This window comes from Phytophthora cinnamomi (genome assembly GCF_018691715.1).
Source record: "Phytophthora cinnamomi strain GKB4 chromosome Unknown Contig38, whole genome shotgun sequence".
Taxonomy (NCBI): domain Eukaryota; phylum Oomycota; class Peronosporomycetes; order Peronosporales; family Peronosporaceae; genus Phytophthora; species Phytophthora cinnamomi.
The window spans coordinates 1,819,010-1,960,026 of record NW_027150971.1 but is presented as its reverse complement, the minus strand read 5'-3'; the positions used below and the strand labels follow the sequence as shown (position 1 = coordinate 1,960,026).

The 141,017-nt window shown below is 53.3% G+C and overlaps 18 protein-coding genes across 20 annotated transcripts; 8 read left to right on the top strand and 10 right to left on the bottom strand.

The window, feature by feature from the left end:
• Positions 1–35,396: 35,396 nt before the first annotated feature.
• On the top strand, positions 35,397–36,609 carry IUM83_03461 (uncharacterized protein; the record flags this gene model as incomplete). The annotated part of the gene is made up of 2 exons (XM_067927464.1): positions 35,397–36,512; positions 36,595–36,609. 2 exons carry the CDS (start codon positions 35,397–35,399, stop codon positions 36,607–36,609), a joined length of 1,131 nt encoding a protein of 376 aa, XP_067791764.1.
• A 1,680-nt stretch (positions 36,610–38,289) lies between these two features.
• On the top strand, positions 38,290–39,348 carry IUM83_03460 (Necrosis inducing protein NPP1 type; the record flags this gene model as incomplete). The annotated part of the gene is made up of 1 exon (XM_067927463.1): positions 38,290–39,348. The coding sequence occupies one exon, from the start codon at positions 38,290–38,292 to the stop codon at positions 39,346–39,348; it is 1,059 nt and encodes a 352-aa protein (XP_067791957.1).
• A 40-nt stretch (positions 39,349–39,388) lies between these two features.
• Positions 39,389–40,608, bottom strand: IUM83_03459 (uncharacterized protein; the record flags this gene model as incomplete). Its single annotated transcript, XM_067927462.1, has 2 exons — positions 39,389–39,703; positions 39,787–40,608. 2 exons carry the CDS (start codon positions 40,606–40,608, stop codon positions 39,389–39,391), a joined length of 1,137 nt encoding a protein of 378 aa, XP_067791929.1.
• Positions 40,609–43,546: 2,938 nt separating this feature from the next.
• IUM83_03458 (WD40 repeat-like protein) lies at positions 43,547–46,327 on the bottom strand (the record flags this gene model as incomplete). Its single annotated transcript, XM_067927461.1, has 5 exons — positions 43,547–43,600; positions 43,678–43,904; positions 43,977–44,092; positions 45,485–45,761; positions 45,826–46,327. 5 exons carry the CDS (start codon positions 46,325–46,327, stop codon positions 43,547–43,549), a joined length of 1,176 nt encoding a protein of 391 aa, XP_067791939.1.
• A 536-nt stretch (positions 46,328–46,863) lies between these two features.
• IUM83_03457 (acyl-[acyl-carrier-protein]-UDP-N-acetylglucosamine O-acyltransferase) lies at positions 46,864–48,325 on the bottom strand (the record flags this gene model as incomplete). Its single annotated transcript, XM_067927460.1, has 5 exons — positions 46,864–46,947; positions 47,029–47,131; positions 47,198–47,825; positions 47,932–48,154; positions 48,260–48,325. The coding sequence occupies 5 exons, from the start codon at positions 48,323–48,325 to the stop codon at positions 46,864–46,866; spliced, it is 1,104 nt and encodes a 367-aa protein (XP_067791942.1).
• Positions 48,326–52,610: 4,285 nt separating this feature from the next.
• IUM83_03456 (uncharacterized protein) lies at positions 52,611–52,880 on the bottom strand (the record flags this gene model as incomplete). The annotated part of the gene is made up of 1 exon (XM_067927459.1): positions 52,611–52,880. The coding sequence occupies one exon, from the start codon at positions 52,878–52,880 to the stop codon at positions 52,611–52,613; it is 270 nt and encodes an 89-aa protein (XP_067791931.1).
• Positions 52,881–63,296: 10,416 nt separating this feature from the next.
• IUM83_03455 lies at positions 63,297–65,498 on the bottom strand (the record flags this gene model as incomplete). 3 transcript variants are annotated; one of them, XM_067927456.1, is made up of 1 exon in its annotated part: positions 63,297–65,498. In XM_067927456.1, the coding sequence occupies one exon, from the start codon at positions 65,496–65,498 to the stop codon at positions 63,297–63,299; it is 2,202 nt and encodes a 733-aa protein (XP_067791837.1). The 3 variants fall into 3 exon arrangements, with proteins under 3 accessions (XP_067791837.1, XP_067791836.1, XP_067791835.1); XM_067927457.1 differs by having other exon boundaries at positions 63,297–64,577; XM_067927458.1 differs by having other exon boundaries at positions 63,297–63,857.
• A 362-nt stretch (positions 65,499–65,860) lies between these two features.
• Positions 65,861–67,558, bottom strand: IUM83_03454 (Adenylate cyclase; the record flags this gene model as incomplete). The annotated part of the gene is made up of 1 exon (XM_067927455.1): positions 65,861–67,558. The coding sequence occupies one exon, from the start codon at positions 67,556–67,558 to the stop codon at positions 65,861–65,863; it is 1,698 nt and encodes a 565-aa protein (XP_067791834.1).
• A 502-nt stretch (positions 67,559–68,060) lies between these two features.
• IUM83_03453 (Telomerase catalytic subunit/reverse transcriptase TERT) lies at positions 68,061–72,055 on the bottom strand (the record flags this gene model as incomplete). Its single annotated transcript, XM_067927454.1, has 9 exons — positions 68,061–68,318; positions 68,394–68,784; positions 68,850–69,989; positions 70,052–70,219; positions 70,291–70,355; positions 70,416–71,306; positions 71,386–71,682; positions 71,769–71,943; positions 72,006–72,055. 9 exons carry the CDS (start codon positions 72,053–72,055, stop codon positions 68,061–68,063), a joined length of 3,435 nt encoding a protein of 1,144 aa, XP_067791751.1.
• Positions 72,056–72,412: 357 nt separating this feature from the next.
• Positions 72,413–73,872, bottom strand: IUM83_03452 (Delta(3,5)-Delta(2,4)-dienoyl-CoA isomerase; the record flags this gene model as incomplete). The annotated part of the gene is made up of 3 exons (XM_067927453.1): positions 72,413–72,469; positions 72,842–73,366; positions 73,450–73,872. The coding sequence occupies 3 exons, from the start codon at positions 73,870–73,872 to the stop codon at positions 72,413–72,415; spliced, it is 1,005 nt and encodes a 334-aa protein (XP_067791930.1).
• Positions 73,873–74,091: 219 nt separating this feature from the next.
• Positions 74,092–75,085, bottom strand: IUM83_03451 (Serine protease; the record flags this gene model as incomplete). Its single annotated transcript, XM_067927452.1, has 2 exons — positions 74,092–74,542; positions 74,616–75,085. The coding sequence occupies 2 exons, from the start codon at positions 75,083–75,085 to the stop codon at positions 74,092–74,094; spliced, it is 921 nt and encodes a 306-aa protein (XP_067791941.1).
• Positions 75,086–75,277: 192 nt separating this feature from the next.
• On the bottom strand, positions 75,278–81,992 carry IUM83_03450 (Serine protease; the record flags this gene model as incomplete). Its single annotated transcript, XM_067927451.1, has 4 exons — positions 75,278–75,722; positions 75,788–76,266; positions 81,070–81,594; positions 81,660–81,992. The coding sequence occupies 4 exons, from the start codon at positions 81,990–81,992 to the stop codon at positions 75,278–75,280; spliced, it is 1,782 nt and encodes a 593-aa protein (XP_067791940.1).
• A 1,591-nt stretch (positions 81,993–83,583) lies between these two features.
• On the top strand, positions 83,584–84,955 carry IUM83_03449 (uncharacterized protein; the record flags this gene model as incomplete). The annotated part of the gene is made up of 2 exons (XM_067927450.1): positions 83,584–84,036; positions 84,104–84,955. 2 exons carry the CDS (start codon positions 83,584–83,586, stop codon positions 84,953–84,955), a joined length of 1,305 nt encoding a protein of 434 aa, XP_067791740.1.
• A 143-nt stretch (positions 84,956–85,098) lies between these two features.
• IUM83_03448 (uncharacterized protein) lies at positions 85,099–86,229 on the top strand (the record flags this gene model as incomplete). Its single annotated transcript, XM_067927449.1, has 2 exons — positions 85,099–85,368; positions 85,438–86,229. The coding sequence occupies 2 exons, from the start codon at positions 85,099–85,101 to the stop codon at positions 86,227–86,229; spliced, it is 1,062 nt and encodes a 353-aa protein (XP_067791746.1).
• Positions 86,230–91,211: 4,982 nt separating this feature from the next.
• Positions 91,212–96,130, top strand: IUM83_03447 (uncharacterized protein; the record flags this gene model as incomplete). Its single annotated transcript, XM_067927448.1, has 3 exons — positions 91,212–91,511; positions 91,594–92,027; positions 96,118–96,130. The coding sequence occupies 3 exons, from the start codon at positions 91,212–91,214 to the stop codon at positions 96,128–96,130; spliced, it is 747 nt and encodes a 248-aa protein (XP_067792022.1).
• Positions 96,131–112,509: 16,379 nt separating this feature from the next.
• On the top strand, positions 112,510–114,573 carry IUM83_03446 (Catalase/peroxidase HPI; the record flags this gene model as incomplete). Its single annotated transcript, XM_067927447.1, has 1 exon — positions 112,510–114,573. One exon carries the CDS (start codon positions 112,510–112,512, stop codon positions 114,571–114,573), a length of 2,064 nt encoding a protein of 687 aa, XP_067791743.1.
• Positions 114,574–115,234: 661 nt separating this feature from the next.
• Positions 115,235–115,606, top strand: IUM83_03445 (uncharacterized protein; the record flags this gene model as incomplete). Its single annotated transcript, XM_067927446.1, has 1 exon — positions 115,235–115,606. The coding sequence occupies one exon, from the start codon at positions 115,235–115,237 to the stop codon at positions 115,604–115,606; it is 372 nt and encodes a 123-aa protein (XP_067791970.1).
• A 1,250-nt stretch (positions 115,607–116,856) lies between these two features.
• IUM83_03444 (uncharacterized protein) lies at positions 116,857–117,252 on the top strand (the record flags this gene model as incomplete). Its single annotated transcript, XM_067927445.1, has 1 exon — positions 116,857–117,252. One exon carries the CDS (start codon positions 116,857–116,859, stop codon positions 117,250–117,252), a length of 396 nt encoding a protein of 131 aa, XP_067791744.1.
• Positions 117,253–141,017: the final 23,765 nt, after the last annotated feature.

Genomic DNA, 141,017 nt, shown 5'->3' with positions numbered 1-141,017 from the left:
TCCGGAGATTAATCTTCGATCGAGTCACGCTGTCCGGCTGGAATCAGAGTACGGCGAACATCTTCCGGCAGATGGGCGATGCGCTCGTCGTCCGAATAGCAGAGTCCCCATTCCGTACGAGCCGGCTCGCGAGCATCCAGAAGCTCCATCTGTTCCTTCATAGTGTATCGGACATCGGTTCCAGGCTTGCTGTGGTCCCGACTCATCAGCATCCAGTAGCAGACACGTTTGGGAAACTTCCAGATGCCCGGCTCGTTCCAGATGGAAGCCGGGACGACCTTGTCAATGTGCTTCTCCTTGGTGGCAGCCCGCTTCCTGACGCTCTCATGGTTCTTGCCACGCCGGAGGCTGAGCTTCCGGACGAACTTGGAGTCGCAGTCCCGATCCAGCACGATCCAATGGAGCGCATGCCAAAACGCCTCCGAATTGTCTTCCATGAAATCGATCCAATCTTCGATTGCCTTGATCGCACTTGTGCTGAGACTGGAGCGCCGGTGGAAGAAGAACTCCACCCGGCGCTCGCCGGACATCTTGACCCAGGGGTGTGTAGCCAGGAAATCCTTGAGCTCGTCGGGTTGACAACGGTCTTTCAAGATGTCCAGATCGTGTCGATTCGGCTCGAAGTCTGGAAAACCCGGCGTCTGGAACGGTGCATGTGCGGTCGGACTACCAGGCTTCATACGGACGCCAAAATACATCCATGATACTTCGTTCGGACCAGGTGACTCAATCAGTCGCCGTTCTTTCGCCGTCAATTTGGCTGGACGCTTGGCCGCGAGTGCAGTCGGGCCTCCAGGGTTGCGGCGTTTCGACTTTCCAGACTTGGACTCCGCCTTGATCCCGGACCTGGACTTCTTCCTGGACGACGACTTGGACGTGGTCTCCGGCTCGAGCTTCTTGGGCGTGCCCGATTCGGCTGAAGATTGACTCAGGCGTCGACGTTTGGAGGCTCGCTTAGCAATGCTAGGAGGGATGCCATCCGGAGAGCCGTCATCATCACCGTCTGCCTCACCGTGGTCGGATACTTCGCCTGCGTCATCATCCCCGTTGCCTCCGTCATATTCGTCGTCGACACCGTCGTCCGGATCTTGCTGAGGGTCGTATTCTTCGTCCTTGTCTTCAGCCTCGTCATCATCGTCGTCCTCGTCTTCTTCGAGCTCGGCTGCGTCTGGATTGAGACTTGGGAGCGAGCCATCCCATTCCGGAACATCGTCGTCGACCTTGCGCAGACTGTCTAGAGCAACCGAGGCGACTGACAGGTAACGACGCGGCACGTGCTTAGTCCACAGCGCAGTATCCGGACGGTGCCAGCGCATCATCGACACGAGCATGGCCACTAGGTGATACAGGGGGAACCTAGGGTGGAGGCACTTGTCCTGATTGATCAAGTCCAGTGCATCCGGAAACGCCAGACCATCTTTCATTAGGAGCTGGAGATCTGGACGCAAGTCCTTCCAGACGACTGGATAATCCACCAAGTGCGCCCGGGCCTTCGCGCTCGACAAAGGCAGACGCGACTCCTCTGGACGGCACCGGGAGTTCGAGTCCGGAACCCAGTCCGTTGGGAACACCTGTGCCTGGTCCGGTGCCACCTTGCTCGACTTGGACCTCGACTTGGGAAGAGACTCCGCTTGACCCGAACGCTTGCGTTTGGACCCGGACGTCTTGGACGGTGAACCCTGTGACAAGTCGATGACGGGACCCGACGGAGGCGGCCCACTCTCCTTGGTTTCCTCATCCTCGTCCGCAGGCGGGTCCATCCGGACGAATCTTGGTGCCTGGAATCCCAGATTGTCGTTGGCCATGACCGTAAAGACAGTTTGCCACTCTGGAGGGATTTGGGTTCCAGATTCCAGATGGTCCAGGAGGTCCCGGAGCCTAGGTCAATTCATCATGACCGTCGCGTGCGCGTGGAGGAAATTCATCACATGAGCCGTCCGGAGACGCGGTCCTTGGGACCTTGGAGTCGGGGTCAGTCGAGACGCCCGCGCGACCTTCAACTCCGCTTCCAAAGCCTTGACTTGAGCACGCAAGCCCCGGACGTCGCTCTCATGCTCCTCCATCAGAAGTAGGAAGTCAGCACGCGCTTGAGCCATGGCCGCGTTCTTCTCTTTCTGGAGCCCCGCCACTTTGGAAACCCAGTAGTCCGCTTGGAATTGCTGCGCGCGCTTGAGCTGAAGAACTTCCTCCTGAAGTTCGATCTCCGACTTCACTGTTGTGTCCTCTTCCAGTCGACGCTTGATCATGTCGTACTTGGCTGTCACCTTCCGGAGGAGGGACACCGTCCCGAACGTTCGATAGGCCAGTTGCTTGGCGTCGAACTGAGACAGGATGCTCGCCAGCTCGCGCTTGACCCGGAAGCTCTTGAGTTGGGCCGTGAGCTCGGACTCCGAAAGCGGATCCTCGCGCGGAGTCAGGATGAAGTCGCTGATGATGTCGTCCTCCTCCAAGAAGTCGTAGAGGTGGGCCAACTCAGTGGCCCCCAGACTCTCCATCTGGACCAATGCCTCCAGAACGCCGAAGCCATCTTGCAGGAAGGTACTGCCGTCGTTGTGTCTCTCGGTTGCCGGAATCCCGACAACCCGGACGGTGGTGTCTGGAGCCTCCCCTGGCGCGATGTCAAACGCCGCAGGCCGACTAGGCGTGGAGCCCTGCCCGGACAAAAGCTGATCCTGCGCATGGAGAACCTTCGCTTGCTCTGTGTCGAGCGTTTGAAAGCTCTTGGGGACCGCGGCACCTGACCCTTGTGGCTGATTCACCGGGCTCGAGGCTTTTCTGCTGGGTGGAGGCGTGGGCGCCTTGTTCTTGGACCCGGAGTCCAGAGTCCCCCCTTTCAGGGCGGGCGGCTGCGACTCCGCCTCCTCCTCCTCCTCTTCCTCCGCCTCGCTCTCATCGCTCGAGCTACGAGAGGCGCTCGGAGGAGGTCCCTCGCCTAAGCCTGGTGTGGCGTAGCCAGCCCCGGTCGGGGCGCTGCTCACGGCGCTCGCTGCAGGCGCGACCACCATCGTCTTGTTTGGCTGATGGAAAATCGCGATTTGGCTGCGTTTCGATGAAAGAAGTTTCCGGTTGATGTTTTGCGACCCGATTGGCTGACGCGACATGGGGCAAAGAAGGGAGACCACTTCCGCGAGCTGGGTTACCTTGCCGCCCTCCGGACCACTCCGACGTTTGGTCGTTTTCGTCCGCCTTGCTACGCGTGGTGTCATCGCAACCGAGTAAATTCCTCTATGAGAGATTGGGATGAGAGGGACGGTTGACACGAAGCGGCTCCAGAAAAATTGCCCAAGTCTCTGCTCAGTGGCCCGGACAGCGACAGGCCCGTAAGACATGCGACGGAAGAGCACAAGAAAAGAGCGAAGACACAAGCGAGACGGAAGGCTCAAGCAGTCCAGACAGAGAGCCGAAGAAGATTGCTCAAGTTCGTCCAGACTCCCGCCATAGTGAAGTCAAGTCAAACTCCAGACTCACTGGCCTCCGTACCCCGGACGCAGGATTCCAGACACCAGGCTCCGGACGAAGATCTTCGATGGGCGACCGGTCGCGCCCTGTCCCAGCCTGATTTGTACCCAGAAAGACCTTCCAAGTTTCAAGTATACTCTGACCAAGATGTTAACGACCGACCAAGACGACCGACCATGATATGTTATGCACCGACCAGATTCCTGCCCTATCCATGACATGCTCGACGCGCGACGTGATTACGCCACGCCCCGACTATAGTGAAACCAAGATAAAAGAGCTGATTCCAGAGAGAACAGTGGATACAGAAGCCTAAGAAAAGATAATCAGAGAGTTCAATTTGCCAAGAAGGGCGTAAGTGCTTTCCCGTCCCCAGGGACGAGGTGTGCTGTCAAGTAAGCGAGAGGAACAAGCCTCGACCGGAGGGATTAACCCTGCCGGCGGCCCTAAGCTACAAGACCTGCGCTTGGACGCGTCTTGACCGCGAATACCGCCGTGGAACTCTCCCAAAGGCTAAGACCAAGTTAGGCGGTGATCGGGCGACGCGCGCTCCGAGGTGACCTGTCCTATTTCAGATTCCAGTTGTTGGTCCTTCGTTCGGAGGTCCCATATCATATTAACTGCGTTTCTAGGAGGTTGTGTGTAGTCACCCCTGGATCCGATCGATTGACTACTGTGTGATAGGATTGTATATTGTCTGACCGGAGGTTGTTCTCCTTTTGGAGTTGAACGTTTGGAAAGTCTTCCGCCTGGAGCTAATTATCTCCTTGCGGGAGCTGGTGTGCGTGAGCGAAGGGTGCTTTCGGACTCGACCGGTGGTCCGGAAGAAACCCCAGTAGACCGGTGTACGGGCCCCCCGCTCAAGGGCCCCCAAAAGAATAAGTAGCGGCTGTATAATTGTATATTTGCATATTAACTCTCTGATTTTGAAAGTTTGGCTGGAAGGATCTGCTTGTGGTTTCAACCCCAGTCGTGGAGACTTACGTTTGAAGTAACGTAAGCGCTCTACACCCAAGACATTATCATTGTGAAGACAACTCACCAGGTGAAGTTCATTCTATCGAAGATAAACGACACCTACAGGGATTCACAAGGCCACACGCCACCTTCGTTTGGAGCACCTAGTGCTGCTATCGGAGTCTGACCCCATTGGGAAATCCGGAAGGAGGAGTAATTCTCCGGACGGGCGGCCCCGTGGCATCGTGCTATACACCTGGGCGGCAAAAGGCGCTCACCCGCCTCGCCACAGAAGACCGAGACACACCAAGAGCCCTGAGCGCCGAGTTCACGGCGGACTAGGCAGCGCACGAGGTACCAACCATGGCGCAGGAAGCACCCCGACGCTCACCAGCACGCGGCTCGAGTCGCGGTGGGGGCAGTTATGGTATCGGGAAATGAAGCCGAAGCCAAAAACCCAAAGCCGAGACAAGGGGCGAAGAAGACTCGAGGCGCCGGTGCCAACTGGCAAGTCACAACGCATCGGCAGTCATTGGACCAAACGCCCCGGTCGCTGATTGGCTTAAATTGGTCGGTGACGATGACTCGTAAGTCACAACCCATCGGCAGTCATTGGACCAAACGCCCCGGTCGCTGATAGGCTTAAATTGGTCGGTGACGATGACTCGTCGACGGTCCCAAGTCAAGTATGGGCGGCTGCAGCCCGCTAAGTACGGTGCGGACCTACTGGCAAGATCCGAACTTATGAGTCGTCGGCGCCTGTACCCAGGCGTCGGTGGCGTTTCAGCGGCCGTTTGAGTCGTCGATAGCGCCGTCACGTCGCAGAGAAAGGGCCGAAGAGTCGTAGGTTATAATTGGCGGTCCAAAACGGACGCGTTTATACTTGATATTTGTATTGATCGATAGGAAACTTAAGAGAAGACAAGATAAGCCTTCGGGCAACAATAACAGAACAGCTTTTCCTCCCAACCACGCAAGGGCGGCACTGGTGCCTGCAGTGAACGACCTGCAGCTCACGGTAAACCTGGTAGGTAGGATTATGACTGTCGGTGGGCACATCTACTAGTGTAGCGTGTGTTCATCCCTGGCAGGCCCAAGAGTTAGTGGCTGGTGTATTGGTAGCGACGAGTCGTCGCCAGGTAGTGGAGGAGCGAGAGCGCACTCCATTTATTTTTTTTCGCCGAAGTTTAGCCCCGGCACCCTCGTATCACGCCGTAAAAGGCCGGGACCCTTCCTTCTGAGGGCCTGCGAGGTATATTTTGTGTGTGTGAGCGTGCTAGCCTTTGCTCGTGGCTAGTGACGCTGAGTCTTCCGTCGGTCGACTAGCGGAAGCTCGGTACACAGGGGAAACATCAACCCGGTGCAAAGGAAAGTTCCTGGTCCTTCAGGTTCTAATCCTAACAAGCCTATTGAGTCTTCGGTGACTAGGTGGGTGTTGTAGGTGTGTGGTGTATGCCCGTCACAGGCTTACACCTAGGTGTTGAGGATGCGTCTTGTTCTCAGAGCTAAGTATTAAGTCCGATGTAAATTCAACTCCGATTTATTATTAGACCGGGGCGCGAGCCCTTAGGACTAATGTGAACCACTCAAACAAAGGTCGACAGCTGATTGGCTGAAAATAGGGTCTGGCTTCCCCACCCTTCAGCCAATCCGAAGATGACGAGTCAGCACACGCTAGTCGTGTGCCGACCATGCCTACTTATTCAATATCGGAAAGATGTCTAGCTACTTATGTAAATGGAGGGCCCATTACATCACCCTCCTCTCAAGGCAGCACTCACGAGACGTGAGTGCAAGCGGGGGAAACTCTTGGAAATTGAGACGTCAGTTGGCGCGGCGTTAACTAGGATATCCCGATGCGTGCGGACCACAGCTCCTGCGCACCGCAGGAGCACAACCAGACTCGCGCGGCGAGGGGCAGGACGCGGCAAAGTGCGAGTGAGACAGCGAAAGATCGGGGATGACACCTGCGGAGTCGGCGAAGTGCGAGTGAGACAGCGAAAGGTCGGGGACGACGCCTGCGGAATCAGCGACAATAACGGGGACGACGGCAGACACGCGGGCGAGCGCCGCGAGGACGACAGCGATGACACAAGCTTCGACGGCGCTGCAGGCTCCATCATCGTTGCGCGTGATGGATCGAGAGCTGAAGCCGTGGGGCTTGTATGACTTGTCCGGCGCGGAGTCACCAGAGCCACTGGCGACGATGCAAGGTTACTTCCGTCGATTTTGAGCGCTGCGGGGAAAATGTATTGATGGCGTCGCGTATGATTCGCTCCAGCGCTCGTGGTGTGCTATGATCGTCCGATGGAATCGGATGCTTCGGGAGAGCGACAACTTCGTGGCGTGGCTCGCGGGTCGCGAGGAAGTCATTGGTGAACGTTCGCTGCGGGAGCTTCGTACGCGAGTGTGTACCAACGCGTGGAATGAGGATCGGATCTGTTACGTGCAAGTCTGCGACGGTTGTGTCGTCTGAGGCAGCTCGGAGCAATACTCCGAGGCGGACTGGACGCGCGAGATCGCCGAGCGGCCGCTCGGTGAAGCGGAGCAGTCGTGGATCGCCTAGTATCGGCGCGCGCTCAATGAGGTCTCGGTGCCTTCTATTCGAGGCGGAGGCCGCCGCGCTCGTTCTCGGCGGGGTGCATCCCCGTCGGCTCGTGGTCGTTCGTGATCTCGATCGCCGCAGGGTCGCCGTCGATGGAGTTCTCGGTCGCGATCTTGATCGCCGCGTGGTCGGCGACAGCGGCGCTCTCGTTCGCGATTTCGCTCTCGTACTCGAGAACCACGTCCGGGACATCCCGGAGGAGAGATGAACGTGGTTCCCACGTGTCCTCGTCCGGCGGATAACCAAGCCAGCGGACACGATAACGCCGCGCGGGGGGGATCCCGCGGGTGGATATTCTACTCGTACGAGCGCACGAGGCGTCGCACGAGGGAGTCCTCGTGCGCCACGAGGTGATCCACGATCCGGCACTTTTGGCCAGCCGAGTCAACAATCGGCGGAGGGGGTTCGCGGCGATAGGGCGTACGCCTGGGTGTTCCAGGGGGATGTGGAGGCTGCAGCGAATCGTGCTCTGGACGCTCAGGTGGAGGCAGAGGAGGCGACTGCGCAGATCGCGCAGACATGGAGGGAGCTTGAAGCGGCGCGCCAGTCGAACCGGGAGTTACTGCCGCGGACTCGGGAGTTGGAGATGCGCGTCTTTGGAGCGCCGCGGACGGGGGTACAGGGGCGTTCGCTTTACGCACCGGCGCCGGCACCGGGGGATCCAGCGTCGACGGGATAGCAGCGGGATGGTACTTCTTGAGCCGCCAGACGTAGAACGTCGGGTGTAATCGTAATGACGTAGGAATATCCAACGTGTAGGCTTCACCGTTAACCTTCACGACTCTGAAGGGTCCAATAAAACGAGGCGCGAGTTTGCTCGCGCCAAGATTGGTAACTGCGGAAGAGCGAATGCCGTCGGTCGACAGGAGGACTTGCTTTCCTATCCGGAAGGTAGCCATATTCTTGCGTCCGCGCCGGTCCGCGTTCTCTTTTTGTTTATCCACTGCATCTTGAAGTGCATCGCGCACAAAACGGGCGATGACGCGCGTCGCTGGACGAACGCCGAAACGGCGGCGTTATCGACCTGGCGCTCCGGGGACTTCGGCGCGTAGTTGGTCGCGACTTGAGTACCGGTATTACCGGGGACAATCAGGGTTCGCGCAGTCCATGCTGCGAGAGGAGACGCCGCGGAGCTCGGCGTCGCGAGAGCCTGTTTCGCCTTGGAGCGGGTGACTGCGTTCAGTGACTCGAGGTCGTGAGTCCCACTCGTCACAACATAATCATCATTGCCACCGTCATCATCCCCACCCAGAGTGGAGGCACCAGACACCCCATGGCGAGGAGAGCTGGGACGCGCGGGTGCCGCGCGTTGTTCGCGAAGAACGGGGTCAGCCCCGTAGAGGCGTGCTCAGCGTTGTAGAGTGCAAACTCGGCAAGGGGTAAGAACTTGCTCTAACTCGCGAAAGAAGTTGCGTAACTCCGAAGAACATCTTCGAGGACCCTGTTGACCCGCTCAGTCTGGTCATCCGTCTCCGGATGGGCTGCCGTCGACATCGACAGCTTCGTCCCCAGAAGCTGGAAGAGGGCGGTCCAGAACGCGGACGTGAACCGCGGGTCACGATCGGAGATGATCGACTCCGGTAAACCGTGGTGGCGAAATACGCAATCGACGAAATGCGCCGCGGTCTCAGCCGCGGTGACCGTATCACTCACGGGGGTGAGATGCACCATCTTCGTGAATCGATCCACGAAAACCAAGACGCCGGCATCGGTAGTCAGCCCGAAGACAAAGTCCATGGAAACTGAGCGCCAGGCCTCCGTTGCGATCGGCAGTGGGTGCAGGGGCGCTTGTGACGACTTGGACGGCTTCACTCGTTGGCAGGTCTCACAAGTGCGGACACACTTACGCACCCATTTGTACATGCGGGGCCAGTAAAAGTCACGGGTTACTGACGCGAAGGTCTTCTCGCGGCCCAAGTGTGCGCCCACGGGGCTATCATGGAACTTGTGAATGATGCGAGCTCGCAGATCGTCGTTGTTGGGTACGACGACTCGCGGAGCATCGAAACGGTCGATGTTGTAGTACAACAGATCATTGTCAAGATGGTAGCGGTCGATCTGGTTGCGCGTATTGCGCGAGAGAGTTATAGTGTCTCGTCACTGGGAGAGCGGTGGTACGACAAGATGTTGGCGTAGACCGCATCGTCTGCGTACGCCGCGACGATCACATCGTGTAAATCCATCTCGGGGGGACACAGACGTCAGGTTGATACCTGACGCTGCGCACACAGCGCAGTGATCAACACCTTCATCCTCGTCGTCAATCACTTGACGACCCAACACGACACGAGGATATTGTTCTTGCCCGGCTTGTAGTGCACGACGAAGTTGTACTCGGCGAAGAACGACAACCAGCGCGCCATACGCTGGGATAGATGCGGCGACTTCATCGCTGTCCGCAGCGATGCATGATCTGTGTACACGGCGAATGTATGTTCGTCCAGCAGATACACTCTGAATGTTATCAGAGCTACCGCATAGCAAGGAGCTCCTTGTCGTGTACGGGGTAGTTGCGCTCAGCCGGCTTCATCTGTCGTGACTGGTAACTCACGACTCACTCATGAACTTCATTGTCGAACTGCATGAGCGCGCACCCGATAGCGAAATCGCTAGCGTCGCACACAACGTGGAAAGGCTTCGAATCGTCCGAGAGCATCGGTATTGGCGCAGACGCCAAGCTCTTCTTCACCGAGTCGAATGCGGCTTGGTGCTCGGGACGCCAAAACCACGTGGCGTCTTTCTTCAACAGGGATGATAGAGGCTGGATCAGTCCGCCGTACTCTTTCGTGTATTTGTGAAAATAGTTCGCGAGGCCCAGCCACTGACGGAGTTCAGTGGGACTTGTGGGCGTAGGCCATGAGCAAATGGACGAAACCTTCTCTGGGTCAGCTCGTACTCCCTTCTTGCTCACGTAACAGCCGAGCACCTGAATCCCCAGTGCACAAAATACACACTTCTTGAGGTTGGCGTACAGTTTGTTCTCTCCCATCACTTGAAAGACTTGCCTCAAGTGCCGAATATGGACTTCGACCGCGCTGAGACCATCCCCAGCGCGACTATGGACGAAGATATCGTCGAAGTAACTCGGCGCGAAGTCGCGGTGGGCGAAGCACATGGGAAACCATGCGATTGAACGTGGCGGATGCGTTCTTCGGCCCTTGGGACATGACGAGCCACTCATAGAGCATTCCGCTGGGAGTACTGGCGGCCGTGAGAGGGATGTCACTCTCGCGCATCAGTATCTGATAAAAGCCATCGGTCAGGTCGATGGCACTGAAGATGACGCTGCCCGACATGGAATCCAGTACCATGTCCTTGCGGGGGATCGGGGTCTGTGCCGGGATGGTGGCGTCGTTGAGCTTGTTGAAAGCGTGGACGATGCGCCAACCACCCGTGGCCTTCTTCACACAGAAGGTCGGACTCGAATGTGGGGAGGTACTCTCGCGGACGTGACCGGCTTGCCGGCGACCTTCGAAGAAGTCGTCGATGGCCTTGACTTGATCGCGCGGCAGTGGCCACTGCCGTGTCACGCATACTTCGCGCCGGGTGCGAGGTCTATCTCGTGGCGAACGCCACGATCCGCTGGCAGAGCCGCAGGGATCTTGTCTGGGAATACGTCGGCAAACTCGCGGGCTGTCTCGTAGACCGGGTTACCAGACGCCTTCAGAGTTTTCCCAAGACTGCGCGGCGAAGCGCTCCTCGCGCGCTGACTTTGACTCAGCACTCTTTGGTCTTGACGACGCGTCGTCGAGCTCAACAGAGTTAATCTCGTGAGGCACCGAGTCAGCGTCGGTGATTAGACAGACTTGCTCGATGTCGCCGGGCTTAAGGTCTCGGAGGAACTTCTTCCAGGAGAGGCCTGGGAGGCTGGTGATGGACTTGGCGTCGCGAGGTGGGCTCGCGACTTCGATGACGCGCGTCTGGCTGGGAGCGCCGTCCACATACTCGATTGCGCAGACCGATTCAGTCGATCCTGGAGGTGGGTCAGCGAAACTCCGGCGAGGGTTCAATCGTCGCCGCGACCTACGGGAGGACTTTGTGCGTCTCGAGCCCCTGCTCGAGACTGAGGTGTCGCTCCCGCTGGACGATGATGCACCCTCCTCTAGGCGCGAGAGCTCGTCCTCGACCGCGCCGGTCGTGCGCGGTGGTAACTGCGGACCAAGCGCGGCATCGTCGTGCGGGAGCCGCTGCTCGACCGCCTCGGTAGTACGCGGGAGCCACTGCTCGACCGCTTCGTTCTTCATCCGCAAGAAGCGCGGATGCTCGCTTGCTTGTATCTCACGCACGCCCTCTCGCGCGCATTCTTCTTCGTCTTCGCCAGTCAACAGCATTGCGCGGGTCGTGCAGAGAGGGCCATCACTCGCTCTGTGCACAATGTGCGTCGTGGACTCCCCGTCCACGACTGTGACGTGGGGCCAGTCTCTTGGTTCAACCACGAGGTGTGTGAATACCACGCTCACGTCGAAGTCTTGGGGGCGCTTGACTGAACTATCCATCCAGTCGATCTGGGGCTGATACCGGGCCAACCATGGGATACCCAGGACACAGTCAAACTCGTAATTCATCTCGATCACGAGAAAATTATCATTGCTGTGAAAGCCGTCGAACGTGTACGGCAACGAGACCTCGCGCCGCGCAACGCGGCGAGCCTTTCCGTCAGCAAGCTTGATTACCACTTCGCCCGGACCATTCCGGACGCGAACACTATCGGGGAGCACCGACAGGCACGACGCGCGGAGAGGTCGCCGGGCGCCGGCGACAAGCAGACTGACGATGGTCAGTCTCGAGTCGCCGCTGGCAGTGGTGGCATTGAAGTGTGCGTGAAGCACGGGGGGGGGGGGCTAGGAAGTCGGTCTGCCACCGGTGGACCCGGACCTCCGTTCCAACCAGTAGGGCACCCCGCCCCTACTGGCCCCGACCGTTTTTTGGTTGTGCGGCCGGGGTTGCCTCGCCGGACGTGGAATGTTCCACGTAGGTAATGACGGGAGCACATCGCCGCGCGATGTCCAGGCTTCCGACACCGGAAGCAAACCATCGGACGGTCGTCTCGGCTGCTTCGTCCTCGCCTCGAGGACGGCCACTGCTGGCGCTGCGACGCCTCAACGGCGTCGATCTCCATGGGTTCAGTGCCCGGCTGACTAGTCTCTGTGGGGGTTGTCCATGCATACGACGATGTCACCACATAGTCCTCGCGTAACGCGAGGGCGAAAGCTTCTTCCAGGGTCGCGGGTTCAGCCCGCGTAAGACAGTATCGCGTCATCCCTTCGCGCATCCCGGATACGAAGACATGGAGTTGGGACGCCATGTCGATCGGCTCCGTGACGATGCAAGAAGCGAGATGGCGCGTCTTCTGGACATAGTCGCGCATGGACATCTTCCTTGCTTGAGGGCGAAGAACGTCGTCCGAACACGTGACTCGTCTTGTGGTGGTTCAAATGCGAGACGAAGGTCACTCTGGAGTGTCTCCAGAGTCGGGAACGCGTATCGGTCGATGACGAGCTTGCCGAGGGCCCATTCCTTGGCCTTGCCGGAGAGCCGGGATAGTAGGAAATTCACTTCTGAGATGAGGGTGATGTAATGGGCCCTCCATTTACATAAGTAGCTAGACATCTTTCCGATATTGCATAAGCAGGCATGGTCGGTACACGACTAGTGTGTGCTGACTCGTCATCATCTGATTGGCTGAAAGGTGGAGAAGCCAGACTCCATTTTCAGCCAATCAGCTGTCAACCTTTGTTTGAGTGGTTCATATTAATCCTAAGGGCTTGCGCCCTGTCTAATAATAAATTGGAGTTGAATTTACATCGGAAAGATGTCTAGCTACTTATGTAAATGGAGGGCCCATTACATGGTGGGGAAAGCGTGCCTTACATAAATTAGTGCGTGTTCCTACACGACAAAGGTCACTGTGACAGAAGATGACATTGCCGTGATGCGGCTAAATATTACGTAGATGATATTAATGTAACCTGAAGTAAGCACCATGGTAGCGAAGGCTGTAGAAGCAACAGATCTCGAATTATTGGTGTCCGTTAAGACATAAATGAAGACTAATTACTGACCTAAAAACAACTCAGATGCATTCGTCCATCTTTAGGCTAATAATTCACATGACAGTGCCTAGCCTGGTTAGTCTTCCTCCAACAGGCCTCCCAATATCGCTCCAGCATCACAGAGTACAATACCACTTACTCAGTTTAACACATCGACACCCCGAGAGCCGCGACCAGCCGAATGATCTCCTCTTTTTCGTCGGCGATCATCGTAGCCAGCTCGTCTCGCCCGTTCAGTAGCTTGAAGGAATACTTCGCAATTATCTCCAGCCTGTCTTCCATGGCCTCAACTGCCTCGTTCCTAGACCTCAGCGGTCCCTTGCACACCTTCGCCCTGTGCGTTCCGGACAGGCTCTGTCACGGGGTTCCATGGAATAGTGACCCTGGCACTATTCAGGGATGGCTACATAAGGTCACTCCCCTGGGTAGTGACCCAATAGGATTGAGAGCCAACCGATACATTTTATATAGGATAAACTATAGGGAATACGGATTTGTATGCAGGCCAAATTTGTACTAACCTATAAACACACTCAGTCTTAGATCTACTGTACTTCTGATCAATCAATCCCCTTAGGCCAGGGACATATGAACTGCCGTTCACTGAGAGTTTGTATACTCTCGTTAGTACACTTCCTCTCTGCAAGATGCTCGTGTGGCCCCGTCACAGGCTCGTACCTTGTTGCTTGAGGGCGACATCGCATTAGTGCCGGCGTCCTCTTGGTCCATTCTCGTTTTGCATCAAGAGCCGCTAGGGCCTAATGCGATTTTCTCTAAAGGAGTGGATAACTTTTGAATTTTCCGTAATTAATCCTAACCTACTCTTGATAGATTACGGCGAACCCAATACTAGGTTGCATGCTGTGGTGCTTGTTGGGTAAATATGCCTCACTATGGTGCGGCAAGACGTGTCGTCTTGTTGAAATTATGTTGTGGTGGTAACGCCGTCCCCCTGGAGTCGAGCAAGGACCCTAACTACAGAAATGGTTTTGCTCGTCAAAATGGGGTGGAGCCGAGGATGGAGGTGACGGGTGATCCTGTCGTGGCCAGGATTTGCAACCTGCAACATTCGTATCACTTCATCACTATCCTCCCAATTTACATTGGCAAATTCTCTGTAAATCAATGTAGGAAGATTATCGATGTCATCAAGAATCTTCCTGTCGATCTATCATTGGCCATTATGTGTGATCAATTGATACTCTTAAGATCATAACAACAATTACTTCGCAGCACACATATGTCTTCACTGATCCAGGGTAATATGAAGAGTTCGGCGACGACCAGGGTCCCCGCAAACAAAAGTGAAGCAAATTTGGATTAATTATTTTTATCCAGGTCTGACGTGCAACACCCATATTCCATTCGCCAGAACTATGGTACACCCCCTGCAGCTTATGCAACGGCGCTCTGGCGGATCGCGACAAGGCTACGCCGAGCAGATGCCCATCCACTCGTACACTGGGACCGATTTCACCGATAGGAGATGGAGGCTCATTGGCGATATGAAAGGCGTTTCTAGCCGACCTGTTTGACACGGGTGCTGATATTGATGCGGCGTCAATCGATGACGTGCGATTTCAACGACAGTCGGAGCTGAAGTTGCCTCTCAAGAAGTTGAAATCGTTACCTCTGAAATACTTCTCGATTCCAGCGAAAAACGTAGCCTACTACCCAGGTCTACCAGAGTCTCCATCCGACAAAACAGCAACCTGTGCAGAAAAAAAACATCCAGTTGTATCTAGAGAGAAGGCTGCTGTAGGTGCATCGGGTACGAAGAAGTAGAAACTAGTAGAAAGACCGAGCACAAAAGAAAGTGTAAACCAACAACCGTCGAAACTGCACTTGTTCAAGCCATTGCTCACTGGTACGACAACACTATTCGATACATCTGCTGATCCTGAAAGCACTAAAGCAACTCAGCCAAGGAGACAGCCACAGTCCACCAAGAAAAGACCACGGCAGCCAAGTCGGCTGTGCTTGCTTCACGCTCTACCTAGTACTTGGTGAGGATACCTACGTAATTTCACCTGAATACAAATTAGGCATCATATTAGGATTGTGAGGTTGTTTTGATGACCCGGTTCGAAGCCAGACGCTTCATAATATAAAGCTGAGACGAAAAGTTACTTATCCACCATTTGGAGTTTTCGAGATAATCAAGTTTAAAGGTGACCAATCAAAATTCGTACACAACCGGACATTAAAATTTAAAAGCTGGAAAACACTCGTAGAAATAAATCGAAAACAACTCTAATTCGATTACCTTTTACACCAGCTTCCCGACAATATACAAGAAGTTGAAATTGAAAAAATATTGAGGTCATACGCCCGAAATAAAATCCGGGGTTCGGAAATGGAGATATTTTTTTCGACCGATGTAACTCACGAGTTCTTAACGTTTTCTAGCAATCAATATCTTAATAGAAAAACAAGAGACAGTCCTTTTTATTCATTCGGTTAAATCGCGATTCGTACTTAGGTTCATAAGTAACTTTTGTTTGACGTGGTCTCATATGGGCTTTTGTGTTTATGTAAAATTCCTTCCTCAATCGTAGACTAGAGCTTGCCTTTGACCGTGTCTACGCCTCGCAGGCTACGAGAAAAAAGAAAAAAAACGGCGTATGGCGTTGCCTACCAGTAGGTTCAACTGCTGTTTTAAATTTAAGTAACGAAATTTTAGAGCTTCTCTTCGTGCAGCGCACGACGTTGTTATTATTGAATTGCAATTACTGTATTTTGGTACGCAAATATGTACTATTGAGCCCTAAGGTCTCCAGTACGATTATTACTGAGACAGGAAAAGCAGTAGATTACATGTCTATACAAAACATAAGTACAATACATTTTGCAATAGAAAAATAATTGCAATCAAAATGTATTATTGATGATGAATTTCTGAAGTAATTATTATGGAATTTGAAACTTTGCAATTCGATACTATACTGTATCTTCCGCGGTCTGCACAAACTCTCCGTTTCAACACCATATCGTAGACCTCTCGACTCCATTCACTCCCGATGACGTAGTGCATCGGAAACACCACACCCTGTCGATGGATCTCAGCTCGGACATACAGCATGGTTCCACCAACCGAGTCCATGGGCGACTTGGATTTGTCTTCAACCTGGTCCAGGAGTTTGACGCGTAGTGGGCCAGGCATAAAAAATTCGCCGTCATCCAGGTCCGCCGGCCGCACCTTCCGCTGTCCTATCCATCCGTTCTGGTCGTAGAAAATCCACACTCCTTGATACATGTTGTAGCAAGTGGGCATCAAGATGTCTAAGCCAGAATGAACCATCTTGGGGAGCAAGTGACTCGGGATGATCTCAACATCGGCGTCCAGCCACAAAACTCCTTGATGTCACGTCTCCAAACCTGGCATAAGCACGTGGTTGCGATACCGAGCGATCATGCGGAGTCGGTCGGCTTGGCGAGGACCTTCGTGGCGGTTGTCACGAGTCAGACCTTCCTGCGCGAAGTCGTTGCGGAACATCACTGACAGCCGCGGGTAGTGCTGGATGCAGTTCGCGAAGAGCGTCCTGACCTTTCCGAACTCGTTCAAGAACGACGTAAGCATGGCGATGGAGATCTTCTCCTTCGGGTAGTTGAAGGACCCGACGAGGTTGAAGAAGTCGTTGACGGTTGTTAAGGTTTTGGATCGGACATGTTAGAGGAAGGAGTAGCAGAGGAATATAACAGCGGAGGACAGCGTGAAGGTGCCGAAGGAAGAGGTCTTGGAGGAGGAAGCATGCCCGGAGGTGCTTGTGTATTAGCAGTCAAAAGACGGAGTGAGGACTGGTGGTCCCTGGCGGGGAAGGAATTCTGCAACTAAATCAGTGGTCTACATTGTACGGGACAGCTCTATGAGCGAGTCCCATGTTCTCCTGCAAAGCATCAGCACGTCGGAGATGCTCAACTTTAACAACGGTGCGATTGCCTCCCCACGATCCAGCGTCGTTGAAGACGCAGATGATGAGCACGGAGTTGCTTTCTCGGTTGCCGAGTTTGGAGAGCAAAGGCGTATTCTCGATGCGATAGTGTCGTCCAGGCTCGGTCTTGCCGTACTGCGGGAACGATTCTTCGTATTCGTCGAACTGCGCTTTGGTGGATTTGATGCGGAAGGCCACGTCGGGGTTGAGCGGGTCTTGTGGAGGGGTGATCGGATGCAGGACGCTGGTCACCGGTGGCTCAGGTGTGTTGGGCTGGGGCGGTTTTGGTGTTTCGATCACGGATTCTTTGAGCACTGTTGAGCATTCCTGCGGCCGGTGCTTGAGTCGTGTTGGTTAGAGGCTAATCTGGACCTGAGTCAGACCGGAGGATGTCTACGGTGGATTGGTTGCTGCTTGGCAGTTGCTGTGTTGTGTCGAGTTGGGCGTGTTGGCTTGTGCTTGAGGTATGGTCACCGACCAAAGTTAGCTGGGAAGACTCCACTCGCAGTCTAGCGAAGGTCATTGTGGCATCCTATTCCTGAACCCAAAGGGCGATGACCTTGTGTCCAACAAGCACCAGGACAACGCTAACTTTACTGGCCTTCGTCCGCCCTAGAAAGCGACACGACTGACATCCCCACGTCCAGTGCTAACATGGTCACTTACACATGTAGAGAACTGCAGTCTAGGAATGGCAGCCACGCTGGCTCCAGTCTGTCGGCCACGATTGGTGCAGATGTACAGTAGCGTTGGTCACGTTGAATCTGCACCAATCGTGGAACATGTGTCCAACGTTACGCTGGACACGTGTTCCGGCCACAGTAAAAAGGCTTCACAATCACTACGGATAAAAGACTACTAGAACGCTTTCCATGTTCGGCATATTCCCACATACAAGACAAAGTCAAAATACCAGTGTAAGTGTGTCCAGTGCTGCGTGCACACTGACGAACCCCAGTTAATGATCTCGACCGGTACGCTGGTGACTGGACAGATACCGAGATGTGTCCTCGCATGCTAGCGGGTTTATATTCGCGCCAATTCAATACCATGTCTGTGCATAACCACACCGAGCAAGCAGTATGCCCCCTCATACTTCGCTCAGAACCCGCGCCTCTACGTGTTGATCTCGCTCCCGATCGAACCAGTGCATGCTCGAGTCGATGCACTTGGATAAGATCGAAGGGTAGCGAGCGTAAGCGCGTTACAGTTGGTATGGGAGTGCTCAAGTGCAGGAGTTCGTGAAAAGCGTGATATTCAAATAGTTACCTTGCCTCTCTTGAGCGACTGATTTGCACACGAAAAACCATAGATTATCCCGAATTACCTAGTCTTTTGTAGGTTAATAGGTCCCTCGTGCGATTTGGCATGGTCTCGGGAGGATCTATACTTTATCACCAAAGATGCGATATTTGCCGAGGTGCCGACCAACTCCCTAGATGACCTACTGGTATGTAGGGCTGTGAATGTTCAGCTTCACAATCGGTTTACGATCTGAACGTTCACGGGCGGTAAAGTGGTTTTTTAAAAAGCGTTTAAAAACGCACTGTGAACCTCCGCATGATTTTGACTTGAAAAAAATATACTACGCGATTGTGTAAGAAACACTACGATGAAACACTACCCAGCCTGTCAGCTCGGCGGCACTCTCCGCATTAGCGAGTGGGAGTCGATGAGGAGTACTGTTGCCTAGCCCCGCCAGGTAGCCTTTCGCAGTGCTGGCCAAGTTCGCCTCGATATGCTGTTCAAGGTGTCCTGAGTTGAGCTACGCCATGATATGCAACGTACTGGACGACGTCTTCGAGCACAACGTACAGCGCATCACGTTGTCATCCGTACTTCTCGGACTAGCTGCAGGCCGACATCATATTGTGCTCGATCGACTGTTTGTTGAAATGTATTGCTGCGATTGATGGGACGGCTGCTGTTGCTGTTGTGGACGGAGCTGCAGTTGTGGCTGAAGCGGCGAAAGAATACCATTGCTGCACCACATTAGGGAAGTGAGTAGGTCGACTTTGTATGGATTATCTACTCCTCCTAAGCGATCCAAAGCAAGGAGTATTTTCTGCGATAGTACTTGCCTCTTGATACAATGGATAATGCCTTGTTCCATCGGTTGCACGTTGCCGTGGTGTTTGGCGGCAACTTCTCCACTCGCACATTGTGGAGGTTTCGACCCGTTTCATCGTGAGATGAAGCGTTATCTACCACTGGTAGACTACCTGTGTGGTGTGTGGCCTGATTTTTTGCTCATCCCCAGTTCCTGATACATGTATTTACACCTGGACCGTGAACTACATATATTAAGTATCACAGGCTATTAATTGTATACCCCCGTCCCTTATTGACGCACAATACCGTACTGTAGTAGTAAACGGTGGTGTCTCGGTTTTCTGTGTGTCTACACTAAATAGGAACCGTCTCCACCCCAGCAGTGGGCGGGTCACTATTTGAGCTAGGTACCACAGGCTGCCTCGTGCGTTCGCATCCGTACGAAATGAATGGCTCCCCCTGCATGGACGACATGTGGCGTCACATATTCTGCTTCGGTCCCCCCGCTGGTTAGTAGATCTTGGCGTGCCCTTAGTCAGGACACTACCCCCATCTCCGAGGAGCTGCCCGGATCCACGGCAACTCCAGCCAGTACGCCGGTAATCTGTGGTATTGTATGCTGCTGCGCCTTATGCCGGTCCCGTTGATCTCCTTCCCTGGGCGAAAAGTCTTCCGCGTCGCCCCCCCCCCTCAGATATGCTCGCGCCTCGCCGTCAAAGCGTCTCCCTGCGCGATGCCGTAGTCATCAGACCGCTGGAAGTCGACGGCGGAGCACTGAGCGGCCTTGGTTCGTCCGCGTCCGCAGCCGAGCTGTGCCCTGCCAGGTTCTCAGCCGGAGACCAGTGGCCTCTGCATTCTTGTTCGCTGTAGAGCAGGGGGCGCCCGCGTCTTCCGCATTAGCGCCCCCGAGAACGACGCCACTGCGCCGCTCCCCAGGCCCAACCCGACCAGGATTGCCGTCTGTACACCAAACAAAATCATCAACGATTACGGTATGGTCGATACATTGTCCGCAATACGCCACCCTACTTTGATGAACAGATGGTAATGATATGAATGGCTTAAAGGCGTCCAAACTTTTTTTTTGCTACTTTATATTATTTCGTCCTTGAATTCGTTCGGATCATGTACGCATCATTACATAGTGGATATCCAAGATGCTGTAGAACGAATTTGCAGCTTGCCTAAACAGTGGGCTCTTTCTTGAAATCCCCAGAAATCGTGTCGCTCGGTGGAGCTTCTCGCGGAGTGACGAGCGTACACCTTGGCTTGTAAAACTTGCAAGTTGTGTGGGAAATGGTGATCTGCACTTGAGGCGAACGGATACTGTAGTAACCCACAAGAGATGTGCCATCTGTTTGAGAGGCATTTATCAAAAGTATCACTGACGCGTTTTTGAGGTTTTTTACAATTGGCTTCAAAAGATGGTGAGAGGAGTCCAGTTCTACGGAGAAAACGAGCAAAAACAAAACAAACTCCAATGAAAGCACGTCTGGGAGCAGCGATGGAGACTGGATCGATGGCTCAGGAGGCGACAGCAGCTCGAGTGAAGGAGAAACCTCGCCTCTTGTGCGTGCTGTTGATGCTCCTCCTGTCCCCGAAGGCGGTCCTCTTCGTGGAGGAACCGGAACCTGTTGATTGGTAACAATTTTCATCAAATTTTCTACGAATGTTTTTATATTGTTCTAGCACAATTCAGAGGTCACTGATTGGACTATCGGATAGCCGAGGATTTTAGCTTTCTGAAACTACAAAAAATAGTTTTTGGTCGTCGGGTCTTGTTGCCTCGGGCAATCGGACGTAGCTTCTCTTCTACTTCGAGTTTGGATGTAGTGAATAGCGCTAGAGGAAGCTAAGGCGCTGCGCTTTCGCACTGTGGTCGCCCCTGAAAAACCTCAAAAACTCGATAGTGATCCTTTTGATAAAACTATCTCTCATATGGTATTATTGAGGTCCAGGGCGCTACAATTTGGGATCTACCGACATATGGTACTGTAGTACAGTACCGTATGATAACTATGCCGTGCTAAAGCACTTATAAACTCTGGATTTTATCATGAAGAAAGCTCTGCTTCTAAGTTACACAACCTCTTTGTTTCTGCCAGTACCTGTGGTGTTGGCGTGAAGAAAGCCAAACGGAGCCTGCAGACGCGCGCCACCAGTGCCTTACCGCACCAATCTTGAGGGATAAACCTATCTGTACCAGATGTTCAGTGACGCCGTGATCATGCTACGAGCCTGCCTCTCAGGTGGTGCGTACATTTCCGATTTGGCACGGCTGGACTCAAGAGCACGCCTCAAGTACAATACCAACCTCGATGCGTTCGTTTCAGTCTCGAGGGCGCATGCACGCTGGAAAAGCAAACCGCAGAGGCTTCTTCTACTTGTTTGCAGGGATCGTTGTGTTTTGGTTGTGGATCCAGAGTCGTGGCGCACCAACAACCTCGCTCGTACGAGCGCGAGAGGAATCTATGAGCCCATCACGTCCCCATGTCGCTGGTATCAATGAACAAAACCTGCTCTCAACGCCTCACGGACCCCAAGGTACGGCGTCACAGCAACCCGTGCCAGGTATTCCTCAACCCAACACGTATGTGCCAGACGAAACGGTGACTGAAGCACCTGAAGAGCCCCAGTCCAATACGAAAAAGCAGCCTGCACCTAACACACCTGAACAGCAACCCGTTCCAGGCATCCCTCAACCCGATACGCCTAAAGACTCGTATAAACCAAAAGAAGCCGAGACTGAAGCACCGAAACAACCCCAATCCAACACGATAAAGCAACCTGCACCTAACACACCTGGACAGCAACCCGTTCCTGGCATCCCTCAACCCGATACGCCTAAAGACTCGTACAAGCCAAAAGAAGCCGAGACTGAAGCACCGAAACAACCCCAGTCCAACACGATAAAGCAACCTGCACCTATCACACCTGAGCCACCGGTGACCAGCGTCCTGCATCCGATCACCCCTCCACAAGACCCGCTCAACCCCGACGTGGCCTTCCGCATCAAATCCACCAAAGCGCAGTTCGACGAATACGAAGAATCGTTCCCGCAGTACGGCAAGACCGAGCCTGGACGACACTATCGCATCGAGAACACGCCTTTGCTCTCCAAACTCGGCAACCGAGAAAGCAACTCAGTGCTCATCATCTGCGTCTTCAACGACGCCGAGTCCTGGGGGAAAAATCGCACCGTCAACGACTTCTTCAACCTCGTCGGGTCCTTCAACTACCCGAAGGAGAAGATCTCCATCGCCATGCTTACGTCGTCTTTGAACGAGTTCGGAAAGGTCAGTTCGCTCTTCGCGAACTACATCCAGCACTACCCGCGGCTGTCAGTGATGTTCCGCAACGACTTCGCGCAGGAAGGTCTGACTCGCTCCAACCGCCATGACCACGCTCTTCAAGGAGACCGACGACGTATGCTCGCTCGATATCGGAACTATGCGCTGCTATCAATGATGGAGTCCTGGCATCAGCACGTGGTCTGGCTGGATGCAGACGTCACCGTCGTTCCGTCAGGTCTAGTGCAGAAGATGGTTCATTCCGGCCGAGATATCGTGGAGCCTATCTGTCTCCGGAAAATCAATGACAAATGGCACAACTACGACGGCAACGCGTGGGTGGGTCAGCGAAAAGTGCGCTCGGCTGAGCAAGATGGCAGCGACTTCGTTCCTGGTCCCTTGAATGCCAAGCATATGCATAATATGCCTGACAAGGACAAGGAGTTTGCCCCGCTGGATTCTGTGGGAGGAACCATGCTCTACGTACGCGCCGAAATTCATCGACAGGGTGTGGTATTTCCGATGCACTACGTCATTGGAAGCGAGTGGGGTCGAGAAGGCTACGATGGTATTGAAACGGAAGGATTGTGCTACACGGCGCATTTTCTGGGCTACAGGTGCTGGGGCATGCCAAAGGATGTCATCCAGCACGCATGGTAGGGGTGGTTTTTCTTGTCGTTTTCCTGGCTAATAAAAGGCTATAGAAGCGCCCTATAGGAGATTTTCCGAAACGCGGTATCATAGGGTGTACCCTCTTACCCTCTTAAAGGGCGCATTTTATAACAACTTCAAAAAAAGGTCGGGAGAGTAATCATCATATAATCATATACAATACAAATATTAAGTAACACCCGTCCATAAACAGCACCGAACGAATCAAAGTAGATTATAATATAATCTTCGTATTATGTCCCATGCGACAAGCGAACACGTACCGTCATTTCGACAAAGGACAAATTTTGCGAGCTTTTACCTTCGATTTGTACAGTATAGTTACTGTAACTGCTCGCCCGGGCGGGCGAGCCGAGGGGTGGGCACAGTTCGTTAGGACCGTAATCCTGAGCTTTGGCCATATTTTTTGCCAGAATTCTGAACTTATCTTTCTGGTCTCATTACGTATTTCATGGGACCGTTTTGAACAGCATAATAAATGTTTTGAACAGCAGAAGCAAACAGTTGAAGCAAACAGCTGGAAAAAATGAATGAATGAGAAAAAAAGAGAATGAAAGAGGTCACTGAACGAGGGATGATCAGCAGCGTTGATCACGAGCATTAGTATCGGTACAATAGTAGTCATAATAGCACTACTGTTTATTGTGAAAACCGGTGATTTGTCACTCCGTATAGCTCTGTAAATCAGGGCTGTGAGAAAAAACGATACGTGGTTATTTGTACTGAATAGGATGTTAATGTGGGTACTAATCTGAGTAAGTCGGCTTCAATAGGAGTTAGGAACTGGGCTCTAAAGCCATCTTGTCAGAACAGAGTGGTGATGGAGAGAGACAGCGGAGACACGATGTATGCCGCAGAATTTCGATGGAGAGCTGTGGTGCTGCACTACGCGTATGGTGTGCCATGCATATCTTATCTTGGCTAGTGTTTGCATAGCCGCTTGCTCGGTGGCTTTATTTGTGCGGCCTTCCTCGGAATGCCGAGGTTGGAGCTGACATTTCAGCCTATTTAGAGACCAAATCGATTCCGACTTTAAAATAGCTTTGACGCGATGCTGCATAAGACCGATTATAATTAGGGGTACCCAATTCTAAATAAGGGATGGGTCGAAATAAATAAGGGTTCCCGTCTCTACAGCCGATTTACTATCCGATTAGACATTCTGAGTGGTTTTCACAATACGATTAACTGGCTACTATTGACTTGGCACTACTAGTGACATCAAAGCCAATACTATAGTACAGTAGTAGTTCTCTGAATTTATTTCAGAGCTAAGGCCGGTTCTCAAGGATATTTATCGCTAGACACCACAACGAAGGCAACCAGACACCACAACGAAGAACCCGAAGCCGATTGGCCAAAATTAATGCAGTGCGTGACACAGCAAACGCCCTTAATCTAACACTCGCGCCCCAACGAACGAGAGAGGACGGTGCACCCTCGTAGGTGGAGGTCATGGGAAGGCCAGCAGCAGTCTGCGGTGCCAGCTGAAGAATGAGCACGAGTATTCGCACTGGGCCTGGCCCAAGGTGTCGGTCGCGATGTCCGCGAACTCGACCACGGTCCCGTCGGCGATGCTCACATCAGTCACCTCCATGTTCAGCGCCTGCTCGTCGCTCGAGAGCGCGCCCTAGGGCTTGTGAGTCGTACCTGCGCGACCTGGACGAGAGTTTCGTGCGCCTCGCGCTGCCTTATCACGACGAGCCCACGGCCTACGTGCGGGCCGTGAGCGGCCAGTGCAGCAACATGTTCGAGTGCAGCGGCATCTTCGGCTCCATCGGCTGCGCGGCCATCTCGACGGAGAGGAGGCCACACTCACTTTGACGGCGTCGACGTCACGGGCTACGCCGTTAGCGGCGCGCCATATGAGAAGTTGTGCGACGCTGACGAGACCTGAGGCTACTTCGTGCGCGACGATCAGGCCGGCAAGTCCGTGTCCAGCGCTGCCGGCTTCGGCATGTAGGTGGTGGTGTTGTTGCCGGGGCTGGTGCCAAAGCTGGCACGGGAGGATCCATACGAGACGAGGCGTAGAATAAAATCAAAACAACATCGTTTCTCCTCTTATTCCTGATTCTTCCGCCTTGCAGATTTCTCTTCTCCGTTGGCACCCACGAGTTGGCGGTCAATGGCGTGGTAACAATGCCTCGTGCCGTTTAAAGGTTGAGGAGTCATGCTTAGGGCAGAAGATGATGCGCGTGCTGTAGGAGATGAAGGTGGACATATATGAAAACATGGATATTTTTCTGTGACTACCTGTGATGTCTTCACTGTGCGAGCCGTGTGGAATCTCCGCGCACTTACGAGTAAGGATAAAAGGTATCGGTAGCCACTGTAATTGCACTGGTTAGCAACTTTTAATGTGACTCCGTATTGCTGAACGTTCCTTACCTTTAGGATATATACAGCATTGCGCATGCTGCAGGTTGGAATTCGAAATATACCAGGAATTTGGCGGGTGATGGCTGAGCTTCGAGGCAGGTCGTTTTCTCTTGCTCTTGGTTGTTTCTTTACTCGTCTACGAGAGATGGCGACAAACCACTTGCAGCCCTTCGCAGAACACACCCACTTTTTGTAGTCTCCGTTGTTGGTTTTGATCACTACGCACTTGTTAGCATTTACAGCAAAGTCTCTGATGAATTGGCCTGCAACTCCTGGATCAGGAAACACTGCGTGCCGTTCTATCTGGTCGTAGCCATACTCCTCCAACAAGTCGCTAGGCATTGAATGTGTTGGATGATCTACACTGTTGTTTAGCAAAAGCGCTTCGCCAACCCAGTACTGCACCCTCCGTCACGTTAGGCCCCTCTGCACGTCTCAGTGCGGCTTGACTGCGAGCGTTTGGCTCCTGGATGTCTTACGAGTCTCCCGCTAAAACGCCTCCCGCCAAGCCGTCGCAATGGTCACCCGGTTGCTGCTTCGTGAAGGCAGTGGCTCGTAGTTCACAGGTTTGCCATGAGAAGTTCTATTTAACGCCTTGCTAACCCCCAATGTGCACTTCAACAGTTCTATAAACAGACATTAATTTTGGCCAATCGGCTTCGGGTTCTTCGTTGTGGTGTCTGGTTGCCTTCGTTGTGGTGTCTAGCGATAAATGGGTCATTCCTGAAAACTCAATTTGGTCGTATCAAATGATGAGCAGAGACGAGACTACATTTTTGGTTGTACCAGATGCGTTGCATCCTGAAAACACAGTTTGCGCAGTATCAAAAGTTTCCTGCACCCCCGCCCGCAAAATGACCGCTACTGCTATCGTGCTCCTTGCCGCTCTCCAACGTCGCCAAGCTTCTCGTCGCAAACAGTCGCTTCGATCAAGGCTGAGCAGGCGTCAGCGACGACTCCGTGACCGTCGAGTAGTGCGTACTGCATTTCAGCAGCCCAGTATGTCCGGCTTCGCAATGCTTTTTGGATCGGGCGACGATCCATCACTAATTACGCTAACGGGTCTAGACCATAAGGCATTTCGCTATGTTCTGGGCCTCTTTGAGGAGACGTACACGGCGTATACTCCCTACGGACCCTCTGGGGCTCTTATTCGTCGTGTTCGAGACAGCACCCGTGGAAGGCCACGCCTACTCGACGCTACAAAGTGCCTCGCACTCGTACTTGCGTGGACTCGTACCCGAGGAGCGGGGTTTACGCTATGTATCATGTTCGGCATCACTGCGAGCGTATGTTCACTGTTTGTACGCTTTGGACGAAGAATTATTGTTCGAACTCTCGCCAAGAATCCTCTCAGTGCAGTCAGAATGCCTAGTGCTGAAGAAATCCAGGCGTATCAGCGTGCTATCCATCGCAGACACTCTCGGTTAAGCGACGTATTTGCTGTTGCTGATGGGCTAAAGCTCTACCTACAACAGAGTGGAAATTGCGTGATTCAGAATATTTTCTACAACGGACGGAAGCACGACCATTACGTTGGTAATGTGCTCGTGTTTGTTCCTGATGGGACCATCGCTGCTTGTGCGCTGAACGCGCCCGGGTCGGTGCATGATTCGCAAATTTCAAAGTGGGGTGGGATTTACCAGAAGCTACAGGCTGTCTACGAGCTTTATGGTGCACGGTGTGTGGTTGACTCCGCGTTTGCAGCTGGAGATTACAAGTTCCTAATCAAGTCCAGCCAGGATTACTTAGGCGCTGCATCGAGCGCATCGGACGTCGAGGTGCTACGCCAAGCAACCTCAGCAAGACAGGCCGCTGAGTGGGGGATGAGAGCTTTCCAGAGCTCATTTCCTCGTCTTAAGGATCGCTTGGATTATGAAGAGCGTGGTGAACAACGACTGATTCTAGACACGTGCGTGCTGCTTTATAATTTTCGCGCCAGAGTAGTTGGTATTAACCAGTTACGTTCTGTTTACATGCCAAGTCTAGAGCGACACGCAGTAACTGTAATGCAGGACAGTTAATTACTCTGTTCATGCGTCTGAATTGTCTTAGCAACATCGACCAAAGCCATAGCAAGTAGCTCAAATAAACGATTGCTTCTCTCTCGGTCCTCAGCACGATCTTGCTCACGCTGGCGTCGGTCTTCTTCACGCCATCGTTGCTGTTGATCACGATCAGCCTCTCGTTGACTTTGTTCCTGTATCATCACAAGGCGAGCCAAGGAAAGCAGGTCATCGTCACCCCTTTCGGTGGGAGCACGAGGAAGGACGCGCAGCTGGGACAGCCGTAGTCGCAGCGCGAGCATCTTCGTCTTCTCTAGCTGACTCTTCCTCCTCAAACAACTCGGCGCCGTCTTCAGAAATGTCGCCGCCTCGGGCAAGATCTGCTCGCTGCGTGATAGCGATTGAGATTTGGATGGCTCGCGCTACATCGTCAGGCATGTGGGGATAACCCGTACCCATATTGGTCCGGTACAGCTTCGCGAACTTGCGGCGGAGACTCTCCACTGTGCGATCGACCCCTGGATGGTTCGCGTTGTGGCGCCGTGCCACGGTTTCCCACTCGTCTCGTCCAATAGGCTTGATGGCCTCCAGCAGGTCGAGGAGACCGTCGACCTCAACGCGCGTGAATCCGCTCCCTCTTGACGCTCGAGGCGTAGTCCGTCGACGTTGCGTGCGCCGGCCTGCCTGAGCTGCTTCGCCATTACAGGTCGTGTTTGCAGTCCCCTCTGGAGCCGTCGCTGGAGCCGCTGAAGAACCCAGCGTTACAGTGTAACGCGGAGGTTGCTGTAGCTGGTGTCATGATCTGGGTCGCGGGGGCTAGCTGCGACGGAGTCGACGGCGCCATGGGCAGGTCCAAGCTGCTGTCATCACCAAACGCATGGTTATCCGTGGACTCGTCCTGCAACACCATGGACGCACCTCGATCCATCGATGCTGATGGAGGTGTTAGCTGCGTGAGTGGTACTTGGGGGCTGCTGGCCTCATAAAGTGCTGTCTTGGCGAGTTCGTTGTCTCCATTGCACGCGCTACAAGATAGAAACCGTGTCGGACAGAGACCCGCGCTTCACAGCGCACCTGTGGCAAGAAGTGTTTACACTTCTTGGGAGCCAGCTTTCCATGTCGACTGCGGATCATCCGCAGACGGACGGTCAAACCGAGCGCGTGAATCGCGTGCTCGTCGATATGTTGAAGAGCTACGCTCACTCGTTCCAATACTGGAGCGAGTGCTTATCGATGGCAGAGTTTGCCATCAATAACTCAGTGCATGCCTCGACCGGGCATACACCGTTCTACGTGAATGCCATGCGGCATCCACGTCTACCGAGTTTACTCGGAGTGATGGCTCCCACTTTAAGTGGGGGAGGATCTACGACTGCAACACAGCAGTCGCAAAAAGCCGCTGACACCTGCACAGTGTCAGCCGCGACAACAAGGAACAAGACAACCAGGTCTGCGCGGGGCGCAGACCTTGGCAGGAAGAACCAAGGGTCAGCGCCCTGCGCTGACCCCCAGAACAAGAAAAACGAGTCTGCACAGAGCACAGATTCCACAAGGAACAAGGACCGCGGGTCTGCGCAAGGCGCAGACACCGCGAAGAACCACGCAGAGGCCGGGCCTCTTGCGGAGAGCGAGCTGAACGAGTTCAGCTCGGATGCGATTGACTTTATCAATAAAAGACAAGCCGTAATTCGGTTTGTCCAGGACACGATTGCAGCTTCTGTGGATAAACAGAAGCTGAACGCCGATAATATTGGCAGGGGCAACACAAATGAATTCAACGTGAATTCATTGGTTTTGTTATCTACTCAAAACCTGCCCAAACATACAGTTTCGGATTTCGGAGCAAGCAAGCTTGCTCCGCGCTTCATCGGGCCATTCACGGTGATGGCACGCCACGGTAACGCATACACGCTAGACATACCGTCTAGCATGCGGCTCCACCTGACATTTTATGTCGGGCGGTTAAAGCCATACCTTCAGCACGAGCCAAGTGGCTCGTTTGACCCGAAGAGACAAACTCGACGGGGGAAACCCTCTCCAGCGCGTAGTCGCGCTGGGGCAGTTAATACAGTCGGGCCTACAGCCCGACCGGCACGTTCAAGGCGGTCTGGGAGACCGCCAGAGCCGGGACACGAAGGAACAGAGCGGCAACCGCCGCGCTCTGAAAGTACTCCACGACCGTCACTTGGTCGTGGAGCAACACGAGATGAAGGCCAACACGGCGTTGACCATCGGGGCGTGTTTCCACCACCTCCGCCACCGCTGCGAGACGCACGCGGAGAAATTCGCTGGATCATCCAGCGAATTGTTGATCATAGGAAAACAATCCGAGGTCCGGATTGTTTTCGCATTCACTGGAGAGGTTTCCCTCCCCAACACGACACGTGGGAACCACGGAACGTCCTGATGGAAGACGTTCCGGACATGGTGAAGGAGTACGAAACCCAACACGCACTACCAGCAAGAAGGTAGTGTGAGAGCTGTAGTAATCTACAACGCCTGACGACTCGCGCGCTAGATAATTAGCACGGAGATCATTGAAGCTCTCAGGTATACATATAGTATACCTGTTGTGGTCGCGGTTGCTAATACGCACCGCCACCTGGACGGACACCAGCCTCCACCGCAACAGCGTGGAGTTGTTAATACTTGCCTCACTTCGAGAAGGACTCGAAGTGCTTTGGCGCTTGCTTACCCGATCACGGTAAGCAACAGAAATTCGCTTAGAGATGTCGACGCATAGACGCGGTCGACATCGAAGAATCGTACACAGACACTGTGTTGTCTGTCCCTGTGGTAGCGGCGCACCTCGCGCTACCGCGCATTGTACACAGCAACAGAGAGTTTACACTCTGTTGCAATGGTGGTCTTCAGCTTGATCGTGCTCATTGCGGATGAGCACGGAAACCCCAGCACAAACAATTGACAAGCAGTCAATATTAATTGACGTGTCGAGACCGACACGTCTAAGCTTAACGGGGGGATAGTGTAACGGTGTTACACACACAAGTGACAACAGTCACTTGTGCACGATAACGGTCACAAGTGACAACTGTCACTTGTGCATGACATTTGTCACTTATGGTTTAACAGATAAATATCTGTTAAAGGTTTTAGATACTTCCTCACATTGGTGTAAGACACACCAATGGATACATTGAAGTGGGCCACCACAATTAGTGGTCCACACATACCCAAAGATCCTATTGGTAGAAAGCAGCATCTTTCTACCAATCAGAGACATGCATATTAGCGGAGCTCTGACAGCCACGCTGTCAACCCCTTTCATAGATGATAAACAGTTTTAGCAGATTTAGAAGGAAGATCAATTCACAAAACAATACAGTTCTCATTTTACCTTAAACTACCTACTTGGTGTTTTATTTGATTTATATTATACTTGTGGACTCAAGTATAATTAATTCAAATTATTAATAAACTCCTACGCTTCCTCATACACGTAGCGCGACGTGTAAGCTAAAGTAGTGAGCCAAAGTAGGCCCACTACACTTAGGCGGAGTAGGCATTCAGCAGTACACACTTCATAATTACATAAATACATGTCCTTTTGTGCGTTTCACTTTAGCAATGCATCCCTTTGACGAAACCATCGCCCGCCGGAGCGAAGCGGAGGCGGGCATACCCATCTCCCAACGATAAAGCGTTGTGTAAGCGAACCAACCAGCCCGCCGGAGCGAAGCCGAGGCGGGCGGGCCACACCACTGCGACCAAACCCACACCCACCGCCGCGAAGCGGCGGCGATCGGCTAGTCTACTACAACTAACAGAGTATCCTGTAAGTCTGTCTGTAAGTTCATCGGTTCCCGCCCCTTGGGCATTTGGCTACCATAGAGCATCGTCTGTCAGGTGTCTGGGACGTCTATTACTAACCTACCCTATGGCATCCCACCATCCTCCGGACTGGCTTATCTTTGCCCGATATTGCAATCAATAGCCACGCGACCCTTTTATTCGTGCTCTGATTGGCCGATTTCGGCTCTGCGCTCACATTTCCTTTTTTGAATTTCGCGCGCGGCGGTGCGAGGAAGTGCTCGGACGTCGGGCGCCGCTGCGAGCCCCACAGGACGCGAGCGTCGCACAGGGACTACAGTGTGCTTTGTGTCCGACATAGCAACCTGTATATGTGCTCTAAAGTTAATAGACGACGACCTTCTGGGCCTGAGCGTTGACTGGATAAAAACATAATATATTATTACTGCACCTTAATTGGCCAAACCCCTCTCTGTTAGAATATATTGCTATTCGGGGTGCCACACACATTTTGCGATACAGCGCGCGAAATACACGACGTGCGCTGGATAGGGATGAACCCGGACTTTCAAGCACGTTCGACCTATCAACACGTCGGACCTTCAACCTCGCTCGACCTACCAGCACGTTGGGCCTTCAAGCACGTCCTACATAACCTTCTGACACGCCGGGACCTTGAAGAACGCCCGACATCCAGGCACGCTGGACCTTCAAGCACCGAGCGCGATCGCGTAGTAGTGGAGCGAGCTGGCACAGCGAGCGTAACGGGTTGCGACGAACGGTAGGTCAAGTAGTGGAGCTAGCTGGAACAGCTGGCGTAACGGGTTGGGACGAGCTGTACACCGGCCGGAGCGAAGCGGAGGGGCCTATGTCAAATAGTGGAGCGAGCGTACCCGTCTAGGACTTACCACACACCCACCGCCGCGAAGCGGCGGCGATCGGCTAGTACCATTTTTATTCGGAGGGTCTGCCACATGCTGCTGTTGAAGCGCGGCGGTGAGTCGGTGTTTGTTGGTGAGCTGGGTGAGAAGTGCCACAAGTTGGTGGACTACCTCGAGGCGATTCCCGGTACGCCGCCGTGTCCGAAGGACCAGAACCCTGCGTTATGAATGTTGGAAGTGATTGGCGCCGGTGTGAGTAGCACGTCGTCAAACACGACGGACTTCGTGAAGTGTTTCCTGGAGAGCGAGGAGAAGCGCATTTTAGACGCGCAGTTGGATCTGCTTGATCTTCGCGGTTTTCAATCCTCAGGCTGCCAACGTACCTCGCGGTTTCCACTGGCTGTACCTGATCACACCGCAGAAATACTCGATGGGTGTTCATTGCAGTGCATCGCATCTTAGCACTGATGGTGTTGCGATTTATCAACCACCAGAAGAGATAAACGGGCAGGAGAGGGAAAGATACATGCAAGTTTTGATACTCGGTAATCTACCAAAGGAAGATTGGCAGCTGCAATTCTCCGTAGAACTTGATCCCATGAGCATTTACGTATAGCGTGTTTCCAGTTGCCTCACAGGACCCGCACGCTAGCTGTATCGTTGGTGGCAAACTCACTCTTTAGGAGACTATCGAGTCACGAGAAACGACATCCGGTCTTTCTGAACATCATTTTCGGGCTCGTAAGCTATGGTGACTGCAAATGGCCGACATTCCATGGGGGTTTATCGAACTGATTTAAGTCAGAGCACTATGTCCAGGTGGCCCGTGTAGGCATTCAAGGTAGTACACCAAGTACGCACCGCAGCGAAGGTGGAATTGTACATCGAACGATGAACTCGAATTCATTCCTCAAATTGCATTCGACTGGACTGTATACAGTCACAACCGCAACCGACCCAACCAACCATGATGACAGCAGCACAAATCTTCATCTGTGCTTTTTCAGCACTCACACTCACCAAAATTCGTCACCGCTCGCTCGATGCACACTACCAGCGCTATTTCTCCATCGACGTCGTGTACTCCATCATGACGAAGGGGGAGTTCGCCGCTAAAATCATGAACTCGTTCGCAAAGGGTAACACCACAATTCGCGGCGTCCCAAGCGATGAAAACAAGGCTAAACCGGTGACTGCCATGTCGGCGACGTCGGCGACACGTAAACCGCATCACGTCTCCTCGACGGGGTCTCCTCAGAAGCATTCGGTCGCACGAAGGACCACCGCCCTCGCCCATGCATCCAACGAGGCAGCAACCGCCGGCACGGTCGACTGGACCAAGTCGGCGTGCATGTCGCCCATCCAGAACCAGGGCCAGTGCGGAGACTGCTGGGCTTTCGCATCAGCCGCAGCCATCGAGTCGGCGCAGTGCATTGCCGGCGGCCGAAGGTCGTTGCACAAGTACTCGGAGCAGCAGCTCGTGAGCTGCAACAAGCAGAACCGCGGCTGCAACGGCGGCGCGCCGCAGTACGCCTTCGATTACATCCTCAAGAATGGCGTCTGCAGTGAGGCCGCGTTCCCGTACGCGTCGGGGCAGGGCCGCATCCCGTCGTGCGGCAGGTGCACCAGGACCCAGCCGGGCATCAAGGGCTACACCGTGCTGAATGTGGGGGACGAGGCCGGTCTCATCAAGGCCATCAACCAGCGACCGACGGTCGTGACGGTGGCCGCCGGCAATGTAGCGTGGAAGCAGTACACAGGTGGCGTGCTGTCGGGCTGCGACACCAGCGCGCTGGACCACGTCGTGGTGGCGGTGGGCTACGACGCCACGAGTCTCAAGATCCGCAACTCATGGGGCGCTAACTGGGGCGAGCGCGGTCACATCCGCCTCAAGCGCCGGTCGTCGGGCTCGGGCACCTGCAGCGTCCTGCTCCAAATGGTGCCGCTCGAGGTCTAGATCGGTAGCGTAGTGCAGTGCAGTAGGTATTGATCAGAGGTCGGAAAAAAATAGTGCAATACAATAAATAATCAGTTTTTTTCAATATAAACTTTTATTACTGGACTACACTGACCTCAATACAATATCAAATTGACCCAATTATTGGCAATAAATTTGTAAAAAGTGCCCCCACTGGCAAATACCGAAAGTCTAGCCAATAAACCTCCAGTCTATAGGCCAGGGTCACTATCACCACTGGCGCAGCACTGTGTGCGCCCTGGCTGCCGGGCTATAGGCTGCTACACATTGCTTCTTCGAGTGTGATCCCGTGCAGGTGTTGTGGCAGAACCATGGGCTCCAGATTTTCGATGCTTCCTGGGGTGAAAGCTGCTGATCTTCCCGTCCGACCGCGATCTCTATGACAAATGGCGCCATCTTCGTGAGATCCTTCTATGGCGCATCCACACAGCCATGCGTATCCGGAACGATATCTAGTTCCACGGTGAGCGTGCATTCCCCGTTTGAGCTGCTCGTTTCAGCTACACTACCAGCACCTCTATCGCCGATCAACCGAGTTTGATCTTGGTTCCCTGAACCTGTTGATGACGACGTTCAACTCCCAGCTAGCACCAATAGATTGAGCCTCCTCTCTTGAAAATTGCGATCTCAACTGCTGTATCCCTCTGTAAAGTGCTATTAGTTGTACCATTTCTGTACCAATACAATATAAATTGCGGCAATTTTTATTATTGCTTAGCTTGAAATTGCAGTTTTTATTAGTGGCAGACGGTGGACCCAATTCAATATCATACTGTATTGGCGGACCTCTGGTATTGATAGTCTAGTGCGGATGGGTGGCGCTCAGCCAAAACGAATGCAAAGTCTCCCTTGACACACACCAACAGTACGTCTAGTTGCAGTTGAAGCGAGTGCGCGTCACGATGGTCCGACCATAGCCTGGATTCTGTCGACTAGCGGGTGGGTGCACTTCTGACTCGAAAGAGTTCAGCTTCATGCCATTGTCGTCGTCGCTCCTGCTGCCTTCTCTCGTGGTGTTGCCATCGCACGCCCCAAAGGAGGCTTACGACGATGGGATAGTCGCGGGGAGAGCCCATTTGCGCCTTTGTGCTCGTATGCAACAGCACATATGGAGACACTCTTGCCTTCATACGGTGTCTGTGTCTGTGTGATCTGGGGGCTTCAACCTTTGCCCCTGCGCTCTGGTCGCTCTCTCTTTTCGGTGCTGTTTCACCCATGACATCGTCCTGGCCACATGGTAGAAGGCGGTACCCGTCCCGTCAATGATTTTAGACTTGCGCCGAGTATGGCATACATTTTTGAGACAAAAACTGACGCGGAACAACACCGCACTCCATTCCCACTTTCTCTAACCTGTTGCCATGCTGTCTCTAACCGGCGGCGCGTCCTCGCGGCGGCTCACGCGCCAATGCACCTGCGCGGCCGAGACCGAGTCCGACTCGGACGACGAGAGCGACGCCGGGCGCGAGAGCCTGAGCCTCGCGGACGCAGGCCGCACCGCGTCGGCGCCTCCCTCGTTTAGAGGAGCCACTAATGAGGAGGACGACCAAGTTGCATCTGGGGACGACGAAAATGGAAATGGGTCACCAGGGTCCTCTAATGGGGCGAGTCTGGACCCATTTTTCCCGCAGACAACCTGGGCCAAGTCGCTGTCGCTGCTGGAGCTCACCAAGGCCGTGCACGACCCGCTCAAGGCCTCGCAGGCGCTCCACAACGCCGAGGCGCTGCGCCAAGCCCCGGCGCTCGACAACGTCTTCTGCAGCTGCTACGACGTGGACACAGTGCTAACCACGGTACAACGGAGAGAAAGGGGCCACTTCTCGCCCGTGCAAAAGCTCCTGTTGGAGCCCGAGTCCATCAAGCAGGTCTTTGCCTACGCCACGTCGTTCAGCGACGAGCACCATGATTTAAGTGAAAATGGGGTCGACGAGGAGGCAACAGGCCCAAATTCACGTAACCACCACCCGGACAAATACCGCCAATGCTACGTGGCCACGGAGATTATCCTCAGATTTTACATAAAAGCCATGGCCTGGTACGGAGAACCGAAGCAAGACCCAGTGGAGGAAAATGCGGATAAACCGGAAAATGGAGAAAATCCAACGGAAAACGGACAACCTGACGAAATCCAGGACCGAAAATCCGCATCAGCACCGGGTGTGAGTCTGGAGGGGCTGGCAGTGTCGTCCTCTACAGCACCGACCAACATGCTGACGATGATGGACTTTAGGAGCAACGCATCGACTCGGAAAATGGCGAGAATCCAGCGGTTACGTGCCAGTATGAGGTTCGAAAGCTCTGGGAGCAGCATTTCCGAATTCAGTGTCAATGGCGACGAGGACGAGGAGCTGCTCGAGGATCCAGTTACGCGTGGATATTTGCTGCGACTGGAAGACTTGACGGCGAACGAGTGGAAGCGGATTTTCGGCGGATTGTTCCGGTTTTTGTGGCCGAAGGTGAAACATGGAGAAAATAATGTACAGGATGACGAGGTGGAGGTGGACAGCGTCTTGGTTGCCAACATGTGTCGCATCACTAAGAATTTTGTCACGTTTCCAGCGGTCCACAGGCTAATTTGCGACGAAAATGAAGATTCCGAGGGAGAGTGGCTGCTGTCGCGCCTTGCGGCTCATGCGTACAATCCGGACATTGCATCGTTGCTGCACGGATTGATTCACCTTTCTATCCGTCGAGGGTTTGAATATTTTCCGATCGTGCGCTGCCTGGTTGAGCGGATTGTGGAGCAAGTGCCGACTCGACTAGCGAGGTCCATGTCTGCCGTTTCATCTACGTCGACCGTGTCGTCCACATCGTCTGCGTCACCGCGGTCGTCGCTCGGTGGATCTCCTCCCTCTGTATCACCGTCTTCATTTTTCTCGTCCAAGACGGCGCCATTGTCTCCCTCGTTGTTTACCACGAACACAACGTCAACTGTGCATGCGAGGATAAGTGGGTGTGCTGAGATCTTGACGAAAATCCTGAAAGATGAATTCCCCAACACTTTCCGCTATTATATACAAACGAAAATCCAGTTGGCTTCGTTCGAGAGCGTCGAGACTTTTGAACGCGAGCTCTTTCCCCCAAGGATGGCACCTAGCGATCCTGCAATGCACTATAAACTCAAGTGTGCGGTGCTGGCTGCTTTGGTTGAAAACTCGACTATTCTTGCGCGATTGGCAGAGCTAGGGATGGCCGAGCTTCGCTTTTTGGATGCCCATTACGTCAACGATGTCTGTATCCCGCGCGTTCTCGTGATCGACACTTTACGGCATGCTATTGAGTTCTGTTTGCATGATTCTGAACAGCTGGAGGTGTTTGTGGCGCCGATCCACCTCGTTTTAGACACAATATGCGCATCGATCAATTACCACCAGCACCTGTCTACGATATCAGAGTTCGCTGCACGCGATTGCTTCAGCGACAGCGACTCCGATGATGATGACACCGAAGATGGCGAGGACTTTGGATTCGGTTGCTGGAAAAGACAGTCCGAGCAAGCCTGTGAAGCGGCCTGCTGCAGTACCCGGGCGAACTGCGCTCTATATGGGAATCACTCCTCCTGCACTCAGCTACTCTCCTCGATCCGGAAAGGCAGTCGTGAATCATCGACCGCTAGCATCAACCTTGCTGGTTATGCACGTGGTGGAGTTGCTGGATGCTGTCATTCGGATGTCAAACGATCGCATTGATAGCCGATTGTCCCGGTTGGACCTTGCTACATCTCTGATGGATATTTTCGAGAAGTTTCCCAAAGCCAGTATTTTGCACTGCCGGTTAGTGAAGCTCTACCTGAATCTACTGAATCGTCCGACGACAAACGGGCGCGTGAACAACCCGCTGCTACGCAGCGTCTTCCGCTCGCCCGATTCTATCCTGGAGTTTATTTTGCAGAAATTGCACGCAAACAGCTTGGGCCACATTTACGACGCTCACCTGGCGATTATTGGCGTAAAAATCGCAAAGATTTGCAGCTCACCTACGCTCCAGCAGGAGTTGATTCGCCAGTTTTGCAATAATGTGAAGGGCTGGAATGATTTTGCTTCTTCATTAGTCGCTACACACTATCAGCAGATGGATGCGCTGGATGACTCACTACTCGGCTTGCAAGTTGTCACAGGCGGAGGGCGCAACGGAACCCCGAGAAAGCGCAACACTAGTGAAGATGAAGTCGATGCCGATTTCCCGCTAGCGCGACCGTCTTCATCAGCAAGTGAATATCTCTCACGCGAGCTAGAGCCTTTTAGACGGCTGCCGATGGAGAAGGAGGGCTTCGGGTCTGCGCACAACTTGGCAAGAGGAAATGAGGCTGTGCATCCAAGTGACATGTTCCAGAGCCGGTCACAAAGCAAGTTCCCGGAGTCTATCATCGACATCCTGCAGTCGGATGAGTCGACACCATTCGATGTCGAGGAAGACGAATTCTTTGTTAGTGGGTGCGCGTATCAGAAGCGTTCGAAGTGGGCCAAGGTGCATCTGAAATTCGAGAAGGCTACTTGCCAGCTCACTTTGCAGGACGCTACAGCTGCGTTGTGTGAATCCCCGAGCAATGGTGCAGCCAAAGCGACTTCTCCGTCTAAAGCCTCGATGCTGAAGCAGTTTTTGCTGGCACAAACGCAAACGTGGACCTCTCGACCCAAGAAGCTGGTTGTATGCAATGCGCGGAAATGGATCGCGTTCGGACGGAGTCTGAAAAAGCCGAACCGCGGTGCATTCGGCTTCCAGGTCGACGTATTCGACGGTCACCGCGAAGAGGATGAAACGCTGACGTTCGTCACGCGCTCAGAAGCAATAAGGATGCGGTGGTTCGAGGCGATGCAGTGTGCTGTCACCAGGACGCGCACGGCACGAAACAGCTTCAGCGATATCGATGAAGCGGGTAACACAGAGCTGGTCGAGTGCGTTGCAAAGAACCGAGACGGGGTGTACCTGGTTGTCCCGGACGTCAATTTGCTTGGACCTATGACCTCTGCCAGCTTCTTCATCAAGTCTGAGGTGCCTGAAGAGATGCCTTTTTGGGGAGCGTACCATGGGGACCAAGGGATCATCAAATACGTCTCATTATTTAAGCAGTGCCTGGATGTGGTCTCCGTCGAAGAGAAAAGCATTCAAGCCATCGGCTATTCCGTGATCGTGGAGTTCGATGCTACCTTCCGCCGGTCAGAAAGCATCGATGATTTCGATGGCACGAAGTCGCCTACAGTCAAGTGTGCTTGCACCGACACTTACCTGATCAGTGGAAATCAGATCATCGGTTTGACGCGCACGATCGCAGATTCTGAGAAGCTACTACAGCTCCTCTGTGATGATGAATAGACTTGTTATTGACTATTGGAACAACTCTATCTCATGTTCGTTATTTGTAGTTTCGAGTGAGCCACGCGATGATTTCCTGGCGATCAAGTTGGCCGTCGCCGCTGGTGTCGAGCTCGCGGAAGACCTCCTTTATCTGTTTGGCAGAAAAGGCCATGCCCAGATCGCCGCACAAGCGTGCGAACTCATCTTGGTCGATTTCTCCCGTCCCGTCGCGGTCGATGTCCTGGAAGAAGAGCTCGAAGCGCTCCTCGTCCGTCTTGTCGGTGCCGTAACGTTCGCGGAGCTCTTGGTAGATGCGAGTAAGGAAGCTCGGTGGCTCCCAAGATGACTCCCCCGTCACGCTGTTCCAGTAGTACTGTGATTCGCACAAGTGAACAAGTTTCGCAGTGGGCGGTAAGTCTTCCCGGATCAAAGGAGAGATGGTCGAAGACACTTTACCGTGTTGCCGTTGCCGTCGTCGTAGGGTGACCACGCGTCTTGACCGTTGTTACCAGCGATGTCACCACCATCACCAGAATTCTCGGCTGAAGACTCGACTGAAGACTTGATTGCAGTGTCTGACCCAAGGAACTTGGGCTTTTCCCAAGTCGCTTCTCCAGTTCGAGCGTTGACGTAGTACGTGTACCCTGTGGCCGGATCGATCTTCATTTCCACAAGCGAATGCAAGAAGTTGCGGAATTTGGTGCGTTCGATGCGAGCTCGGTAAATGCGCTGCAGCTTCGTGGCAGCAGCGGCGCGTTCGGGTCCCGTGGCGTTGCTGGCAGTGCACTTGATTTGGCGGCGTGCCATTGGGTCAGCGCTTTCGTGGAGCTTTTTAAGCGACGAGTGCACCATGTACATCTCAGCCTCGGTCATGTCGGCCATCCAGTGAATTAGATTGCTCGTATGGCTGTCACCTGTGCAGAATCGCACCGTGGATATCGCCGACCCGACAGCTCTACCCATTTCAGGCTTCAACTGCGTGATTTGGAACGAGTGCGCGATGTTGTACGGCATGGCGTGATCAATTTTCGTGCCGTCCACATAGCAGAACTTGAGATGAGGCATGGAGTAAATCTCGCGTGGTAACGTGCCGCGCAAGTTTGGGTTGTTGCGCATCTTCAGCGTCGTGAGGAAGCGGAGCTGGACAATCTCGGCAGGGAATGATCCAGTGAGTGAATTCCCAGACAAGTCGATAGCCACAACGTGATTGCGCTCCCATTTGACTCCGAACACGGAGGTGAAGTATGCCTGCATTGTAGTTGTCTTCGGGATGGGCATCTCTCCGTTCTCCAGAGCTGCTTCAACCGCCAAGATTTTGTCCCATCCGGGTTGTCGAGTCCACGTTGTAGCACATCGCTCTCCATCATTGTGCGGACGACCTCCGGTCGCGCGAAAAAGCTTTGCCAACGCCAGAAGCTCGAGGTGACTACGCGACAAGTGGTGAACTGCATTGCTTTGCTTCTGATGATCGCGATGCTTGTCTTCATCGAGCAAAGAGGGCATCCTATTCGACAAGCGACAAGTAATCTATGTTGCTTGGAGATTGGTGATGTCGATGGAAGATGGATAAGAACACCTTTTACCCGCAAAAATAGACAATGAATCTCGATTATCAATTGGAAATCGCGCTATCCTCGAAATTTTCTCGGATTGATGTATGTTGATCGATTGATATGGTCATAGTCATTGCAACGCGAGACAAAAGGAATTTCCTTCTCCATTTTCCAATCATCTGCACAACGTTCAAGAACGTTTCGGGCTCTACTCATGTCGGATTATGATTCAGGCGATGGTCAAGAGTCGCTGGTCAACCAAGACCCCTTTGAACGAAGACTTCGGCGACAAGTAATGACCATTCAGCGGCAAAGGAGGCCTCAATGAAGTTCCAGTTCCAGCAGGAGCTGCGTGTGTCAAGATCAGCAACCTTTTGGGAAGATTGAACAAGAACTCTAGAGATTTCACTTTTGGGGGGCACGCCAACCTATTGCCCGCAATTTCAGACATATTTGTAGATGGGGTGGGACCAGTTCCAGTGCCTTTGTCGGAGGAGAGTGCCCAACGACTCATTGAGAAGTCCGAGAAGTCTCCGTTCGGCTACAAATGGACGAGAACGTTCGGAAGAGCTGGGAGTTGCAACCTGACCAGGTGCAGTTCAGGAATCCAATGTGGAAGGCAGGAATTGAGAAGATGGCGGTGACTATTGCTGATCGACTGGGGTACCACAATATTCCGCTGCAGTGCTTCTTGTACAAGTTGCTGGTGCATGGAGAAGGGGCCACATTTTGAAGCACCAAGATACCGCCGAGAAGAAGGATGGTATGATCGCAAAGCTGATTGTGCAACCGCCCACCTTACACGAAGGAGGCGATCTGGTAGTCTTTCGGGACGGAGAGATGAAATACCGTCATGATTTTGGGAAAGCTGACGGAACTGCAACGTACCTGCCACGCTACGCTGTCCATTACGCTGATGCAGAACATGCAGTGGAAAAGATAACGAAGGGGTTCCGTCTCGCGTTAGTGTACTCAGTGTGTTTGCCGGCAAAGAGACGGCACTTGGAACGAATCCCAAATCGGCCGATGAACAGAGAATTAGCCGACGCCATTGATACTATGGCTCCAGGAGACAACACGTTCGCACTGCTGCTGACTCACGAGTATAGTGACAGGAGTATTGCGCGTTTCGGTTCAAGCGCATTGAAAGGTGTTGATCGTGAGAGGCTCCTGGCTTTGCAGGAGGCAAATAACTCCGTTTCTGCGGAGAAGAAGTTGCAATTCCACATCGCCAAGGTGCATCACCATGTCAATTTCTGTAATTACGGGAGTATCGGCGGCTGCGGGGGTGTCGAACGCCATGAAGAGAAAGTCGCTTGGTACACTCTAGGTGGAAAAAGCCTTGGCCTCGGGGACGAGGTGAAGGTGAAGTTCAACTTTCTCAACCCAGCTATGGAAACCCATTCTCAGAGCCATATGGAAGTAGTGAGATTAGCGGGCACCTTGGCAACGAAGGATCGGAGAAGGACAGCGTGTACGCCCGATTTACGCTTATTGCATGGCCCGCGGTGGACAACGTGGAATTTACGATGAAGTTTGCCAAAGTTACCGCATTTGTAGCACTGCGAGCTCAAGGCCCAGTTGATGCTGAACACTTTTGAAGTTGATGGATCTCGCGATTACGAAACTAGCGGCTAGAAACACATTGCGGATTGAAAGGAGTCAGCGAGAGCGTTGGTGTGGTTCGTATGAGTTCCCCCCTCTCGTTTCGATTGCCACCTGCCAAGTGCTGTGTCAACTGTTGCAGGAAGCTTGCGACGCGACGCTGGTGAACGTATTCTTCAGCTACCTTTTCAGTCGTCTGGCGGAAAAACACGCCGTTGTCGTGGGCATTGCCAAACTTGTGAGCGCGTTTCCATGGGCTGTGGTTGGTAAGGCGCTTTTAGAAGCCCTGGTAGTTGACGAAGGCGGGGTTCAGGGCAGAAAGCACCTGTTGACTAAGTCATGGCAACGACGCTGGCGGTGGCACAAGTTTTATCGCGCGGAAAGACTCAAGACGCTTTATTGTCATTGGCGGTCGACGAGGCAGATTATCTTAAGGATAACGCTTTGATTTCATCCAAGTCACTTGGAAGAACTGTGGAACCTGGCCCTCATTCATGGCTACGACCGTATCATCCAGGCCCTGCCATGAAAGTTCAAACGAGTGAATCCACGGCAATTAGCTCCTGTGACCAAGTTTTTTGTACGCTATCTCGGAGATAACCACTTCCCACAAGAAAGAAAAACACTGCTCGTTGCGATTATGTCATGCCGTCGTGAGTGGCTGAAGGAACAGGTTCGCGTGCTGGAGAAGCCGTTTTCGTACGCGAAGACACGGGCGTGGTACGACAAGAACCAAGACAACCTGCCCCATTTAAAGAACGAGCTAAGCGAGCTGATGGATGCTACAGAGGTAACACTGGTTGAGATTATATCGAAAAAGTGAGCTCGTCCGATATAACGAGCAATACAAACAAATCTGAAGCTTATCGGTGGTAAATGCCTGCTTCTAGAAATGACTTTTGCTCGTTTTTTATTCAGTCAATTCGTGAAATGTTTCCAAACGATCGGGTGGGGAGTTGGTCGTCACTTCCCATTTGGTTGTATCGGCAGAAACTAATGGGGTTCCACGATGCCACTGATTTTATTATGAATGAAGCTCAAACTTTTACGAGAACGTGCTACACCGCGACAGATGAAGTTGGGTCCGTGTTAGCTTTCGTCTCCGATGACAACTACATGTATAAAACATAACATGGTTTCGTGATTGTGAGCGCGCGCTGTGCAATCAAGCGCATGCTATCTCTCTTACCTTCGCTTGCAAGCGCTTCTGACGCCGCTCCAACGCGCGTTGAAGACGTTGGGCGTGGTCGCCACTCAGAGCATCTTGCTGGTTGTTTACCCGGAAGGCATCAACAGCAAGCTGCTGAAGGCCCATTGCATTACTAGTATTACTAGTATTTGCGGTGGATTCGTCCATGAATGCGGCTTCTTTGTCATCCCGGTACGAGCACAGCACCACGATTGGATTATTCCCTCCTGGCAGAAAATAACCACGTCGTCATTTCAGTTAGCCATAACATGTAAGATACTTCTGAGAAAAAATATTACCATAAGAGCAGAGTGCAGCCATATGCGCTGTAGGAGACCAGCTCACGTCCAACACGGGGCAGTCGTGAAAGAAGTGGGTTCCCCATACACCGCGTTGCAGTTGCTGGCCGTGGAGGCTAGTGAAAAGTCGAGGAACACCATCTTCTGAGCCACTGATAACGAGCTTGCCATCGGGACTAAAAGTGCTCTTCACGAGCAAGGATTCGCAGGCAACGCCAGCGTAGCTCTTGTTCAGCAATAGGTATGATCGCAGTTCGTACTGGAAAATAGCGTTTGGCTGCGTATGAACCAGCAAATGTGCCTTCCGCGGATGAAGTTCGAGCGATGTGATACTAGATTGGCCTGTTTGAATTGTCTTGATGCGTTCAAAACCTGCTAGCGTTGGTGCATCTGGCGTACGTTTCCACACCGTGATATCACCTTTGGCATCACCACAGAAGATTCGTCCGGTCTTGGCCTCCACACAAATCGAATGCACTGCGACAGAGCTCACCTCAAGCATCCCGAGCTCAGGTTGACCATTTGGCACGGACGACTCCTTCCGGAAGCGCATGCATCCGTCAGACGCTCCTGTGATAATGATGTCGCCGCCGCTACCCGGAAGAAACCTTGCACAATACACAAAGCAAGGGAAATGGTGCCACTGGAATAACACCGGCATTATGTGAACGCGACGAGAGCCACTAGCCCTTGGAGACGCTGAAGGACTGGAGGTATTGGCAAGCTCCCACAAACGAACAGTACCATCCGACGACGCTGAGAGCAGTCGAAGCTTCCCGCTAGAATGGGCATTCCACTCCATTGAATAGATAACGCCTCTGTGACCTCGGCCAACTGCATGAAGCTCTGCAGACATCACGTTATATATCCGTACCACAAAATCACCCAGCTCGGGGCTCACGCTTGCAGCCAGATACCGTCCACACGGACTGAAGCTTACAGCGGAACATCCTTTCTTCCCAGTAGGAAGGGAGCAAAGTACCCGTTGAGGAATTAAGCACGGTTCAGAGGTGTTCCTCTTGCAAGGTGCTAGTAAGTCGAATTGATCGCTTGAGGCTGCATCTGGAGGAGGCACAGCCTTGCTTCCAGAACCTTCAGTCTGGATGACCCTAACGGGTACAGTGTCTGCCTGTGCCAGTTCTTGGTTATCATCACCTCCGTCTTCTGGGTTGACACGAACGCTGTTTGGTTCTTGATCGTTGGCTTCGATGGTCCTGTTTTCAGCGGTGGCTCCATCAGCTTCTGGGATACTTTCCTGGGGTGGAGACTGGGCGGGGGCTACAGCTCGCAGTTCGACATGTAGAGTGGTTGGCGCAGGCACACGCGAGCGCTTCTGGTATTGTAGGAATATCGCAGGCATCGTAGGGTGATTTTTCCTCCAGCCCCACTGCAATTTGGCCTGGTAATTATCCATCCAGGTAAGGACTTGATACTCGAATAACCGGACACGCAATCCACAGACGTCAACAACCTCTTGTGTCTTCGCATCATTTTCCTCAGCCACATACGGAAGAACGAAGGAATTCATGGTTAGATTTCCCTTGCTTGTGATCGTGTGGAAGAATCCCCACGCGATACGGCGATAGTCGGTTGCAGGCGGTGCTTTATGATACTCGTCGTCCTCGTCGTGAGTGCTGACCGACTCGAATCGTGTTCCACGACGAAAGCGCGTCCCTTTGGTAGGAGGCTTGGTCTCGAGGATCTCAAACAGCAGCACCATTCGAGTGTTCAGGAAAGTGGGCATGTCAACTGTAATGCCGAGAGTTTGCTGCCATTCAAAAACGTCTGCAACGCGCAAAAGAAGGCGTCAGCTCCTTCCATTTACAACGAGATTTGCGCAAGAACTTACTGGTGCAGTCCGTGTTACTTAACCCCGCCGAAAACTTGGCCTCGCTTGTTATTTGTGGTGGACAAAGAGCTCGTCCGGTGCATCGGTCGACAATGTGAACGCGCACCTGGGGGTGGGAATAGGCTCCAAACGGAAGCTCGTCGGAGCGCTCGATGGTAATCTCAAGTTTGCGCTGCTTGGGTTGGGTTTTCAGTGCGTTCAAGCGCGACTTCGTCTGTTTACTGAGAAGCGGGAGGTGCACCTCGCTGATACTTCCATTGAGGGAGCCGATGAAACATGAAGACCGCTGGCAAGACAATGGACAAGACGCAGGTGGTGCGTCTTCGACAATAGAGGCTGTGGAATTCCGGGTGCGCCACGACATGATACTCGATCGACGGCCTGAGGGTATCGGGCTCTGCTGGTTCTGAGGTGCATTTCCACTTTCATTATTGTTACCTTTGTCAGCACGCTTGCTCATGCGACGGCTCGGTTTATCCTCCGTGTTGGTCGACTTTGGCATACCTGACTGCTGCGGAGCCTCCTCTGCGGGCTTTAACAACGGGGATTCTGCCTGTGGACTCAGCGGTTCTTCAGCCAGTTCCGCGCGAAGACTTGCTTTTCGATGCTGTCTCATCACCGATTTTCTCGGTCTTTCTTTCGCCTTTGGGCTCCGTTTCGCACCATCCGACTTGATTCCACCACCAGGGGTCTCAAGTTTTAAAGCTTTCTTCCCCATGCCCGGCCGGCCAATGTTGCCTTGCGGTGTCTTCGCCAAAAGCAAAGTCACGACCTCATCAGTAAAACCAACTCGAATGAAACGGTCTTCACATGAGACTGCCATGCACAAGGTTTCGAAGCGTCGGGGGTTGCGGCATGGGACTGTGAGAAGCCAGCAGCACTGCGATAGCGGGAGCAGCTCTCCGCTATCATTCAGCACCACCCAGCCTCACTCCGCTTTAGCTATGGACACAGCACAGAACATTCTAACGGATTGTCAGTTGGAACCCCATGTTTCATATCTAATTCCTTCCTGCTCTACCGATCTCATCGTGGACGCTAAATCTTGCGCGAAGGCCCAGCGATCGCAGCGTGGCACAAAGACGAATGAAAGCGCTGCGGGGAAGTCACCACGAAGTCCACCTGTGCAAGCGATATTGTGTCACAGCACAGCAATCAGCATCCACACAATGTGTTACAACGGAATCCGCACCCCAAGCTTACCATTTCGTGCACCATGGGTATCCGCTCATTGTCCAGCCCTTGAGAGACCAGATATTCCTTCGCCTCTATCGCGCGTTCAACGACTGTTTCCCTATACGCCAAGCTGGAACAAAAACAAAATCGTCAGTAAACTAACCAAGATCCAACGAAAATCATCTCAACTACGTACTCAAGTGCTGGTGCAAAGCCTGTCTTCTTGCACGCCGGCGCTCCAAAAATGTAGCGGTACACCCGCAGCAGCAGCTTAATGTTGCTCCGCGACACTCCGGCGCGACGTAACCCCACCAAATTCAGCCCTGCCAGCTTCGCGCGGTTACCCACAACCAGCCCATACGGGAGCACGTCGCCATCCACGGCACTCTGTCCGCCCACCATGGCGAGTCGACCCACGCTCACGTGCTGCTTGAGTCCGACCTGTCCTCCGATGATGGCCCCGTCTCCAATGGAGACATGGCCGGCGATACACACGTTGTTCGAGACCACCACTCGTGTGCCCAATTGTGCATCGTGGGCCACGTGAGCGCCACAGAGCAGCCAGCAGTCGTCCCCTACGAACGTGGGCGCGTCCGAGTACGACGTGCTGCCGTGCACCGTCACGTGCTCCCGGATGACACAGTTGCTGCCCACTTCGAGCGTCAGGACCTGCGACTGCTTCTGCTGGAACATCCTGTGCTTCTTGTCCTGCGGCTCGCCTCCCAAGCTGGCGAACGGGTGGACAACGGTGCCACTGCCGACGCGAGTCTTGCCGTCGACTACTACATGACTCTGCAGTCTCACATCCGCCTCCAGCACCACGTCTGCATCGTTAAAATAAAATAATAATAATAATACAGTTAGTAAGTAAAAATATTATAATAAGATCCTAATATATATATATATATATATATATATATATATACGGACCTGGTCCGATGACGGAGTACGGCCCCACCAGGACGTTGGGCCCCAGCTCCGCATTCGGGTGGACCACAGCCGTCGCGTGGACGTCGGGGCGTCTCTCGAGTCCTGCGGACGGCTGGTAGTCCTGCAGGCGGCGCGAGAACTCGCGAAGGCGGCCTGCAGGCCGAGCGTCCTGCCGCGTGGCGTGCGCCACCAGCTCCTCCAGCGCCTCGGCCGACGCGGACGACTGGAAGCATATTTACATATATATAATAATAATTAGGACGAGGAGGCTAGTCGACGCTAGGATGTGGAGACAAGTGCAGGGTCTGTTAGGATACGCAGGACGCACCAGAGCTCGGGCTGCGAGCGCAGCAGGCGGAAGCCGCCACCGATTGAGTCGAGCGCCGCCCAGCATTATTGCGCCAAGTGACGGCTAAAATAATGCATTTTTTTTAGCAGACATTTGTGTAGGATCAATATTGAACGTTATTTTAGTCCATTGCAGAATTTGTGCAGGGACCAATAAGATTGATACATGGATACACTAGGTTGAAGTTGTGCTGAGTATTGTAGTGAAGCAAGGCGGTGTGGTAAATAGAGTCCTTCGCAGCCCCGGAACTGGTGGGCAATGTAGCAGAGTCTTTCGGTCTCGATGCCGTCGTAGTCCTCGCGGTCCCATTCGCTGCCGATGACGTAGTGCGCGGGGAAAAGGACCCCCTATCGATGCACTTCCGCGCTCACGTAGAGCATGGTGCCGCCCACAGAATCCAGCGGCTCGAAGTCCTCGAGGTGATCACCCAGTTTCTGTGTTCTTTGCGATGAGGGGTCCCCGGATGAAGAGCTCGTCGCCGTGGTGGGCGGGGCGGACCTTGCGCCGCCCAACCCACGCGTTCAGGTTGTCCACGCGAAGACACATGTGCCACTGCTGCCGGCGAGCACCAACGTGGCTGCCGACAAGCTGCTGAGCCTGCTGCAAGTGCTGCTGGTGCACCCGGCGCTGCACTACGTGGGGCTCGTGCGCCTGACGCAGCTAACGCCTGCTTCGTAACAAGCGCCAGGGGATCGCGGGGATAGTGGTTAAGACTGTGCATGCTGTGAAGGTGTGCGCGCAGGAAAAGCCGGCGCCGCGGAGAAGGCCGCCGTGGAGGAGATTGGAGAACGCCGGCGTCGAGGAGATCGGCGTTGTAGCGACCGCTGTGTACAGGAGCCCGCCGTCTAGGAGGACACCGACGTCATAGAGGTGCACGTGCCAGCGCGTGTCGTTGAGAATATGATCATGTAGGAGCGCGCTTTGAGTAGACGGCGGTTGGAGAGCAGGAGGCGTGATGGATATCAGCATCGAGAAGGGTCCCGATGTTGTACACCGTTGCAAAGCTGGCGCCATGGAGAAACAGATAAAGGAGACGATGAAAATAAAAAGATGAAGCCCGTTTAGTAGGGCGTGGACATGCTGACAGTGCTGCAGTAGATATCTGGATAGATTATGCATTACATCGTGCGGTTAGCCTCACCTGATCGCCGGCAGCGGTTGCAAACACTTCGCTGTGCTTTTGGTGCTTCTGTTGCTTCTGTTGGCGTCTGGTATGCAGTACCGTGATTGAGCTGTTACAGCTCTGATTGCCAGAAAAGCTTTTGTCATTTGGGGCAGAATTTGGAAACGTTTCTGGGGTAGTGCCAGGATTTGTCGTTTCCCCGTCGTTGCTCACTGTGTACTGGTATCCTCAGTCCAGCAGTGCTCGGTGGACAATGTGTGAAACATATGGACATTTGCGCTCACTCAAGATAAGTTTATAATGTCGGCGAGTGAGGCCCGTCAATGCCAATTCAAATTCTGTTAAATGTCTTTATTTCAAAACTCTTCCGTGTGTTGGATGGATTCATTGACCATACCCCAGCACTTGAAGCCCAAGAAGTGCGCTGTGTAGCACAAACCCTCCGTTTCAATTCCGTCGTAGCCCTCTCGACCCCATTCACTCCCAATGACATAGTGCATCGGAAACACCACACCCTGTCGATGGACCTCAGCTCGGACGTACAGCATGGTTCCTCCAACCGAGTCCATCGGCGTGAACGGCTTGGATTTATCTTCTACTTCGTCTAGGAGCTTAACGTTCAGTGGACCAGGCATAAAAAATTCGCCGTCACCCAGGTCCGCCGGCCGCACCGCCCGCTGTCCTATCCATCCGTTCTGGTCGTAGTTAATCCACACTCCGTGGTACCTGGTGTAGCAAGTGGGCATCAAGATGTCTAAGCCAGAATGAACCATCTTGGGGAGCAAGTGACTCGGGATGATCTCAACATCGGCGTCCAGCCACAAAACGCCCTGGTGCCACGTCTCCAAACTTGACATTAGCACGTAGTTGCGATACCGAGCGATCATGCGCCGTCGGTCGGCTTGGCGAGGACCTTCGTGGCGGTTGTCGCGACTGAGCCCATTTTGCACGAAGTCGTTGCGAAACATCACCGACAACCGCGGATAGTGTTGGATGTTGTTCGCGAAGAGCGCCCTGACCTTTCCGAACTCATTCAAGGACGACGTGAGCATGGAAATGGAAATCTTCTCCTTCGGGTAGTTGAAGGACCCGACGAGGTTGAAGAAGTCGTTGACGGTGCGGTTGCCTCCCCACGATCCAGCGTCGTTGAAGACGCAGATGATGAGCACGGAGTTGCTTTCTCGGTTGCCGAGTTTGGAGAGCAAAGGCGTGTTCTCGATGCGATAGTGTCGTCCAGGCTCGATCTTGCCGTATTGCGGGAACGATTCTTCGTATTCGTCGAACTGCGCTTTGGTGGATTTGATGCGGAAGACCACGTTGGGGTTGAGCGGGTCTTGCGGAGGGGTGATCGGATGCAGGACGCTGGTCACCGGTGGCTCAGGTGTGTTGGGTGCAGGTTGTTTCATCGTGTTGGACTGGGGTTCTTCAGGTGCTTTGGTCTCGGATTCTTTGAGCACTTCTGTTAACATATTCGTGAGCATCCCTGCAACCGGTTCTTGAGTTGTGTTGGTGAGAGGCTGGCCTGGAGCTGAGTCAAACCGGAGGATGTCTACGGTGGGTTGGTTGCTGGTAGGCAGTTGCTGAAGAGTGTCGAGTTGAGCGGGTTGATTTGTGCTTGAGGTATGGCCACCGACCAAAGTCAGCTGGGAAGGCTCCTCTCGCAGTCTAGCGAAGGTCGCTGTGGCATCCTGCTCCTGAATCCAAAGGGTGAAGACCGTGAGTCCAACAAGCACCAGGACAACGCTACCTTTGCTGGCCTTCGTCCGCCCTAGAAGGTGACAGTGACTCGGGATGATCTCAACATCGGCGTCCAGCCACAAAACGCCCTGGTGCCACGTCTCCAAATTTGACAGAAGCACGTAGTTGCGATACCGAGCGATCATTCGGCGTCGGTCAGCTTGGCGAGAACCTTCATGGCGGTTGTTGCGAGTGAGCCCATTTTGCACGAAGTCGTTGCGGAACATCACCGACAGCCGCGGATAGTGCTGGATGTAGTTCGCGAAGAGCGCCCTGACCTTTCCGAAGTCGTCCAAGGACGATGTGAGCATGGCGATGGATATCTTCTCTTTCGGGTAGTTGAAGGACCCGACGAGGTTGAAGAAGTCGTTGACGGTGCGGTTGCCTCCCCACGATCCAGCGTCGTTGAAGACGCAGATGATGAGCACGGAGTTGCTTTCTCGGTTGCCGAGTGTGGAGAGTAAAGGCGTGTTCTCGATGCGATAGTGTTGTCCAGGCTCGGTCTTGCCGTGCTGCGGGAACGATTCTTCGTATTCGTCGAACTGCGCTTTGGTGGATTGGATGCGGAAAGCCATATCGGGGTTGAGCGGGTCTTGTGGAGGTGTGATCGGATGCAGGACGCTGGTCACCGGTGGCTCAGGTGTGTTAGGTGCAGGTTGCTTAATTGTGTTGGGCTGGGGCTGTTTCGGTGGTTCGGTCTCGGATTCTTTGAGCACTTCTGTAAACATATCCTCGAGCACCCCTGCAACCGGGTCTTGATTCGTGTTGACAGGGTCAGACCGGAGTGTGTCTACGGCGGGTTGGTTGCTGGTAGGCAGTGTCAAGTTGAGCGGGTTGGATTGTGCTCGAGGTATGGTCATCGACCACAGTTAGCTGGGAAGGCTCCTCTCGCAGTCTAGCGAAGGTCGTTGTGGCATCCTGCTCCTGGATCCAAAGGGCGAAGACCGTGAGTCCAACAAGCACCAGGACAACGCTAACTTTGCTGGCCTTCGTCCGCCCAAGAAGGCGGCATGACTGCCATTCCGGCGTCAGTGGTGACATGGTCACTTAGAGAACTGCAGTCTAGGAATGACAGCCACGCTGACTTCGGTCTGTTGGCCACGATTGACGCAGATGTAACGTTCTACACGTGTTCCGGTATAAAGTCGGCACAATCACCACGGATAACGCTCCATCAACGACTATGGTCGAAAGTATGTACAGTACCATAATCGACTCGATAGTTCGCAATACAGTACCAATGTGCCGGTACCAAACAAAACAAAGTGACTGGTTGTCGGTGGAATTTGCTGCTCACATGTACCACACTAGGTCGTCTGCGACTTGGCTGGGAACACCAGTGCTTTAAAGGGTTGCTGCTGGCACTCGTGTCGCCATGGTGGACGTGCAGTATTCTCTAATCGCCTTGCAATGTCGTAGGGAAATTATTGGTAGCCAGGAGCTTCTTATTGACCACGTTCGGTCTCTCCGTCACACGGACGTCGTACATGTACTCGGCACGAAGAGCTGGATAGCCGCCGGCACAATGACCGTCTGCATGGCCATGTGGACCGTACTAATGGCCACCTCGCTGCCGACCAGCGCCTTCTCCACGGCCTCGTGGTTGTAAAACACCTGCACTTGCGTGCCGACGGCCTCGATCTTCTTGAGCAGCTCGTCCGTGACGGGGCGAGCTTGGTATAGACCGATATGGCTGTTCGAAGCTGGCTGGTGACGTAAGCTATTCAGCAGCAGCACCAAGCTTCCTGTGGCGTTGCTGGGTCGACATCACGCAGGCTGATGTGGCGCAAAGGTTGCGCCAACTCGAGTTACGTGGTACTATTTGTTGCGTGTTACGATCCCAGGTTTCTTTACCCCTAATTACACTGTAATATCTGCAACTGTAATGTAAACTGCGATGAATCCTAACCGTCTATAATAATATTATAATAGACAACCCCATCTACGGTAAAAGGCGTTTTACTTAAAGCACCCTTCTGCGGGATTACTCAGTCTAATGTGCAGTCTGCATAGGTATTATACCTCAATGAGTGTCTGTACACAAGAGTCAGCACCTCGGGCGGCATATGGTATTTTTTGAGGCCCAGGACTGTACAATTTGTGATGTACAGTACCGTATGATACCGTATAATAACTCACAATCGCAAACACGCATCTGCGGATGCACGGATAGCAGCGTAAACATCGGTGACCTGAGCAGCTCAGGCTGAGCTCTCCAGAAAGCCGAGCGGAGCCTGCAGACGCGCGACACCTCTGCCTTACCAATCTTGAAGGAAAGACTTGTCTGCACCTGATGTTCAGTCACGTCGTGCGCACGCTGCGAACCTACCTCTCAGGTGGTGCGTACACTTCCGATTTGTCACGGTTGGACACAAGGGCGCGCCTCGAGTACAAGATCAACTTCGATGCATTCGTTTCATTCTCGACGGCGCGTGCACGCTGGAAAAGCAAACCGCAGAGGCATCCTCTTCTTGTTTGCTGGGATCGTTGTTTTTTGGTTTTGGATCCAGAGTCGCGGGCCACCAACAACCTCGCTGGTACGAGCGCGAGAGGAGTCTACGAGCCTGTCAGATCCCCATGGCGCTGATATCAATGAACAAAACCTGCTTTCAACGCCTCACCGACCACAAGGTACGGCGTCACAGCAACCCGCGCCAGGCATCCCTCAACCCGATACGACTCAAGACCCGTATGAGCCAGACGAAGCAGAGACTGAAGCACAGGAAGAACCCCAGTCCAACACGAAAAAACAGCCTGCACCTAACACACCTGAACAGCAACCCGTGGCAGGCATCCCTCAACCCAATACGCCTAAAGACTCGTATGAGCCAAAAGAAGCCGAGACTGAACCACCGAAACAGCCCCAGCCCAACACAATTAAGCAACCTGCACCTAACACACCTGAGCCACCGGTGACCAGCGTCCTGCATCCGATCACACCTCCACAAGACCCGCTCAACCCCGATGTGGCCTTCCGCATCCAATCCACCAAAGCGCAGTTCGACGAATACGAAGAATCGTTCCCGCAGCACGGCAAGACCGAGCCTGGACGACACTATCGCATCGAGAACACGCCTTTGCTCTCCAAACTCGGCAACCGAGAAAGCAATTCCGTGCTCATCATCTGCGTCTTCAACGACGCTGGATCGTGGGGAGGCAACCGCACCGTCAACGACTTCTTCAACCTCGTCGGGTCCTTCAACTACCCGAAGGAGAAGATATCCATCGCCATGCTCACGTCGTCCTTGGACGACTTCGGAAAGGTCAGGGCGCTCTTCGCGAACTACATCCAGCACTATCCGCGGCTGTCGGTGATGTTCCGCAACGACTTCGTGCAAAATGGGCTCACTCGCAACAACCGCCACGAAGGTTCTCGCCAAGCTGACCGACGGCGCATGATCGCTCGGTATCGCAACTACGTGCTTCTGTCAAATTTGGAGACGTGGCACCAGGGCGTTTTGTGGCTGGACGCCGATGTTGAGATCATCCCGAGTCACTTGCTCCCCAAGATGGTCCATTCCGGCTTAGACATCTTGATGCCCACGTGCTACAACAGGTACCACGGAGTGTGGATTAACTACGACCAGAACGGATGGATAGGACAGCGGAAGGTGCGGCCGGCGGACCTGGGTGACGGCGAATTTTTTATGCCTGGCCCACTTCGCGTCAAACTCCTGAACCAGGTTGAAGACAAATCCAAGCCGTTTACACCCATGGACTCGGTTGGTGGAACCATGCTGTACGTCCGAGCTGAGGTCCATCGACAGGGTGTGGTGTTTCCGATGCACTACGTCATTGGGAGTGAATGGGGTCGAGAGGGCTACGACGGAATTGAAACGGAGGGTTTGTGCTACACAGCGCACTTCTTGGGCTTCAAGTGCTGGGGTATGGTCAATGAATCCATCCAACACACGGAGGAGTTTTAAGTATTTGCTTGGAAGAAACAAGTTACAAGTAATATAACGACAATCACTTCTGCAAACTTAACTAAAAACCATAGGTACGGACAAAGCTGTGAATGAATCATAATAGTTAGAGGAAAAACGACAAGACTCAGTACGAAAACCACCCCACCCTACTGTGCATGCTGAATGACATCTTTTGGCATGCCCAGGCGGGAGGTGATAAAGTTCGAGAATTTGCTGTGAAAGGCGTCGCGGCCGTGAAAGAGGCTACTGTGAAGCATGAACTTGCGCTTAAAACAGCAGCAGGAGATCACCATCAAGATAGCGATAACGCCACCGTAGATAGCACTCCAGTGACCTGTGTCCTGCACCCACCATGCCCAGCCAACCTGCACAAAATACAGTCATCACGCTCTCAGCCACGTCAGCCGGCGATCCATTCAAGGAATATGAGGAATCATTCCCGCAACATGGCAAGAGCGAACCAGGAAGACACTACCGCGTCGAGAACACTTTCCTTTTATCTTACCCGGGGACTCGTAACAACGACACGGTGCTCGTCATTTGCGTTTTCAACGACGCCAAGTCCTGGGGGAAGAACCGCAACGTCACAAACTTCCTTGAACTCGTCAAGTCTTTTGACTATCCGAAGGAAAAAGTCTCTATTGCGCTGCTAACTTCATCCACCAGCGAGTTCGAGAAGGCCAAACGGCTCTTTGGTTTCTACATCCAACACTACCTGCAGCTATCGGTGATCTTCCGCAACGATTTCGCTCGGGAAGGCCTGACTCGCTCCAACCGTCATGACCGCGCTCTTCAAGGAGGCCGACGACGTATGCTCGCCCAATATCGGAACTATGCGCTGCTATCAACGATGGAGTCCTGGTATCAGCACGTGGTCTGGCTGGATGCAGACGTCACTGTCGTTCCGTCAGGTCTAGTGCAGAAGATGGTTCAGTCCGGCCGAGATATCGTGGAGCCTATATGTCTCCGGAAAATCAAAGACAAATGGCACAACTACGACGGCAACGCGTGGGTGGGTCAGCGAAAAGTGCGCTCGGCTGAGCACGATGGCAGCGACTTCGTTCCTGGTCCCTTGAATGCCAAGCATATGCATAATATGCCTGACAAGGACAAGGAGTTTGCCCCGCTGGATTCTGTGGGAGGAACCATGCTCTACGTACGCGCTGAAGTCCACCGGCGGGGTGTGGTATTCCCGGTACACTACGTCATTGGAAGCGAATGGGGTCGAGAAGGCTACGATGGTATTGAAACGGAAGGATTGTGCTACACGGCGCATTTTCTGGGCTACAAGTGCTGGGGCATGCCAAAGGATGTCATTCAGCATGCACAGTAGGGTGGGGTGGTTTTCGTACTGAGTCTTGTCGTTTTTCCTCTAACTATTATGATTCATTCACAGCTTCGTCCGTACCTATGGTTTTTAGTTATGTTTGCAGAAGTGATTGTCATTATATTACTTGTAACTTGTTTCTTCCAAGCAAATACTTAAAACTCCTCCGTGTGTTGGATGGATTCATTGACCATACCCCAGCACTTGAAGCCCAAGAAGTGCGCTGTGTAGCACAAACCCTCCGTTTCAATTCCGTCGTAGCCCTCTCGACCCCATTCACTCCCAATGACGTAGTGCATCGGAAAAACCACACCCTGTCGATGGACCTCAGCTCGGACGTACAGCATGGTTCCACCATCCGAGTCCATGGGTGTAAACGGCTTGGATTTGTCTTCAACCTGGTTCAGGAGTTTGACGCGAAGTGGGCCAGGCATAAAAAATTCGCCGTCACCCAGGTCCGCCGGCCGCACCTTCCGCTGTCCTATCCATCCGTTCTGGTCGTAGTTAATCCACACTCCGTGGTACCTGTTGTAGCACGTGGGCATCAAGATGTCTAAGCCGGAATGGACCATCTTGGGGAGCAAGTGACTCGGGATGATCTCAACATCGGCGTCCAGCCACAAAACGCCCTGGTGCCACGTCTCCAAATTTGACAGAAGCACGTAGTTGCGATACCGAGCGATCATTCGGCGTCGGTCAGCTTGGCGAGAACCTTCATGGCGGTTGTTGCGAGTGAGCCCATTTTGCACGAAGTCGTTGCGGAACATCACCGACAGCCGCGGATAGTGCTGGATGTAGTTCGCGAAGAGCGCCCTGACCTTTCCGAACTCGTCCAAGGACGACGTGAGCATGGCGATGGATATCTTCTCCTTCGGGTAGTTGAAGGACCCGACGAGGTTGAAGAAGTTGTTGACGGTGCGGTTGCCTCCCCACGATCCAGCGTCGTTGAAGACGCAGATGATGAGCACGGAATTGCTTTCTCGGTTGCCGAGTTTGGAGAGCAAAGGCGTGTTCTCGATGCGATAGTGTCGTCCAGGCTCGGTCTTGCCGTGCTGCGGGAACGATTCTTCGTATTCGTCGAACTGCGCTTTGGTGGATTGGATGCAGAAAGCCACATCGGGATTGAGCGGGTCTTGTGGAGGTGTGATCGGATGCAGGACGCTGGTCACCGGCGGCTCAGGTGTGTTAGGTGCAGGTTGCTTAATCGTGTTGGGCTGGGGCTGTTTCGGTGGTTCAGTCTCGGATTCTTTGAGCACTTCTGTAAACATATCCTCGAGCACCCCTGCAACCGGGTCTTGATTCGTGTTGACAGGGTCAGACCGGAGTGTGTCTACGGCGGGTTGGTTGCTGGTAGGCAGTGTCAAGTTGAGCGGGTTGGATTGTGCTCGAGGTATGGTCATCGACCACAGTTAGCTGGGAAGGCTCCTCTCGCAGTCTAGCGAAGGTCGTTGTGGCATCCTGCTCCTGGATCCAAAAGACTGTGAGTCCAACAAGCACCAGGACAACGCTAACTTTGCTGGCCTTCGTCCGCCCAAGAAGGCGACATGACTGCCATCCCGGCGTCAGTGATGACATGGTCACTTAGAGAACTGCAGTCTAGGAATGACAGCCACGCTGGCTCCGGTCTGTCGGCCGCGATAGGTGCCGATCGATGAAACGTTGAACACGTGTTCCGCTTACGGTATAAAGTCTGCACAATCACCACGGATAAACGCTCCATCAACGATTACCGGTATGGTCGAAAGTATGTACCATAATCAGGCCTCTCAAAATTAGGCAGAAATACCTACCTACCTAATTTGACGATTAGGCATTTTGGGAAAGTCTGAATAGGTAGTTCTTAAGTAGTTCGATACAAATGGCTCAAAACCCAAATTAGGCATCCAGGTGGTATACTTTATTCAAGTGAATTGTAGTTCGATACAAATGGCTCAAAATCCAAGTTAGGCATCAGATAGTATACTTTATTCAAGTGAATTGTCCTAGCTACGTGCACTCCTAGCGACGCGTTCAGCTAGATCGAGCAAAAAGAAGTACTGCAGCGACTGGAGTTGGCCTTCCTTTGCATAGTTGGTTAGAGCTGTTCTCTGCGGGTTCTTGACTTGCTTCAAGACGCTGAACTCACTCTCAACTGAGTGAGTGCCGGGCGATATCGCCGCCACTCCAGGACGAATGCGAACAGTAACGTGTAATTGCCCTCGCAGTCCACATCAGACCACGCATCAAGAAACGAAGATCGATCAACACTGTCAACGCGGTGATGAAAAGAAGTGTCGACCTTGTATCGCTCGATCATATCATGTCTCTGCTTCCAAATGTCATGACTTGCTGTCGGACCATACGCAGCGGTCAACCGAGCCTTGTGCGTCTCAATGAGATTGTGAAACTGGAGACCGTTGCAATTCATCACATCTTTTGGCGTTTCTGGCACGCGATCAACAGTTTCCTGGTCAATCTCGATTCATTTTTGTCGCTGCTGCAGAGGGGTGATTTTAGTTTGCACAAGGGCAGTGTTGACACAGCGGTTTGCGCCAGTGACTTTAGGCTGTGGTGCGGGCTGTTGGTCTCCACGAGCACACTTCTTAGACCCTCGCCTTGATCCTTTTGTCTTCCCCATTCGTGCTAGGAGGTTGAGAGCGCCGAAAGGTGGAATGCACAGGCAGCGACGCAAATAGACTGCGAGCTAGGGTGGTTTCAGGCATGTCCGCAATTAAGTATTTTGAAAAAATAGGATTAGGCATTTTGCCCACTACCTAATTTTGAGACGCCTGGACATGATGTGGCGCAAAGTTGCGCCAACACGAGTTACGTGTCACTATGTGCTGCGTGTTACGATCACATGGCTTCTTTACCTCTAATTACGCTGTAATATCTGCAACTGTAATGTAAACTGCGATGAATCCTAACCGTCTATAATAATATTATAATAGACAACCCCATCTACGGTAAAAGGCGTTTTACTAAAAGCACGCTTCTGCAGGATTACTCAGTTCTGATCCAGCTCATGTGCAGTGAGTATAGGTATTATACCTCAATGCGTGTCTGTACAGAAGAGTCAGCACCTCGGACGGCATATGGTATTTTTTGAGGTCCAGGACTGTACAATTTGGGACCTACAGTACCGTATGATATAATACTCGCAATCGCAAACACGCATCTGCGGATGCACGGATAGCAGCGTAAACACCTGGAACCTGAGCAGCTCTGAGCTCTCCAGAAAGCCGAGCGGAGCGTGCAGACGCGCGACACCTCTGCCTTACCAATCATGAAGGAAAGACTTGTCTGCACCTGATGTTCAGTCACGTCGTGCGCACGCTGCGAACCTACCTCTCAGGTGGTGCGTACACTTCCGATTTATCACGGTTGGACACAAGGGCGCGCCTCGAGTACAAGATCAACTTCGATGCATTCGTTTCATTCTCGACGGCGCGTGCACGCTGGAAAAGCAAACCGCAGAGGCATCCTCTTCTTGTTTGCTGGGATCGTTGTTTTTTGGTTTTGGATCCAGAGTCGCGGCGCACCAACAACCTCGCTGGTACGAGCGCGAGAGGAGTCTACGAGCCTGTCAGATCCCCATGGCGCTGATATCAATGAACAAAACCTGCTTTCAACGCCTCACCGACCACAAGGTACGGCGTCACAGCAACCCGTGCCAGGCATCCCTCAACCCGATACGCCTCAAGACCCGTATGAGCCAGACGAAGCAGAGACTGAAGCACAGGAAGAACCCCAGTCCAACACGAAAAAACAGCCTGCACCTAACACACATGAACAGCAACCCGTGGCAGGCATCCCTCAACTCAATACGCCTAAAGACTCGTATGAGCCAAAAGAAGCCGAGACTGAAGCACCGAAACAGCCCCAGCCCAACACGAAAAAACAGCCTGCACCTAACACACCTGAACAGCAACCCGTTCCAGGCATCCCTCAACCCAATACGCCTAAAGACTCGTATGAGCCAAAAGAAGCCGAGACTGAAGCACCGAAACAGCCCCAGCCCAACACGATAAAACAACCTGCACCTAACACACCTGAACAGCAACCCGTTCCAGGCATCCCTCAACCCAATACGCCTAAAGACTCGTATGAGCCAAAAGAAGCCGAGACTGAAGCACCGAAACAGCCCCAGCCCAACACGATAAAACAACCTGCACCCAACACACCTGAGCCACCGGTGACCAGCGTCCTGCATCCGATCACACCTCCACAAGACCCGCTCAACCCCGATGTGGCCTTCCGCATCCAATCCACCAAAGCGCAGTTCGACGAATACGAAGAATCGTTCCCGCAGCACGGCAAGACCGAGCCTGGACGACACTATCGCATCGAGAACACGCCTTTGCTCTCCAAACTCGGCAACCGAGAAAGCAATTCCGTGCTCATCATCTGCGTCTTCAACGACGCTGGATCGTGGGGAGGCAACCGCACCGTCAACAACTTCTTCAACCTCGTCGGGTCCTTCAACTACCCGAAGGAGAAGATCTCCATCGCCATGCTCACGTCGTCCTTGGACGAGTTCGGAAAGGTCAGGGCGCTCTTCGCGAACTACATCCAGCACTATCCGCGGCTGTCGGTGATGTTCCGCAACGACTTCGTGCAAAATGGGCTCACTCGCAACAACCGCCATGAAGGTTCTCGCCAAGCTGACCGACGCCGAATGATCGCTCGGTATCGCAACTACGTGCTTCTGTCAAATTTGGAGACGTGGCACCAGGGCGTTTTGTGGCTGGACGCCGATGTTGAGATCATCCCGAGTCACTTGCTCCCCAAGATGGTCCATTCCGGCTTAGACATCTTGATGCCCACGTGCTACACAAGATACCACGGAGTGTGGATTAACTACGACCAGAACGGATGGATAGGACAGCGGAAGGTGCGGCCGGCGGACCTGGGTGACGGCGAATTTTTTATGCCTGGCCCACTTCGCGTCAAACTCCTGAACCAGGTTGAAGACAAATCCAAGCCGTTTACACCCATGGACTCGGTTGGTGGAACCATGTTGTACGTCCGAGCTGAGGTCCATCGACAGGGTGTGGTGTTTCCGATGCACTACGTCATTGGGAGTGAATGGGGTCGAGAGGGCTACGACGGAATTGAAACGGAGGGTTTGTGCTACACAGCGCACTTCTTGGGCTTCAAGTGCTGGGGTATGGTCAATGAATCCATCCAACACACGGAGGAGTTTTAAGTATTTGCTTGGAAGAAACAAGTTACAAGTAATATAACGACAATCACTTCTGCAAACATAACTAAAAACCATAGGCACGGACGAAGCTGTGAATGAATCATAATAGTTAGAGGAAAAACGACAAGACTCAGTACGAAAACCACCCCACCCTACTGTGCATGCTGAATGACATCCTTTGGCATGCCCCAGCACTTGTAGCCCAGAAAATGCGCCGTGTAGCACAATCCTTCCGTTTCAATACCATCGTAGCCTTCTCGACCCCATTCGCTTCCAATGACGTAGTGTACCGGGAACACCACACCCCGCCGGTGGACTTCAGCGCGCACGTAGAGCATAGTCCCTCCTACCGAATCCAGTGGCGCAAACTCCTTGGTCTTGTCAGGCATGTTATGCATATGCTTGGCATTCAAGGGACCAGGAACGAAGTCGCTGCCATCGTGCTCAGCCGAGCGCACTTTTCGCTGACCCACCCACGCGTTGCCGTCGTAGTTGTGCCATTTGTCTTTGATTTTCCGGAGACATATAGGCTCCACGATATCTCGGCCGGACTGAACCATCTTCTGCACTAGACCTGACGGAACGACAGTGACGTCTGCATCCAGCCAGACCACGTGCTGATACCAGGACTCCATCGTTGATAGCAGCGCATAGTTCCGATATTGGGCGAGCATACGTCGTCGGCCTCCTTGAAGAGCGCGGTCATGACGGTTGGAGCGAGTCAGGCCTTCCCGAGCGAAATCGTTGCGGAAGATCACCGATAGCTGCAGGTAGTGTTGGATGTAGAAACCAAAGAGCCGTTTGGCCTTCTCGAACTCGCTGGTGGATGAAGTTAGCAGCGCAATAGAGACTTTTTCCTTCGGATAGTCAAAAGACTTGACGAGTTCAAGGAAGTTTGTGACGTTGCGGTTCTTCCCCCAGGACTTGGCGTCGTTGAAACCGCAAATGACGAGCACCGTGTCGTTGTTACGAGTCCCCGGGTAAGATAAAAGGAAAGTGTTCTCGACGCGGTAGTGTCTTCCTGGTTCGCTCTTGCCATGTTGCGGGAATGATTCCTCATATTCCTTGAATTGTTCACCGGCTGACTTGGCTGAGAACGAGATCGCTGAGTTAAGTGCAGGTTGACTGGGCGTGATCGGGTGCAGGACGCTGGTCACTGATATCTTGGGTTCTTCTTGCACCTGGAGCACGCTGATAATTGGCGCAGCAAACCATTGGACCCAAAATGCGAAGCCCACTAGAGCACAAAGCGCCAGGAAAATGTATCGGCGATTGGTCTTCCCAGGCCGCGCGAATCGAGGAGGGTAATTTGGGCACAACATCCGCGTTCTTGTCAAGATCCGGGTCACTTGAGCGCTACAGCGAAGAATTCAAACTGTGATCATTAGAAGCTGAATCAGTGATTCAGAGTCACCACCGTAAATGGACGTGCTCAGGGAGAGTTAGTGGATTCCACAAGAGCCCAAGCCATATGGGATGCGGCTCAAAGGATCAGCCAACGTACCGTATGGGCAACATGACGATCATTTCCAGCAGGGAATCAAAGGAAACAAAAAACAAGATGTGTAAAGTAACAACAACAACGAAGACAGCGTGTTCAAGTTCCGGGTTGAAGTGGCTAGGAGCTTCCGATGACTCGCGGCATTTCCAACGCCCCAATAATTATAAAACGAAATAAGTAAATGGCTTGTCTAACAAAATGCCAGCGGCGAGTATCAGAGTGTTGCTGTCGCGATGTTCCACGCAAAACTGGCCAGCATAATTCCCATGCACGTCAATGCGATCACTACGATCGCGAGAGCCTCGGTAGGGCTGCGCTTCTTCAACGACTCCACCACCAGCGCCAGCAACGCTGCACTTGCCAGGCTGACACTGCTGGCGTGCACAACGCTGCTGATCCCCCCATTCCCGGATAATGCCTCGGTTTCATCCGCTTCATCGTCCTCAACGTCAAGCACGCATTGCGACTCGGTAGTTGACTCATCCTCTTTATCAGCTTCAGAAACTGTGGAGTTGTCTTCTTCGTGCTCACGCTGTAGAAGAGCGATTTGCTGCTCCAGCTCTTCAATACGAAGATAAGATTCCATCTCACGAGTCTTGGCGATTTCTAGGGCGTCGTCAAGCGTCTCACAAGTCGGACATGCCGCGTCCGCCACCAGTAGTGGTGATCCTGTCGGCGAGTCGAATTGGCTGTCAACCTCCGTGCCCTCGTCGTCAGAAAGTTCCGGCTCCAGAGCTTGGTTGTCGGAGTCTGTTGGTGAGTTCGCTCCTTCCAGCCCAGTAACTTCAGGCTGCCTGTTTTCCCTACTCTTTTGAGCGGTATCCACAGCTGGAGCGATCACCACTGAAGACGTCCACGCCGGAGCAGCAGCAGCAGCCTCCAGAGACACAATTCGCATACGCAGCCGAGCCGCATGCTCTTCCATAGCGTCCATTTCATCACGACTAGCAGTAGCCAAAGCATCCAGCTGCTGGCGCAGAAGTTGATTCTCACGGGCCAGCTCCATCAGCGCTCGAGCACGCTGATCCACCACCTCATTGACTGATGCGTTCACCTTGATACGCTTGGCACGGCTAGCGAACTTCAGCGTACTGCGCGTGTCCTCAATGAAAGCAGGTGCAGGCGATGCGCAGCACACAAAGAGCACCCGCGCAGCACCACTAAGAGACGGCTGCAAGATGCGCGTCAGTTTGCTGTCGCGGAAGTTGATGTGGTCCTGCTGATTGGACGACTTGCTGCTGCCGAGCGCCACCACGACCCGCGAGAGCGCCAGCAGACTTCTGTTGATATTGCCACTTTCCGTCGTGAGCCGCTTGCCGCCGGAACTGACCGCTCGAGCGCTCTCCGACCCCGCCAGGTCCACGAAATTCAAACAGCCCACACGCACGCGCTCCACGTCAGTGTCATCCTCCGTCGGCACGGGCGACTCCAGCCGCGTCTTGGACTCTATCACCACGCGGAAGATGGAGTGCGAGCGACTGCTGCGTTCGTTCATTCGAGTCACCCCCACCGCTCTCTGCTTCTCTCCGTCGCGCAATGCCTGCAGCACCCCGCGCGCGTCCGTGACCACCCTCTCTGAGTTGTCCGTGAACACACCCGTGACCGGATGCTCCCTGATGTGCACGGTCGAGTCTCTCCTCTTGCCCGTGGCGGTGGACGTCCGCGCCAGCAGGTCCTTGACCGTCTCGTTGTACACCTCCAGGTACGACACGCGCACGAGGTACTCGACGTCCGATCTCCTGGCCATCTCGTCGAATAGGTCCTTGACCGCGAGCTGCACGAGTCCGTCGCTGTCTTCGGGGCGTCTGTCCTCCTCCGTCTCCACCGTCTTCTCCTTCTCGATCAGCGTCATCCTCCTGCCGGGGCGCAGCGCCGTGCCCTGCATGGTGTGCGTCTTTCCGCTGCTGGTCTGTCCGTAGGCGAAGATGGAGCCGTGAATCCCGTCCAGCGCCGAGCGGGCGATGGACCTGGCGAGTCCATCGTAGATGGCTCTGGTCGAGTGTTGGGCGTCGTACACCTCGTCGAAGGCGTAGACGCCTCGTCGGCGCGCGTTCTGGCCCGGCACCGCCGGTGCCGCCTCCACTGTGCCGGTGTCTGCGTGCACCGTCCAGGCGGACTTGGAGGCCCCCTTCTCTCGGGCCAGCAGCGGTCGGAAGCGGACGGTGACGCGCACGGTCTCGCGGCCCTCGGCCTGCTGCTGCTGCTTGTGCTGCTGTAGGAGCTGCAGGTCGTCCACGTCCAGCAGCTCCGAGCCGAAGTCCAGGTCGCTGGCCACGCTCGAGGCGCGCTCGGACCATCGCACGTCGCTCTCGAAGCTGCCGCTGCGGCTGCGGCTGCTGCACTGGCTGTAGCTGTGGCTGTAGCTGTGGCGCGGGGGTCGCACCAGCGACAGCAGGTCGCTGTCCCGACGCCGCATCGCTCGACTGGTGCAGGGGGTTGGGATGTAGGTACTGTATGCAGGGGGTAACGGTGATACAGGCAGGCACTACGCGGACGGATGTATATCGCTGGGGGGCACTCGGGGCGGAAGTAACTCTACCTGCTACTGTCTAGTCCGACGTTGCGGTGTGCTAGAGCTCCGATTGAATACTTAAGCGTGTAGCTACGGAGCCAGAGAGAGCGATATTACGAACAGATGAGATGGAGGGTTAGGTACTTGCTTGAAGAAGTATCCGCTGAATTGAATCTGACTATGTGACTCTATTTTTCGTTCTGGTCTGACTAGGTATACACAATGCTAATGGTGCAATCATAACTGTACAACTTCAACCGTCGCGATCAGACGGACATGGCGCTGGTCGTGGAATTGCGTGTAGACGAATCCTCGCTGCGGAACGTGTGCGCGAGGAAGCGCAGCCGCTCGTTGATGCGCTCGATGCGCGTGTTGAAGCGGTCTCCGAGCCGCGCGGACACCACCTCGTGCATCTGCATGGACACCCCCCACTCGGGCTGCTCGAAAGTTCGGAATGGCTGGACGCGGAACTTGTCCTCGCTGTCCGCACTCCTCGGCGGGAACTGCAGCAGCTCGTCCTTGTGAACTGCGAGCGCCGACGCGCTCAGCACGATCTGGCCGCCGCGCCCCATCTCGCTCATCTCACGCGCCATCATCTCGCTCAGCCCGAGATACGTCATCTTGCCCGTGGTCGGGTGGCGCGAGCACACGAGACGCTCGTCGCCGTCGTGGATGGCCATGCGCACCCGCAGCCCGTTGAACACGAGGCGCGTCCAGATGTCGTACACTCGCGCGGCGTTGTCAAACTTGAGCAGTGCCGCGGGCCACGGCGCCTTTAGCAACTTCTCTTGGACGCTGACGCACCACCCGATCGCGTCGCGCACGCAATGGAACGCGAGCTGAAACGAGTCGCCCGCGGTCGTGATCTCGTAGCCTCGGAAACGAGGCAGTTGCTGCCGCAGCAGGTCGTCGTGGATCGACTGCGCTTCGGCCATGGCCTGCGAGTTGCCCGCCCAAAGTCGGCTCGAGCCTTCAATGTCGGTCACCACGAAAATCGGTCGCCGAGTTGGCGCCTCCACGATCACGTCCTCCAGTCCCAACTCGTCGGGGAAATAGCCGCCTTCGAGGAGCTGTTCGTACACGGAGGACGACATGAGCGGACGCAGTGCTCGGAAGCAGCACGTGACGCTGATGCCTATCGCGAAGGCTGTACCTGCGCCGGACAGGTAGTACAGGATCTGCGTGAACCCGACCCACTCCATCCTGATGTTGTCTACAAGGCGGACCAGCACCTCCACTACACACGACGGGAACACAAACACGCAGTACACGATCACGAACGTCTTTATGCGCTGGTGCAGCAGCAGCGAGGCCGGGTCCACTGCACTGCGCGTACGCTTCTGTCGAGAAATCCACACCGTGGCGTACAGCGGATACAACACGGACACCCAGATACACACCAGCTCGAACCAAAATGCAACGGTCTGCAGCGTCTCCGACTTGGCGGACGGCAAGAAGGCCGACACGGCCATCAATATAGCGAACACAATGGCCACAGTGTACGCGCGCAGGCAGTACTGCCGAATGATGGCGCGCTCGCGCTTGGGTCCTCGGTCCATGGACTTGATGATCAGGCGCTTCATTTCGTACGCCAGCGTCGTGATGAAGAACGTCGTGCACAACAGGGCACAGTCTCCGGCCAGCGTCACAGTCACGGCGACGGCTTTGAATTGCTTCCCGTCCGAGTACACCGCACGCGCGCCCATGAGCTCTCCATCGTCGAGCTCGTCCAGGGTGTCACGCAGTCCGTTGAAATTGGTCAGCACGCCCACGTACAGCAGCAGTCGCGCCAGCGAGTAGACGAAGTACAGGCGACACACCGAGTAGGTGATGTACTGCACGGCCGAGTCGCCCACCTTGATGTGCTTGAACGAGAGCAGCAGCGTCGAGGCCGTCGTGGCCGTGGCCACCGCCAGCACGATCACATAGGTCAGAGTCCAGTTGTAGTGGGTCGAATCATCCATTCACGACCCGAGACGAAGTCGTCACGCGGGACAAGTCCGCTCAAGTGCCGCCTTGAGGCTCGACTGCGAGATAAACCCACGGCACCAGGACGGTGTTTAACTCTGGTTGCCAATCACGGAATAACAGCAACTTCCCCTGCCCGACGCTGCACCATCGCCAATTGAGCTCCTCGCTGAGTTTGCGCTACATAGCAGATGGAGGGTCTATCCAGCGTTGCCTGGTCGGGCACTCACCCACTCACAATGTGCAGCGCTGTCACAAGCCAACACCTGGCGCCTCCGTATCGTTCGTGTAACTTACGCTCTCCACTCCGACGCCGGATTGCTGGCAGCACCGGCAAATCCTCGCCGCGTTGCAAGGTGTGCAAGGTCTCTGCCCAATAATGCACCAAAGGAAGAGTGCAGAGTTGCGCTACGAAGACTTCGACAATTCGCTGAAGTCCCGGCACAACGACGAACGCATCGATTAAGGCGGATGTCTTGGCTTGCGCAACGCGACAGTTCACTTCGGTTCGAGGTGCAGGCACTGCTTCAACACCGATGCGTTGCGGCGGTCTTGCATCAGCCACTCGAGACCAGCAGTGTCGGTACCTTGAATTTTCGTCGCTCGCCGCATGAATTTTTCCTGCTCCGTTCGAAGCGCGTCCAACAGCGTCTGCCAGTGACATTTCAGCCGTCCAGAAGTACTTTTGCACGCCTTGGCTTGCTCTCGCTTGGCTTGGATCGTAAGTTGGAACGCATGGAAACCGATCGTCCACACCTGCACACGTGCGAATATTTTTGTTAGTGGCGATACTTTTCCATGGGTGTGTGTGTGTACAAGTTTCATGGGTACCTTGTGTTTCTGAACCTGATAAGATGACTTGGACCTTAGATTATGACGATCGACCGCAGATTTCTTGGTCACGGACTCCGAGCCAAGTTCCAGGCTGCGGTGGATGCCCTTGCTCATTTTCTTTAGGATTCGGTGGATACATTCGTGAAAGAAGTGCATGTCGCGGTTTACGAAAGGCATCATCTCGACGAGAATCGTGAATCGGTGCGCTGCCACGACGAGCATCTGGAACAGGTTGACGTGGATCGTATCTGGAGACAACAGCTCAGGGTCGAAGAACAGCGCGTGCCAACGTTGACGAATCGCAGAAACCACTTTGTTCACGAAGAACTCCTGTGCCGCTTTCGTCTCGTTAAATGGGATGGATCCTTGAAGCAGCGAGCTGCTTAGTCTACAGACCATACACATTCGATGAGCAAAACAACCTGAAAGCAGCTTGGGTGCGACTACACTTACTTTTCATAGTTGACATAGAGCTGAAGGTTGTTGGCGTCGATCAGCATGCCACACCACGAAATGCACCCATCTGACTCCTGTGCACTTGACACTGAAGCGTGCTGCTCTCCATCAGCAGCGTTGAAATTCGCCTGGCTTTTGGCAATATTCACGAAGCAGCCATACTCCTCGTTCCCCTCGTGCATCACGTCGAAGAACCTTTGCGCCCTTTTCAGATCCGTCGTAATGTACATGAAGTCGTCGGTGTACCGACACAACTCTTCGTGCTGGCAGCAAGAAACAGCTACAACCGCTGGGTCGCATACCTCAGGCAATCGCTTGCGAAGTACGCGCCGCTCGAAATGAGCGTAATACAAGTTGCACAACGTCGTGGAGAGCACGGAGCCTTGAGGGATACCACAACGCTGTACGTAGTCGTGACCATCAATTTGGACGACGTTCGCAGATAGATGTTCCTTCAGCAGCTGGAGGGCTTTTGTTTTGGTCAGGTAGTCGTAGATAACCCCGTCCACAAACATTGAGTTCCTCTTAACTGATCGACCAGCCAGATCATCGAAGCCGAGTAGTTCTCCTGACGGACACGCCGGACGTTCCAGCTTGAAGAAAAACGGTAGTGACTCATCGCTATCTGCAGACGTCGGAGCTACTTGATGACCAACCCAGTGCTTACGGATTAGGTACTCGTCTTCTTGGATTGCCTTCTTGAGCATTTGATAGAGTTTCCGCGGACGAATTGTATCAAAGCAGCGCTCAACATCAACACTTACGCAGTAAGCCATTGGTGTATCTCCCAATGCGCGTCGCCGGTCTTCACACCGTGGACACGAGGATATTTCACGAAATAGAGGCTTGAGTCGCTTGTAAATCTCGTCAATGTTTCGGACTGAGGCCCCCAGAAGCCGCTTAGGATGTCGCTCCATTTCAAAAGTCAGCACTCGGTGGACAGCCTCCATTGATCGATTTACGGAAACTTTGTCTTCCTCTACTGCCGTCGACAAATTCATCAGTGGCCGAATTCCGCTGGTTTTTGGGAGTAGGCGCAGTCGAGAAGTAGATAGCTGGCGTTCATGATCATTTGGGAGTGCTTTCTCGCTCGAAGACTGCAGGATTGCACCCTCCAAGTCATCCAAAGCAAGCGTGCTGCAGTAAATTAATCTATTAGAAATGAACGGAACGTGACGGACGTCGCGAGGGAACTTTACCTGATCACATTCCAGACTGGACGCTGATAGAATACGATCTCGTTCGCCTTCCCTTCAGACTCTGTAATGTAAAACAAGTTTCGCAGCAATGGGAAAACCAGCGACGATAATATCCAACACAGCAAGTTCTTGAAGAGATCATGGCGCTTGGCTCGTTCGTTTGGAGGACTATACGTAAAAATCGGCAGTTAGATAACAAGTTGGAGTTCTGAACATGCAGAGGGAAACAATCCGAGTACCAAAATTTTATGCCAGGCTGCACGTCCATCCACTTCACGTTCGTAACTTGAAACTCGTCAGCGCACTAGACAGAAGACACCGTCAGGATAGGCCAGATGATATAACTACTGAATCCACCACTTACTTTTTTCAGCGAGAAGATGTCGAATTTCCGCGAATATATGAGCTTGCGCAACATCGTTTTGACGCATTTCCAGTTTTTCTTAGTAGCTCTGCCACCCCAAATGTCTTTAGGGACAACAGCAGCAACAAACTTCCGCACCAATCGATAAATTTTTTTCTTTGGAGCTGAAAACGTCAGCACCCTTTTGATATCCTCTTTGTGCTGTTGTAACTTCGTTAGGTCAGAGATTCCATAGGTGCTGCGCTTCGTCAGGTTGGCATCATCTGCAGTCTTTTGCTTCTTAACAGGGTGCATTGTTTTGTCGTGTCCATGTTTCAACGATCCGACCGAGACATGAGATAACATTTCGATGGCTTCTTCTCTTCTCTTGCGTTTACGTTCATCGCTAGGGCCGACGACAGCTTCGTTTTGGCTGAAATAGCCGTCATCCAGCGCCTTACGAACGATCGGAGGGAGAATGGGTTGCGAAGAATATCGTGCCTCAGCTGCCTTCTCTGCAATTTTGGACTTGATATTCGGGTTCTCCGCCATGAACTTGCGGAACTCAGAGTGCACAGGAATCAATTTCCCAGCTAGCTCTTCAACTTTGCATGCCTTGAACCTCGATACCATCGACTGTATCATCGGAATGAGATTAATTAGTCGCTTCGGCAAGCGCTTTTGACCCACAGCGTCTGGGAAAATCGATCCAAGCACCCGAGAGGATTCAGTTCGACTGATCAGGTCGCCAGTCTTGGACGCTTTTACCAACACGTGGGAGCTTGCAAACACTCGGTCCTTTCGAAAGTGGCGCGCATACATGACAAGGTTAATCGAAACTTCTCGCTTGGCTTTACCGGCGCATGCTTCCGATATCCCTTGCTTTTGCTGACGCAGGCTCTTTCCAGTGAGCTAGCGAATCATAATGAAACAACACGCATATCGTCAGCGCCGCACAAAATCTTTGCCTCTAACTCCCGGAAGCATTTACCTGCATGTACGATCCGGGAGCCCCCTTCAGCTGTACAATAATGGTATAGTTCAGCAGCAAATGCGTCATGAGGTCGTCGCCCATGAGTTGGTGCAGAGATTCCCACAGCGGCTTCTTCAGAGCAGCCACCAGCGTGTTCGGGTAGTAGCACATGATCGCATTGGACTGCGTCACGCGGTGGCCCGCGGCGCCCGGCGTCACCTCTCGATACCCAAGAGTCAAAATGTTCGCGTCCTCCCAGTTCATCGCTTGCTTCCGAACCAGGAGCCGTTCAATGACATGATGGACCAACTCCGTCTTCCCACCACAAACCAGCTCACAATGTCAGAATCCCTAAAACTAAACAAAATACCAAAACATGTTGAAATGCGTTTTCGCCCTACGTGAGCAATATTTGTGTCACAATTCCACGGGGCTCTGGGGAACCGTTCTACCCCCGAGGTGTGCGACTGGAGGAGCAGCGTGTGGTCCAGTGCGAATGCGACATCAGGGCTGGCCACCAGCGAGAGATTCCGCTCGAGTGACAGGTCCCCGTTGGTGCTGCGCTCCTGAGCCGCACTACCATGACCCAATTAACCAGCACAATCACTGAGGACTTCTTAGGCGATAGCTGCACTCACCTCTGCAGGAACGAGCGCAGGGTGGACGACTTCGCCTGCAGCGCTTCCATGCGTGAGGCTGATCTCGAAAAATATTACTTAATTAAGTACGCTAGAAGTAATTAATTCCAACCTCAGTCAACATTCGTACGACATTCAGTTGAAGCTGGCGGACTTTGTGGTAAGGAGATCGGTGGAAGTTCCTCAGCTTTTTTTCGCCGGTTCTTGACGACTGTGGAGGGCTACAACAAGAAGAACAAGGACAAGAAGGAACAGGGCTTTATATCCTCTTACTCCCGCAAGGACTTATCAAGGCTGAAACATTGCTGAAGTGAATTGGTGATGATATTAACCTCAAAATGACTGTGGAAACGGACGGTGGATCGCTCGGAGACAGCATCAAGAACCGTATTCGCAAAGCTCAATGGCTAAGCAGGGACCCGGGCGGCGAGATCGCTACGGACAGCGTACGGGTCAGCGTGATTCTGCGCCCAAAAAGGAGTCAGAAGTCGAGGTGAGCCTTCCCAAGGTGGAAGACTACGACACGAACTTGGTTTGGACGCGGGTTGCATGTTATGAGCAAGTACGACACGATAACAGAGAAGTTCAGCGAGACGTAGTCTTTCCCCTCTCCTTCGCTAAATGCTGCAATTTGCAGCCTGCAAAACGCACTTTTTGATAGTGTCGCCAAACGTCATTGAAATTTCTTGCAGTTCCTTCAGGGCTTCCAGAGAGATATCGAGTTGTGTGTTCACGAAGTGTGATAAAGTCCAACGCGCGAGGATGACAACACTTTGAGTTTCGTCGTGTGAAGGTGAAGATTGGATCAACACTATCGTGGTCGTATCACGACGCACGCGTTCCGCTGGAAGATAAGGGTACAGCTCGTCAGCGTCCACGAAGTCCGCGACGACGATTCCATAGCATCCGTTGGGTCCGTCGACAAACTCGGAGAAGACCACCGAGTTGGACTCGACCTTCGCTCCATGTGAAGTCGTCGACACGAGGCGAATCTGAGAGATATCCGAGGCACTGAAGTCAGTGTCCTCGCGGATCGTGATACTGCCGAACAGCTCGGAGATAGTGATGTCGACGTTTTGCATCGAATAGATGATCGCGTCGAACGCGGCCTTCGCTGAACTGCAACGAAGTGGCGCACTGTCGAACCGCTCGACGGAGAAGCCACCATCGACCGACTCGAGCCGATTTTCTTGTGAGACTGCTGATTTTGCATTGAATTCTCGACTCCATGCTGTGATGAAACGTTCAGCCTCGCGCAGTTTGGGCTTCTTTAAGGCCTCGAGTGTGGCACGGCGCTCTGGACGGTTGGCTGCCAGTCGAATGAAGTCGTGCGTGGGGTGAAACGTCGACAGGTTTTGCTGCTGTCAACGGCACAACACCACGCACACAAGATTTATATTAGCCTCCGAAGGCGAATCGAGGTGACGTACGGTAAATCTCTGACCATTTGCGAAACAAGCATGACGTGTATGCCTGCGATCGCCACGTGTTGCTGTTGGATGCTTTCGTTCAATACCGAATTGGCTGCTTCGGTTCGTCTGAGGGTTGTAGTGTCATCTCCCTGCTGAAGTAGCAGTTGGTGCTTAAGTAACTCAAGCTGGTTCTCCAGGTTGGCCACCTCCGCGACCAGGTCACTTTTCTGCTGCTTGCGGATATCGTACGTCGTCCTGCGCTTCTGGGGCAGCCTCTTTTTCTGGCGGTTTGCTCTTTTCGTCGACTTTGTTGCGGTCTCACAGCTTCGTTGCTCTTCAGCGTCTGTGTCCAAGCTACCGCTTTCGATCGCCGCTGTGCTTTGACTTAGCAGTTCAACCCACGACGAAGCGGATCCGAGCAGAGTTTCGGTCGAACTTGGTGGTGTCTTCGTCATGGCAAAAGACTCTGTGACACTGACATTGCCATCGGACCGTAAACATGATGACAGCTTCACTCACGCAAGCAGTGCATTCGCGATGTGATGCCTGTGGTCATCACGAATTTTGATTGTTCACGGTCTCAACGGATTGCGTTGTATTGAGGTTTGTTGGCCATATTTTCCACCCTTTCAGGCCGGAAGCACAACTTTTGTTTAGTGTAAAGAGCAGCATGCCTACAGCCGCGAACCGTTCGCTACATCCACTAGAGTTTGTTCACAGAACGGCTCCAACTCTTGCAGGTTGTGCAGGATGTTCCGCGCGGACTCTTCCGGCTTCTCCAGAACCATCGCGTGCGACGAGTTATCGATCGGTTCCTCCAGCGAGTAGATGTGCGGCCACTTGCTGCTGAGCTCCTCGAATGCCGCCGGCAAGAACATCTTAGTGCGGCTGCCGTAGTGGAAGAACACCTTGCACTTGGGTCGCGCGAGCTGCTGGTCGGTCAGGTTCAGCAGCTTGTGACAGTAAAGCGAGGCCTCGATGCCAGTGCTGCACGCCAACACGGTCTTACCGGTGGCCTCGTCCTCCACCAGCCCGCCTCTCATATAGGCGTCCAGGGACTCGTGGTCCCATGCCGCGAAGTTCTTGAAATTGCGCAGATGTTCTTCCGCCGCTGTGCGGGAAGGCCTGCAACAAGAAGAAAGTATCGTTCGTCAACCAACTCCTACGATACCATGAACTACCCAGCAGTGACTCCTACCACGAAGACTCGCGCTGCAACGTGATCGACACTAGAAAGGTGGTGACGACGTCCGAGTTAAGTTTGCCGTACACAGGCTCGAACAAAATGAGCCCGTCGAAGGTCCCCGGGTGCTGCGCCTCCGTGTTCCACATGGCAGACGCCCCCATAGAGTGGCCGATGCCGATCAACGGCGTGTCGGCACTCTCGTTCTTGAGTGCACGGGCTTGCTGCAGCACCTCGGCCGACGTCCACGCAGTCAAGTCGGCAGCCGGGTGGTGCACCCTCGGTCCTCGCGGGTTCTCGAGATCGATCTGCGGCGCCACCGACTCGTCCCGGTTGCTGCCGTGATACTTGAAGTCGAAGCTCACGAACCGGGTGCTTACGGTCTGCAGCAGCGGCGAGTCTCGCAGTCGACGCACGATCGGCTCCCACGTGTCCCTGCAGAAGCCGCCGCCATGGGCGAAGAGTAGCGTGGCCGACCTGGTCATGATGAGCTGGACAATTCGGTTGTGACTCGATCGGAGACCGCTGCTTGGGTATCACGACAGGTCCGTTGGGATTTGGAAGTGTCTAGTCGACACGAACGAGAATGTGGTAAACGTACGTCCCGATTGTTATTGAAGATGAAGATGCGTGTATGTGCTACGTGGGACGCGAAGTGGTCGTCGCTACCATCGGTTTTACAGCCGCGACTGAACTTCAGTCGCGGCCTCGGAACGGAACGGTTCAAGGTCCGTCAGACTCTCGATGACCTTCTGTGCGACTGCTGCTGGTTTCTCCATGATCATGACGTGGGAGCTGCGCGGAATGGGCTCCCCCACTGCGTAGATGTGAGGCCACTTTTCGTTCATGTCCTTAAACATCGACGGCAGGAACATCTTGGAGCGACCTCCGCTGTGGAAAACGACGCGGCACTTCACGCGCGCGAGCTGCTCGTCAGAGCAGAACATGAGCTTGCTGCAGTACAGCGAGGCTTCCACGGGGGGACTGCACGCCAGCTCTGTTTCGCCGGTCGAGGCGTTTTCGACGAGGCCGCCTTTGATGTACGCCTCCAAGGACTCGCGATCCCAAGCGGAGAAGTTGATGAAGTTGCGGAGATGCTGCTCCGCTGCTTCATGCGTTGGCCTGCAGGGACACGTTGAAACGATCAGTGTGTGAATCTCTGGAAGTCAAACGTGCTCTACGCTTACCAGGACGACTGGCGCTGCAGCGTGATCGACACGAGGAAGTTCGTGACGTGGTCGACGTTCATATCGCCATACACCGGCTCAAACAGAACGAGTCCGGCAAAGGTTCCTGGCTGCTGCACTTCGGTGCTCCACAGAGCGCAAGCGCCCATCGAATGACCGATTCCGATCAATAGACGATCGGGGCTTTTTGTCTTGAGTGTTTCCACTCTCTGGAGCACTTCAGTTGTCGTCCAGGTTGTTAAATCGCCGGAGGAGTTGCTCACCCTGGGAGCCGTGGGGTTGCTGAGGTCCACTCGAGGAGCCTCAGTCTCATCTCGGTTGCTGCCGTGGTATTTGAAGTCGAAATTCACGAACTCAACGTCAACGGCAGCATTCAGCAGCAGTGGATACTCTTTCAGTCGACGCGTAATCGGCTCCCATATCTCTTTGCAGAAGCCCGCGCCGTGGGCAAACAAGAGCGTGACCGACTTCGTCATCTTCTAGTAGAGTCGATGGTTTTCGGTAGGATATGTCAGGAATGCCGATTAAATTGTGGGAGTCTTGCCTGTGCGGTTATCGGAGAGCATTGAGCCCTGGACAGCAACACGTGTTCAACATGTTTACACAGTGGTAAGCATACTTCTGGATTATTAACAACGTCAGATGTGGTAATATGGGTATCGGATTGTTCGTTTCAGCTCGCGACCAGCTTGTGAACAATCTCCCGAGGGATTATTCACCGACACGCAGCTCTGTTACCTTTCGACATGAATGCCAGTGGTTGCTCAACGCCTCCAAGGACGCGAGAGAGCAGCATGCCGAAGCACCTCGGTGTCATTGTGCAATTTGCTTTTCAAACTCAACGTCTCCGATACCGACTCACGAGGGCTGATTGAGAATTTACTGTAATGCCAGAGACCGAGAAGAAGACCGGGCACGAGTCCGGAGCTGCGCTCATGGCGCATGGTCCCCAAGCTCTCCACGACCACGTTTCAACCAACTTCGAGGCTGCCATGAACCGGTCGCTACCGCAAATGGAGGTGCGCTTCAGCAATCTGTCCATCTCGGCGGATATCGTCGTGGCGGATGAGGACGACACCAAGCACGAGCTACCGACGCTGTGGAACACTCTCAAGAAGAGGGTCACGAAACTCTCGACCAAGAAGAACGTCGTGCGCAAAGAAATCCTCAAGAGCACGAGCGGCGTGTTCAAGCCCGGCACCATCACGCTGGTCCTGGGACAACCTGGCTCGGGCAAGTCGTCGTTGATGAAGGTTCTGAGCGGCCGCTTCCCCGTGGACAAGAACGTCACTGTCGAAGGCGTCATCACGTTCAACGGTGAACAACTGGAGACTGTGGGCACGCGCCTGCCGCAGTTTGTGTCGTACGTGCCTCAGCGTGACAAGCACTTCCCGTTGCTGACCGTGAAGGAGACGCTCGAGTTTGCGCACGAGTTCTCGGGCAGGCAGGTGGTGATCCACAACGCTGAAAACCGACTCACGAACGGGACAGTTGAGCAAGGCGTTGCCGCGCTGGACTTGTCGAAGGCCTTGTCGGACCACTACCCGGATGTGGTGATTCGCCAGCTTGGTCTGGAGAACTGCCAAGACACGATCGTCGGTGACGCGATGCTTCGTGGCGTTTCTGGTGGAGAGCGCAAGCGTGTCACGACAGGAGAAATGGAGTTCGGCACGAGATCCGTGACGTTCATGGACGAGATCAGCACTGGTTTGGACAGTGCGGCCACGTTCGATATCATCAGCACCCAGCGCAGCGTGGCCAAGAAGCTGCACAAGACCGTTGTGATCGCGTTGCTACAGCCTGCGCCTGAGGTTTTCAATCTCTTCGACGACGTGATGATTCTGAACGACGGCGAGGTGATGTACCATGGTCCTCGTGAGGAGGTGGAGGGCTATTTCTCGTCCATGGGGTTCGTTCGTCCTCCTGGGCGCGATGTGGCGGACTTCTTGCTTGATCTTGGCACGAAGCAGCAGCGCCAATATGAACGTGCACTTCCGGTTGGCATGACCAACTTTCCACGCGAGCCGAATGAATTTGGCACAATATTCCGGCAGTCGAGGATTCACCAAAACACGCTTCGGATGTTGGAAGATCCGCACGACGAGAACTTGTTGGACAACAAAGTGGAGGACATGGATTCCATGCCAGAATACCGGCAGTCATTTTGGGAAAGTACGGTGACACTCATGCGCAGGCAGGCAATGTTAACGTTGCGAAACACAGCGTTTCTCCGAGGCCGCGCAATTATGATCATTGTCATGGGGCTCATCAACGCATCGACCTTCTGGAACATCAATCCGACGAATGTTCAAGTGGTGCTGGGAGTTTTGTTCCAGTGCATCCTCTTTCTGGCGCTGGGCCAGGCCTCTCAGATTCCGACATTCATGGCAGCTCGCGACATTTTCTACAAGCAGCGTGGCGCGAATTTCTACCGGACTTCAGCCTACGTGCTGTCGTGCTCCGTCGCTCAACTACCACTCGCTATTGGTGAGAGCCTTGTGTTTGGAACGCTGATCTATTGGATGTGTGGTTTCGTGAGTTCAGCCGAACACTTCGTCATCTTCATGGTGTTGCTGATCATGACAAACATGGCATTTGCCGCCTGGTTCTTCTTCATCACTGCGATCGCGCCCGACATCCACATCTCCAAGCCGATCGCAATGATCTCGGTGGTCTTCTTCATCCTCTTCGCCGGCTTCGTCGTCTCCAAGAATCAACTCCCAGATTTCCTTGTGTGGCTTTACTGGCTGGATCCGATCTCGTGGTGCATGCGAGCGATGGCAGTGAATCAATACCGCTCCTCGTCATTCGATGTGTGCGTGTACGAAGATGTCGACTATTGTACGCAGTTTGGGATGCACATGGGCGAGTACTACATGTCGTTGTTTGATGTCCCGTCCGAGAAGTTCTGGATTGTGTGCGGCGCGATATTCATGATTGTTGCGTACGTTGTCTTCATGGGTATCGGCTTCATCATCCTCGAGTACAAGCGGTACGAGAGTCCCGAGCACGTTTTGCTCTCAAAGAAGGGTGCTGCTGCGGATGGCGACAGCTACGCGCTACTCGCCACACCGAAGCAAGGTTCATCACAGACACGTTTCGCCAAAACCTCGACCGTCCTTGACGTCAAAGAGAGAGAAAAGAACTTCGTGCCCGTGACAATCGCCTTCCAGGACTTGTGGTACGCGGTCCGCTCCCCGACCAACCCGAACGAGTCGCTCGACTTGCTCAAAGGAATCAGCGGGTTTGCACTACCGGGCTCCATCACTGCGCTCATGGGCTCTTCGGGCGCTGGAAAGACGACATTGATGGATGTCATCGCCGGACGGAAGACTGAGGGCACGATTAAGGGCAAAATCCTGTTGAACGGCTACGAGGCGACAGACCTGGCCATCCGACGATCGACCGGGTACTGCGAACAAATGGACATCCACTCGGAGGCGGCTACGTTCCGCGAAGCACTGACCTTCAGCTCCTTCCTTCGCCAGGACAGCAGCATTCCCGCGAGCAAGAAGTTCGATTCGGTGAACGAGTGTCTGGATCTGCTGGACATGCACGACATCGCGGACCAGATCATTCGGGGTAGCTCCGTGGAGCAGATGAAGCGCTTGACGATCGGAGTGGAGCTGGCAGCACAGCCGAGCGTGATTTTCCTGGACGAGCCGACCAGCGGCCTGGACGCGCGCTCGGCCAAGATGATCATGGACGGCGTTCGCATGGTAGCTGACAGCGGACGCACCATCGTGTGCACGATCCACCAGCCGTCGACGGAAGTGTTCATGCTGTTCGACAGTTTGTTGTTGCTGAAGCGCGGCGGCGAGACGGTGTTCTTCGGCGACCTCGGGGCCAAGTGCCAGCACCTGATCGACTACTTCGGAAACATTCCAGGCACGCCGGAGCTGCTGGAAGGCTACAACCCGGCTACGTGGATGCTGGAATGCATTGGCGCTGGTGTCGGGCATACCTCATCGAATGACGTGGACTTTGTCGAGTATTTCAATGCGAGCGAGGAGAAGCACGTCTTGGACTTGAACTTGTCCAAGGAAGGTGTCGCGTTCCCGTCACCCGACGTCCCTGAGATGACTTTCGGTCGGAAACGAGCGGCCTCGTCCTGGACCCAAGCCCATTTCCTTGTGCTGCGCTATATGCGCATGTACTGGCGCACGCCCTCGTACAATATCACTCGGTTCGTGATCGCGCTGATTTTGAGTGTCTTGTTTGGATTGGTGTTCGTGGATTCCGAGTACACGAGTTATCAAGGTCTGAACGGTGGTGTGGGAATGGTCTTCTCGGTTGCGCTCTTCAACGGGCTTATATCCTTCAACAGTGTACTTCCGATTGCATCTGAAGAACGTGCTTCATTTTATCGGGAACGCGCCTCGCAGAGCTACAATGCACTATGGTATTTCGTTGGCTCAACCGTCGCTGAGATTCCGTACAGCTTCGCCAGCGGTTTACTCTTCACGGTTATTTGGTATCCAATGGTGAGCTTTTCGGGCTTTGGCACCGCTGTTCTCTATTGGATCAACATGTCGCTCTTCATTTTGGTGCAGACGTACATGGGTCAGCTTTTCGTGTACGCGCTCCCCAGCATCGAGGTTGCTGCTATCATCGGAGTGCTGATTAACTCCATTTTCATCCTTTTCATGGGCTTCAACCCTCCGGCGAACGAGATCCCGAGCGGCTACAAGTGGCTGTACAACATCACACCACACAGGTACTCAGTTGCTGTCATGGGTGCGCTGGTGTTTGCCGACTGCGACGAAATGCCCACGTGGGATGCCGACACACAGCAGTACACGGGTGTTGGCTCTCAACTCGGTTGCCAGCCTGTGACGAACACCCCGGTGAGCATCGACCACATCACCGTGAAGGAGTACGTCGAGACTGTGTTCAGCCTCAAGCATAACGATATCTGGCGCAACTTTGGCATCGTTTTCGCCTTCATCGTCGTGTTTCGCGTACTTGCGCTAGTCTCGCTGCGCTTCATCAATCACCAGAAGAGATAAACCAGTTTGCCCGTCTCGCTGGATACCAATTCAAGTCCACTTTATTCCGTTTTCAGCTTCGCTCTTAGCTAAATGTTTCAGAATGCACTTCTTCATAGTGTCGCCCCATGCCATGGAACTTTCTTGCAACTCCGCCAAGCCTTCTTTCGGGACGTCTAACTCCGAGTGCGCTAGCTTTAGGCAAGTCCAACGCGTGCCAACTACCACTTTCTTCTCGTAGTCATGTGAGGGTAGTGCTCGTATTAAGACTAAAGTGATAGCGTCTCGACGCACACGTTCCGCCGGACGATAGGGATACAACTCATCAGCATCCACAAAGTCCGCGACCACTATTCCGAAGCATTCCTCTGGTGTGTCGACAAATTCGGCGAAGACCACCGAGTTGGACTCGACCGTAGCTCCATGCGAAGTTGACGAGACGAGGCGTAATTGCGAGATGTCAGCAGCTTCGAATTCCGTGTCCTCGCGAATTGTGATACTTCCGAATAGCTCGGAGATGATGATCTCAGCGTTCTGCATCGAGTGGGTGATCGCATCGAACACAGCTTTGACCGTGGTGCTAGGCAGTGGGGCGTTGTCGAACCGCACGACGGAGAAGCCTCCGTCAAGCGACTCGAATCGATTCTCCTGCGACACAGTCGACTCCGTGTCTAGATCTTGATCCCACGCCTCTACGAATCGCTTAGCTTCGCGAAGCTTCTGCCCCTTCATCGCCATCAAAGTAGCACGGCGCTCTACCCGGTCGGTCCCCAGGCGAATGAAGCTGTGTGTGGGGTGCAACGACGACAACGTTTGCTGCTGCAGTACCAAAAAAAACAACTGTAAGTTCTCTACATCAGCCACCGCACTGGTGCACGCCTCACCATGTGCGAAACCAGCATGCCCTGGATGCCAGCGATCGCCACGTGCTGCTCCCGTGCGCTTTCGTGCAAGACCGAATTGGCTGCTTCGGTGCGTCTGATGGTCGTGTTGGCCTCGCCCTGCTGCAGCAGTATCCGGTGCTTGAGCAACTCGAGCTGCTTCTCGAGCCTGGCCACCTCCGCGACCAGGTCGCTTTTCTGCTGTTTGCGGATGTCGTACGTGGTCCGGCGCTTCTTGGCGGGGGCCTTGGCGCTTGTCGCCCGCGTCTTCCTGGTGCGCCTGGGCTGGACGATCTCTCTGCTGTTTGAGCCTTCGCTACTGCTGCTGGACTCCATCGTCGAGGCGTTTTGACTATGGTTTGTCAGCAGTTCAATCCACGAAGACGCCGCTCCGAGCAGAGGTTCGTTCGAGGATCGTGATACCTTGGGGGTCATGGCCACTGAGCGTCATGCAGGAAGCGATACACTGTACTGTACTCTGCCGTACGATGATGCCATCTATAGCTTTGCTGCCCTTTCTCTGACCAGCCATGGTCAACACGATTCGTGATTATTCACAAAGCATTCGCCAAGACAGAGTGTTGGTTATCTTGGAGCGATGCAAGCATGTCTCTTAGCTATCCGATTCTACCAAGAGTGTTAACGCCCCAGGCCACTCTGGCTGAGCACCGAGTCTCGGCTCGCATCGTGGTCTCGGCACATGCCGAAGCATTTCTTGAGAATAACCCAAATATTACACCAAGGGTTTCATCTTACTAACTACACTATTCAACATATTGAAAGTACGTCCTCCCCCGACACCAGTGACGCGTTACGGCGACGGATGTCTAACGAGGGCCAACGAAAATGTATAAGCAGCAATGGGGCAGGCGACTCAGTCAGGCGCGGTGCCTAGAATTGCAGCGCTCGCATTCGCTCGCTTGCGCAGACACGCCTCCGCCTAATCGGCGGGTGTTGGCTACTTGTGAATGCACTAAGTGAGGCTCGCGCTGGTAGTGCTTCGCTCATCTCAAACTGCACAAATTGCTTGCTGGAACCGCTGTCGATGGCGGCAGCGTGCCACCTCACCTCACCACACTGCACTGTGCACCAATGCATCTGCTAAGTCAAATCGATGCGCTGTTCAAGCCGATGCAGTGCGCTGATGAGCACTGCTGACTGCCCAAAGGATGCCCGGCGCTGATGAGCACTGACTGCCCAAGCGCTGTATAAAACACGTTTACGCCATCAGTTGGTAAAAGTGTATTAAAATATCCGTTTTCACAGGTTTTCACGAAAAGATGACGCAATATTTTAATTAAAACAGAACATGAATATTGTGCTCTTTGCGCCCGCTCAGAGAACAGCTCGCTGCTCTGAGACTACAAACACACCTATCTTATATAGGTAGGTTATCTTTGCTAAGGTGACTTCAGCAACTTATCGGCGACTTGCTGTCAAATAAACAAGGGATTATCTAAAAAAAATTCACAGTCCCCGTCATACAAAAGCCGAGTCAAATGTTTTTAATTTAAAAAACGCACCCTTTCCCTTTATGCTGGAAACAGAGCGATTTATTGTTGCTTCTGTGACAGCTGGACCATGTCGCCTCACAACAACTGAGCAGAGGAGTGACCGATTTCATGCGTCAGAACAGTAGAAGTTGTCATTTCAACGGGGGTAGCGTGGCTGTTTCGGGGGAAAATACTCACACGCACTCTATAGGCAGCGACGACAATACAGCAAGGGTAAATAGTTAGTCAGCTACGCGGATGACAGGGCGGTGATCAGACGCAACGCGTGCCACTCACTCCATTGCGTTCGTCCAATTCCCAATCCCAGCCTGCATCCCCCCAAAATTCCGCTTTCTCACGCAGCTTATGTTTTAGTCATCGTAGGGGTCGACACCTCCTTACGAAGCACTAACGTCACATCAGAATAGCCAGCAATGGCGTCCCGACCGTCCTTCTGGGAGGCGCTTCACGGGTCTTCGTCCTTTGAGACCAACCTGCATCACCTCGAGTCGTCCGAAGACAGCAGCGGCGCCGACCAGGACCAGGGTGCCGCAATGCAGGCGAATACGAGTTACCACACCTGGCTGCAGGACGAGTCCGAGGCAGAGGCGCCAAGGCGCAAACGCAGCAAACCGGAGCTCTCGAGCGCCGACAAGAAGCGCAAAACCACGTACGACGTCCGTCGAGAGCAGAAGGTCGAGCTGACAGCACAGGTGGAGAAGCTGCAGCAACAGCTCGAAGAGCTCAAGTACCAGGTGCTGGTCGAGCAGGGTGAAGCGGCCAAGTCCAATGAACGCACGGCAGCGGGGAACGTGGTGATGCAGGAATTCATCCAGGAGCAGCATTTGGAGCTCGCCAGCTTGCAGGCGATGATATCGGGGAATCTGGTGAGACTCTGTCGATAGCTTCGCGGTTCTCGGAAGTTCATAGCTGACTTTTGTGTCTAATTCGCAGCAACAAAGGAGTGGCTCGTTACAGCCAGCGCAGACTGTTATTCGGTTGGGGACCGACCGGACGGAGCGCCACAGAACGTTGGTGGCTCTCAAGGAACGAAAGTTGCGCGAGGCCAAGCGTTTTGTCACGGCGAGAAGCCAAGGACTCGACCCCAGGTCGGCGTACTCCCAGGAAGATCGAAACAACGCGCCTGGAGAGGATTTCTGCCAGGTTATCTTCGAGAACAAGCCCATTCACGGCGCCACCGCCAGGGAGGTCTTCGACGCGTTCATTGACGTCGCCCAGAACGCCGAGATCATCATTTCCGAGATGTTCGGCAGCATCACCATACGCGAAAACAACGAGGCCGACACGCGCGACATCTCCCAGATGCGCTTGGTGACGTCGACATCGCAGGGGACGGTGGTGGAGTCCAACACAGTCATGTTCGCAGAGTTCGTGGAGGCGAAAGATGACACCGAAGAAAGCTGCGGGGTCATTGTGTCGGATTTCGTCGACTCGGACGAGCTTTATCCGTACATACCAGAGGAACGAGCTCGACGAGACACCATCACCGTGTTCATGGTCCGCTCTTTCATGATGTCAGTTCAGTCGCCTAAAAACCCTGATAGCAGGAGTGCTTGTAAAAGCAAAGACAAATCCAAAGCTGCGGAGGAGAAAGAGCTCGTCGTTGTAGGTTCTCGGTGGACATGCTCCAAGATCCGCCGTAGCACGATGAATCTATCTGCTGATGCATTGCGAGAGCTGCAGGAGAGCACAGTCTCGTTCGGAGACACTATGAAGAAGTGCATTCAGCAGCGACTGGGAAAAACGCGTGTGTTTGACCCAAAGAGCAATCATCCGAAACTGTAGTGGGACAACAAGATGGTGGAATTTCTCAGTGTAATAACCATTTTGTTTGATTACGATGTTTAGTCTCTACCGTTTGAGTTCCATGGTCCGCAGACGCCTTCATTATTCATTTTGTTGCCACGAACAACCAACTCACCCCTGATATGGAGAGCAGCAAGAAAACAGAGCGTTTGGGTGTGAAGAAGAAGCCAACCGCTTACGTGATTCGCAAGGAGCGCAGGCGACAACTCATGGAGCAAGCAAACAAACTACAAGAACTAGTGGACGAGCTTAAATTTCGCCAGCTAGTCAAGCAGGGGGAAGTTGACAAGAACAATAGGCGCCTGGAACGGGAAAATGCTCTACTAAAGCGAATCATTCAAGAGCAGCATATAGCATTTGTTGCTGCACTGGGAGCGCTTAATGGCCACGTGGTAAGTAGTTTCCAGACTACATGCCCACCTATATTATTTTACAGCTAACTCAATGGTACCTGTGCACAGCAACGAAGTCTAAGCACCCTACAGCCAGGGCAAACTATGATTCATCTGGGAGTGGACCGGGAAGTGCGACACAAAGCATTGATGGAGCTTAAAGACAACAAGCTGGACTACGCGCAACGTTATCTGGCCGCACGGAGCCACGGGCTCAACCCGTTGACGTCGCACTGCCAAGAAGAACGGTTTGACAGCCGCGATGGCGACTACTGCTACGTGAGATTCGAAAATCAGCCGATCCGAGGAGCAAATGTCAGCGAAGTTTTCCATGCAATACTCGAGTCCGTCATGAACGCTGAAATGTTTCTGTCCGAAATGTTCGGTAATATTTCAGTTCGCGAAGACAACGAGTTTGAGGATGCTGAGAGCTCTCAAATTCGGCTGGCTTCGGCAACCTCAGTTGGAACAATCGTCGAGTCAAATGCTGTGCTGTTCTCCAAGTTACAAAGCGAAGCGGGCGGTGGTTTTGGAGTTATGGCCATCGATTTCGTGGATACTGACGATTTGTTCCCTTACAACACTGAGACACGCGTGCGTGCGGACGCCACTTCCCTGGTTACGGCCCGATCGCTGCCTAACGCTACAAGAGGGACCGAGTCGGACGTGACGAAGATAGGAATGGAACAGCCGGAAGTTGTAGTTACTCGCTGGACGTACTTGAAAATCCACCGCAGCAACTCGAATCTGTCCCAAGATCCCGAGATAGAGATGAAAGAAAGCTCAATTTGCTGGGGAGATACCGCTAAGAGGTGCGTTGAGCAGCAGCTCGTTCATGCCACAACGATGGATACAGAATAAGGTTGTGTGTTGAAGGTCAATAAATTTTTAGATTTGTTGGTGTTGCTTCAGTCTCAGTCAGTGTTCACTCAGCATAAATGCCATTAATTTTGTAAAGCCAGGTGCTTGCACTTACTCACTGGGGTAAAGAGAAGGAGAGCGCCGACAGAAGATCAGTGTAAATGCACGTTCATTTACCATGATGCGTAAACAAACCACCATTCTGAACTGTGCTTTGGTTCAGCGCAACGACCCTGCTACTAAACATTGTCCTGCACAATCCAAGTTTCGGATTGTGCCGGAATAATCATCCGTGATGACAATCCAATTAAATTCACTTCTTGATTGTCCACAATAACAATCTTTTTAGGTGATTATCGAGCTGCTTATGTTATCAGCCGAATCCGATTATTCACGCGAATGACTCCTTTATCTCGCTGCCAACAGACCACGATCGTGCGAGCGAGCTGAAGTGAGAAGTCACAATGGCACTTTTCAATTTGCTTCTTCGATTCAACATCAAAGCTCAACACCGCCCGCTTCTATCTGACACATTCAACGTCATGCCGAAGACCGACGACAACCCTGGACACGAGTCCGGAGCTGCGCTCATGGCGCATGGCCCCCAAGCTCTCCACGACCACGTTTCAACCAACTTCCAGGCTGTCATGAACCGGTCGCTACCGCAAATGGAGGTGCGCTTCAGCAATCTGTCCATCTCGGCGGATATCGTCGTGGCGGATGGGGACGACACCAAACACGAGCTACCGACGCTGTGGAACACTCTCAAGAAGAGGGTCACGAAACTCTCGACCAAGAAGAACGTCGTGCGCAAAGAAATCCTCAAGAGCACGAGCGGCGTGTTCAAGCCCGGCACCATCACGCTGGTCCTGGGACAACCTGGCTCGGGCAAGTCGTCGTTGATGAAGGTTCTGAGCGGCCGCTTCCCCGTGGACAAGAACGTCACTGTCGAAGGCGTCGTCACGTTCAACGGTGAACAACTGGAGACTGTGGCCAAGCGCCTGCCGCAGTTTGTGTCGTACGTGCCTCAGCGTGACAAGCACTTCCCGTTGCTGACCGTGAAGGAGACGCTCGAGTTTGCGCACGAGTTCTCGGGCAGGCAGGTGGTGATCCACAACGCTGAAGAACGACTCACGAACGGGACCGTTGATCAAGGCGTTGCCGCGCTGGACTTGTCGAAGGCCTTGTCGGATCACTACCCGGATGTGGTGATTCGCCAGCTTGGTCTGGAGAACTGCCAAGACACGATCGTCGGTGACGCGATGCTTCGTGGCGTTTCTGGTGGAGAGCGCAAGCGTGTCACGACAGGAGAAATGGAGTTCGGCACGAGATCCGTGACGTTCATGGACGAGATCAGCACTGGTTTGGACAGTGCGGCCACGTTCGATATCATCAGCACCCAGCGCAGCGTGGCCAAGAAGCTGCACAAGACCGTTGTGATCGCGTTGCTACAGCCTGCGCCTGAGGTTTTCAATCTCTTCGACGACGTGATGATTCTGAACGACGGCGAGGTGATGTACCATGGTCCTCGTGAGGAGGTGGAGGGCTATTTCTCGTCGATGGGGTTCGTTCGTCCTCCTGGGCGCGATGTGGCGGACTTCTTGCTTGATCTTGGCACGAAGCAGCAGCGCCAATATGAACGTGCACTTCCGGTTGGCATGACCAACTTTCCTCGCGAGCCGAATGAGTTTGGGACAATATTCCGGCAGTCGAGGATTCACCAAAACACGCTTCGGATGTTGGAAGATCCGCACGACGAGAACTTGTTGGACAACAAAGTGGAGGACATGAATTCCATGCCAGAATACCGGCAGTCATTTTGGGAAAGTACAGCGACACTCATGCGCAGGCAGGCGATGCTGACCGTCCGAGATAAGGAGTTTCTCGTATCCCGGGCTGTCATGATCACTCTGATGGGTCTTATCAACGCATCGACTTTCTGGGATGTCGATCCTACAAACGCCCAAGTGATGCTGGGAGTCCTTTTCCAATGCATCCTCTTTCTGGCTGTGGGACAGACGTCGTTGATCCCGGCCTTCATGGCTGCTCGAAGCATATTTTACGAGCAGCGGGGCGCGAATTTTTACCGGACCTCGGCGTACGTGGTTTCGTGCTCCGTAGCCCAGCTCCCACTTGCAATCGGCGAAAGTTTAGTGTTTGGCACACTCATTTATTGGCTCTGTGGCTTTGTGAGTTCGGCGGAACACTTCGTCGTCTTCATGGTGTTGCTTATCATGACCAATTTGGCGTTTGCGGCGTGGTTCTTCTTCATCACTGCGATCTCACCTGACATTAACATCTCGAAGCCGATCGCAATGATGTCAATCGTTTTCTTCATTCTGTTCGCAGGATTTGTCGTCACGAAGAATCAGCTGCCTGACTATTTCATTTGGCTTTACTGGCTGGATCCGATTTCGTGGTGTCTGAGAGCGTTGGCGGTGAACCAATACCGCTCCGCAATTTTTGACAACTGTGAATACAGAGGTGTCGACTATTGCGTCGAGTTTGACATGAAGGCGGGCGAGTACTACATGTCAGTGTTCGATATCCCGTCCGAGAAATTCTGGATAGTGAGCGGTGCACTTTTCATGACTGTTGCGTACGTTGTCTTCATGGGCCTGAGCTATCTTGTGCTCGAATATAAGAGATACGAGAGCACTGAGAACGTTTTGCTCCCAAAGAAGGGTGCTGCTGCGGATGGCGACAGCTACGCGCTACTCGCCACACCGAAGCAAGGTTCATCACAGACACGTTTCGCCAGAACCTCGACCGTTCTCGACATCACAGAAAGAGAAAAGAACTTCGTGCCCGTGACAATCGCCTTCCAGGACTTGTGGTACTCGGTCCGCTCCCCGACCAACCCGAACGAGTCGCTCGACTTGCTCAAAGGAATCAGCGGGTTTGCACTACCGGGCTCCATCACTGCGCTCATGGGCTCTTCGGGCGCTGGAAAGACGACATTGATGGATGTCATCGCCGGACGGAAGACTGAGGGCACGATTAAGGGCAAAATCCTGTTGAACGGCTACGAGGCGACAGACCTGGCCATCCGACGATCGACCGGGTATTGCGAACAAATGGACATCCACTCGGAGGCGGCTACGTTCCGCGAAGCACTGACCTTCAGCTCCTTCCTTCGCCAGGACAGCAGCATTCCCGCGAGCAAGAAGTTCGATTCGGTGAACGAGTGTCTGGATCTGCTGGACATGCACGACATCGCGGACCAGATCATTCGGGGTAGCTCCGTGGAGCAGATGAAGCGCTTGACGATCGGAGTGGAGCTGGCAGCACAGCCGAGCGTGATTTTCCTGGACGAGCCGACCAGCGGCCTGGACGCGCGCTCGGCCAAGATGATCATGGACGGCGTTCGCATGGTAGCTGACAGCGGACGCACCATCGTGTGCACGATCCACCAGCCGTCGACGGAAGTGTTCATGTTGTTCGACAGTTTGTTGTTGCTGAAGCGCGGCGGCGAGACGGTGTTCTTCGGCGACCTCGGGGCCAAGTGCCAGCACCTGATCGACTACTTCGGAAACATTCCAGGCACGCCGGAGCTGCTGGAAGGCTACAACCCGGCTACGTGGATGCTGGAATGCATTGGCGCTGGTGTCGGGCATACCTCATCGAATGACGTGGACTTTGTCGAGTATTTCAATGCGAGCGAGGAGAAGCACGTCTTGGACTTGAACTTGTCCAAGGAAGGTGTCGCGTTCCCGTCACCCGACGTCCCTGAGATGACTTTCGGTCGGAAACGAGCGGCCTCGTCCTGGACCCAAGCCCATTTCCTTGTGCTGCGCTATATGCGCATGTACTGGCGCACGCCCTCGTACAATATCACTCGGTTCGTGATCGCGCTGATTTTGAGTGTCTTGTTCGGATTGGTGTTCGTGGATTCCGAGTACACGAGTTACCAAGGTCTTAACAGCGGTGTGGGGATGCTGTTTCTGTCGGCCCTCTTCAACGGCCTAGTGGCTTTCAGCAGTGTTTTGCCTACCGCGTCCGAAGAGCGTGCTTCATTCTATCGAGAACGTGCCTCGCAGAGCTACAACGCACTATGGTACTTCGTTGGCTCAACCATGGTTGAAATTCCGTACAGCTTCGCCAGCGGTTTACTCTTCACGGTTATTTGGTATCCAATGGTGGGCTTTTCGGGCTTTGGCACCGCTGTTCTCTACTGGATCAACATGTCGCTCTTCATTTTGGTGCAGACGTACATGGGTCAGCTTTTCGCGTATGCCCTCCCAAGTGTTGAGGTCGCAGACGTTCTCGGCATGCTGGTGAACTCCATTTTCATCCTTTTCATGGGCTTCAACCCTCCGGCGAACGAGATCCCGAGCGGCTACAAGTGGCTGTACGACATCACTCCTCACAGGTACTCAATCGGAAACATGGGTGCGCTGGTGTTTGCCGACTGCGACGAAATGCCCACGTGGGATGCCGACACACAGCAGTACACGGGTGTTGGCTCTCAACTCGGTTGCCAGCCTGTGACGAACACCCCGGTGAGCATTGACCACATCACCGTGAAGGAGTACGTCGAGGCCGTGTTCAACCTCAAGCACGACGATATCTGGCGCAACTTTGGCATCGTTTTCGCCTTCATCGTCGTGTTTCGCGTACTTGCGCTAGTTTCGCTGCGCTTCATCAACCACCAGAAAAAGTAGCTACTGGTAGCTACTTTCTTTTCCTTACTGCATTTCCATAGCATTCCTACTTCAATGCATCTACTTTTGCCTCTGCAGTTTGGGGTGGGCTGTTCTCATAATATACCCAGCCCAGTGGTGAGTATTTAACCTGGGTGAGAATTTTACGAGCGAGAACATTGTGCTAGCCTTCATTCGGAAAATGTCCTGGGGCTGATGTTCCCCGTCCTCCAATAATTGCTCCATTTGGGTTATATAAAGCAAAACACCCACCAAACGTGGGTTTTATTTCAAGCACCCTATCAGTGGCTTTTAAAAGTTAAAGAGACTGCAGGCGAAATGCTGCAGAGCGTCGTCTTCGAGGATCCCTGCGCCTTGGCGGAGAGCAGCCGCAAGACGACAGGTAGCAGGAAGCAGACGGCGTACGAGACCCGCAAGCAGCGCAAGCGCGCGCTGGTGGAGCAGGTGGACAGGATGCAGCGCGCTGTGGACCAGCTCAAGCTGCAGCTGCTGGTGCGCCGAGGCTTCGCTGGCCAGGCCGTGAGACGCTCCCAGGCGGAGAACAAGGTGCTGCTGGAGCTCATCCAAGAGCAGCACGTGGCCCTCGCCAAGACCCAAGCAGCGCTGGCTGCCCACGCAGTACGGAACTGAAAAAAAAAAACTTTTTTTGGGTTTTTTGGGTGAAAAAAAAAACTAATGAGGGATTTTTGTGTGTGCGTAGCAACGCAGTCTGCCCTTATTGCAGCCGGCACAGAGTGTGATCCGGTTAGGCACGGACCAGGAGGGGAGGTTCAACACGTTGATGGCGCTGAAAGAGCGCGAGCTGGACACTGCCGAGAGATATCTCGACGCGAGGAGTCGGGGCCTTGATCCCCGGTCGGGATACTGCCAAGAGGAGCGGTTCGACTCTGCTCGGGGCGACTACTGCGTCGTGCGGTTCGAAACCGTGCCAGTGTATGGGGCGAACACCAGGGAAGTGTTCGACGCCATCCTCCGGTCGGTGTTGAATGCCGAGATGTTTCTCTCGGAGATGTTCGGCTGCGTTGCCGTCCGCGAGGACAGCGACTTCGAGACCGCCGAGGTCGCGCAAATCCGACTGGTTACGTTGACTTCTGCAGGAACCACGGTCGAGTCGAACACGGTCATGTTTTCGAGGTTTGTCGATGGCGATGGAGATGGAGAAGGCAGCTACGGGGTTATGGCGTCCGACTTTGTGGATGTTGACGAGCTGCACCCGTATCAAACAACGGAGCGTGTGAGGAGAGACACCACCACGATCGTTACCGCCCGAGCGATGCCACGGGGGGACAATAACTCACCGGGTGCCGTTATTACGCGCTGGACGTATTTGAGGATTCACCACACCAGTAAAGCGATCTCTCAGGATCCGGAGAAAGAACTACAGGAGAGTTCGGTGTGCTGGGGTGACACTGCTCAGAAGTGCATTCAGCAGCAACTCATTCATGCCTCTACAGCCAGTGCCTCTCATCTCGTGTGAAGAACAAGTTACTTTGCCAGTACACAACTCCGCGTACTGTACGCTATGCCAGAACATGTACAGTATATCCAGTTACAAAGTTTTACCAACTCTGCGTTCGTTTCCATTTCGCTTACGTTTCTATTTTGCTGCTTATCGGGTCGACGCTATAAGAACTGGACATTTCAAATCTGGGTGCAAAACAGAAGTTATACCTTCTTGCAACCCCTTTCAGCCAACCCACCCGCTTGACTGCGATCGCCTCAAGCACAGTAAACTTGCCCGTCGTATCGCGCTTGTCGGCGTACTTTAAGAACACCTCCACGAATGGACGCAGCTTACTCGGCTCTTTCTGAATGATCTTGTCGATCATCGACTTGAACATTTCACTATCGCCGGTTGTCAAGAGCCATTCCCCAGGTTTTCTTGCGCTTTTGCATCGACCCCTTCATTTGCCACTTGCATCAGTAGCTGTATCTCCGAGTCTCCAGGTGTTTCGTAGCACTCAACAAGTCTGTTTCATTGCCCAAAATGGCAAGTAGTGCTTCGCCAACGTCGCTCCATGCATATACATCGGTGACTTTGACAATCGCTGGGATTATAGCTCCGTTTCCGTCCAGGCCTCCCAAGTAAGGGTAATACTTCTCTCAGAGCAGCTTGGCCAGGTCTACGTTTCCGACATCCAGCAGAAGCTCACAAAATGGATCTGGAAAATCGCAGTGAAGCCTTGATAGAGTTCCAATCTGCAGGTTCCCATCCATACCTACACGTAGCACTGGCCACGCTTAGAAAACTTCGCAGTACAATAGCATCAACAGGTCTGCGGGAAAGCAACTCCTCCACAGCGAGCTCTGCAGACATTAAGTTCAGGACATTTTCCAAGTGGCGACTGACTGGCCACGCAACGACTGCGAATCTAGAATACCTGGTACTTTTGATCGGTCCTTCGTTACCAGTGAACACATCTTCAGCGGTTCCATAGGATTTCCAGAGTTGCATGAAGGTTTCTTGTCCGGGGTTTAGGAAATTCAGTTCTTCTTTCAGCATTTCATCTTTCCAGTGTCCAAGATCTTCTCCGCTCGTGGTGTACCAGTGAAGAGCTTGCTCACGACCCCAACTGCACCAACCGCCCGCTTTGAGGCCGTTATCCACCTTAACGATCAGCTTTGCTATAAACAACCGGAGTTTCTTGCCGTCGGCCACGACAGTGTTGGCTTTTTCAAGTGCTCGAAATCTCGCGCTGTCGACTCCTTTCAGGGCTCCAGAGCCCAACTCTCCAATACTCTTCTTGGTGTACTCGTGCGATAACAGCAGTGCAAATGGTTCGTCTTCAGCTCCCATGGAACTAATCGCGTCGGCCAAGTCATCACTAAGCATTCTGCTTGGATCTCGTTTCAGGTGGCGCATGGACGAAGGACATGGACGAAGGAAGGCAAATGGAGTAGACCAAAGCGAGGCGAAACCCCTTCGTCACCTTCTCCAACGCAAGTTCCGCATCAGCGTAGTGCACGGCATAGTGGCAAAAGTATGGGGCTGAGCCATCGCTCTTCCCAAAACCGTGACGGTGCTCGACTTTCCCGCCACGATACACGATCAAGTCACCTCCTTCGTGCGTGCTGGGCGCCTGGATAACAAGTGTGGCAATCATGCCGTCTTCCTTCTCCGTGTCTTGGTGCTTGAGGAAATGGCCACCTTCCCCATATACGAGGAGCTTGTACAGCACACACTGCAGCGGCACTCCTTTGTACCCCAGTCGGCTAGCAATGGACTCACTCAACTTCTCAATCCCAGGTTGCCACGATGCATTTTTAATCTCGACTTGATCTGGCGCCAGTTGCCAACTCTTGCGAACACTCTCGTCCATCTTGGTGTCCATATTGTGACCAAACGGGGACTTCTCACATTTTGCGATTAGCTTTGCTGCTTGAGCTGGATCCAGCGGTACGGAGAGACTCCCCACCTCATGAACGAATAGGCCCGGTACAGGGGGCAGAGTATCAGCTCGACCTCCAAACGAGTACTCTCCTGCGTGCTCGTCAGCAGATGCTAGTGTTTCGCTGATCTTGATACAGGTAGCTCCCATCGGGACAGGAATGTGATTCGGCCCCCTTTCTGCACCGAAGGCCTTGAGAGCCTGCTTGAAAGCCATCAGCGGAGTTGTTCGTTTGCGAAGCATTTTTTTCTCGTCGAACTAACTCGTGGTGAAAGTTGGAGACTTGAGAAAGATCACGAACCGCGATTTAGGTGTAGATTTTGTGCACATCGAAGTCCGAATCACCAGCCAAACAGTCACAAACCATGTTGAAGCCATCCTCTAAATCCAAATCCATCGGGAGCCTTCTTCGACCATAACGAAAATATCGCCGAAACGACCAAGGAAAAAAGAAAATGAATACTGCGATGCAGCAGCGCTGGGGCTTCTTGGATCCGTGGCGCGAGGTGCTGCAGTGTAGAATTAACTACCAGCCTCTTGGGATCTGGAGCGAATTCAGCTGGGAGCAAGGCCGGCGCCACCTCCTGGTGCAGCTGCCAACGCGCACATTCCTACGAAGCATCCCAGGATTCCAAGCCGAACTCGAAAACCTACGTGAGGGGCTGTCACTCCTGGCAGCCGTCGCTCATGTGGACTACAGGGGGTGGACCTACCTACTGTCAAGGGTGACGTTTTGCTCTGAAGTAGATTTCGAAGATGAAATTCCTCCTTGTTTCTTCATAATCATGATGGATCAGGTGGAGAGAGACTTGGTGCAACTTTGCGGTACAAGCCAATGCGTGACCCCTAGTGCGGCGTATTTGCATGCGATGGAAAAAATCGCAGCTATGGACACGAGGCTGCAGCAGGGGGGACCAGGCAAGGAAATTGAGGTACCAGTGAGAGTATTTGTCGGAAGATCCTCGGCAACTTTAAATTATGACAACCTGGGTAAAGCAATGACCATGATTGAAGGCGCAGAGAGAGTCATTAAGCAGCAGTGGAGGAGATACAAACATGTGCCGGTAGCCGCGGGGACTATCCGATCGACTGTTGTATTGGAGCCGATGACTGTCGATTTTAGTCGATTTAGCAGAGCAACCACGGTTTCCGTTGCAAACACTATTGAGAATATGATGGCAGGGAACGTGTGGTTCTCAGAGGTGGCGCTGACATTGAAAAACGTACAACATACCAGTGCATCGACGTTAGCACTCGGTCAATTGTTGATGACTCTTTTCGATAAAAGGCGTCGGTATCCCGAGCTCGCCAACACTAAGCTCCGCCGTGACCAATGGGACGAAGTACAAGGGACGGCTCCACTGCAATTGGGAACTATGCGCTTACGGTTCGATCAATCGCTTCGAAGTTTAGACGGAGACTCGATATTTTCTGCCATGTTGATGAACCAGACAACAAAGAAGCTGTCCATCTCCCTACGAATGGATCGCAGCAATGCATCAGAGAACAAACGCTGGTGGAAATGGATGGCGTATGCGTTTTTTACAAAACGAGCTCAAGGGTTGTCAGCGCTAGAGTCGCTTTCCTTGTGTAACATCTCCAGTATGAGTGCAGCCGAGATGGCCGCTTTTGCTGCAGTTGTGACATCAGACCATCCAGAAGAAAAACTCTTTGGATGTCTGCACAGTAGCGTTGACGAAAAGGATGCCACTGTAAAGAGTGGCTCCCTAGTTTATCAAATCGATTTCTCGCGACGTCAGCAAACTAGCCGCCCACCTGCTCTTCGTTTGACTTCTTCCATTCCGTTTGTGCGCATATTTGGCGATGATGGACAGAGCATACTCGTGAATGCCATAATTCCTGGTTTTGGCAGATGCCAAGTGAAACGTGCAGATCTTGAGTTCGGTGAGGGGATCGAAATAAAGCTAAGGCCGCGTTTCGTGACATCGCTCTCTGTTCAATTTAATGTTCTTGTACAGGCGAATGGTCTGCCACAATTACTGGAAACAGTTGGATTTTCATTGAAGACTTTGAGCATTGATGGTTACCTGGGAAATCTGGATCTGAATATGATCTTGAGCTGCTGTCGTAAACTTCGAGAGCTATCGGTTCGTAGGAGAATACTTGACGCTAAATTGAACTTCATTAAGTACTGTGGAAGCGCCCAGAGTATCGTGTTCCCTTCCATTAGTTGGAACAATATCAGCGAACTTGCAGACAATCTGATTGACATGAGCAATCCCCTCGCACAGTGCATTCGGCGGCTGAGAGTTCGACTCACGAATATCGAGAAATGGATGCAGCACCACCCGGCCTTAGATGCCTACGTTGAAGACCTCTTGCGCATGCTCGATACCAACAAGAACCTGGAGTATCTCGAAGTAACCGTGCCATCCAATTGTCATCGTTACCAAGCCAGGTTCAAAAGTCATCACAAGACGCCAATCCAACGAGATTCTCACCTTTCAACGGATACTAAAGTTGCATTCTTAAGTGTGCAAGGGTCATCCAAAGGGAGCAAACAGGTGAGGGCGCACTCTCAAAAGACTCTTGTACCAACCTTGGATCAAGACGTCTTGGCGAAAATATTCGAGTATGCTGGTCGTCGTGTTTGTCGTCAAGTCTACTTCCGCGAGAAGGTGAGTAGGGATACATTTTCCGGCGATGAAGCAGATTCGAGCGAAGATGACTAAAGGAACGACACACGAAACTCGTTCATGTTAACAAAAACCGCGTCGGCTACAAGTTGCTAGTTGAAGTTTGATCAGTGCTTTGGCTGGGATAGCAAATTTACGTGAAGTATATTAATGTTATTGTGGTGGAAATGGCTCGCGTACGAGTGCTTCTCAAAGCGTGCACGAACGTACTTTCAACTGCGAGCGCTTAAACTAATTCAGAGCATGCTGAGGAAGAGCTGTATGGATTACCTCGTGGTTTGGTTGAAGAGATGAATGTGGCATTGAAAGCTGGAGCTTCAGTTTCTTTACCACAAAGATGGACCTCGCACCATGGTAGTTGCACGTTCGAATATTTTCTTGCGTACGTCCAGCGACGATGGAAGTAGTAAGGGGGTCAATGTGCAAATCCCTTGCTTCGGCTGATGCATAGAGTGCGACGAAGTGATGTATGTATTAATACATGTACTGCTTCTACCAGACCCAGGGACTGGAGTTTGGAGGCCCTGTCGCTCGGTTTTTTCGAAACATCGAATTTGGATGGGCTGCCCAGATTTTAGATGCGGTTGGGCTGTTGCTGCGATTTTTATCTGTCAAAACCCTGGAGACTCCGTGGACACTGGAATGGTTCTGCAGTACTACCCAAACCTAGGCTTGTTCGCCGTGGAGTTCTGGTTTGATGAGTACCGTGCAACCACAGTGTCCTGTCTATGGGAAGACGCTAAATCTCTTGCAACGAAATTGTCTGGTGCCAAGAAGCCGCTTGTCAAGTGTGTTCGCCAACTCAGAATTCGTCTGTGGGTTTATGGCGAGGATGACGATCGTCCGTACAAATATGATCATGTTCATGCTGGTCTTGACGCTCTCCTAGCGATGCTGGATACCAATCACTACCTTCAGTACCTTGAGGTAAAGGTGTTTGATGAAGCAAAAACTATCTGGATCGATTTAAACGCTATGACCGCCAAGTGATTGGACATCGTCTCCCCCTGAAATATAAGCTTGAATTTTGAGTACGTTTGGAGACCAATATACGTTGGGTCAATCGATGAAGAGACTGAGGACAGAGACAACGAAGGGACAAATGGAAGGAGCATCGCGGTTTCAGCAGTGGAGTCCGGATCAGTACCAGTTGTATTTGAGTTTTACTCATGCTTGACGCGCTCGATCTGGTTTCGAGCGTGAGGCGCTGTTATTCCACAAGTCGCCGTGGTTCTCTGCTGAAGGAAAGCTTAAATACTAACCATCTCCATGACAACTAAAGTAGCAATGATGAAAAGGCCTTTTTCTTGCTGTCTCGTCACACTAAGTACTTCCAAATGCCAAGAACCTAAAGAAGTCAACGTCAAACGCATTCATCGGTTGGGATTTACCAGACCGCAGGCTGCCGCGGCGCTTATTCGTGACGCGCCCGCTTTTTGGCACTACCGCTTGTAGCACGTTCGGCCGCTCCAAAGTGTGTCAAAAGGAGGTTAAGCTCTGTCTTGTACTTCAAGAGTTGCTGTTGATGCTCAGAAAACCACACTCGCGTCTTCGTGACGACACAATACGCGCTTCTCACGCATCCACTTCTTGGCGTAGTTGCGGGCATGGCCAACTCCGTTAAAGTGGCGCACGCCGTTGGCATCCATTGATCGCTCAGGACCCCGCAAAAACGCTTGAATTCTAGCGTTGTCGGGGAAGTAAGCGTCCGGCATTTCCCATGAAAACGGTTGGTCCAGTGCTTGGAGTTGGCTATCCAACCATTCAATTCGCTTGTTCGCAATAGAAGAAAGCGCCACAAATCTGTCGTCCGATGCGGGAAGAGTACCAAGATGCTGCGAGAAGGACTCGATAACAGGTTGGAGGAGCCTGGGCTGCGTCTGCTCGAAATTGGAGGCTACTGTATCAAGCATTGGCTTTTCATCGCAGCGAATGACCCATTTCCACAGAAGATAAAGCGCCTTGGACGAGCACAATTCCGCCTGACGAAGGCACGAAGCCTTCTCGACTGCCATTTTCAGCAAAGCTTCCTGAGCAGCTCCTGTATCCAGACCGTCAACAATTTCCAGGGCTATCTTCATGCATGAATTATCTGTCTCTTCAACTACCTCTTCAGCAGCCACTTCATCATCGGAATCACCAATAAACTCGACATCGCTGTCATCGTCGTCTGTCTTGCTGAAAGAGTCTAATAGCGACTGGCCGATATCGTTCCACTCGAAATCGCGGGCAAGTAGAGTTAAGGGGGCTGCAAGCTCATCCTTATTCTTAAAATCATCCACTGACTTCATAAAGGTTTTGAGGAACAAGTTAACCACGATGCATCGGCGACTTTGACTAGTATGTTGCACAATGTACGGCAAAATCCAGCAGAAACAGTCTTGGTTGGAGGCCACGAGTAAGATTTTTCTTTTTGCGCCTGCTTCGCCTTGACATCATCAATAAATTTGCGGATCATTGCTGCATCAACGGGTCGTTGACTCTCCAGCGCTTCCACGGCAGCATTCACATTAACGTACTTGAACGCATTTTCCACACCATGTGCTGCGGGCCAAGCGATGATCGCATACCGAGAGTACGTGGTATCCTTCGTCGCGCCTTCGTTGCCGAGGTAACCCTCAAAGGTGCTGTTTCCATGCGGGCTCCACAACTCGGATAGCGTTTCTTGGCCCGGGTTCAGCAAGTTTAGTTTCAATTTGGTAGTCTTGGTGGTGTGTCCAAGCTTCTGTCCACTCGTGGAATACCAAGTAACCTTTTCGCGGCGGTCCACGACCCATCATCACCACCACCGTCGTAGTAGCTAATGTTATGCTTCAGTTGGGCAAGGAAAAACTGCAGCTTCTTATCCGACCCCGCGACGCAGTTGGCCTCCTCCAACGTCTGGAACCTCGAACGGTCGACGCTTTTCAGCGCTCCGCCCCCAACTCCTCAATACTCTTTCCGGTCTCTCGGTGCATGCCGTAGTGCACCGCATAATGCGGCAAGTAGGCAGCTGTGCCGTCCTTCATGCCGAAGTCATGGCGGTGCTTCACCTCTCCACCTCGATACACCACTAGGTCTCCCCCCCTCGTGCAGACTCGGCAGCTGCACCACCATGGTGGCGATCATGCCGTCTTCCTTCTCTGTGACCTGGTGCTTGACAAAGTGTCCTCCTTCCCCGTACACCAGCAGCTTGTACAGTTTGCTCTGCAGCGGCACTCCTTTGTAGCCAAGTCTGTTGGCCACCGTCTCGCTCAGCGTGTCCATCCCGGAGGTCCACAGTGGGTTCTTGACGTCCACCTGGTCTGGACCGAGCTGCCAGCTCTTGCGGACACTTTCGTCCATCATGGTGTCCAGCTTCCTGCCGAACGGAGACTTGTCGCATAGTGCAATAAGTTTGTCCGCCTGTTCGGGACACAGTGGGACGGAAACGTCCCCCAATCCGTCCACATAGAGGCGGGGCACTGTGGGCAGCGTGTCTGCCACCCCTCCGAAGGAAAATTCCCCCGCGTTATCATCAGCTTGTGCTAGTAAACTACTGATGCGTCTGCAGCCGTCCCCCAGTGGACTGGGCACCTCCTGGGGCTCGCCCCGCGCCCCGAACGGCCACTTGTCGTAGCCGAAGAACTCGTGCTTTCTGTTGGCCCTGGGGGAACGAGCGTCGACTGTCGCAGTGCGAGGGCCTTTGACGGCGATAGGCCGGCGTGGGGCGAAGACTTGCGCGCCGTCTGCTTGGTGCGAACCATTGCTTCTGCACCTTGAAAGGGCAAGTGTGATGAGATTGGCTACTTGAGACATGGCTACACAATTGTATTGAGCTTTTAGTCAACCGCGTTAATCAGTCGAACCCATTTCATATCCATTGGATCCATAGTATGGAGCTATAATAATATTATTATGAGAGCGTGGTGCTGTTGCCGACCAGGATTTCTCTGTTGCTGACGATAGGGATCTATGGGATTGTAGAGAGCGCGTCTCTCTACAGTCCTGAGTCCTGAGTTCGTTCGGGTGGGTGCTATGATTTCGACGGTTAGGATAAAATCCAATATTATTAGGATCCGAGTCGCCTGTTCAAGACATGCGAATTCTGGACCACCGAAGTCCGGTGATCTCGCTCACAACTCAATCTTCCTCCAAGCGCTCAAGTCCCTGACTCCAGTCCTTCGTATCGTATCAACGACAAAAACAACGCAATGAATGTCCGTCTCGTCGCCTTCGTCGCAGCTCTCGCCGGTCTATCGGGCTCGGCTGCTGCTGGGAGCTGCCCGTTCGGCTACGACAAGGTCGCCGCCGTGAAGCAGCAGGATCGGCAGATCTCCACTGAGCTGTACGACCCGTCGAGCTGCGACGTGATTGACTACGACCTGGTGAAGCAGGACCTGGAGATCCTGTTGCAGATGTCCCAGGGCTTCTGGCCGGCCGACTTCGGCCACTACGGCGGCCTGTTCATCCGTCTCGCGTGGCACTGCAACGGCTCCTATCGTCGAGCTGATGGTCGTGGAGGTTGTGATGGTGGCCGCATCCGCTTCAACCCGGAGCACAGCTGGGACGACAACACCAATCTGGACAAGGCTCTGAGACTGCTCAAGCCCATCAAGTGGAAGTACGGCGACGCTCTGTCGTGGGGCGACCTTATTGTGCTGTCGGGCAATGTGGCCATCAAAAGCATGGGAGGTCCCGTTCTCGGCTTCTGCGGTGGTCGTCGTGACGACGTTGACGGCACCAGCAGCCTGCAACTCGGACCGACGCCCGAACAGGAGATCGTGGCGCCGTGTAAAGAAGATGGAAACTGCCCGATACCGCTGGGACCTACTACCTTGGGCTTGATCTACGTGAACCCGGAAGGCCCGATGGGCGTACCGGACCCGGCTGGATCGGTTCACGATGTGCGTCGTACATTTACCCGCATGGGCATGGACGATCGCGAGACGGTGGCTCTTATCGGTGGTGGCCACGCATTTGGTAAGACGCATGGAGCGTGTCCGACGGGAGCAGGTCCTTCACCACTGGAGGACCCGGAGAATCCGTGGCCTGGTACCTGCGGTGAAGGCGCGTTGAAAGGCAAGGCCAACAACACGTTCACTAGCGGCTTTGAGGGATCGTGGACGGCCACGCCCACGAAATGGAGCAACGGATACTTCACCGGGCTCACCACTCTCGAATGGGAGAAGTACGATGGCCCTGGTGGTCGTGTACAATGGCGCCCCGTGCCCGACACGACGCCGCCTGTACGTATGTTGACCGCCGACATTGCTCTGCTGCACGACGAGAGCTACCACAACATTTCGCTCGAGTTCGCTGCCAACCGGACCGCTCTGGACGAGGCCTTCTCGCACGCCTGGTACAAGTTGACGTCGCACGACATGGGTCCAGCCACCCGCTGCCGTGGCAACGATGTGCCGCCTGCCGAGCCATTCCAGAACCCGCTGCCGTCGACGCCCGATACTTTGCCGGACTTCGAGGCTGTGCGTGCGGACCTCACTGCGTTGCTCAAGACGTCGGTAGATGGTTTGACCAGTGATTCAACCGACGATGGCTCACCGTACAATGGTGCGCTGTTCGTGCACGCGGCATGGCAGTGCGCGTCCACGTTCCGTGTCACGGACTACTCGGGTGGCTGCAATGGTGCTAGGGTCCGCTTGTCACCCGAGAAGGACTGGTCCGTGAACAAGGGCGTGGACAGTATCATCGCTGCCTTGGAACCCGTGAAGGACAAGTACCCAGCACTGTCAAGTGCCGATCTCATCGTGCTAGCGGGGCAAGTCGCGCTCGAGGACGCAGGCAGCGACGAGATCGACTTCTTGGGCGGCCGCATGGACGCCGAGAATGGCGAAGGCTCCGAGATGTTTGCCCCGCGCGAATACTACAGCTCGGCACTGATCGCCGTGCGCGACGGCATCAAAATCATGGGCGTGTCGGAGGAGGAGGCCGTGGCTCTGGCCGGTCGTCCACGCAGCGCCGAGCAGCAGAAGACACTGGGTTACAGCGGCTCGTACTGCAGCGACACGGCCACTTTGTCTAACGAGTACTTCAAGCTGTTGCTGAGCGAGAAGTGGACGGCGGTGTCCGATAAGGAGTACCAAGCGGATGGCAAAGACATTTACATGCTGGACACGGACGTGGCGCTTCTCGAGGCGCCTGAACTCAAGACTTCAGTTGAGAAATTCGCTGAGGATGAGGCCACCTTCAAGAAGGTCTTCGCGTCGGCCTGGGCCAGGGTGATGACAGCGGATCATTTCGACGCCAGCGGGTACTAAGTGTGTTTTCGAAGCAGTTAGGAGGATGCATACCACGAAAAACAATGGATGGAGTTGTCGCTCAATTGATCCACGCTAACCAGATAGGTTTGGACTCCAGTGAAACCGAGGATTTCGCTAGAAAACGCTTGGATAACTTGGGGGATTCTCCATCGTTCTGTAAATGAAATTGTGAGTGGCACTCGTCAATTACGAAAGATGACAGAAAATGTCTTTCCCAGATTTGCCTCGTTACCTGAACACTTGGATATCCACTCCATAATTTTCTTCCCCAACGACAAGTGAATTCAGCACTCATGGCTTTCAAGCAGGACTTCAAAGACGGTAAGTGGCCGTTTGGTGGAGAAGGAGGCCCAGTGCGGTCCCTGTTCCAACGGGGGCTGCGTGCGTCAAGATCAGTGAAACTCTGGCATCTGCCGACGAGCACGCAGGAGAGTACTCGTTTGGAGGTCGAGCTGATACTCTGCCCCCTGTACCGGGCCTATTCGTTCATGAGGTGGGGAGTCTCTCCGTACCGCTGGATCCAGCTCAAGCAGCAAAGCTAATCGCAAAATGTGAGAAGTCCCCGTTTGGTCACAATATGGACACCAAGATGGACGAGAGTGTTCACAAGAGTTGGCAACTGGCGCCAGATCAAGTCGAGATTAAAAATGCATCGTGGCAACCTGGGATTGAGAAGTTGAGTGAGTCCATCGCTAGCCGACTAGGGTACAAAGGAATGCCGCTGCAGTGTGTGCTGTACAAGCTGCTCGTATATGGGGAAGGTGGTCATTTCCTCTAGCACCAAGACACGGAGAAGGAAGACGGCATGATTTACCACACTTGTTATCCAGGCGCCCAGCACGCACGAAGGAGGTGACTTGATCGTGTATCGTGGCGGGAAAGTCGAGCACCGTCACGGTTTTGGGAAGAGTGATGGCTCAGCCCCATACTTTTGCCACTATGCTGTGCACTATGCTGATGCGGAACTTGCGTTGGATAAGGTGACGAAGGGGTTTCGCCTCGCTCTGGTCTGCTCCATTTGCCTTCCTTCGTCCATGTCCTTCGTCCATGCGCCACCTGAAACGAGATCCAAGCAGAATGCTTAGTGATGACTTGGCCGACGCGATTAGTTCCATGGGAGCTGAAGACGAATCATTTGCACTGCTGTTATCGCACGAGTACACCAAGAAGAGTATTGGAGAGTTGGGCTCTGGAGCCCTGAAAGGAGTCGACAGCGCGAGATTTCGAGCACTTGAAAAAGCCAACACTGTCGTGGCCGACGGCAAGAAACTCCGGTTGTTTATAGCAAAGCTGATCGTTAAGGTGGCAAAGCGGGCGGTTGGTGCAGTTGGGGTCGTGAGCAAGCTCTTCACTGGTACACCACGAGCGGAGAAGATCTTGGACAGTGGAAAGATGAAATGCTGAAAGAAGAACTGAATTTCCTAAACCCCGGACAAGAAACCTTCATGCAACTCTGGAAATCCTATGGAACCGCTGAAGATGTGTTCACTGGTAACGAAGGACCAATCAAAAGCACCAGGTATTCTAGATTCGCAGTCGTTGCGTGGCCAGTCAGTCGCCACTTGGAAAATGCCCTGAACCTAATGTCTGCAGAGCTCGCTGTGGAGGAGTTGCTTTCCCGCAGGCCTGTTGATGCTATTGTACTGCGAAGTTTCCTCGATGCTGTCGTCGTTAGATATGGGTTTGGTCCATTTTATCGAGGTACTGTCAAGGCATGAGTACGATTTTCCCGTTCGTTTTGTGAGCTACTGCTGGATGTCGGAGAGGCGGACTTGGCCGCATTGTTCTTGACGAAGTATTGCCCTCGTCTGGGTGATTTGAATGGAAACGAAACCATGATACCAACGATTATCAAAGTTGCGAATACATACGCATGGAGCGCCGTTGGTGCATTGCTGGACGTCTTGGGCAATCAAACTGACCTGTACCAGTTTTACGAAACACCTGGAGACTCGGAAATGGAGCTATTGCTGCAAGTGGCAGATGCAGTGAATGATACAAAAGCTCGACAAGATCTGATCAAAATGGCTGTTGAAAAAGATTTGAAGTTGCGGACTTCCAAGGTGGTTGATATGTTCTGGAAGCATATCATCCTTCCTGGTGATACTGAAGTGTTCAAATCGATGACAGACAAAGTCACGCAGAAAAAGCCGAGTGAGCTGGGTCCGTTCGTCCAAGTGTTCTCGAAGTACATCGACAAGCGCGATACGACGGGCAAATTTGCTGTGCTTGAGGCGATTGCAGCTAGCCGGGTGAGTTGGCTGGAAGAAGAAGTCAAAAGACTTGACAAGGTTGACAAGACGTTCTCTTGGAAAATGCCGTACGCGGGGGGCCCCATGTACCCGAAAGTTGAGGCATTCTTACGCGGCCCAGAGGAATCGATGACGATGGTGAGAAAGTTCACTGACCTCCATGATGCGAAGCAATTTGCTATTGACTTAAAACACGATAATCTCTGGGAGGCGTCATTCATTTTGCAAGTTGTTGAAGGCGACGAACCAGTTCTGACGATTACCAAAACGCGCGAGTGGTTTGATGACTCGCAAAAGAAGTTGGTTCAACACAAAGAGGAGATGGCGCAGCTGACCGAGCACTACAATAGTTCGCGAAAGAAAGCGCGCCATGACTAAAGTGTTGTAGTCCAAGAAGAGCTGTTTTCGCACGCAGATCTACATTTCCAGCTTTGATATTGCCGACCTGACCACCAGCTAAAAGGGAAACGTAAGAAAAAAACGAGGGTGTTGGTGTTGGTGTTAGCAATTAACCTTGTAGCTGCTTCCTCTGTCCGTGGGGGTCTCCACAGGGACTCAAACTTGCCCAACTTAACGATTCGACTGAATTGGGTTGCGTACTACTCCTGGTGGCGTCAGTTATTAACGATGAAGAACTGTTCGTATCAAACCATATTGGGCTGCTCTGGAAGGCGGTTATCACATCTTCACCTTGTTTGATAATTTGGCCGAGACGTGCGCTTGGGCCTTCCATCCAATACCTTTCGTAGTAATGAGAATACTGCGGTAACGCTCCAAAACGAATTCAGTGGCTTGAGGAGCAGGTTGAAGTGATGGATAAGCCGTTTTCGTGAAAATCCCGGGTATTTACCCTGTATTCACGATTGTGTGCTTGGAGGACCACCGACGCATATTTCTTACGCAGTCAGGTGCACGGATACATATATGGCTAAATACCATAAGGCTGTCATGGACCGATTACCTGGCACTGAAGCTATCTTACTATCTTACGTCGGCTACTGGGTGCGAGCGCGCTTCTGAGCTGGACCCTCTTCGCGCTCAATGTCGCCAAAGCGATCGGTCAGAAGCTGCAGCTCCGCCTTGTACTGCGCCGACTTGCCATTCTGCTTGGCGAACCACTCGCGCGTCTTGGTGATTGTCACGTAGGCGTCTTTGCCTCTGCCTGCCGCCTCCATCTTGAACGAGGCTTTGGTTTGCGAAGCCCTATTTGCGTACTTGCGGGCATCGGGGAGGCCGCTGAAAGCTCGCACCCCGACACTGGTCATGGACATCTCGGGGCCACGCAGGAATGCTTGTATCCGAGCATTGTCAGGGAACACAGCATCCGGCATCTCCCATGTGAAAGGCTTGTCATTCGGGCCGACCTGGGCCTTCAGCCACTCGATTCGAACCGTGGCAATTGACGCCAACACGGAAAACTTCTTGTCCGATCGATCGAGGTCGACGAACTGCTGCGAGAAGACGTCTACTACCGGGCTCAGCAGAGTCGGGTCCATCTCCTTGAACTTGTTCGCCAAAGTCTCGATGGTGCTCTCATCGCCACAGCGAAGGGTCCAGTTCCACAGTGATCCGAGCGCCTTGGAGGAGCACAACCGCTCATGACGAAGATTTACTGCGTCTTTCACGGCGTATGCCAGCAGCGCTTGCTTGGCAGGGCCATCATCCAATCCATCGAAGATCTGCAGCGTGACAGTCATAGCAGAATCGCCCAGTTCTTTCATGCGACTAAAGCCGTAGCTTGTGGTTTCAGTCTTCTCCTTCAACGATTTCAATACAGCTTCTCCGATATCGCTCCAGTTGTACTTTCGTACCAGCGCAATGATTGTAGGGATAGCATTGTCCTTGTCTCTTACATTGCTGCAGACCTTGTCGAAGAACAAGTTCACCAGCGACGTGTCGTCAGCCTCAACCAAAAGCTCGGACAGCGTTCGCGAGAACTCCACCGACATGGACACCTTCTTCGGCTCCGTATATGAGTATGCATGTTCACGCAAGTATGCTGCTTGGGTCTCCGCCACCTTGTCGCCCACCGCGTTGATAAACGTGCGGAGCATTTCAGGAGCAACCGGTCTCTGGGCCTGCAGGGCCTCGATCGCAGCACTTGCATTGATGAACTCCAACGTATTTGCCACACCGCGCACCAGAGGCCAGGCAACAACCGCGTATCGAGAGTACGTCGTGTTTCTCGTCGCTCCTTCGTTTCCAAGGTAGCCTTCGAATGTGCTCTCGCCACGCTCTTCCCAGATCTGGGCCAGCGTGTCTTGGTCAGGATTCAGGAAGTTGAGGTCGAACTCTGTCTTCGATGTGGTGCCGAGTTTTTTTCCGCGGAAAGAGTACCAAGTGATAGATTCCTTGTGTTTGTCTTCTTCCCATTCCCCTCCTGCATCATAGAAGCTGGCGTCATGCGTCAGAGCAGCGAAAAAGAACTGGAGCGCCTTCTCACGGCCGGCGATGCCGTTCGCTTCCATGAGCGATTCAACCCTCGCGCGGTCGATGCCCTTCAGCGCGTCAGATCCCATACTAGTGATACTCTTCTCCGTGTATTCGTGGGTCAGCAGCAACGAGAAGCACTTCTCGTCCGGCCCCATGCAACTGATAGCCCCAGCCAGCTCTTCGCTCTTCGACTTGTCCGGGTTTCGCTCCAACCCACGCATGTTGGACGGCAGGCAAATGGAGTAGATCAGCACCAGTCGATAGCCCTTCGTCACCGTCTCCAGTGCATGCTCCGCATCGGCGTAGTGCACCGCATAATGCGGCAAGTAGGCTGCTGTGCCGTCCTTCTTGCCGAAATCATGGCGGTGCTTCACCTCTCCACCTCGATACACCACTAGGTCTCCCCCCTCGTGCAGACTCGGCAGCTGCACCACCATGGTGGCGATCATGCCGTCCTCCTTCTCCGTGTCCTGGTGCTTGACAAAGTGTCCTCCTTCCCCGTACACCAGCAGCTTGTACAGTTTGCTCTGCAGCGGCACTCCTTTGTAGCCAAGTCTGTTGGCCACCGTCTCGCTCAGCGTGGCCAGCCCCGAGGTCCACAGTGGGTTCTTGACGTCCACCTGGTCTGGACCGAGCTGCCAGCTCTTGCGGACACTTTCGTCCATCATGGTGTCCAGCTTCCTGCCGAACGGAGACTTGTCGCATAGTGCAATAAGTTTGTCCGCCTGTTCGGGACACAGTGGGAGCGCGATGGACCCAACTCCAGCCACGAACAGGCCGGGCGCCACCGGGAGACTCTCGGCGGGTCCTCCGAAGGAAAACTCGCCCGCGGCCTCCTCCTGCTGCTCCTCGGGGCCCAGGATGTTGCTGATTTGGGCGCAGACGGCCCCCCTGGGCACGGGCACGTCGTCGAACTTGCCGCAGACGCCGAACGGCCACTTGCCGGACTTGAACACGTCCGCCTCCGTCGGCTCCGAGTCGTCGTAGTTGCCGTACTCGTCGTCGTCGAACCAGATCATGATGACTGCCGTTTTGCACGTCAAGGTCTCAAGTGGATGGAGGTACGGCGGGGCGCGTTTAGAAACGTTTCTAATGCGATTTAACAGGGAAATGGGTGGGTGACTACAAGCTTGGTGACACCATCTTGGTCCCATAAAATACCACGAAACACACTTGACTGTCAACATAGTTGTTGTTTGGATGTGACCAAGTGCAGTTCAAGAACGCGATGTGGCAGAACGGCGTCGACAAGCTGACGCGCATTATCGCTGAACGTCTGGGCTATAAGTCGGAATGAAGGGGACGCAAGCTGTACAAGTGCTGGTGTACGGGGAAGGAGGACACTTTGTCAAGAACCAGGACACGGAGAAGGAGGGTGGCATGACCACCACCAGGGTGGTGCAGCTGCCGAGTTCCACGGAGGAGGGGATTTGGTGGTGTATCGAGGCGGAGAGGTGAAGCACCGCCATGATTTCGGTACGAAGGACGGCGCAGCGGCCTCCTTGCCGCATTACGCTGTGCATTATGCCGATGCGGAGCGTGCGCTCGAGAAGGTGACGAAGGGTACCGACTCGTCTTGGGTGTATTCGGTTCGCTTGCCCCCGACGATGCGTCAATTGATGAGGAGCAATGACCTGGCCTTGAGTGACGAGCTGGGCGGCATTATCGGCATCATGGGTAGTGGGGATTCCTTGTTCGCGCTGATGCCATTCCACAAGTACACCGGGTGAAGCACTGAAGGGCTCGGTGCACACGGACTGAAAGGGGTCGATCAAGCGCGGTTTCGTACGCTGCAGCAAGCGAACGCTATTGTCGCTCAGGGCAAGAGACTGGATATTCGCCATCGCGAAGCTGTCCCACGATATCAGTTACTTCGATGATGGCGGGTATTGGGACGAAAGGGAGCGCAACGATTCCATCTCGTCGTAAGCTTCAACCGGAGGGGTCTCGGTCGCATTTCGACATCCGATCTCAATTTCCTAGATCCTGGTACAGTATCCTGACTTCTGGGATGGACGCGGGAATAGCACGTTTGAGGGATATCTTGGAAATGAAGGCACTACGAGAGACCCGACTTACTCTCGCTACGCAGTTCTTGCATGGACTGCTTCTTCCCAGTTGCCTTCCAAGCCCAAGCGTTCCGGTGGAATTGGACGTGGTCGGGGAAGCGAGCACGACTTGGTGCTGAATGCCTGGGTTGGGATTCGAAAACGATTATTCTCACGTTCGACATCCTGCGTAGCGCAGGAGCGGCTAAAAAAAAAGACTGTATGTACAATTCCTACTTACAGTTTGCATGGGAGGCTAAGCACTGTATGTACAATTCCTACTTACAGTTTCCATGAGCGGCTAAGCACTGTATGTACAATTCGTACTTACAGTTTCCATGGACTGTACATGTTTGTACAATTCGTACTTACAGTGTTAATACAAAAAGCTGCTCTACTGTATTGATTTTTTATTACAAAACTTCAACATCAAGTCAATCCCGTCAATGCCGGAACAGCATGCTGACCCGTGCAAGCTGCGTGGCATCAACAATTCGAGTCGTTTTCTTGTGGAACAGCAGGAAGCGACAAAGATCCACTCCACAGAAAATCTCCATACACTTTCATACAACGTCGGCGCCTCCGAAATCGCAGTTGGGAAGCGTGGTCAGGTGCATACGGTTAATGCCACCAATGATTGCCATAACTACAGTGATACTGATTGTTAATCACTACCCGTCCAAGCGGACGACACCAAATGAATGCCTTTACATGCACGCCACGCGTTCTGTATCTCGGATTACGTCCATACGAGAATGCCTATGTCGTGCCAAAGTAACAGTTGTGGAAACCCATCCAGTACATGTATGGTTGTCGGTAGAGCAGTGAATTCAGGGTACAGGTTATTTGTACCCGACATTGAACAATGTGCCAGAATGTCTGTGAGCATAAGAGGTACTAATTCTGGAAAAACCTATATCGACATTTAGATATAGGGTGCAATCCGGCATTTAGATTCCGATTCCGAGATCGGTTTCAGCCAATTCGAAGCCGTTTAGAAACTACAAGCGCTCGAAAACAGCCACTCCAAACGCAGCAAGTTTAGGGAATCGGGTTGAACAATATACAGCTATCTGATTGGCTTAGAGTCTAGATCATATGCTTAGAAAAGAAAAAAGGCAGCGTGTTGTCGTATCGGGTCTATCCCATTTTAACTTGACGTCTGTCACATAAATATCTATATTAACTTTCGAGATCATCTGCAGCTTCGAGGTACTGCTCACGCCCTCTGTTGCTGTCGTTTGTCTTTGTACAAAAATTAAATTTTAGAGTTAACAGCTATGTTGCAGTTATGAAATGCATGCTCAGAACTGACCTCAAAGTTGGTGCCGGGGGACTCGCGCTCCGCCCTCATCACTGAATCAACAGTGTTGGGGTGACAGTCCAGGCATGTGCCAACTAATTCTCTTGTCCGTGTGCCTTTGAAAAGCCCCTCAGCTTGAAAACCTGTACGCATTCACAATCATGTGCTTCTCCAGGGGGGTGTACTCGTGCTTCGACTCCATCTTTTGTGAACTGAAAAGTGTGTGGGCATCCTCGGCCTATGCTATTCACGTTGTCGGCAGACTTAGCTATCTATAGAACCCCTCAGCAGTCTTGTCGGCCAAGAATTGAATCCGCTACGGTCGTTTGCCTCGGATGTTACAATTCCTGGCACATTGTTCAATGTCGGGTACAATACGGGTAGTATAGGGCACAGCCTATTACAGTAGGGTCAGGTTTGGGAGTTCCGGGTGGGTGGCATATGTACAGCAATGAGCGCTTCGGCTGTATCCCGTAAACTTGAGACTCGATAAAGTGCGCTGTACACTGTACAGTAGACTGCACTGTACAGTACACATGTAGAAACACAGTGGGCGACCACTGGAACGGGTCTGTAATGCCCAGGTACGCGGGAACGTTTGGATGGAGAGGATGTTTACAGGATGCTACGAATGATCTTCCATTCCGAGGTATCGTGCCGTCGTTATCGATCGCCTTAGACTAAGGGGCCTGCATTGTCTGCGAGAATTCTGAGTAGGCACTGCGCATGAAGTACAAATAAAATCATTGAGACGGGAAGGTTGTTGGAATTTCGCTACGAAACCAACACACTCAGCGAAAACTCTCTCCAGCTTCCCACAAGCAGCACTATTACTACATGTACACGCCCGTGCATGTGTGACGTTGGCACAGTGTGTACACAAGGTACACCATTGTCCGATCCACCCTTCTACACACAGGGATCGCGTGTTTTGTCTCCACCCCGACGTGGCCTCCGATTTGTATTTTCCTGGCGGGCAACGCCAGGAAACGGATGGCTCGTTCCGCAGGTCCGAACCAAATCTTGTTTTCGATCCCAAAATCCCAGCGCATGCTTCCTGTTTAACTGATGGTGCAAAGGATACATGTACTGGAATAATTCGTCCTTCAAAGCATGACTTCTCAACGCAACCGAACAACGTGGATGTGCTGGCCATGCGAACAGCAGAACACTCTCACCGTAAAACGTCTCATAAAAGGCGAACGCGTTTGGGGGAGACCTTGTCAAAGGAGCTTTCCGTCTCTCACATTTCGATTCACCTTCGAGGCCTCAAGTCAATCAATCACACTTGAGCGATGAACGTCCGTCTCGCCGCTTTCGTCGCTGCGATTGCCACCTTGGCCAGCGGAGCTGCCGCCGGCAGCTGCCCGTTCGGCTACGACAAGATCGCCTCCGTGAAGCAGCAGGACCGCCAGATTTCCAGCGAGCTATACGACGCCAAGAGCTGCGATGTGATCGACTACGACCTGGTGAAGAAGGACCTCGAGGTCCTCATGACCAACTCGCAGGACTTCTGGCCGGCCGACTTCGGCCACTACGGCGGCCTGTTCATCCGTCTCGCGTGGCACTGCAACGGCTCCTACCGTCGCGCCGATGGCCGCGGTGGCTGCGACGGTGGCCGCATCCGCTTCAACCCGGAGCACAGCTGGGCCGACAACACGAACCTGGACAAGGCCCTGAAGCTGCTGGACCCCATCAAGAAGAAGTACGGCGACGCTCTGTCGTGGGGCGACCTCATTGTGCTGTCGGGCAACGTGGCCATCAAAAGCATGGGTGGCCCCGTGCTCGGATTCTGCGGTGGCCGCCGCGACGACGTCGACGGCACCAGCAGCCTGCAGCTCGGACCGACGCCCGAGCAGGAGAGCGTGGCGCCGTGCGCCGTGGACGGAGACTGCAAGGAGCCCCTGGGACCCACCACTATGGGTCTCATCTACGTGAACCCCGAGGGACCGATGGGCAAGCCTGACCCTGCTGCATCGGCCCCTCAGGTGCGTGACACGTTCAAGCGCATGGGTATGAACGACCGCGAGACTGTCGCGCTGGTCGGTGGCGGCCACGCCTTCGGTAAGACGCACGGCGCCTGTAAGACGGGTCCCGGTCCTTCACCGCTGGAGGACCCGGCGAACCCGTGGCCGGGTACCTGTGGTGAGGGCCCCATGAAGGGCAAGGGCAACAACACGTTCACGAGCGGCTTCGAGGGCCAGTGGACGTTCACGCCGACCAAGTGGGGCAACGGCTACTTCAAGGGCCTCACGACTCGCAAGTGGGAGAAGTACGACGGCCCTGGTGGCCACGTGCAGTGGCGCCCCGTGCCCGACACGACGCCGCCCGTGCGTATGCTGACGGCCGACATTGCGCTGCTGCACGACCCGAGCTACAAGGCCATCGCGACCGAGTTCGCGGCCAACCAGGCGGCGCTGGACGAGGCCTTCTCGCACGCCTGGTACAAGCTCACGTCGCGTGACATGGGCCCCGTGGCGCGTTGCCGCGGCAAGGACGTGCCGCCCGCGCAGCCGTTCCAGAACCCGCTGCCGCCGTCGCCCGCCAAGCTGGCGGACTTTGACGCCGTGCGCAAGGACATCCGCGCGCTGCTGAACAAGAAGGTGGACGGCCTCTCGGGCGACTCGACCGGCAAGGCCAGCTCGTACAACGGCGCGCTCTTCGTGCACGCCGCCTGGCAGTGCGCCTCGACGTTCCGCATCACGGACTACGCCGGTGGTTGCAACGGCGCCAAGATCCGCTTCGCGCCCGAGAAGGACTGGCCCGTCAACAAGGGCGTCGACAAGATCATCGCCGCTCTGGAGCCCATCAAGAAGAAGTACTCGACCCTTTCGAGTGCCGATCTCATCGTCCTGGCTGGCCAGGTGGCCCTCGAGGACGCTGGTAGCCCCAAAATCGACTTCCTGGGTGGCCGCACGGACGCCACCAACGGTGACGGCTCGGACCTCCTGGCCCCGCGCGAGTACTACAACTCGACGCTGACCGCCGTGCGTGACAACATCAAGATCCTCGGTGTGTCGACGGAGGAGGCCGTGGCTCTGGCCGCCCGCCCGCGCAGTGCCGCGCAGCAGAAGACGCTCGGCTACAGCGGCTCGTACAGCAACAACTCCAACAAGCTCTCGAACGAGTACTTCCAGGTGCTGCTGAACGAGAAGTGGACGGCCGTGTCCAAGAAGGAGTTCAAGGCCGAGGGCCAGAACGTTTACATGATGGACACGGACCTGGCGCTGCTAGACGCGCCCGAGCTCAAGGCGTCCGTCGAGAAGTTCGCCAAGGACCAGAAGGCCTTCCAGAAGGTCTTCGCATCGGCCTGGGCCAAGGTCATGCAGGCCGACCACTTCAAGGCGGGCAGCTACTAAGTCCTTTAATGTCCTCGTGTAGTTACAATCCATATATCGATAGCAACATAGGAATATAGTTCGATGCTTTTTGCCCCGCGCATAAATACACGACCGAACCACATGAACGTTGTCCTCCGTGTCACTTCAACGTCCAGCAACCAATCATCTGCGTTAGAAACGTTTCTAAAGCACGTGAACCACCGGAACACTTGTCAACCGACAACGATGTCCTGGGGCTGGCGTCGCCGCTACAACGACCATGACTACGAAGACGACGTGGACAAAGAGGAACCTGCCGATTCGGAGGTTTTCTGCGATGGCAATTGGCCTTTTGGGGGTGAAGGTTTGCCCACCAACGTCCCAACACCTTCCGGCCCAATGTGCCAACAGATCAGTGAGATGTTGGCTCGGGCCGGTGACAATGCAGGGGAATATTCCTTCGGAGGGCAAGCTTCAACACTCCCCGCAGTCCCTGGACTCCATGTCGATGGCGTGGGGCATATCCCTGTTCCCATGACGGAGGGGCACGCAACGAAACTAATTGCCAAGTGTGACAAGTCTCCGTTTGGAAGGAGGCTGGACACCATGATGGACGACAACGTCCGCAAGAGCTGGCAAACCAAGTGGAGATCAAGAACACAATGGGATCGCCAAGTTCACTGAGGCCATTGCTGATCGCTTGGAGTACAAGGGGGTGCCGACACAGTGTCTCCTGTACAAGTTGCTGGTGTACGGGGAGGGTGGCCACTTTGTGAAGCATCAAGATACGGAGAAGGAGGACGGAATGGTGGCGGCGTTGGTGGTGCAGATGCCAAATGTTCACGAAGGAGGAGATCTGGTGGTGTACCGACGCGGTGAGGAGAAGTACCGCCACGATTTCGGGAAGAGTGACGGCACGGCGCCGTACCTGCCGCATTATGCGGTGCACTATGCCGACGCGGAACACTCGCTGGAGCAGGTGACGAGCGTATTGGCTTGTTCTTGTGTACTCGGTTTGCATGCCGCCGACGATGCGCCACTTGATGAGGAACCACGACCAGACGCTGAGTGAGGAGCTGGCTCAAATGATTAATTGTATGGGCCAGGAGGACGAGTCATTTGCGCTTCTGCTTTCCCACGAGTATACAGCGAAGAGGGGGAGCTAGGTTCACGTGCGCTGAAAGGTGTCGATCGTGCACGAGTTCAAGCTCTTGAAGAAGCCAACGCTGTTGTTCCCCCTGCGAAGAGGCTGCAACTTTTCATTGCAGAACTCGAACACGATGTCAGCAACTACGACGATGGAGGTAACTGAGAGGAAAACGAACGCTATGAGAGCATCAACTGGTTCTGTGCGAGTGGGGACAGTATTGCTCGGTCTACAAGAACGAAGTTGAAGCTCAACTTTCTTAACCCAGGGAAGGAAACGCTTTCTGGCTTTTGGGCGAATCGTGGCAACAGCGCTTTCGAAGGATATCTTGGCAATTCGGGGGCAACAAGAAATCCGACGTATTCGCGGTACGCTGTTGTTGCTTGGCCCGCGGCTCAAGTCGTGGAGAATTCATTAAGTACATCAATGTAAATGCCGCCGTCGGGGCACTCCAAGTGCAGAGACCAGTCGATGCTGTACTCCTTCGCCGGTTTATGGAGATCGTGTGTGCGAAATTGTAGGATACACCAAGCGGAAATTCATGGGATTGCCCGAAGACGGTGTCTGTTGGCTTTTGCCGTTCCTTTGCGAGCTGTTGGTCGATGCTGGAAATCCTGGTTTAGTGCACCTGCTCTTCAGTAATTTCGTCAATGGCTTCAACCAGTACGAACAAAAGGATGATCTCGTTGAAGGATTTATTGCATTGGCTGGTCGATTTGACTGGAGTGATATTGGCCAAGTTCTACTGGGCTACTTGGGCAGAACAGTGACACTGGATCCCACTGGCATGAGCATGTACGCTCACAATGTGAGTCACAGGGCCCACGATTCAGCACTGAGAATGACGCTACGAATCGCAGATAGCCTGAACGCTGGAGCTGCCCAACAGGCGTTAATCCGAGCAGCAGCGGAGGAAGCCGCACGACTTGGAAAGGAGGAATTGTGCAAGTCGTGCGTCATTGGGTTGCTGTGGAAATGGGCGATTCGATGCGGCGATATGGACATCTTCAACTCCGTTGCAAGTAAGTTTCAGCAAACGCAGCCAAACCTGCTGCAGCCAGTAATTGAGGCGTTCTCGCAACACATCGGTGTCATCGACGCATCAGATAACAAGCTTGCTGTCCTTGCCTCCATTGTCGCTAAGAGAATCGATTGGCTAAACGCAGCTCCAATCCATGGGCCAGCCATTCTCGCGGGAAACGCCAGACGCCCACTTCCCTGACGCTCAGATTGAGGCGTTTCTTCGAGGTCCCAACGTCTCCATGGACACGATCGGCGTGCGTCATTTTAACGGAATCGGTCATGCGCGCAACTACGCAGCCAAGTGGGTGCGTATACCGCAGGTAAACGCCTCGTTCACGCTCGAGCCGGAGGGCCGAGGCCAAAACGCGTACGTGGTCATCACCAAGACGCGGTCGTGGTTCTCTGAAAACCAACGAAAGTTGGTTGAGTACACGGCACAGGTGAAACATTTGCAGGATTGCTACGGCGGAGACGCCACCGGCAACTCCAGAAAGAGAGCACGGGTGGAGCAGAACTCCATGCCTTCACTAATGTCATACCTGCACTAACAACAAACTACGTAAACACGGCTGAACATACTCAAGAACTTGTACTTGAAGTACCTTCAATTGCTTTTGAAATTTTGTGTATCCGAACTGTCAGCATGGGACGATCCACAGCTCGGACGAGACGCGTCTCCCCAATAAAAGGGGGAGACTTAAAACCTCGAGAGACCTTCTCCCGAGGTTTTACGTCTCCTTTTCGTGCTATTTCAGGAATAAAACGGTCAGGAGACGGCATTCGAAGGGGTTTGCCGTCTCCAACACCACTCCTAAAGCAGCACGGGAGACTATTTTCGGGCCTTTACCGTTTCGTCTCCATACCTCCTAAAACTTTCAATGGAGACGGTAAATCGCAGTTACCGGCTCCCCTCGTCCGAGGGGTGGGACGATCTGATCCACTCACACTTCCCACCAAGCCTCCTAGGAGCCCAGGGTTCGGGGAGCCCACTAACTTCAAAAGTCGGGCTCCCCTGATATCAGGGGAGCCCGAATGTTGCACGAACCGGGCTCCCCTCACCTAAGTACGACAATGAGGAGCCCTGCACACGGGCTCCCCCTTGGGCTCCTGTTCCGGGCTCCTCAAATTGAGATATGAAGCTTGATGGGCTCTTCGCAACCTTCTGTGATTTGCTAACGCTATTTAACTTTCAACCTTGAGAGTTCGCTCATACAGAAAGATCCTGCTTTGAGCTCGAAGGTCGCTCACCTCGAAATCCTGTGGAACTATGTGGCCCTCGCTGTTTAAGCGCCTACAGGAAAGACGTGCTATCCCTGCCCGAGAGCAAACGGACCGACGCGCAGAGCACGATGGAATGCATGACGACAGTGATCAACAAGCGGCTCCACCGAACCGATCTGCAGCCGCAGTACAACTGAGAAACACGCTCCATCATGGCGTCACTACTCAACCCCCAGAGTCCCAGCAAGGCAGCAGCAGCGCCCGACCACATCTGTCACGACACGAAGGAAGACGTCGCTTTGCCAGCGACGGAGGCAGGTCTGTTCCCGTCACACGAGATGAAGGCCACGGTGCGGATGGCGACGCCTCCGCGTCCATGACGTTAGCAAGTAACTACATGGCAAGATCTTCAGAAGCAATGGGAGCCCAATCAGCTTCCTCAAGCACCACTGGTTCTACCGACGAATTCTCCATCAATGATGATGGAACGAACAAGAAGCCCCCGGCAGCTGTAAAGAATGCTATTGCAGAATTCCCTGTTATTTCTGGTTTAACGTTGAAGCCACCTTCCGATAAAGAGACATCTTACATCTACAAGTGGGGAGTTCGTGTAGAAATCGTTGAAGATGGAAAGACGGCATACCACTGGATCTGTCTAGCTGATGAATCGTGCAGGCGTCAAGGGACCAATTTTACGCTTTCTTCTGGTCGTACTTCTAAACCTGCCAACCATCTAGCCTCTGTTCACGGTGTCGTTTCATTGAGAACGCTGTCTCACAAAGCCGAAAAGCAGAAGCGACAGGATGAGATTGAGCACTTGCGGTCATCGCCCCTCTTCGTGAACAACCCGCGCAGATTTGGTTTACTCGTGGAAGCTTGTCGAATTATTAACAATAATTTGCCCTTCCGGTTTGGTGAATACAAGGAATCACGCATAATTGAGACCCTACTGAAGAAAGAGGAGGTGCAAGTTGTCATCAATGCGGCTAAAGTGAATAAAGTAATCGTTGAGCTGTACTCATCAACGAAGAGTGAACTTATTAGTATTTTGGCCGACAGTAAGATGGCTTCGTTTGGGAATTTTGTCATCATGACTGACTTTTGGACCTGTACTATAGCCCACAAGAAATACATCGGTGTCCGAGTGTATTTCGTTGACGCCAACTGGGAATTTCGCTCACTTTTGCTTGGCGTACGCCGGTTCTCACCTAGTTATGGTGATCGTGAAGGCGGTATTCAGGGCCCGTACAAAGCTTGGATTCTCCAGTTACTTGGCGACTTTGGTCTCACTGCGATGGACTTTTACGGAGCTACGAGCGATGGAGGCCCAGATGTTAAAAACCTACTGAAAAACAAGTTGAATTTGAAGTGGGAGTGGTGCATGGCTCATCTTGCACACGCGGCCACTAGGGAGGCTTGTGGGATGAACGGAGATGTAGAGTGCTCAAGAAACCCACACATGACTGATCTAATCTCGCGTATAAAGAAAACTATCTCCGATGTACATTCAGTTGAAAAGACTGGCGATTTATTTTCTGCGCTTTGTAACACGCGAACAAGTACATCTACGACCCAACTTGTGAGCTATGCAGCTAACCGTTTTCTCAGTATTACGGGTACGGTTCGACGCATTTTAGACAAGTGGAACGCGCTTGTGGAATGGTATGACGCGCGAGGACGACTCGTGGGACGACGTAATCAAGCACCTCCATCATTTCGTCTACGAAATCGTCGTCTTGAACTCGAGCAGATTTTGTCGCTATTAGAGCCCATCTCGAGCTTGAAGAGACTATGCCAGGCAGAAAAACCAAATCAGGTTGAAGTACTCATGGAGTTTTATCAAATTCGGCTGGATACGGTGTGTTTAACGGAGCCATTGGAAGACTATCGCTCGGAGCGCAAATCCCCTCGATGGATTGCAATCGATGATCTTACTCCCCTTGCGATGTTAACAAGACGTTTGCTACGAGATGCATTTGATACCCGATTTTTCTTCCGACACACGACCGACGCTTATCTGGACGAGGGGGATTTCGTGTTTGAGATGCAGCAGAGACTTCATCCTGAATACAACCCCCCCCAAAAGTCCCTCAACACTGTGATTCGACAGTTATATGTAGAGAAAGATACTTCCAGCGACGCCATTGAAGTTTATATTAGCCGCGTAAACGAAGCAATCGTGGTGCGACTTCGTGATCTAGTGAAGAAAACATTTGATTCCGCCGAGGACAACCGATTGCATCAATTGCCACCCGACGACGATGATGATGATGAAGTACCTTTTAGTAGAATTAGGGAGCGCTTTGGAGGCACCAGCCAGCAGCCACCGCTAGTTCAACCGGATCGTGTTGCGCAAGAGCTTCGTCGATGGGAAGTTGATCCTGTTGAGATGAGGGCCAACGAGAATGTCCTCGACTTTTGGAAACGCATGGATCACAGTGGAGCATACATCATTTTACCAAAGGTAGCTAAGGTACTGTTTGCGCTCCCTTCTTCATCTGCTCAGATCGAGCGCGATTTTAGCGTTTGTGGAGACATGGTTACGTCCCATCGATCACGTATTTCCAAAGAAAATGTTGACATGTGTGCTTTTCTCAATAGAAACGAAGAGTTCGTCGACATCGCACAGTGTGAGGCCATTCCGGACGCGGAATTAGATGATCACATCCCGCAATGTGTTTGCTATGACATGGAAGCAACACCACATGATGTTGAAGACGAAATGCTTCTCGACCTTTTTTCACAGACAAGCGTTGAAGAGGAGGAGGCCGGCTAAATAATTTGCCGTTTCCAGTTCTTGGTAGCATCAATACATTTGATTTCTCCCTCTCCATGAGGGTCTCCAAATGAATCGAGTCCCCACCAGAATCTAAAGCCCGTGGTGAAAACATATAGCCGAGCGAATACACGTTTGAAGCTGAGCGCTCGCGAATATTTGAATAACTAAGGTACATGATGAGTCTTGATCTGCGGAAAAGTGCGGGCCTAACGAGCAGGGCCTGAGACACAGGCACATCGCCGAGGGCACGAAGACTTCACTCAAGCGACTCGATCAAGAGTACGTGGACGTCATCTACTGCCACCACCCGGACCCGTACACCCCCATCGAGGAGACTGTGCGCGCCATGAACTTCGTCATCAACCAGGGCTGGGTTTTCTACTGGAGCACCGGCCAGTGGTCTGCTGCCGAGATCGTCGAGGCGTGCGGGATCGCCGACCGTCTCGGCCTCATCCGCCCCATCGTGGAACAGTCCGTCTACAGCACCTTGGACCGCAACAAAGTGGAGTTCGAGTATGTCGACCTGTACACGAAGTACAAGCTCGGCCTTACAACCTGGTCGCCGCTGGTGTACGGCGCTCTCACGGGAAAATGCAGTGCGCGTACACACGAGGGCCCTCGCATGGAGAATCCGCAGTTCGAGGCGATTGCCCCTGACTTCGTTGAGCGTGTTGTGAAGGCGGACAAGCTTGGACCTGTGGCTGACAAGCTGGGGATGTCGATGTCGGAGCTCGCTCTGGCCTGGTGTGTCAGCAACGAGGATGTGTCGACGGTCATGATCGGTGACACGACGCTGGCGCAACTCTAGCAGAACTTGAAGGCGATGGAGGCGGTGGACAAGATCACCCCGAGGTGAAGGCGGAGATCGACGCGCTGATCCCGTTAGTGCCGGAGCTGTCGAAGCCGGACGGAACAGCCGCGATGCGCTCGCAGCACCTGTAGTGCGCGATCTCGGGTCAGGGACGTCGATCTGTACGAAATCGTGTGATTTTATCACGCTCTACCATGTCTGAGTTCGGCTAAGCAGTGGCCCCGTGAATTTTAAGGCCATGCGGACAAGACCGTCTTCGGCTACAACGATTGCTAGGGCAGTGGCCAAGTAGAAGTACCGTCCAGCCAAATACGCAATAGTAAAAAAAACATGTCTACTAGCAATCCTGCCAACAGAACAATCGAAATGTCCCCACCAATGATGAATATATCCATAACGCTATACGATTCATGTAAATAACGCATGGCAGATCTTCCCTCCGTGTAAACGATTCACAACAGTGTATCTCATCAAGAAATAGCGCAGCCGCGACATGGCCCAGGAATCAATATCTGCAAGACCCACATGTTATCATTCAAGTTAGCGTTAGTGCACCTACTCAAGGTCTTTACATGAGTTACCTTCATCGTTTCCACGCGGGATCCTTCATTACGTAGGCAAGGAATTCACGCTGGTGTGTTGCTAGTTCGGAACGTCGCCTGACATCGCTTTGAGCTTGAGCAATTGCCCGCTGAACCTTCGTACTGCGTGGCGGAGGTCTGCTTGTTTTGGCGGCCTTTTGGGTTTTCTTCGTTCCTGCTAGAACGGCTGGAACATCTGGGGCTTTTGCGATTGGCGATGCGTACAATGCCCGACTTAGTTCTGCAAGCAGATACTTCTTTAGGCGATCCGAGTGGTCGTGATGATCACGTTCGTTGGCATGGTGGGTTAGGCCTGCCGCAGGCCGCAACAGATCCGAAGTTGGTGCTTTCGTCTCTAATTCGGCCAGACGACACTTAAGCTGTTCAATTTCGGCCGTAAGCTCAGCATTTGTGCTGTCCACCTTTGCCTCAATTGCGCGCAAACCCTCGTTCAGATCTTTCACCAAATTTGCTATGTCCTCCCGTACCCGGCGTAGCAGATCTCGAACGCGATTCTCCATCCTTGTCTCTACGACTGCCGTTTCATCTTCTACATATTTTTTTACATGCTCGCCGAGATCATTGCTGCGGCAGTTGTAGGTTGCTTCGACTTCTTTACTCAGCTCCACATGGGCTTGCTGTACGAGTAGTTTAACCTTGTCCTCCATTCTAGATTCTTGGGCAACAGCAGACGATGAAATTAACTTCTGAACTCGACGCATCGTTGGCTTCCCCGTGATGCTACCACGCTCTCCAATACTTGCAAGGCAATGCTCCACAACACTGGCCGCAATCTCCTTGAACTTTAGATCAATTTGTAGCTGCATCTGCTTCTTCATCCCATCACGTTGACTCAATACCACTGCATTTGAAACAGCCGGCTCCACAATCAAAGCATCGATTTTCTGGGTTAATTTGTCACGTGCGCTCGAAAGCGCAGAACTCATCTGCTTCTCGATCTGCTGGATTTTCGTGGCTTGTTCCGCCATTATTCGCTTGACTTCTAACGATTCTAGTCTTGCTCCCTCTCGCAATTGCTGCAGCTCTTGTTGAACAAACTTGTGTGTAGCCTCACTCCCAACAGCCTGTGCGTTTGCTACAACAAGAAGGTCTTGCTGCAGCGATTCTCGGGTATTTTCTAGGACTTTCTGGATTTGAACCTCGATCCATTGCTGATGCGCAGCTAGCTCTGCAGTGCTGCTGTGAGCATGATGTTGAATGGCAACCAACGCTGCGCGGTACTCTTTGGCTTGCTCCACTTGATTGCTCTGTAGCAATGAACTCTCAGCTGCAAGTCGCTGCGTCTCGTTCCAGAAGTTATCCACGATTCTTGACACCTGCGCTTCTAGACGAACCTGCTCTTGCTCGGTCGGGATACAAGCGACCGTGAGCTGTCCTTCATCATCAACCTCCGTCACAACTCCCTCCAGCACCTCGAGGGGGTGGCCGTCAGCCTGGGCTCGGCCCAACACCATCGCGCGGATCTCGCTCGTATTGGTGTGAACCTGAAGAAGCTTTATAGCAAGCCAACCATGAACGTTATATCTAACACAGGCAACTGGCTTGGCAGGGGAGCCCTTAACGCCGGGCTCTCACAGTTTTTGAGGGCTCCTTTCACTTAACCTATTTAACTAAGGAGCCCGGGAGCCCGGGCTCGCGACTTTTCGGGCTCCCCCCAACAGCCCGGGAGCCCGGCTCCCACCCGGGCTCCTAGGAGGCTTGCTTCCCACGGTATAAACACGATGCCGTGGGCGACTCTCATAACTACGACGGAGTGGACAGGAGCGAGCCTAGTGAATCGGTATTCTTTGGCGACGGCACGTGGCCTTTTGGGGGTGAAGGGCTTGCCAACTGATATCCCAACACCTTCAGGCCCATGTATGAACAGATCAGCGAGATGTTGGCTTGGGCGGATGACAATGCAAGGGAGTATTCCTTCGGGGGTAAATGTGACGGATGCACGTTCCCGCCAAAGGAAGTAGGCTTCGGCCACAATGGGATTCGACGCATGGCTGTCATGTGTCGCAGTCGAGCTGGGTGCCAACTTGATTTTGCCTCAGTATAGTATATACAAGTCCAGTAAAGCATAATCGAATGAAGTCATACATTGGCCCACAGTTAGGAGGAATGACACGGAATCTGGATTAGTATAGACAAGACAATCAGGACAGGCGATGCTAGAGTAGATTGATTGGACTAGAACGCATGAGTAGGAAACCAAGGAACACTCAAATCAATCTCACTTCTCATTTTGTCTTTCAAGCAGCAATCCTCTACAACCAAGTTCCTCCTCAACTACCGCGGCCCAGTGACGCGTCATCTGTGACATAGTAGCACCTGTTCGTCCATCCAAGCTTCGATCTGCCTGTGAGTGACCACATAGTGGGAAGCTCAGCAGGCAGTGTCAAGTCGATCTGCGGGAGTGGCCACATAGTGGGAAGCTCCGCATCACAGTACTAAGGAGGTATTGACTTTTAGCACGAACACTTTCGTTCAGTGGCAAGTTGGTGTGATTGCACGCTAAGTAGCTCGCACATTTGGAACTCCTGCTCTGGGTCCGTGGTTTAGTGCTTTCGCATTGCGTATCCCTGTCCCACCTTAGCAAACACGGAGGATAATGTCCGATTAGTGTCCGATTGAGTTGCTTGACGTACATCCATTGCTACTGATCTGCTAACCGTGTGGAGTGCATGGGTAAACGTAAAACACGCGAACCTGAAAATCCGTTCACTCAGAGTACAGAACCTTTGACCGATAACCACAAGGACCTCGATAAGCTTCGCTTAGACTTGTGGCTGACAACGATCAAATAAGAAAATGTCATCAAGCTCATCCGGAACGAAATCCCGGATCGTAGGGACTCTGGCGCTCGGAACGTCGTGCACGAAACCACGGAGTTGTTGAAACGTCACATCGAGAAAACGGAGAAGATTTTGGAAGCAACTCGACAACTCAATTTAGCGCTACAAGAACCAGCGTTCCAAAACGAAGCGTAAACAACTGTAGAGAGTAACCTTAAATCTCTTTCAATCTAGCTTTTTTTAAGCTTTTGTGTCTGCGCAGAAACGTCCTGCAACTATGGCTCAATGAAGAGGTCGAGAAGCTTAGAGCCCGTCACTAAACCCTCGCCCACGTCAACAAAGCCGCATGAGCGCTTCGGATGAAGCCGGAGTAGCAAGCATTCCGCCGGCATCGACCGCGGGTGGGCAAGCTACGCCAGGGCAGGGAGTTCCGGCTGCGGACACATCGATGTTACAGCAGCTATTTGTAATGATGACGCAGCAAAACCAGACATTTCAAGCCACAATTCAAGCCCAGATGCATCAAACTCAAGCTCAAATGCAACAAGCCCAAGCTCAATTCGAACAGATGATGCTGCAACAAGGCGGCCGAAGTCAGAAAAAGGACCCACCGGTCTACGAAGGCAAGATCAGCGAGGATTTAGACCTGTGGATTTTCGCTACCGAGGAATACTATGCTAGTAGTCGCGCGTACATGGAGGCCGACTCTTCCGACCTCGTGACGATGATCTCCAGCAATCTCGGCAAAACCGCTCTCAACTTGTAGTGGGTCTAACTTGACTCACTACTTTAGCTTACACGTCGCGCTACGTGTATGAGGAAGCGTAAGTACTTCATAATTACTTAGATTAATTATATTTGAATACACAAATATAATTTAACTTAGATAAGACTACAAGTAGCTAGTTTAAGGTAAAATGAGAACTGTATTGTTTGTAAATTGATCTTCCTCCTAAATCTGCTAAAAACTGTTTATCATCTATGAAAGGGATTGACAGCGACTGTCTGTCAGAGCCCCGCTAATATGTACGTCTCCAATTGGTAGAAAGATACTGCTTTCTACCAATAGGATCTTTGGGTATGTGTGGACCACTCATTGTGGTGGCCCACTTCAATGTATCCATTGGTGTGTCTTACACCAAGGTGAGGAAGTATCCAAAACTTTTAACAGATAACCTATCTGTTAAATTCACAAGTGGCTTGCAGCCACTTGTACGTGTAACCCCGTTACTTCATCCCCCCTTAAGGTTAGACGCGCGGGGTCTCCGCACGTCAATCTTCTGAAGTGACCATTCGTCAATTCTCCGCGTTTGGAGAAGAAATCCGCGCTCATTCAACGATGAGCGCGCCTCAGAAGAAGTCTTCAAAGTCGGTGGGGAGTCATCTCTCCATCGACGACTACTTCGAACGCCAGAAGGCGAAGTACGGCGACGTCATCCACTTCGACAACGACGATGAAGATATGGAGGGCGAGGAAGACTCGCCCTCTAAGCGCAAAGACTCAGTGTCGAGCGAATCGCTCGACCCTCATGCCAAGAACATTCGCCCGCGTGAAGGGGACGAATCGGACGCTTCGAGTTCGAAGCGTTCGCGTACTGAGAGTGATACCCCACTCGTTTCAGCTGGGGCTCTCAGTACTCCGCGCGCTGCTGCTGCAGCGTGCGATCCGTGGATGCCGTCCGCGTCCGAGATCACGGACCGGTATGGGAACTCGGTACCTCCGAATGAGGTGCCGTTGTATGTATGCAGCGCCATCAAAGATGACGCTGTGGCTGCCGAGCTGCACTTTGATGCGGAAACGCATCAAAGGCGCGATTGCTACATCGGACGCTTTCATGAGCTCCGATGGTTTCAAAGCAAGAAGACTTCTTCTCGCAGCAAAGTGCCCGAGTGGCAGGCACTTTGTCAAAGTTGGAACGCCTTTGTTGAAAACTTCAACAAGAGGCCGAGTGCTTACCGTGATCGGATTAAGCAAGCGCGTGATCGCTTCGAGACGTACTCGAAGCGTGGAAAGTTGGAGCAACTTCATGTTGCTGCGGAGGGGGCTAATGTACCGTGCGCTGTGCCCGAGGGCTTTCAGTGCACGAAGTGCTTCCCAGGCGCGGTCCGCTTGAGCGACTGCGACCTGAACGGGTACACGTCGTTCCGTGTGCCCGAAAGTCTCAAAGAGCTCCGTGCTAAGTTCTTAGCACGTGAGGGTTCGGGCGCTAGCGATGATCGCAGCGCTCGTGTTACTTCCGCTGCGCCAGCGCGTACTGCTCCTCGTACGCCCTCACCATTTCCGGAACGTCCTCCAGCAAGACGTTCCGCGCCTCCCATGTATCTCGATGGGGAGGAAACTCTCTCCAACGAATACGAAAACGAGCCCCTTGAGGGTTCGTTTTCGGGATACTATGGTCAACAATCCGCTCAACAATCCAGCGGGTTGAGCCGCGGGCGTCACGGATCGGCGGTGGCGGGGGTGGGAACACGCCCCGGGTATGATCAGCCCCGGGCTGATCAGTATACGCCTCTCCACGACTGGGTGACCGCCGTGGAGCATCTGCAGGGCGCTGAGTTCGCCGCCCTGAAACAGGAGCTGGCGAACCAGAAGGCCCAAGTCGCGGCGGTCTCGCAGACCGCCTCGAATATCCAGGCCGAGCTGGGGATCCAGATGAAGGGTTGCTCCAGCGCGTCCGCGCGCTGGAGGAGAGGCTGCTCGTCGCCAAGGCCAAGTCCGCCGCTTCTGCCTCGGCTCCTGCCGAGGCTTCGGGTCAGCCGAGCTAGATGGCTCGTGCTGCAGGTATGGCTTCAGCCGTCCGACGTAAAAGGTCGGATGGAGGCGCATGCTAGACGGTATGTCTAGCGTGTATGCGTTGCCGTGCCGTGCCAACACAGTGAACGGCCCGATGAAGCGCGGAGCAAGCTTGCTTGCTCCGAAATTCGAAACTGCATGTCTAGGCAGGTTTTGAGTAGCTAACAAAACTAATGAACCAACTTTGAATTCATTTGTGTTGCCTCTGCCCACATTGTCTGCGTTCAGCTTCTGTTCATCAACAGAAGCTGCTATTGTGTCTTGGACAAACCGAATCACGGCTTGTCTTTTGGTGATGAAACTGATTGCATCCGAGCTGAAGTCATTCAGCTCGCTCTCCGCTAGAAGCCCGGCCTCTGCGTGGTTCTTCGCGGTGTCTGCGCCCTGCGCAGACCCGTGCTCGTTGTCCTTGTTGTTGGGGGAGTCTGCGCCCTGCGCAGACTCATGCGTTTTGTTCGTTGTTGCAGCTGACACTGTGCAAGTGTCAGCGGTTTTCTGCGGCTGCTGTATTGCAGTCGTAGATCTTCCCCCACTTAAAGTGGGAGCCACCACTCCGAGTAAACTCGGTAGACGTGGATGCCACATGGCATTCACGTAGAACGGTGTATGCCCGGTCGAGGCATGCACTCAGTTGTTGATGGCAAACTCTGCCATCGATAAGCACTCGCTCCAGTATTGGAACGAGTGAGCGTAGCTCTTTAACATATCGACGAGCACGCGATTCACGCGCTCGGTTTGGCCGTCCGTCTGCGGATGATCCGCAGTCGACATGGAAAGCTGGCACCCAAGAAGTGTAAACACTTCTTGCCACAGGTGCGCTGTGAAGCGCGGGTCTCTGTCTGACACGATGTCGGTCGGCATGCCATGGTATTTGAACACCATGTCGACGAACAGACGGGCCGTCTGCTTCGCGGTCACTTCTGCCGGCACCGCAGCAAGATGGTACATCTTGCTGAAGCGGTCGACGAAGACCACAACACCGGTATTCCCTCCGCTGTCCGGAGGAAGACCAAAGATGAAGTCCAAAGACATGGACTTCCAACACTCCGACGGAGTCGGTAGTGATTGTAACGGAGCCTGCGCGAATGGCGCAGGCTTTACGCGTTGGCATACCTCGCAAGCACGGACGTACTTGCACACCCACTTATACTGGTGGTGCCAGTAGAAGTCGCGCATGAGAAGGACGTACGTCTTCTCACGTCCGAGATGTCCCGCAGTCGGGGCATCATGATATTCGTACATGATCCTGAGTCGCAGGTCATGATCATTCGGCACGACAACGCGATCCGCGTTGTCGTCGACTGCATTGTAAAGCAGTAGTCCGTCGTGCACTCGAAAGCGGTGTGCACGCGCTCGAAGGTGCTTGGGCAGCTTCTGACGGGACTTGTCAGAAGGCGCTGTGCCATAGGCCAGCAAGAGTTTCGTGTCCGCGTCGTGCGCGTACGCGGCCTTCACATCGTCCAACAGAGACGATGTGGGTTTGCTTGATCGCATGGCGTCAATGGCATTGACGTCAGCAGCTTCTGCGTAGTCCGGCCGACGTGATAACGCGTCGGCCACCACATTCAATCTTCCGGGTTTGTATTCGACCCGGAAGTTATACTCCGCAAAGAATGAGAGCCATCTCGCACATTCTCTGTGAAATGTGTGGTGACTTCACTGCAGTGCGCAGTGATGCATGGTCGGTGTAGACCACAAACGGTCTACTTCCAAGCAGATACACTCGGAACTTTGCGAGTGCGTACTTCATGGCAACGCGTTCCTTGTCATGCACCGGATAGTTGCGCTCAGCTGGCTTCAGCTGACGCGATTGGTAGTAGACGACACGATCACGACCCTCGTGATCGTGCTGCATCAACGCGCATCCGATCGCGAAATCTGATGCGTCACACACTACGTGAAATGGGCGATCTTGGTCAGCCACTGCCAAGATCGGCGCCTCAGTCAAGCCCCGCTTGACTGCATCGAATGCCTTTTGGCAATTGGGTGTCCAATTCCATACAGCTTCTTTCTTAAGAAGCTGTGACAGCGGGCGGATCTTGCCCGCGTAATCCTCCACGTACTTGCACAAGTACGTGGCCAAGCCAAGGAACTGCCTCAGTTCCTTGACACTTCAAGGCGTTGGCCATTCGTTAATGACTCTGGCCTTTTCCGGGTCGGGGCGAACACAATTCTTCCCTACGAGACACCCGAGGACGGATATCTCGCTCGCCCCGAAGATACACTTCTTCAGGTTCGCGTAGAGCTTATGCTTTCGCATAAGCTCAAGTAGCTTCCGGAGATGCACCCTGTGCATCTCTACGTCGGTCTTCCCGTCCACAGCACGGCTGTGGATGAACACATCATCGAAGTAACTCGGTGCGAAGTCGCGCATCGAGTGCAACAAGTGCGTCACGCACCTGTTGAAAGTCGCAGGGGCGTTCTTGAGTCCCTGTGGCATCACTAGCCATTCCCAGAGCATGCCGCTTGGCGTGCTCACTGCCGTGAGAGGGATGTCGCTCTCACGCATTAGGATTTGGTAAAATCCATCTCGCAAGTCGAGAGCACTGTAAACGGTGCTCCCGGCCATCGAATCGATGATAACATCTTTTCGCGGTGTCGGCGTCTGCGCCGGTACCGTCGCATCGTTCAGCTTGTTGTAGGCATGAACGATGCGCCATCCGCCCTGTGGCTTCTTGACACAGAACGTCGGAGCACTGTGCGGGAACTTTGATTCCCGCACTTGTCCTGCTTTGCAACGACTTTCAAAGAAGTCGTCGATTGTTTTTACTTGCTCTAGCAGCAGTGGCCACTGCCGCGTGACACAGTACTTCTTGCCCGGCACGAGATCAATCTCGTGCTGAATACACTTTCCTGCGGAAGCTCCGCAGGAATCTCTTCCGGGAGTACGTCTTTGTACTCCCTCAACAATTCGTAATAGGGACTCGACTTCAGCGAGTCCCAACCTTGTTCCTCGAAGCGCTCTCGCTTCGTCTTCGCACTGAGAGTGTCTTCACTCTCAGTGGTACTTCCCATGAATAGCTGCCTCAGCTCTTCGCTCTCGCTCGCCGTTCTTTCGCTGTCTGAAAGAACGCAGACTTGCTCGATGCGTCCATCGTGCAAGTCGCGCGTGAAGCGCTTCCAGCTCATGGCTGGAAGCGAAGTCAACTCCGACGCCGTCGTCGGAGGACTAGCGAGTTCCATGTCACGATACTGGAATCCAGTATCGGTGCGCGTCAAGACGCTTAGCGTCTTGACATTCGGCGTCACCGCCGCAGTCTGCCCAGCAGACTGCTCTTGTCGCGTCTCGGTCCCGGACCGAGACTTGCGCAGCGTTTTCCGCTTGCGCCGTCTTCTTGTTGTGCGGAGCCCGGCTCCGCACAGTTGTTCTTCGTGTCCAGGCCCGGCCGTGGACAGTCGTTCGCCGGCGGACCCTGTCCGCGGGCGCGCGGTATCAAGCCCGGCTTGACCGCATTTTCCTTCGTGCAGCCCGGCCGCACGGTAATGTGTCCTTTCGCCGGCAGACCCTGTCTGCGGGAGCGCGATATCAAGCCCGGCTGCACGACAGCATGCAAATTGCGTCAGTGCGGTACGTTTGCAACCGTCCGCACTGTTTGCAGCGTCAACTCCCGGAGTTGACACGCCGTCGTCACCTCGACGCCATTCATTGGAGGAGCCCCTCATGACCGAGGGTGCGTCGGCTCCCGGAGCCGACGCGTCGTTGTCGACCTGACCTCTTCGGGTCAAGGACTGTCCCTTACACGCTTGAACGTGGGTATTGGTTCCCGCAACCAGTACGTCTTTTTCTTCTGACGTCGGCAGCCTTACCGGCGTTGGTCTCACTTGTGCGCGCCCCCGCGCACTTCCTGGGCATTCCGGGACAGCAGCATTAAGCGTTGTCTCGACTGGTGAGCCGCGCGCACCTGCTGGTGCGTGCGCCGCGGTAACAGGGCCATCGCTCTCTGTTCCGCTGTCGCGTCTGAAGCGCACGAGCGTGCGCTTCTTCCTGTCTATCACCGGATCATGCCGTGCAAGCCACGGCATGCCCATTACCACGTCGAACTTATCGTCCAGGTCCAGGACGATAAAGTGTTTGACAAACGTTCGTTGTTTGTACGAGAAGCGCACGTTCACGACGCGCTTCTCGGTCTTTACGATGGCACCTGTTGCCAGTCGTACCTCCAGAAGACTTCGAGGTGTATCTACCTCCTCGAAGTCAAGTCTCGGCAGGCTTCGTAGTCGAACAAAGTTGTTCGACGCGCCTGAATCTACCAAAGCTCGAAGAGAGTCACTCGCTCCCTTCGAGTAAACCTTCAAGATGACTAGGTTCGGCCTGTCATCTTGTTTCTTGCAGTGAGAGCTGGTCTCACTGGGGGCTGCAGTCCTCAGTGTCGCGTGCCCGACATCGGGCACGCGACACTGCATTACCAGTAGGGCGCCCCGCGCCTATTGGATGTTCGCGTTTTTTGTTGGTCCGCGGCGATGCCTAGCATCGCCACGACGGCCACCTCCAGGGGGCATGGGAGCTGTGCACTCCCGTGCAAAGTGACCGATCCTTCCGCAACGGAAGCATCGCACGTTGCCTCCCTGCTGCTGGTAACCAGCAGTTGTTGCGTTCGAGAGGTCCATTGGCTCCGGGCCTCCCGTCCTCGCTACTGGGCGCGGTTGCGGCCTTGGTACATTTACATGGCGTTTAGCGTGCCGCAGGCTAAACTCTTCTTGCATGGCAAGGGTGATTGCAGCTTCGAGAGTACTCGGGTACTCTCGGAAGAGATAGGTCTTCACAGGCCCATCTCTAAGTCCTTTCATGAACGTGACGACCTTGGTCGCCTCGTCAATTGGATTGGTCATGATATTTGATACCAAATATCGTGCGCGCTGCGCGTAAGCATGGACGTCATGCTTACCCTGTTGAAGGTTGAGGAACTCCGCCCTCGACCGGAACTCGTTTTGCGGGGGCTCAAACGCTTGTTTGAGCTCCTCTTTGAACACTTCGTACGTGCTGAAGCACGTAGGATCGGAGAGTCGGCGTCCATACGCCCAACTCCTTGCACGTCCGCCAAGGCAGGACATGGCGAACGCGACCCTCGACAGCAGGTCGACGATGCGTCGAGCCGCTATGGCTGTGTCGAGCTCGACAAGCCATCGGAGGAGACCCTCACCCTCTAATTGCTTACGCTCAACTTTAATGGTTGAGCACGCGGTGTCGTCCCTGACGACGCCGTCACTGAGGAAGCAGCGTCACGCTGCTCCTTCATGATGAACCCAAGAGCAACACCATGTTGCTCCGTCGGCGATAGCGTACGCAGCATCGTGGCTATCGCCGCTTCTCCAATGACTGTTGACAGTCGTTGGAGGGCTTCCCACTCTGGGTCAGACAGGTGGGGGCAGTCAGCGCGTGCAACATGCGTTGCAGGCGTATTGGAGCTCTCCATGGGCACCTCCGTGCTCATGTAGTTCTCGGCTCCGCGTTCGTACACCTCGTACGAACGTCAAGCAGTCGGTCGTTGGACGGACTACAACGTGCTACCAGGAGTAGTGGGTCTAACTTGACTCACTTCTTTAGCTTACACGTTGCGCAACGTGTATGAGGAAGCGTAAGTACTTAGTAATTACTTAGGTTAATTATATTTGAATACGCAAATATAATTTAACTTAGATAAGACTCCAAGTAGCTAGTTTAAGGTAAAATGAGAACTGTATTGTTTGTGAATTGATCTTCCTCCTAAATCTGCTAAAAACTGTTTATCATCTATGAAAGGGATTGACAGCGACTGGCTGTCAGAGCCCCGCTAATATGCACGTCTCCAATTGGTAGAAAGATACTGCTTTCTACCAATAGGATCTTTGGGTATGTGTGGACCACTCATTGTGGTGGCCCACTTCAATGTATCCATTGGTGTATCTTACACCAAAGTGAGGAAGTATCTAAAACTTTTAACAGATAACCTATCTGTTAAATTCACAAGTGGCTTGCAGCCACTTGTACGTGTAACCCCGTTACAGGTTCATACAAATATCAATATAAAATATCAGTACTGTAAATAAAATCGAGCGCACGCTGGCACAGTACCTGTAGCTCCTCGCGCTGCTTGATGCCGCGGTGGGTGATGGGGCGAATGGACAGCTTGTTGCGGCCTCGAAACCGCTGCAAGTACTCGTAGGCAGCGCGCTGAGTGCGCTCACCTAGCAGCCGCGGCTCAAACCGCGCGCCCATGACTAGCAAACACTGGCTCGTCACGCATCTTGCTCTATTTTTTTCTCATTTGATGCACCCATTCTTGCAATCTTCAATAAACAGATCAAAGAGCAGTCAACGCATAGCCGTACAGTAGGATGTGACAATCTTGCCTCCGCTCCATATCAGGATACAGTATCGGCGGCCCTCGTCGTGCGGCGCAGCGGACGAATTTCCGCGAGGGCGGAGCAGCCGCGATCGCAGACGCTGCTTTTCGCCAGCGCAACAGCGTGCGCGGCGACACCTTGTACTCGGCCGCCTAGTCGGCGAGGCTACTGCCGTTCGCAACGGCATCTTCGCTCGCGGCGATGTCCTGCATACAGTAGAGTAAATAATTAGACGTGGTGCATGCATCTCGTTTCGCTGGTGAACTCACCTTCGCCTTGACGCTGTTCTTTTGGTGGGGGCCTCGCACCATCCTGCAAATATCTGAATGGTGGTCGTGTGGCCAGCAACGAATTAGTGGCGACGATGCAGTGCTCCCACGCGCTGAATGGTAGTTTTTACCATACTTTTTACGTAGTATTTTATTTTTTACGATCGGACAAATATCTCGTGGTCTCCAGTACATTGGCCCACAGTTAGGAGGAATGACACGGAATCTGGATTAGTATAGACAAGACAATCAGGACAGGCGATGCTAGAGTAGATTGATTGGACTAGAACGCATGAGTAGGAAACCAAGGAACACTCAAATCAATCTCACTTCTCATTTTGTCTTTCAAGCAGCAATCCTTTCTTCAACCAAGTCCCTCCTCAACTACCTCGGCCCAGTGACGCGTCATCTGTGACAGTAAATTAGACATACATTCCCGGTAGCCGCTGGACTTCACGACAATGGCATGGGCCTTTATCCCTGTTCCCATGACGGAGACGCACGCGACGAAACTACTAGTAATTGCCAAGTGTTCAAGGCTCCGTTTGGAAGGAAGGTGGACACCATGATGGTCGAAAACGTCCACAAGAGCTGGCTCTTCAATAGCCAATAATAGCTGTTATTGTTCCAGACCAAGTGGAGACCAAGTGGAGATTAAGAACCCATTGTGAGTAGTGGGCATTGACAAGTTGAGCAAGACTATTACGGGTAGACTTGCATACAAAGGTGTGTTTTGGCAGTGTAAGCTCTACAAGTTGTTGGTGCAAGGGGAGGCGGTCACTTTGTGAAACATCAAGATACGTAGAAGAAGGACAACACGGTAGCGACGATGGTGATCCAGGTGCCAAGTGCACACGAGGGTGGGGACTGGATGGTGTATCGTCGGGGTGAGGTGAATCAGCGAATGATTTGGTAAGACGGATGGCACGGCACCGCAATCACCGCAACAGTGTACTACGCTGACGCGGAGCTTGCTTTCCAGGAAGTGACGCAAGGCTATCGATTGGTCTTGATTTACTCGGTCTGCTTACCGCCGAACATGCGTCACTTGATGAGAAATTGTGATCAGACGCTTGACGAGGCTGCGAGATTCTAGGGCCATCGGGCTTCCGAGGAAGTGGGCTATTCACTGGGGTGACAGGAAACGCTCATTCTCGTGCTTTCGTAAGTTTCATGTGGCGTTTTCTATTATATCGTAGGTAGTTTGGCGTGTGTACTCGGGATTTGCGAATTCCTTGACTGCAGTTTACTATAGTGGCTCCAGGATCGCACTCGCTCGATAAATCGTAAGCTCGACAGCCTACGATAAGATCGTCATATAATTGGTCAAAACCTTTGGAGCGCTACGGCACGTCGGTGGATTTGCACGCAGCCGAAGTACTAGAGGTCCCCCAATGGTGAGCGTCTGCCTAAGGTGTGGTTAGTCTATTGGAGGCGTGTAGGATAGGTATTTGCGCTGTGAGGCTGCTGGTAACCAATATCTTGGACGCGTGGTAGCACGTCGGCCTGTCAGCGAATCAAGCTTCGCTGTTTTACCGCCATATTTCCGTGACGAGGTCGACAAAGCTGTGAATGCAAGCGTGCGGAAAATATTCCCAAGTCGAGCCGGAGAGACCAACGTTAAGGGCGTTCTGCAACTTTGCCTTCTATCATGCTCAAGGTTTTACATCAAAGCTCCCACCGCATAACCCGCTGCTGTCGACATTCATATTCAGTAGCGCCGGTCTCCTTAATAGGCTATACAAAAAACTAGAACTGGGCGAATCTCGGTGGATGCAGTCGACAAGAAATCCCTCCACACGTCGAACTCTAAAATACGTCGATCGGCACCAGCAGTCAATCAATGCTCTCCCTAAAATGTTGGACGAAAGAATGGAACATGTACTTGAAAAAAAAAAGCGTTGTAGCTGGCAACATCACCAGATATATCCTTCGAGAGGAGATAAAATCTTTGTTTGATGAGGTGGGGCTGCACCACAATAATCCCACCACAATAATCCTACGGAACCACCAACTCTATCGTCTGTTGCTACACGACGCTACCATACACGGGGAGGTATATTTCACTTGCTGCCTCAAGAGATTGACCTTCCAAGCATAGACCCCAGGCGCACATCTCTTGAGTGTACCACTGCTTGGAGTTAGTAAAACAAAATTGTGCCAGCTTCAGCGTCAGATCACCGTACCTGATCTTGCACAGCAGCTCTCTGGGAAGCATTGATAATAGTACACGATTAGAAAATGGCAGCTCCCCGCCTACCCTGCCGGGGCCCCGTACTTTCTTCCCTTCGTCTTGAGCGTCATCGGCTGGAGATGCTTGACCTTTATCTTGAGCTCCTCATCGACCACTACCGGGGCCGACGGCGACCTTGAACCTGTACAGCGACTGGCGATCGGCTGTGACTCCAACATCAACGGCGGCTTCCGGCGTATCGACCTCTGACACAAAATAAAATAGCCAAACTTTTGTCCAATCAGATCCTGTCCAATAGACATAGGTTCACCGACTTACGATTTCTCAAGTCACTTCAATGTTGTTGCGAACGTGTTCGCTGTAACGTACGTCACTCCCACCTTTTCCCAGTATATCGTCGAGGTCGACCCATCGGATGACAGGTTTGGTGTCTTCACCTCGATCGCCTTCAGAGAATTGAATGGCTGAACGACCAGCTCCAGTCGCCGGACAAACCATTTAAGATGCCAAACGCATCCATCTCTGACAATACCTAAGTACAGGCATTTCCCGATGTTTCCATGCGTATCGTTGGCATTCGTGGTTTTAATGACATCAAGCAGGCGAGGAACTATGCCGCCAAGTGGAGTAGGTGAATGCTTCATTTCGTGTGGAGACTAGTGGTCATGGGTAACGTGTGCATGTGACTATCACAAAACCGAAGGCAGAGTTTCCGAAGCAGCAGAAGCTGTTTAAGGGTTTTATTGACGACTGTCGGAGTGCTACAATGAAAACACAATTGTAGTGTGTCCACGTTCGGAGACCGTGGTAGACCAAGGTGAGATCGACGAGAAGTTTCTATTCCCTGGCATAACTCGAATTCACTGCTAAACTGCATGGTAAATCAGGATGACACTTGTCCTGTACGGGTTCAATCCACTACTAAATACAAGCGATCAGGTTTTGAGTAATCTTGATGATTTTTACAAATGAAGTGAAGTCTCCGAACGATGTATATCACTGCTGTGACCATTTCGGGACAAATGGGACACGAGGAAATCCTGTTTGTGCGTCCTCCCGACGACCAATGATGATGTAGGTGGTGGCGCAGGACCGATGAGGTGGCCAGCGAGGGTGGCAAGGGCAGCGAAGACTCGGACAGCAAGGACAGCGGACGATGGCGGCGACGACACCGGCTGCGAGGACAAGACGAACCAGAAGGCGGCTAGGTGCTGGCAGATTCGTGTGGCACGGATTGGCCCGCCCTCACCATGAAAACTCAGCCGTCGAAGGTCGCACGTATGCCAAAGGGCGCTTCGGGAGTGGCGACCAAGACTGTCAGACGGCACGATATCACGAGCGACGGATAGGCGACGCTGACGAAGCAATGAGCGACTCTGAACGGACGGGAGGATCGGTGGCGCGCCTACTGAGCTCGATTGTATGTGTAGGAAAGCGCTCATTTTAAGATTGGACGCGCAGCACGTAAGCTGGTGGATGCAACGTTGAGGCGGCAGATACGTGTTGCTCTAGCTAATACAACAAAACGCGAAGGCAGTCCTTCGGTCGTGCAAGTTCTGTGTGTGGCCCTTGAGTACCTGGTGAAACGGGTTTAAACAAATCCCGTGAGATCGTCGGTATCAGCAGCCCGCGACGCAGGCGGATTGAAAGAGCAACAGAGGGCCATTTAGCCCCGGTCGTTTAGCCCCCATCTAAATCCCCTGGCGAAGCCTCGAGTGGTATCGAGCAGCCCAACCATTTCTGTGCATGAGAGGATAAGTCGATCGCTAGTTGTCCTGTTTGTTTTGTTAGGTTTACATGTAGGAAGTAGACGGTAATTGGCGGTCGTGGCCACCAGACACCATCCTGCGGCCGAGGACAGGGCTGGCGCAGAGCACAAAAGTGGCAGAACGAACACAACGGCTTAGTGTTTCAAATCAAAACATGTTTGGGGAAAACCCGGCGTAGCCGCCCAACTATCCAACATCTTTGTTGGATGTTGGAACCGCTTCGAGGTCGCTAAACACCTATGTTTGATACCCAGCACCGGTATCTACGTATATGTTATTGGATTGTTTCATGGGACGCTTGAGCATCGCCTTCGCTCCCTGGCAGGGAGCCCACGGGCAGAGACGCCCTACCCGTTGGCCGCCGCGCCGAGTGTGGCGACGACGCGCTGTACCTGGACCACTTCCTGCTCGAGTACTTCTCGCTGAGAGTGTGCGTGGCCTGCAGGCAGGACCATACGCTGCGCGACGTTCGAGCTTCTGTCCAAACCCCGCTCCACGTTCGCACTACAGGAACCCCATTGGGATAAGGCGACGCTGATCCACGAGTGATACACGAGCGCGCTACACACATGATGAACCGACTCAGTCTAAAGCCGCTACACCTACGGGTGTGGTGGACTTACGTGCGGACTGCATAGCCAGCACAGGCAGTCCCCCAACACGCAGCAGCTCTGAAGAGAGCGAATCTGAGAGAGGATGTAACGGGGTTACACACACAAGTGACTATTGTCACTTGTGCATGACAACGGTCACAAGTGACAACTGTCACAAGTGACTATTGTCACTTGTGCGTGACAATAGTCACTAGTGGTTCTAACAGACAAATATCTGTTAGAAGATAGATACTTCCTCACATTGGTGTAAGTTACACCAATGGCTACACTTTCGGCCACCAGAATGAGTGGCCTGCATATAACCAATAATTCTATTGGTAGAAAGCAGCATATTTCTACCAATCAGAGACGTACATGTCAACGGGGCTCTGACAGCCAGCCGCTGTCAACCCATTTCATAGATGATAAACCATTTTAGCAGATTTAGGAGGAAGATCAATTTACAAACAATACAGTTCTCATTTTACCTTAAACTAGCAACTTGGAGTCTTTATTTGATTTATATTATCCTTGTGGAGTCAAGTATAATTAATTCAAATTATTAATAAATTCCTACGCTTCCTCATACACGTAGCGCGACGTGTAAGCTAAAGTAATGAGCCAAAGTAGGCCCACTACAGAGGAGCACTACGAAGCCGGCTACCACGGCAAGCTAGACCGCATGTGCGAGTCAGGCTTCTACGGAGACGTGCACATCGACTACGAGGGATCGGACCCAGAAGACGGTGGTCGCAAGAACGACAGTGCCAGTGCGCATAGTTGTCGCAAGTCAAAGTCAGGATCCGGCCTATGTCCGAGGCGAAGACAGTGACAGCCCTCCGAAACTTCGCCAGCAATTTGGCCCCGACGATGGTTACCTTCTTGCTGGTCAAGTAAACACCGATGATCTCTATGCGACAAAAAGGACATCATCGACGTCGTCTAGGTCGCCGAGTAGGGGGAAGACGACACCCCCTGTTCTATTTGGAGCGGGGGTCTTCGAGGTGAAACTGACTCTCCTTGGGGTATGATATCAATGTAGCTGAGTGGACGTACCCCACACCCAACCCAATAGAGCTACGAACTCAAATCACAGATTGTTGTTGGTTGTGGTTTGTGAGATAACGGCATCCCCCAAACCACAACAAACAGTCGCTTCGAAAGGTCTCTATTGGTTTGTTAATATGTTAGACCGGCGCTAGCCTACCCTCGGGGGTTTGTAGATATGACGTTTGCGCGCTCAATAGTAAGTTGCGAAGTGAGTTCATTTAGCAGTTAGGCAAAGCTCCCTAACGCTACTTGACTCACAGGAGGGGCGTGCCCTGTAGCAGTACCCTTCATCTCTACAGCACCAACCACTGGTGCTAATTATGCCGTGCCCCGGCTAACACGGCATCGATTATGTAGTTGTAGAGATCACGCGGTCCTCATGTGCTCTGTCGGTCGGTGTAGTCGGCGCCGGTGTTGTCCTTGGTCTGGTTGTCGTCGCCGTCTGATCCAATACGCCACAGTAGAACCCCGTCAAATATCTGCTCTGTATCTTCCGGATTGCCAGGCAAACTAAGGATTAGTGTTAGCACGTTCGCGATGGCTTGCAACCTAATTACTGGTATGTGGTGCTTCTCCCAATCCCACTTATAGCGCATCGATCCATGCATCGTCGGTTGTCGACCAAGAAGCTTCTTGCGGATACATCCACGTTCCACCAGCAGTGGGAATGCAATCCAAAGGGTTTTACTCGTGCGGGTAGCCGTGCTTTTGACGTGCGTTGCTACGGCGCTATCCCCACAACGTTCAAGTCGCACAAATTGAACGCGCTGCCTCTTGTCTTCCAGCAGTGCCGCCACTCCAACTCCTCTGTCGCCTACCACGCCGTTTGACATCATTGCAAGTAACAACTTCCCCTGCTCATGATATTCGCACGGCGTGGGCTCTGGCCCTTAGGTCGATATGGAGGGCTCCATCCTAGTCCTCAAACAAGCGGAAAAGCAACACTTCACATCGATGTGCTTGTCATGGAACTAGTGCACCGATCTGACGCTGGATGTTTAGCTGCTGAATGTCGTGTTGGAATTACGCGATCGACCCCTTGTTCTGCCTTATCTTGTGCCTGGCTTGGTGCATACGATGGCATCGTCGGTGACGTTCCAGGCCCTCCATCGCTTGTGGCAACGCCA